This window comes from Mercenaria mercenaria, chromosome 13, assembly GCF_021730395.1.
Source record: "Mercenaria mercenaria strain notata chromosome 13, MADL_Memer_1, whole genome shotgun sequence".
Lineage (NCBI taxonomy): Eukaryota > Metazoa > Mollusca > Bivalvia > Venerida > Veneridae > Mercenaria > Mercenaria mercenaria.
The window spans coordinates 56,510,791-56,623,298 of record NC_069373.1 but is presented as its reverse complement, the minus strand read 5'-3'; the positions used below and the strand labels follow the sequence as shown (position 1 = coordinate 56,623,298).

Here is a 112,508-nt window from a genome sequence, read left to right as displayed (position 1 = left end):
TTACTCAGCTGGAGCCTCGTAACCGCCTAAACAGTTACCCTCGAGGCCGGAAATTCCCATCTGCACCTACATGTACAACCAGTGAAAGAATCTTATAATCTGTCAACAAGTCACGATACCAGCAAATGGAAGACAAAATTATTTTCATGTTCCCTTGTTAAACAAAGCATGTTCAAATCTGATTGAAAAGCTGTAGGCTACAAATATGTGTTCGCAATACATTTACTCGTAAACCCGAAACTAGCACTAACTTTACCATTTATTAAATACGATATTCGCTTTTAGATAAAAGTAATATAAACATGTTGACACTTGAAAATAAAACATTGCATGTTTTATAAACTTTATCGACAGCTGGAAAGTTTACGAAACTCAAAAACAGGCACACGCCATAAGTACATGCGTAATGTAGGCCTATGTTTGCAATCTTAAATGGACATTCCGAACATTCTGCTTCTGTATATGGCAATTTCTTGGACCACCGGGAGGCGGCGTCTAGTTACAACACATGTAGAGTTATGCAATAAATTGGGAGAAATTCTGTTCTTACGAAAGCATCAGAAGCATGTGAAATATGTACACGAAAATATACTTGTCATAGGATCATTGTATAACAGAAGCTTTTCTTAAATATATTCTGTTCGAATACAAAATTCCAATTAAAACAAATATCATCTAAATAAAATACATCAAATACCTTCCAAAAATATAGGAATAGAACAACATAGAATGAAAAGTGGTTACAATATCTGCAAATAAAGATGATATATTACCTGTCTTAGCTATATTGTTTGTCTCAAATTTAATGGAATTGGCTAAATATCTTTTGGAAGCAAAGTCCGTGTTTTTGAATGGCCAGTTTGTCTCTCATTGGAATAGAATATTTTTATTGATATATTAGTTTCGTTTAAGTAAAATCTGCCCTATTTTACCCACTTGTAAAACCTGCCTAATTTTACCAATTTGTAAAACCTGCTTGTAATATCTACTAGTATTATTAACTACTCGACATTAAAAATTTTAAAACCAAGAGAAATTAAATCGTACTTCAAATCTTAAACTGCAAAAAAATCTGTAAGGAGGCTGATGTGAAGGTAATCAATACTATTCTTGCACACCGGACTGGCGTTTCCGATGATTTTATCCATGCCGGCAAAACCTATCTGGCACCCCTATGCCAGAATACTCTCGTGGTGTCATGACAACTAGCGATTCATGCATTGAATAAGTAAGATACGAAAAAATCAGGTACCTTGATAGTTCCTCTCCGTTCCTCATATTATATTTCTCGATTCAAAATACATTATTTGACGGTAAGAGCATACCGTTACTCTACAAACGATAAAACTAAAGGGAAACATTGTTATTGTGCCTCATTGAAACGTCATGACGTGACATCTACTTACGGACGTTAATTTCCCACGCTTTGTGTACATACTCTACAACAAGAAAGAGTGTATTTCTATTTGCTTTATCTATTTTATTTTTTGGTAAAATACGGTAAGCAAAAAAATCTGCAAGAATAAAATGCCTATATGTATACGATATGCAAGAAAAAAATATCAATCATGTGTTTACGAATCGGATAGAAATACCCGTCCCTCGGCCACCTGCGCATGGGCGGTAACTCGCCTAGCCTCGTTACCGCCCAATGCGCAGGTGCCCTCGGGATGGATATTTCTGTCCGATTCGTAAACACATGACAGATATTATTATTCCTTACCGTTGCTGAGATAGTTAAGAGAAACTGCAGAAATATATACAAGCTCATAAATTGTCTCAGATACAAAAGTACTGCTTTAAGTTTTGCAGTTGTTTTCCATGTTTAGCAACGAAGAAATACCAGTTCAGCCGGCCTGATCATATGACATTTAAATGTGTCCCATTCCCGACAAGTAACATTTCGATTAAAGGTGTTCTGAAATTTTCTGTCACAGACTCAAAAAATGACATCTTAAAAATTGAAATAAAAATCTTATTTCCTAGAAAGTTTGAACAAATGTCCTCATTTAACGTCAAAACTTGTAAATGTATATTGAAACATCATCTAAACTCTTTCCGAGTTTTTCACTGAACGAGTAACTAAATCCAGAAGTAATAGCTAACTCAGTTTGATTGATACAGTTTACTAAAAGAAAAGAAATGTGTAAATCACACCTTCAAGCACCTTCAGAAGCGGAATTCTGTAATAAGTAAACTCCCTAACATTAAGGAACCAGATAGAATAAATACACTGAGTCGGAGAACGCCCGCCTTAACGGCCGCCCAACAGCATTAAAGACTTGTTGCGAATGTTAATCGAACACGTAAGACGATCCATAGAATGTAATTAAGCCAAATCAATGATGACCGTAGTCTGTAAATGAGAGGCAGAGCAATGGACACATCCTTCATCTTCCTTAACACCTACATCTAATGTACGGATCAGTTACATCTAGCATGCCATTAAAATGCATACAATCTATATCGATATTTATCAAGAAGTTAGCCTGCTGAGTTCCAGGTTTCGTTTTATTTACTGGCATACGATAAATAGTAAAGTCATTAGAGTTTTATGACTGTATCCGGCTCGTTGCATACTTACTGATAATCAAATTGATCGAAGGGGCTTTTCTTTTTCGACCTTAGTATTTGTACAAGCAGGGAGAGAAGCGTGATCAGAAGAATCCCGCGGACACACCATAAAATGATAATCAACGTGTCAACGCCACCTTCTTCATTTCTGTCAATTTCCGTTGTGTCTCCAGACACAGTGCTCACTGTAAAGTAGAAAGCAGAATATGAACAAATTAGATATAAAATGATATAAAATGCAAGCTAGTATTATTACTTAAGGATTTAATGCTGCTTTGTGAGTTAAGACTGGTATAAACCACATTGGGACTTCTTGCAAATTCTTGAATCGCATATCCGCCTAAACACACACACACATAAAAAAACATTCAATACTCATATTGACATTTGTGTTACTCAATACTGCCTTGCAACAAAAAAAATGTTGTTTTCTCCCCTTCCTAGCTTGGAAAGACAAGAATCCCGGTGGTAAATTACTATATTTTCCCTGAAAGAAAGACAAGGTTCACGCGCAAAGTGATGTAAAGAATTTGGGTAATATGAAAAAAAAGTCATTTACTACATAGGTAAAGCAGAAAACAAATGGTGTAAAATATAACAAAAAAATAGCTGTTTTTAACATGAAATAACAGTGTTAATTTTTGAGAGACTTTCAAACCAAGTGGTTTAAATATTATGCCTCTGTGACATATAGATATTCCAGAGTTTGTCTAGCCTTAGAGATATCACTAACATCAAACAAAACTTAATATAATGGATCAGTTTCAATTCGCAAATATATATCACAAGTCATGTGATGCGTATTTTAGTGTTTTATAAATGTAAATTAATTTATAAATGTAAATTGTCATAAGTGTTTCATGACCGTAAATGTCAATAGTGTTTATGACTGTAATATCTCTATAGCCAATCATGTACTAGTAGGCGTGGCTTAAATGTAATGCATGCATGCCACTGACCAGAGTTAGGAGTTCTATGATAGTCGTGAAATGCAGTACTATAAACAAGTTAAAACATAGCAAAAGTTCCTTCTAGGGTATATCTATATAAATATAAAATGATCATCTTGTAAAATTTGGTTGCAATATCTGTTTTATACTGCCAAAAAATTTCAAGTAAGTATTTACGCTAGTTATTTAACATAAATTGTTAAATCCAACAACAAATTAAATCTGTTACCACTTTCAGTAGAGTAAATACGGCAATAAGACATTTCTTTTGCAAATTTAATTATAGCTAGCCTGTTCTAAATAGGATTGTCTAGCAGTTCATGACTCGTGTATGGCTTGAATATTAGTATAATCCAGTAATTTTAAAGGCAGCAAAGGGAGGTAATTAAAGAATATATTTCAAGGGAGATAATTTATCTGGAAAAAAAAAACAAGTTCGGCACTGTGAGTGATATCGATTTATATCTCACTGCTATTTTCCAGTATTTCACCAATAAGCATAAAATAACAACGTTTAATCACATCTATAGATCATATGGTTAAAGAGTCAAAAGTAAATTGTTTGCATGTCAAACGGGTTGGGGTTAAAGTAAGAGTTTAAAAGTTTAAAAATGAGTTTTGAAGTACATGCTTTACTTTTGCAAGCAACATACTGCGTGGGTTTTATTGTAAGTCATGCCAGTTTGTTACAAAACCCGTATGAAGAAATTGCATAGAGTTTAATATTTTTATTTTGGTCGAAACTATTCCCTATGTGTCAGGTGTACCGTTGTGAGATCACGTGTGTTCTTCATACACATTCCTTGTTGATGTTATCATACATATCAGAATGTATATTCATTTGATATTTAACTCAGCGTGTATCTTTCTTCTAGTATGAATGCTGCGGAAAAGTTTAATACAATCATAGTAATAGAAATTTAGGTGATAGGTACTTAGGTGGAGGGGGGCGGGGGAGGTGTTTCACGTTTCATTACCTCTCATTTACAAACTCAATCAAACCGATTCTGCTATTATTTTGCTTGGTTGCACCGTATACTTCCGAAGGATCTTTTTATAGATTTTTTATTTTTAAGTAACTGTTCAAACCCTATTATGTGAGAGTTTCAAGAATATAAAAAGTAGATTTCCGCAGACTGACTATCGATCTTTTATGCCATAGAGTAATCCTGGATGACGGTTTTATACTATGCAGATTAAAAGAATTGATTAGGTATTGGAAACAAGAAGTTACTGCAGACCAGCTTTTAGTATTTATGAACTATATAATACGTTGGAGTGTCCCATTGGGAAAGGACTTTAGGCTGTCAGACTAATTTTGGGAAAACTACTGATAGGCTTGACAGATTGCACCTTATGCACCTGTCAATATTTTCCCGCCCGAGGTGGGTGGAAGTGGGGGGGGGGGGGGGGGGGTACGGCGGGCAAACACGGGACTTTAGACAGAAGACCATTCCCGACAGGCGGGAATTTGACAAACAATATTATCTACGGGTCCCGGGAATTAGACTTTGGCCGCCGTTTACATCCGGGGACTCGGGAATTTCGACACCGTCAAAAGGGGAGTAACCTCGTCTGAAGACCGAAAGACGACGGCGATATTTCTATTGGCAGTGGCTAGAGAACCGGAATCGGTTCCCTAGACAGCGAACTTAATTGTCCGGAACCGGTTCTCTAGCCAAAGTACCGTGCATAGACTAGGGAACCGGAATTTTACTCTATTCATAAAGCTGCCGAAATTCACTTTGTTTCTTTTGGTAAGTATTATGCATGTTATTATCTTAATAGATTTAACATTTCAAATTTCAGCAAGCAATGCCTTTTTATTTATCTGTGTTTACCGTGTCTCCAAAAGTGTACTCGCCGCGTACTGTCCGCCATGCTAAATAAACTAGTATATCCAGACTACTAAGTCTAGCGGTTTTCAGGTTTGTCATCAGTTTTCGCGATTAAAACCCCCTTTTTAGTTTTGGTAGTCGTCGCACAACCAAATCCTTCCATAAGAAAACCTTGTATGGCCCAATCGTCATTTAAAAAACAGATTCGACTTTGAAATGGTGTTTTCAGCTTCTAAAGGCAAATTCATTTAGAACCCAGTTGAGTACCATATAGATGGAGCCTAATGGTCAAAATGGCTCAAATACTCAGAAACAGATGAAGGTAAAAAGTAACATAATATAATTTGTTGGAGACCATGTTGATTCAGTTTTTCTTCTACTTCTATCGGATACTCAAAGACTGCATGTATAATAATAATAATAATGGTACTGATGATAACTGTTTAATTACTGCAAATATTTAACATTGGTTGGTATCAAAATAAAGCTTAACCTTTGCAGAAAAAAAATGAGATAGGTTGAATTTATTTTTAGTAATCAAACTTACTCTATGTGCATAGGCGTAGGAGCGAGTTCAACTTTGGGGGGAGGAGGCAAACCTTTTCAGCGGGGAGAGGGGGGAGGGGGCAAGAGATCATGACAAAAGCCTTGTCAAGGGAAAAAATGGGCCATAGGCCCCCTCAAGCCTCTGTGTTTTAGCAGTCATTGAGTTATTATGATGATACGCCTAAGACTAGGCGTTGCAGCTTGTAACTTAATCCGGCAAAATATGTATTGTTCTTATCAAGTGTGCCACTTTTTTACATTTCTGTTGAAGCCCTGGACATACAATAAAATAGCGCTGATTTGTCGAATTGTGATATAAAGTTGTTGAAGTATTATTTCCTTGAATGGACAATTGAAAACGTAAATACATAACGTTTACATACGTAAACAGGTTAAATACTTACATAAAGTGGTCATAGTGGCATTCACAGTAGATCAAGTTAAATTCAAATTGTATCCTCGTGCAATGTACGGGGTAGGGAATTTAGAACCTCTCAGGTTGTATGCAGATACAGGAGTTGTATTTAGCTCAAAACCCTTGGTAGATGATTACTTATGTGGCTAGTGGGACAAAAGCTAATACATACCAGTTAAAAATCGTCAAAGAGGCTGGTAAACAAATTCTTTGCAAGGTTATATGAGACAATATGCTTAAGATGCTTACAAAGAATATACGTCTGGAAAATGGACTTATAATTAACAAATAAATAAATAATGGAATAAGGTGATACGTTGGTTTATGTCTTTTCTGATAGAAAAGAACGTGTAGATAGAGACATTTGAAAGATAACACAGACAACATGGGCCTTCTTCTTTCATTTCCTGCAAGACACGAGGTTTGATGATATATGCTACAGTATCTCCATCCTCCTTAGGATTAGAAAGACGCTAAAGGATACGATTTATGTAAAATCAAACCATCCGGTAAAACTACGGGGCAACCAACCGCGTTGTAAATTTGTCTATTGATGTCCGAATCTGTGGATATCTTACTTGGCCTGACAGTGAAGATCTTATTTTGAACAATACAGAATTGACTAAGAGAGAGGGAAGATATACAAGAAAATACAACTGGAACTGACTTATGAAATACATTTGCCTTCAGGTATTGCCAGACTGACGTGTACCAGTGGAAGTTGATCTCTGAGAAAGCAATACCTTACGAATCTTGTCTGGAGTTCTTCATAATATTGTTTAGCCTTTTAGAAGATAATTTAATAGAGTAAGTACAGCTGAACACTATTTCCTTGTTGTGTAATGTCAAGCATGGTTTCTACATTTGAAACCATTGTATTGTTTGATGCAAGAAACATATTTTCAGTCAAACACACAAACTGCAAAATCAGCTACAAAATGAGATCCCAAATTGTAGTGGTGGTATGTGATCTAAGTATCCATAACAAATTCTGTCATGGTATTATTTCATTATGAAAATGCTACCTACATCTCAAGCATACATTTGTGATGTGATTTCAGCAAACAATTAGAATGAAAATAAGGAAGATAGCTCTTCAGAGCAAAAAAGGAATGAGGACTTTTTTAATCCGCCATTATGCGACTACCATATATTTTTCGCACTATTTGTCTATTCAGGTCACACACCAGTAAATAGTATTCTCTATATATTCTATATAAAACTGACATTTTAAAGAGCTAACAAACATAGCTAGACCTATTTCGGAGAACAAATCCTTACCTCATATTAAGGTTCTTGTAAAGCCTTTTGGAATGGTCCCCTCGGATGAATTTTTGTTTTAGTTTTCTACGCCTCATAGGCCTTGATTTATCATAAAAATATACCAAACTAGTCTATTTAAAATAAGTAGAAGAAACTTTCAAGACAGGTTAAACGAAATGTTTTGTCCTATATCACATGTACTTGTTCACGTTCTATTTTATAGAAGATACCAATTATGAAGATATCAATTAAAGCTCCTTTTTCAAAAGTATTTTGTCATTACTTTCATGAGTATTGTGTGTCTAACATATTTCTCAAGGTACTCCGGGAGTTGAAAGTGTGACAAACCATGTACATTTCAAATAAATGCTAAAATTTGAAAATTAAAGTGAAAGTAGAGCAGTCAAAATAACAAAAAAGACTGTGATGTTTCAAAACAAAATATCAAAGTTAACTATTTTTCATTTCCTGGAGTACCCAGATAAGTATGTTAGACACACAACAAAAACAAATTTAGAGAAAACACATGTTTGAAAAAGAAGTTTAATATTTCCTACACAAAAAAACGTGGACAGTCGAAGTACATATATTGAAAGACAAAACACATATGAGCCGTGCCATGGGAAAACCAACATAGTGGGTTTGCGACCAGCATGGATCCAGACCAGCCTGCGCATCTGCGCAGTCTGGTCAGGATCCATGCTGTTCGCTTTCAAAGCCTAATGGAATTACGGAAGCTAAAAGCGAACAGCATGGATCCTGACCAGACTGCGCAGATGCGCAGGCTGGTCTGGATCCATGCTGGTCGCAAACCCACTATGTTGGTTTTCTCATGGCACGGCTCATATTACCTAGCAATGAGACCTTTATAGAAAGTATTTTCTACTTCTTCTGAACAATTCTGTATTATAGTATATACGTGTTATGAATATTACGGCTCTATACGGTATAATTTCCATATGAAAAATTACTCGAGGGGTGGCCTCCATGGCTTTACATGATTCTTAAAGAGTTATGATAAAACTGATATAAAATGAAGAGAAAAGTAGGGGTCATGTATCTTCTAAAAGAGATTTCTCTTGTCACATTTGATTACTTTTTAATCGTTTTGATAGTTGTTTGCAGTACTAATGGTATGATAATTTGCAAAAAAAAGAGGAAAAACGAGATTATTGCATGCCAGAGCCGCTCACCTAACCCCAAGCGTCTGTGGATGTAATCGGACTACTCTTCACGATATAGGCTAGATCCGACCTTGCAATATCCACGAGAGCCGAATACAAAATCCCAGACCTTTAGCTGCAGTTATAATGACGCTTTTATTATATACCTTCACCCTTTACCTTTTTGTTTATAGTTTTGTTTTTGAGCGAAATCTTTATCGATGTTAAAATGAACTTTTAAGCGCTATTTGATATTCAGATACAAGGGAATCCAGGTACCTGACCCTAGCTCTTTTTGAACAGACCCATTGGTCCGGGTACCTGACCCTAGCTCTTTTTGAACAGACCCCTTGGTTCTTTCATTAGGTTTCTGACCAGTACACCTCTTGGTAAAAACACTGATTAACTTTTCTGAAAATTCCTGAGGCATCTGTCGGGGATCGAACCCCGGACCTCTCTGGATTGGAAAATCAGTGTGCAAACCACTGAGCTAATCCGTCCACTCAACATTAAATCGCCCCTAATGCATGTACGTAGGATTGTACAATATACTGACTAACGGTTAGGGTTAGGTTTTAACGTAGGTTTATTAGTGTACATTCAATGTGTGCATACACTCAATACAGGAAAATTAATGCCGACCTAATCCACGCATGTAATTTTATGACCATTTAATGGACATTAGTTAATCAAAAGCTGTTTATTAAGACAACGTACAGACTGATATGATCACTAAGAAACCACTGCACGGCTATTCTATCTGCAGAGATAAGACTGACCAGGTACATGATTTCACTTGTTGAAAGGTTCCAACAATGATACACATTTGCTTTCGAGTCTGAGTACAGAATGCATGAAAAATACAGGACAGTCTAGACTCTTCCACACGTTTATGCTACATCTGTATATAGCTGGACAGATCAGTGTAACAGATTACCTAAAAATAAACAGTGAATGTGAGTGAGGTCAAGAAACGGTCAGTTTGTTCCATCCAGGTGAATCAGCTGACTGACCCTGATAAAAGATACTAGTAGAATATTTGATCCCTGTTGATCAGCTACACATGTACATACAGTCAGAGGAAGTATAAAATCTTATACATATAATGCTAGCATTTAGTTGATTGAAGAAAATGGAATATACATAAGTGCGTTATTATGAAACTCATTGAAAAACACGTTGAATTCTAAACACACTGGGGGCTGACGTGTGTAACGATAAGTGTTTCTCAAAGACAGCACGTCTATGTTCCTCAATGAACATGATGAAAGTGGTCTCCAACTGACCGGTGAGTATATGCGTAGTGGCTTTTACGTGTTTCAACGCTTAAAATGCCAGCAAATTATGGTCGTTTCATGAAATAATTGTTTTGATAATAAGACCTAAATCTATTTTCCACATCAAATGTTACTGTAATGCTTTTGAATTTGTTTTTTTTTTTACTAATACGACCGTAGTGATAGAAAGTATTCGGGGTTTTTTTGTTGTTGTTGTTGTTGTTTTTTAACCAAATTTCTCGACATAATACAGGTGCGGCGTTTCCTAAAGAACATTTAATTATCTCTTTTCGTTCTCCATTTTATATCATGCCTCAATTTCTTAACTTCTTGCTTTTCATCATGGGTATATAACTGTCAATTGACTGACTTGCTTGGAGTATTAAGAGTATTAATTTTCTGCAATTTTTAACAGAAGATGAAGGGTAGGAAGCACAAAGCACAATAAACACAGCCACAGAGCCACGCATTTACAAAGTTGGCCCACAACAAAAAGAAGCTGTAATAGACTTTCCACCACCGCTGAAGTTGGAATCGATAGCTTTCCAGTTAATTTATCAAGTTTTAAATCATTAATTTTTTTTGATGCCACAAATAATTTAAACGTCTTTTGTTTATATGGTACTTTCGACGCAGTGAGTATCTTGGGCATGTATGACATTTTTTTCCTCTTGATGGACCGCTGTGCTGTGACATAACGCATCATTTACCCTGCAAAATGAAAGGCAACAGTAAGGACATACAACATGGTTCATTTCCTAAAATTAAACATGACTTCGTTGATAAATATACTCATAAAATTTGACTTCGTTGGAAAACATACACACTCTCTGTGTGAAACGCACACACCATAAACTGTGAAAAAATCATTTTGTATGTTATTTTTATCAGAAGCATAGAAAAAAACATGTGTTCTTTCGAAGTCACGATTTTTATTCAAGATAGTACTATTATTTATCCTTTTTTTCTTTGTACAGTTAGTATGCACATGAAATTATGCAAGAAAGCTCTTTTTTTTCTTTGTACAGTTAATAGTATGTACATGAAGTATAACAACAAGAGGCGTTTGTGTTATAGAAAATAACATTTACCATCGTAGAACAGCTATTTGATCTCCGTGACAAGTACAAACGTCCAAGGAATGCACAAAATTGTTTAATGGTTTAAAATTTTATAGTACATCCAACTTCATTTGCACAAACTCAGAAATATCGAATAGCCTGCTTCGCTTGAACTCCACCTTTGGTCCTTATAAAAGCCCTATCTACATATGGTATACAATTAATGTGATTGTTTTTAATATGCATAAAACTGTATTTTATAGCAGTTCCATACTTTGCTTAATTAAGATATGCAGTACATCATTTTTCTCCAGTAAGCCTTACCAAGACTAGCCATTAGACTGATAATAAAAAAAATCACAAAATTTCAACTTTTGTAATTGTTCTCTTATTTTATGTGACAGTGACAAATGCAAGTCTACTTTTGGAGATTTTCGCAGTTTTGGAGGTTATATTACCGATACTGGAATAAAATATATACGGTGTTCCGTTTGGACAATCGTGACTTTTTATTTAATACTAAACCGCGATGCACGATGGTACGATGACGAAAACGCGATGGCGCGATGATGAAACAACGATGATACGATGGTGAAAACGCGATGTCACGATGATGAAATCACGATGGTGCGATGGTACGATGGTGAAATGTCGATGTAATATCGCGTTTTCATCATCGTACTATCGCGTTTTCACCATCGTACCATCGTGCCACCGCGTTTTCACCATCGTACCATCGCGTTTTCACCATCGTGCCATCGCGTTATCACCATCGTACCATCGCGTTTCACCATCGTACCATCGCGTTTTCACCATCGTGCCATCGCGCTATCACCATCGTACCATCGCGGTTTCACCATCGTACCATCGCGTTTTCACCATCGTACCATCGCCTTACGGTTTGAAATGCGTAGTTCCGTGCACTTGTATTTTTGTCAACAATAGATGAATGTATCTCAATGTATCTTGCGAGCAGAAATTTACTATTTAGATTCTGCTGTTTTGCAAAATGTCAGTTTACAAAATGTTCAGTGCTCAGTTCATTAAACCTGTGTAAAATCTTCAAGGCCACGTCCTTTGTATTTTATGTATGCATGAAAGTAAATGAAAAACTGGGTGTAATAGTCACATGATATTATTCAAACTCAGCTTATTCTTGTTAGAATGTATACTAGGCATAGTGCAATGTGAAAATGAGATTGTATCAAGCCTGTATATTACTGACACATATAATGTACCACTGCGCATGACCACCGGAAGGCGATGGTACGATGGTGAAAATGCGATGGTACGATGGTGATAACGCGATGGTACGATGGTGAAAACACGATGGTACGATGGTGAAAACGCGATGACACGATGATGAAAACGCGATGGTACGATGGTGAAAACGCGATGGTACGATAATAAAAACGCGATGGCACGATGATGAAAACGTGATAGTACGATGATGAAAACACGATGGTACGATGATGAAAACGCGATGGTACGATGACGAAAACGCGATATTACATCGACATTTCACCATCGTACCATCGCATCAGTCGCGATTTCATCATCGTGCCATTGCGTTTTCACCATCGTACCGTCGTTGATTCATCATCGTGCCATCGCACTATTGCGTTTTCGTCATCGTATCATCGTACATCGCCGTTAAGAATTCACTTCTACTGAAAAATTCACGATTGTCCAAACGGAACACTGTAGATATAGACTGGTTATATTCACAATTTTAAAAATATATATATTTTTAAATCTTACCTAATTATATTTGAAATTCAGTTGGTCCGAACTACCTATGGCTCGAATAATTTTCCATGGGCCGAGCAAGTTGGAACACTTGAACAAAGTTGGACTGTACTATATTTCGCTGAACAATTATTAAATTATATGTAAATATTTATTGGTACATCTCAATACATCTCAATATAAAAACTTTCAAAATCGCAATATCTAAATTAAAGATACATGCCCCCCCCCCCCCCCCCCCCCCCCTCAAAATAATGTAAACTAGGGTATTGATGTGAATCATAAACATATTTCATCATTCTTAATTTTAACGAAGTAGCTCATCTGACTTTGACTGTTTGACCCTGAATATAAGTATGTATGACACGCTGGATCATGAATGGTTACATCTGTGTTAAGTATAGTCTGTTACAGTGATCTGCCTAGCAATACAAAGCCGTTAATATGTAGTATAAACGCGTGGAAGGGTCTATGTTAAGTATAAACTAGTGGACCCTAAAAGGGACCAAGACCCACCCTTTGGGCAAATTTGGGAGGAGATCCTATCAACTTTTTTAACAATAATGCCACAGACCAAGTTTGATGAAGTTCCGTGAAGTGGTTCACAAGAAGAATTAGTTTCAAGGTATTTCTAATTTTAACTCTAGTGGCCGCTGAAAGGGGCCAACATCCCTATTTTCAACATACTTTAAAGAGGACCTTAAAATGATGCTACAGAGCAAGCTTGATGAAAATCCTTCAAGCAGTTCAAGAGAAAAGGGAGTTTAAAGGTAATTCCTTTTTTTTTTTTTTTTTTTTTCTCTAGCGGCCCCTAAAATGGGGCGAGTGCCACCATTTGACTTTTGCAGAAGACCTTATAATAATACTTCAAACCAAGCTTGATGAGGATCCACCAGGCGATTTTTTAGAAGAAGTTGTTTAAAAGTATTTCTGTTTTTAGCTCAAGCGACATGTACTAGGGGCCGAGCTCCCAAACTTGTAACAATGTTACAATGTTGCTACAGAACAGGTTTGATGAAGATTAATGAAGAGGTTCATGAGAAGAAGTTTTATAAAGGTTTTCCTACTATTAGCTGTAACTGCCTCTAAAAGCAGTAAAGTAGACCCATTTGAATTCTCTTGAAAAGGAACTTGCAAGAGTGCTGTAGACCAAGTTTAGTGTAATTCTGGCCAAGTTTCAAAGAAGATGTTTATGACACTTCTAGACGATAGACTACAGGCCATGAACGCAGGACCATCCACCTATACTAATAACTCCACCAGACCCTTCTGTTCTGGATGAGCTAAGAAATTATCTTCACACTTACCCTGCTAAATTTCTATAATGAACTTATCCGTCTTTCAATTTGGACAGTACCATTAACTGTTAAAAGGGATACGTACCAAAAAGATACTGACTGAATAGCGAAGAGTGCAGATCATGATCAGACTGCATGGATGTGCAGGCTGATCATGATCTGCACTGGTCGCAAAAGAAGACTAAGTGATGTCCAGTATGCTAAGGGTTAAAGGCAGTGTGACCCCCAATCAAACAACAACAAAAAAGGGGTTGTTTTAGATATCATATATTTCTTAAGAAGGCTTTGAATGGGAAACATATAAGAATTAGTTGTTTTTAGTTTAACTTTTTACTGATTTTTCCATTCAAAATTAAAAAGCGGTGGAAATGTGGTATCTTAGGTAAACTGCCTTTATTATAAAACTTTATTTTTTAACGACCATTAAGTATTTATTCCAGTCCATGGTGTATTGGTCAAGACAGCAAGAAAATATTTATTGTCCGGGTTCGATTCCCGACTCGGGCTTGCCTTTTTTCTTTTTCTGATTTGGCATTCTTAAGTTAGTTTTGAAAAAAACTCACGTTCTAATGTTCATAGTATCACCAAACTTCAGTTTTAAAGATTGGTAATTTTTAGCCAAATTCTAAAGGTCAGTGCCTTTAATACTTTTTAATTAATGACCTGAAACACTGTTAAAAATAGATTGGCTTTCTCAGAGAGAATGGGCTCAAGAATTTGGTTAAAAATGATTTTCCCGTAAATTTGAAGGTTTCATCATCATTATAACATTATAAATGTTTATTTCTATTTTTGAAAAAAAAAACAAAAACAACAACAACAACAAAAACCCACACACACACATGATGCTCTATGCATGACCTTGATTATGCAGTTTGAATAGGAAATATAGAATATGGAAATTCATGTAAATAGTATTCTTTATATTTTCAGATGAAAAAGAATATCAAACTCAGTGCTTAATTAGAAAATACCGTTGAAAATGCATAATTTTAAGATAGGCCAATATAATAGGCAGTGGCTACGATTACGGTACCGTAATCCTAGCCTCCGGTTCTAGGATTACGGAAGTTCCGTATTCCTAGACAACCCTATGAGGATAGGCTAGCTAGGATTACGGAAGTATTTAAGAGACATCAAAAATATGTTAGGACATGCATAAATGATGTTGTAAACTTCTTATTTCACTTTATTAAAATAGCGATTTTTGATGCCTGCCTTATTATTCCGTGTTAATTATCCGCCATTTTGGGTTAGTATAATCCTAAACGCTATATTAATGGCGGCCCGCGGAAATATTATAGAAATATGAGGGTAAAAGTTAGGTTTAAAAAAATATTCTATACTTTGATTTTTTTTATTTATAACCATATTGTATGTTATTAAAGACCATTTGTGTTGATTTGATGACAAAAATTGCAGGTATATATGAAACATAGATAATTCTATAATATTTCCGCGTGCCACCATTAAGATTATACTAACCCAAAAGAGCGGATCGATAGCACGAAATAATAGTGAAATAAGTAATTTTACAACGTCATTTATGCATGTCCTAACATATATTTGATGCCTCTTAAATACTTCCGTAATCCTAGCCTATCCTCATAGGGTTGTCTAGGAATACGGAACTTCCGTAATCCTAGAACCAGAGGCTAGGATTACGGTACCGTAATCGTAGCCACTGCCAATATAATAATTTTACTTGTTCAAAGTAATTTAAAACTATAAACAACCACTTCTATTTTTTTTAAAAATTGCACTATGTTGATGAATCATAAACAACAATTTCTTTTTGTAAAAGATTCAAGCTGTAAAAATAGATCTACACGTGTATCAAAATGAGCCAGATACAAACACAGGTGGCAGTAACGTACCTAGGATACAGTATGGGTCCATGAGTCATATGCACTTAAACTTATTACAATTATAATGTTCTCTTAGGAAAAAAATGACAAAAAGCCATTTTGAAAAAATAATTGCACCTGTGACAATGTATTGTGTTGACCTGTGGCCCCATAACTCTACCGGTGGATTTCTTTTTTCGAGAAGTGAGTTTCGAGTTTCGAGTTAGAAAAGTGAGTTTCAAGTTAAAAAAAAGTGAGTTTCGAGTTGGAAAAGGGGACAGGAATTTTACTGCTATGGTGATAAAGTTAATTGCTTCACAAGTAAGTAGGAAAGCTAGTAGTTTCTACCAGGGAAAAAACTGGGCAAAAAGAATATACTGATTATACAAGTATCGACCTACAAGTATCCGACGGAATATATATATAGGTATTACTGAGGACAGTGACCTCCCTTTAAAGATAAGTAATAAGGGGAGATAATAATTATCGGGAGTTTGCATTTGCTAATAACTCCCCGTTGATAAACTTACGCCATTTGTAGGTGTCAAAAGTTCAGGAGGTTAGAATTAACTACTTTTCACTGTTAAATTAGACTCTATGTGTTTTATGAATGGATGTTCCTCCAAATGTGCTATTTTAACATAAATAGACGTCAATGTCCGTATAACTATAAATGGGTAGACACATCAGGAAGATATCATAGATTAGAAGAAGTACAGGTGGAGGTAACGTACCTAGGATATACAGTATTAATTGATCAGGTCGGATATCCGGGCACTTTGAACAGCATATCGCGCTGCATAGCAACAAGCTGTGGTGAAAGAAAACTAATTGGCTGTGACTAAAAACAGCAGAGCTGGTGCGCCCATGATATATTACAGACTCTGGACGGTATATTCCGGATTAACTAAAATTGAACGAAAAATATTTTAATATACTGGTTCAGGGAACCAGTTTCCGGACACATGTACTGTAGGCCTACTGTTAAACAGTAATAGAAGATTTTCCAACATGAATTAAGTATTTTCCAAAGCATAGCTGTTCAAAATCCACGAAAGATACTGCCTTCCTGAATGAAATTTGGTAAACCCCAACTTACTTTCCTTTTGCTGGACAGCTTTGATCACCTTTTTTCATGTCAACATTGCATAGACCTGGAAATTTATAGTCTGTATGATTAACATTATTTAAAGGTTAAGTGTAAGGTCATAACCTTATAATGTTATTGTCATCATTAGGTTATGAAATTCATAGTTTAAACTGTACCAGAAGTGTAAACATTTGACAGTGGCCACTAATAATAAGATAAGATAAGATCAATTTTATTTTAAGTCGGCAAGACAGAGAAACTATAATACTTAATACTTAAAATGGAACCTATTAACTCAGTTTTTTTGTGTACTACAATGACATCAAAGTTCTCAGATCACTTATCCACAAACCACTAATACTTTTCTAAGGGTATCTATGACATATCTGGGATAGTTGTAATAGACTATAAATGACTTTCAGTAAGCATGCGCAGGAATTAAATAGCCGACAGAAATGATGTAATGAAAACAATATGGTTTGTCAGCTGCAAATGATATTTGACCCAGTTTCATGGAGGTAATTTGCTTTTAAATGTTGCAAGATGTTAGGGAAAGGTTAATTCTTCACAAAAAATGATAAAACATTGTTTATAAGTGCATATGCAAATGATGAATCTATGTGTCAAAGTCTGTCTTAGGTTAGGTTTTTTTATGATAACTCACCTGTGTTTACAAAACAACATTCTGTCTTAACGGGGCATGAAGATAGCATTGCGCATGCGCAATAGTTCACACTTGCCGAGGTATCAGGTGGGGAAGATATAGTTAAACTACATAATGACTGTCTGCTGATAACATGTGCTACTTTTAATTTCAGGGTAATAGTTACATGAAATGCAGGGCAGTTGATTTTTGCACTCAGTTGGAATTATCAAGAATTTGTGTTAGACGAAATTCGAGTTTTTTATAGTCAACTTTGGTTTGCTTTCGTAGCTGCTATTGAACGTTGGGTTATGTTTAGTGTGCATTTTAGAAGAGTTGAATGATAAAGAAATGTGTAAAAATAGTTTAATTACTTATTTCGATATCAAATCAACAGCAAAACACCGTCAAATATTTGTATTACAACATCGGCTGCTGATTAGGAGCTGAAGTTTGTGCAGTGTGGGCTTATGTCAAATATTTTTTTAAGGGAATAATGGAGTCAAAATATGAAAATGTGTCCGGAGAATGGTTCCCAACCAGGATATATTTTGTAACCATGGTGATACTAACCCTAACCTTAAGTCAGTATATTATGCATATTATACACTAAATGTGGGCGGACATGCAAAAAATTGCATAATTTTGCCGTGCACTCCTATTGATAATCATTCCGGGCATGCGTAGAACTGCTGCACCAGCTCTGTAATGAGAAACAATGAAACTAATTTGACGCCATCCTAGGAAATATTGAGATAATTTTTTTCATATGGGCAATATCCCCACTCGCTTCAAACACTCGAAAGACCAAAATAGTTAAAGCAATTTCTGATGAAATTTTCATCGGTGCCGACGCTTTACATGCTATTGACCAATTTGACATTATCTATAGAATAAATTCTGTTTTCAGGTATTTCCGTAAATAGGGTCAGGGGAGCTGTTGGGAGTAACCGATATAATGACCGTGTACAGTATTAGCGATTATTTTTGCCAGAAGGTTAGATTTTGGAAAATTCTTACTTTTTTACAATGACAATACTATTTTACAACCTCGGCAACAAAATCTTTGCACACAAAAATTGTTACGCATTTTCTGGTGATTTAAACCTATGTATGTACTGTACACGATTAACGTTTACCATGTCTACATGCCAATATGCGGAAGCAATAAAACCAAAAACTTTACATGACTGTGTACTGTGACTTATCCGTCATTATTTTGGTCCTTCAAAGTTTTGATGTTTAGATTGCATGTCACGAATATAAAACAATCTGAACATCCAATTATGTTGACTACACATGGAAACTGCAGGGATCGAATTTAGCGGTTTGCTAACTTGCGAAATTCGAGAAAGGATAAAAAATGCGACTAAGAAGTCATGGCACTCAAATATTTGTGATCACATTTTATAATCAATGAATTCGCTAAAACTGTCCTTTGCTCTTTAAAAACTCCTTTTGGGTAGTTATTTTACCGATAATCACATGACAGCTTGTAGAGGCTTGTAGCTGTTAAACAAATGTAATTGTCGGATACCTATATATAATCGTCTAGAGAATTTTTTAGCTCACCTGTCACAAAGTGACAAGGTGAGCTTTTGTGATCGCGCGGTGTCCGTCGTCCGTGCGTGCGTGCGTCCGTCCGTAAACTTTTGCTTGTGACCACTCTAGAGGTCACGTTTTTCATGGGATCTTTATGAAAGTTGGTCTGAATGTTCATCTTGATGATATCTAGGTCAAGTTCGAAACTGGGTCACGTGCCGTCAAAAACTAGGTCAGTAGGTCTAAAAATAGAAAAAACCTTGTGACCTCTCTAGAGGCCATATATTTCACAAGATCTTCATGAAACTTGGTCAGAATGTTCATCTTGATGATAACTAGGTCAAGTTCGAAAGTGGGTCACGTGCCATCAAAAACTAGGTCAGTAGGTCTAAAAATAGAAAAACCTTGTGACCTCTCTAGAGGCCATATATTTCACAAGATCTTCATGAAAATTGGTCAGAACATTCACCTTGATAATATCTAGGTCAAGTTCGAAACTGGGTTACATGCCATCAAAAACTAGGTCAGTAGGTCAAATAATAGAAAAACCTTGTGACCTCTCTAGAGGCCATATTTTCCATGGCATCTGTATGAAAGTTGGTCTGAATGTTCATCTTGATGATATCTAGGTCAAGTTCGAAACTGGGTCATGTGCGGTCAAAAACTAGGTCATTAGGTCTAAAAATAGAAAAACCTTGTGACCTCTCTAGAGACCATACTTGTGAATGGATCTCTATAAAATTGGTCAGAATGTTCACCTTGATGATATCTAGGTCAAGTTTGAAACTGGGTCACGTGCCATAAAAAACTAGGTCAGTAGGTCAAATAATAAAAAAACCTTGTGACCTCTCTAGAGGCCATACTTTTCTTGGGATCTGTATGAAAGTTGGTCTGAATGTTCATCTTGATGATATCTAGGTCAAGTTTGAAACTGGGTCAACTGTGATCAAAACTAGGTCAGTAGGTCTAAAATTATTAAAATCTTTTGACCTCTCTAGAGACCATATTTTTCAATGGATCTTCATGAAAATTGGTCAGAATTTTTATCTTGATAATATCTAGGTCAAGTTCAAAACTGGGTCACATGAGCTCAAAAACTAGGTCACTATGTCAAATAATAGAAAAAACGATGTCATACTCAAAACTGGGTCATGTGGGAAGAGGTGAGCGATTCAGGACCATCATGGTCCTCTTGTTTTGATAAAGTCAAATATCTCTGTTACTATGAAAGCTTTTGACTTGAAACTCAAAATAATTATTTACTATCAAAGTCTACACCAGGAGACACAATTCCCATAACTCTGATTTGAATTTTTGACAGAATTATGCCCCTTTTTAACTTAGAATTTTTATACCCCCGGCATCTACTGATGCGGGAGGCATATAGTGATCGTCCTGTCCGTCCGTCCGTACGAGGTTAACCAAATGGGACGGTGATTTGCAACTGCGAAAATAAAGAGGATAGTTACAAGTTTCTTTGGGCAAAAAAGACCCACGGAGACCTAAAATGCTAACGACACCACAGGCAGTTACCTTAAAGAACTTAAAACTTCCAAGTCCAGCCAAAAGTCCATAGAATCATCGTGTGCTTTGGTTCGTACTTCTGAAACCAATAAGTCCCGGCCTGTTTGAACCGTGAAAAAGTTGGAAATGGAACTGAACATTTAACTTTTATATGAAACCAAACAACGAAGAAACAACTTAGTAAATTTAGCATGTTAAACAGCCTCTTAATAGTAATGCTAGTGGAACCCACCATTTTACTAGTGAAAAAAATGGCACTAGTAGCAAAAAATTACTAGCAGGAAAAAAAGTTAAATTCGATCCCTGAACTGAATGTGATCTTGTTTTACTGGTGTATGAAACAGACAGCGGAAGGCTAAAAATTTGTTTTGTCAAAAACCTTCTAGAAGATTGTTTGTATTAATGATACTGGTGTTTTGTTAATGTTATTAAAATTAGTATTTTCTACATGGGGAAGAAATGAATTTATGATTGGAAGTCTGAGAAATCAACAATTGTCGTTTGAAAATTGGACCCGAATCAGTTTATTACGCACTGGCCGTATGACCAGTTTAATACTTTAATAAGTGTCTGTTGATTTGATCACGACTGATCAAGTCAGCAAACTCTTCAATAAGATAACACGCTGACAAGAGCTTACGAGCTTAAGCCCGCCCGCTTAGCTCAGTAGGTAAGAGCGTTGGTCTACGGATCGCGGGGTCGTAAGTTTGATCCTCGGGTGGGGCGTATGTTCTCCGTGACTTTTTGATAAACGACATTGTGTCTGAAATCATTCGTCCTCCACCTCTGATTCATGTGGGGAAGTTGGCAGTTACTTGCGGAGAGCAGGTTTGTGGTACAGAATCCAGGAACACTCAGGTTAGGTTAACTGCCCGCCGTTACATGACTGAAATACTGTTGAAAAACGAGGTTAAACCCAAAACAAACAAACAAAGACACGAGCTTACACGAAATTATCTTTTTTTTTGGCATTCTGTGTATCTTACACTTCTTTGATTTTATGGGTTCCAGATGTGATATTCAACAACATATATAGAAACATTTTTCCTGTATATGGAACATTCCCCCCGTATTCTTTAATTGGACATTCATGTTTTTCTCACATGGATCCGTTCATTCATACTTAGCATAAATACGTTTCAACAGTTTATGTCAGTATTCAAAGTTAGGGATTGTCAAGGTCCAAAAGTATGTTTACGGCGTAGGTTTTGATCATACTTTCAGGAAAGATACATTTTATATGATATTCATATATTAGACATATACGGGACCGTATACTCCCGTTTATGCACATATTTTTTGCAGTGTTGTGGTGGAGTTGAAGAAAATGATCAGTTGATAAATTGGAGCTTCTTTAAATTTAAATAAAATATTTGGGTTTAAACAAAGAAGTATAAAATACACAGAATGGCAATGTTCGGGAGATAATTTCACATAAGTTCATGTCAGCGGAGTATCTGATTTAAGCGTTTGCTGACTTGATCACTCGTGATTAAATCAACAGACGCTTATTGAAGTATTGTCACAGAGTTATGATTATGAATATTATTTTTGATGAATTTGATATTATGCATTATTAATATTTGATAAATTTTTAAGTAGTTGTTAGGTCAGATCATGAATGCACAGCAGCTGCATATTTATTATGGTCTGGACAGAATTAAGTATAGATATTAGGCAAGGTGTGAGCTAATTAAGTGTACATAGCTTGTCTTTGATATAACATAATGTCCATGCTGGTTTTGTCTAGAAAGCAGCATGATCTACATACTGCAATTTGGTATGGTATTACTTGTTAAAAGTCACACATAGGTGAAAATGCCTTTGATCTTAAGTTTTGGTGGGAAAAGATGGAATCATCATTAGTAACCTAATTAATGAATATTGACAAGTTATCTATTCTTTTACAAAGGCACTGATTGGTTAAGAAAGGGTCAGCCCTGTGAAATATGATACCTGTAGGTGTGGCTACGTTCAGAAGCTGCTCAAGTTTGTAAATTGTTGTGGGAGAAGATTTTAAGACTAAGAACTGTTAAGGTCAGAATACTTTTAGATTTAGAACTATTTAGGTCAAAAGTTGGAGTTAGATCAGAAATTAAGAAATTATGAAGAAAATATTATTAATGAGATAATGAAGTGAAAGATTTAAATAATGTTTTGGAAATATATTTTATTGTTTGATGGACATGAACGTTACATATATATTAGAACCATAGAAATAAAAGGAACGTAGTAAAGTGGAATTGTTGGTTGACTTATTAATTATCATATAAAATCAGGAGTTAATTCCCCTAACTTTACAGTATTACACTGGCAATATTTTCCGAATTGGGTCCTATTTTTTCTCAGACTTCCAATATTAAATTCATTCCTTCCCCTTGTAGAAAATACTAATTTATAACATTAAATAACAAGAGGGTCATTGACCCTAAAGCGCTCACCTGTGTATAAGGCTTTAAGTATGTTTGTATAATGTAATGGTTTAAGTTTTGATAGGCTTCTACTATGTTAGCCATCACACACATTCTTTAACCTAGGGCAATAGTTATACAGTACAACTCTGATATCTTATGCCAAAAATCAAGGCTCTAGCTATTATTAATTCAGAGAAGAAGATTTTCAAAGTTTCTTACATAAAAGCCTGCAGTAAGTACATGTCACATACAGGGGCGTGGCCATTTTTGACCTTAGGGCAATAATTTGGTCAATTATGGTAGAGACTTAAACCCTAACATCACATGCCAAATATCAAAGCTCAAGAGAAAAAGATTTTAAAAGTGTGATAGCTGAAAACCTATCTTTAACCAAAAAGACCCATTATGATCAATGAACCTGAACCATTATAACAAATTTGAAAGAGGGATACCCAGAGATCATTTGTGTAAAGTTTCATCAAAATCCCTTTGTGGTTTTGGAGGTGATGCCCTCTGGCGGCCATGCTTTTATAGGAATCGGAATAATTTGAACAATATTGGTTGAGGGTCACACAAGGACCATTTGGCAAAATTATTTTAAAATCAGGCTAGCACTTTCACACAAGAAGATTTTTTAAATTTCCGCTATATACATATAGGGAAAAGTGACCATGCCCCATGGCAGCCATGCTTTTTGATGAATCAGAATAATTTGAACAATCTTGGTAGAGGGTGACATAAGGACCATTTGTGTAAAATGATTTTAAAATTGGGCCAGCAGTTTCACACAAGGAATTTTTTTAAAGTTTCCACTATATACATAAAGTGAAAAGTAGCCACTTCCTCTGGCGGCCATGCTTTTTAATAAATCAAAATAACTTGAACAATCTTGGTAGAGGGTCTCACAAGCACCATTTGTGTGAAATTATTTGGGCCAGCAGTTTCACACAAGAAGATTCTTTTAATTTTCGCTATATACATATAGGGAAAAGTGACCATGCCCCCTGGCAGCCATGTTTTTTGACGAATCAATATAATTTGAACAATCTTGGTAGAGGGTGACAGAAGGACCATTTCTGTAAAATTATTTCAGAATTGAACCACTGGTTTAGGAGATGTCGTTTTGAAGATTTTTTAGCCGTGTGTGCAACCAAGGGTAACAGTTTGAACAAATTTAGAAGAGGACCACTCAAGGAATATCCAGGCCAAGTTTCATCAAAATCCATGTAGTAGTTTTGGAGGAGATGTCGTTTAAATAAAGTTGTTGACGACGGATGACTTAATGGACGAACTGATGGATGACGGACACTGTGAGCGTGATCATTATACCTTACCTGGTGAGCACTTTGTGCTCAGGTGAGCTAAAAACACCATTATCGTAATCAAAGGATCTGATAGAAAGTTTTTCACTACACAAATTTTTGTCCTGTCTGTTTCATCAACGATAAAAAGAGATCTCATTCAGTTTCCATATGATGTAGGTGATATTTGCGCTATATGCCTTTCAAGTTGCCGATCTATTAATTTTTATAGCTCTTTGGTTTCTATATTTACATGTATATTCACTGTCCTTGTTCTATTTTGTAGCTTGGCATTAAAAAATAGTTCTAAATGCCAGTTTAGTTTATGGTGTCAAAGTTGATTCAGTCACACCAGATTTAATTAAATCAACACCTTTAGTCTAAATTCAGTCATGTAAGATTTAAATATTATAGTATAGGTGTCAAAAAGCTTAAAGACCTGCTCCAGTCCTACCTTTTAACCTTAAAATTTAAGTCACTGAAAATCCTGACTATGAACAGTGACGCCTGTCAAAATAGAGTCTATTTTATATCAAATTCTAAATAAGATACCTGTGGTTTTGTGTGCTAAACTGTGGCACGTGACCGTTAACTGTTACCTATGGGTTGCATACACACAATAGAATTTGAATAGCCGCGGAGCAGGACTTTAAAGCAAAATTAGTCAATACATTTTGTGCGAAATTTGGAGAAGGGATTTTTTCTCCCACGGAGCGTATCAGGCAATTGTTATATCTGAACGAAGATCACAATAGTATAACTTTATTGATAATATCTAGTCATTTTTAGCTTATCTGAGCAATGCTCAGGTGAGTTATTGTGATTGTTCGATGTCTGGCATCCGGTGTCTGTCTGTCGTCTGTCTGTCAACATTTAGCTTGTATGCGATAGAGGCTGTATTTTTCAACTGAACTTCATTAAATTTTGTCAGAGTGATTGCCTTGATATAATCTAGGCCAAGTTCAAAAATGGGTCAACTGGGGTCAGTAACTAGGTCGCTAGGACAAATCAAAGAAAAACCTTGTGTATGTGATAGGGACTGTATTTTTCAGTTGAGATTCATGAATTCGGTCAGAATGATTGCCTTGATCAAATCTAGGTCAGGTTTGAATGTAGGTCTGACATCTTGGCTCAAGAACTAGGTCAAATTGTAGAAAATAATTGTTTTCACTTAAGAGACCACATTTTTGGTCCAATCTTAATGAAAATTGGGCAGAATATTTGTTTCCATGAAATGAATTACTTGGTCAAACATGTTTACACTGTTATGATGTGTTTCTCAGGTGAGCGACCTAGGTCCACCTTGGCCCTCTTGTTGTCCTATGTAACAATTGCTTAAAATGGAACTTGACATCGACCGTGTTACACATAGAGATGTATTGTAACAGCATGCTAGCCGTGACATTTCACAAAGAGCCTGATCAGATAATGACTTAAACTATTACATCTAACAAAAATACTGCTCTTTTGTGATTTATCAAATATTTTAAGCAGTGAACGATAATCTGCATGCAATATTTAGGTCTTGATCTATAATTATTAAAGTCATTTTCATTACCGGTATATTTCTCAATAATAGCGCTCTCTCGTATTCTATAAATAGAACACACCGCAGAGATACCATAATGCAATGCGCGAATTGCGGACAAGGGACCGTTGTTTATATATATAACGTATATATACTAAAACATCTTATTAACCTTTCAGTAAACTTCGAAGAGAATTTAAAAAGTAAAATACGGAAAATTCACTTTGGCTGCACAAAATTCCTTGAAAAACCTGCTAAATAAAGGAATCAATAGGCATATATATTGAAATAAACGTAGGAAATAAATAGACATATTATTTTAGCGTTTCGTTAGACCGGGGCCATTAAAAAGATGTGTTCAAATAAAAAAATTTAAAAAGTACAGTACATTGCATACAAATTACTCAATAGTCTGCAAATTACATCAATAAAGTATAGCATCAGAAGGACTGGCTTGAAGTCTTTATCACAAATATACAATATTTACGGATTCGAAACACCAGCGGTCGAAAAAGTAAGTGCAAGATTATAATTTTGATTCATGATTTTCAAAGCATATATCAGCACAATCATTAACACATGTACTTCTTTCCATACATTTGGTTCACACAACACCGCGCTGAGCCTCAATACGAGGTACTTGAAAGCGTGGTCCATTAAATACTTCATAATTGAAAAAAATATATGACAGGACGTAGGTAGAACTGTATATGGTGTTGCATTAAATTAGCACCATGTTTTATCAGATCACATCTAAATATCATTGCTAAAAGTCAAATATCTACATGTCACACTAAGGTGTCATTTGTAACATATCATTATACTGATGCATTTCACAGAGATTTAATTGTTTCAATGAAGAACTATAGATCTAAGTTATGAAATATTGCTGACTTTCAGTTATACATATTGTTCATGACATTTCGAAATTTCAATCGGATTACTAGGATGTGATCATGTGATATCATATATTTACATTTTGCAAAAAACGCAGAATAGTGATAAATGTTTGAACACTTGCGAATGAGGTAAATAGCAAATGGATATAATTATATTGATATATGACCGTAACTGGAATGTGTAAGACAAATAGTAGAAGAACATCATCCGTCCATATACTGATGACAATTCGATGTGTTATTACTGACGTGGATTTTAAAAATTCAAAACTGTGCTGTCAACATTTTTAAGAATTTCTTACTGTTCAGTATTTAGGCGTAGTATATAGAAATTGAAAGCTATGTGAAACACATTCGTTTGATATGCATCAACTTTAAAATACACGAGGAGATAAATGCAAAATCTGTGAATTACTGATGCTTATATACAGGAGAGGCACCGACTGTTTGTCCGCACATCGAGACCTGTGCTATTTTTAGATAGCAGACATTGTCAGTGACGTCACAGATCCTTACATACGAGACAGCGCTATTGTGGTTTTTGTAAAGTGTTAGGCTGTCACAATAGACTGCTTTTGCATACCACAAAATGCATTCATTTCAGTTGCCTGAGTCATAAGTCACTTGAATCACTATGGAAACGGGCAGTTAGTATGTTTTATATTAATAAAATTTAAATCAGTTTTGACCAGTTCCTAATGACCATTAAAATAATTTCTCAGAAACATTGTAATTGTAATATATTTAAGTGTATTTGGCTTATGGACCCATACTGTATCCTAGGTACGTTACTGCCACCTGTAGATAGAAGTAGACACTTGTCCATCTCTGACTCAATTGTACAGTTGTAGTTGCAGTTATAAAGTGTATGATTTAAAAGACTGCTATTTGTCAGGTGGAAGATCTTATCAAAATTGTGTTATTTACAAATCTGTAGTTAACACATCAAACAGTAGTTTTCAGTAACTACTACTGTAAAGACACAATACACAAATCTTGAAAATATTCATTTAAAATGTTTATTTTCATCATCTGAAAATATAGACCCGGCCCAAGGGGCCTCCATGGCCAAGTGGTTAAGGTCGCTGACTTCAAATCACTTGCCCGTCATTGATGTGGGTTCGAGCCTCACACAGGGCATTGAATTCTTCATGTGAGGTAGCCATCCAGCTGGCTTATGGAAGGTTGGTGGTTTTACCCAGGTGCCCCCACATGATGAAATAATGCCTGGAGGGGCACCTGAGGTCTTCCCCTCCACCATCAAAGCTGGAATAACGCCATATGACCTATAACTGTGTCGATGCGACGTTAAACCCAACAAAATAAATACATGTAAATAAATAGACACTGCACAAAGATTTATCAGAGGGAAAGAGGGAAGTCTTCAATAATTTAACTTCAGCAATGAATATATAGATACAGAAGCAGAAACAAATTGTCTTTTTAATGTTGAATGCATTTGTATAAATCACAAGCAGAATAGAGGCTTTAATTATCTTCACTTTTTTACAAATTATGTTCCATTCTTACTTTCTGTCTGCCATGTCATAGGTACTGAATGTTACACTGCTAGTGATAGCTGCTTTTACCAAAGTCTTCAGGCTTTGGCCAAAAGGTTGTGAGAGTATGTAAGATGGTTATGGATAAAAATCAGAGATACTTAAAGACAGTGAAAGTTTGGCAATTATATTGTTAACTGTTTCATGTTAATAATAGAATATTAAAAGTTATTGTTAAAGATTGTCAGTTATATCTTGGTTTTATTATAAAGTAATGGTCAGTATATCTATCCTCAGTCATTTGTTGATTAATAAATTAAGGTAGGAGGTGAGATGGAGTTAGCACATGTTTCCCCTCTCAAAATTTGGACAATGTTCAAGAAACCTGATTTGTTCACAGAATTGACCTTTGATAAAAGGAAGAGCCTACTTGAAAGGGCATTTTGATGCTTTTGGTAACCTAGGGTCTTTGGCAGTTATTGTCAAGAAAGCTTTTCTGTTGTTGTTTTTTGTTGTAGAAACTTTCCTAGGAAGGTATCGGTAGGCTTGAGTGGCTTGTCAGCCCCTCATAGCCAACCAACTTTGATATTGCACAGATGCTACCGCTTTGTGAGTTCGAACAGCCAGGCTGACAACGTAAAATAGGTGCTGTATCTGGCCTATAGTAAGAGACATAATACTAAGGCTCCCATGTTTACAGAATTTTGTAAACGTTTACAAGAAACAATATCTCTTAAATCATGTAAATGGCAATCAGTTATTATTATTTTCACATAAATGACTCTGGCTGCCTTTTTCTCTTTCTGTATTGGTATTACCATATAACTGGGGCTCTAAATCTTGAGGTATTTGATAAGTTTTATGTAAAGTGATATTCTTTAAATAATGTTGGACTGAAAACTATTACATATCAGGAAGCAGTATGGGGGATGATTGGAGGGCAAGTGCTTTTTTAAAAGCAGTCCTTTGTTCTTTTCATTTTAACCTTTACCCTGCAAAATGTTTTCAAATGAACTGGTCTTCGTTCAATTTGGGCAGTACCACTTATTGTTCCAGGGTTGCCAGCAGTCTTGAAAAGTCAGGGAAATTGGTTTCTTTTTCAAGGTCAGGGAATTGTCAGGGAATTTTAAAATTTGGTCAGTGAAAAATGAAAATCCTGGAAAGTCAGGGAAAAGTCAGGGAAAAATGATTTCAAAGCTCGAAGAAGTTAATCATTTTAAATTTTTGTGGCTATGGTAGTCTTCAAGCATTAAATTTAAGTAATTAAAAACAAAGTTTAATGATGTAATACTGTAACATGCATTTAATTTGTTTAAATCCCCCATATTTCTTTAAACACTGATTTTGCTTAAAGACTGAAAGGCTTTGCAACCCTTGCCTCCAGAGCTAACTAACATTTTTTTGTTATTTTGTAGGAAAGTGATACATGAAGAGCGCCTACAACTAACATTATTCTAATACACTTTTTTTGTTGTAGGTACTCCAGGTGTTTTCTGGACACTGTATATTAAGAGATCTTGCATTTTGAGAGTGATGCTTTGTCAATATGATTCCAATGGTCTTGCTATTAGTCATGGTGTTTTATTGTTTTTGCCTCTAGGAAACTGTATAATAACAGATCTTGCATTTTTGAGAATGATATTTTGCTAATACTAGCAGGGTTCCAATGGTCTTGTTATTAACCATACTTTATTGTTTTTACCATGAGGAAAGTGTACCTTAAAAGATGTTAGATTTTTGATAGTTACATGTCTTGCAAAGATGCTTTTGATATGTATCTCTTAATAATTAGGTTTCACTGACCAATAGTCACAATTATGTTTCATTGACTTGACCACCAAACAGTCTTACAAGAAAAAAAAACCATGTTTATTATCATTGTATTGATGTTTATGTTTAATATATTGGAAAATAAATACAAAACATTTGGGAAAAAAATAATGGGAGGATTGGACGGCTATAGGGGAGGTCAGGAGGCCGTTTAAATGTTTGGCGGTTTTGGTCAGTGAAAAACATGAATTGGTCAGGGAAAAGTCAGGGAGAAGTCAGGGAATTTTATTCACCCAGAGTGCTGGCAACCCTGTGTTCAAAGCTGTGAAAATTTACTGGCTGAACAGTGACCTGTGCAGACCATGATCAACGTGCACGGATGTGCAGGCTGATTTTGGTCTGCACTGGTTGCAAAGACAGAATCTCTTGCCACCAGCAGGCTAAAGGTTAAAATGCTTTTATGATTTTAAAACATTCTGCTTGAAATTTCATTTCCAAACTTAATTGACTTAATAATGTTTTCATTTTATATTTTTCAGAATTTAACATTGTTTTGTTAAAAAGAAATTGGGACTTTAACACAGCCGTAAACAGCTGCAATTTCAGGCCTTAAGAAAGGATGAAGAAAGGCATCATTTTACTGTTAATACAAGAATGTGTGTTACAGTTAGCCATGGCACGTAAGTTAGCTCTTTTTTTTTCAGATTTTTAGCTCGACTTTTTTAAGAAAAAGTAGAGCTTATTGCACTTGCCCCTGTGTCGGTGTCAGTGTTGGCATCGGCATCACCGTTCGTTAAAGTTTTTGATGAAGTCAAATATCTCTGTTACTATCAAAGATATTGACTTGAAACTTAAATTGTTTTTTTTACTATCAAAGTCCACACCAAGAGATACAATCCCCATAACTCTAATTGAATTTTGAAAGAATTATGCTTCTTTTTAACTTAGAATTTTTGGTTAAAGTTTTTGATAAAGTCAAATATCTCTGTTACTATGAAAGCTTTTGACTTGAAACTCAAAATAGTTATTTACTATCAAAGTTTACACCAGGAGAAACAATCCCCATAACTCTGATTTGAATTTGACAGAATTATGCCCCATTTTAACTTCGAATTTTTTGTTAAAATTTTTGATAAAGTCAAATATCTCTGTTACTATTAAAGCTTTTGACTTGAAACTCAAAATAGTTATTTACTATCAAAGTCTACACCAGGAGACACAATTCCCATAACTCTGATTTGAATTTTTGACAGAATTATGCCCCTTTTTAACTTAGAATTTTTATACCCCCAGCATCTACTGATGCGGGAGGCATATAGAGATCGTCCTGTCCGTCCGTCCATTCGTCCTTCCGTACAAGGTTAACCAAATGGGACCGTTTCGTCTAGCATCAATACCCCTTACTAGAATGACTTGGTACTAATGCAGATGTAACCTGTGAACATTCCTCATCTTCAGACATCACCTGACCTCAGTTTGACCTTGACCTTGACCTCTTTTTATGCCCCCGAAGGGAGGCATATAGTTTTTGAACCGTCTGTCAGTCTGTCAGTCTGTCGGTCTGTCAGTCTGTCCGCAATTTTCGTGTCCGGTCCATATCTTTGTCATCGATGGATGGATTTTCAAATAACTTGGCATGAATGTGTACCACAGTAAGACGATGTGTCGCGCGAAAGACCCAGGTCCGTAGCTCAAAGGTCAAGGTCACACTTAGACGTTAAAGGTCATTTTTCATGATAGTTGGGCGTGTCCGGTCAATATCTTTGTCATCCATGGATGGATTTTCAAATAACTTGGCATGAATGTGTACCACAGTAAGACGACGTGTCGTGTGCAAGACCCAGGTCTGTAGCTCAAAGGTCAAGGTCACACTTAGACGTTAAAGGTCATTTTTCATGATAGTGCATTCGTGTCCGGTCCATATCTTTGTCATCCATGGATGGATTTTCAAATAACTTGGCATAAATGTGTACCACAGTAAGACGACGTGTCGTGCGCAAGACCCAGGTCCGTAGCTCAAAGGTCAAGGTCACACTTAGACGTTAAAGGTCATATTTCAACATAGTGCATTGATGGGCGTGTCCGGTCCATATGTTTGTCATTCATGCTTGGATTTTAAAAAATATTGGGCATGGATGTGTACCACAGTAAGACAACGTGTCGCGCGCAAGACCCAGGTCCGTAGGTCAAAGGTCCTAAACTCTAACATTGGCCATAACTATTCATTCAAAGTGCCATCGGGGGCATGTGTCATCCTATGGAGACAGCTCTTGTTGGACTTAGGTTGCTTTATATGGGCCATGATGGCTCTTGGTTAACCAAATGGGACCGTTTCGTCTAGCATCAATACCGCTTACAAGAATGAATTGATACTAATACAGATGTAACCTGTGACCATTCCTCATCTTCAAACATAACCTGACCTCAGTTTGACCTTGACCTCATTTTGGACTTAGGTTGCTTTATATGGGCCATCTCTTGGTTAACCATTGATGGGACCGTTTCGTCTAGCATTAATACCGCTTAGCATAATGGATTGATACTAATACAGATGAAACCTTTGACCATTTCTCATCTTCAAACATCACCTGGCCTCAGTTTGACCTTGACCTCGTTTTGGACTTAGGTTGCTTTGTATCGACAAGGATGCCACCAGGGGCATCAAGCGTTTATTGTACGCAGCTCCTTGTTGGTTAAAGTTTTTGATAAAGTCAAATATATCTGTTGCTATCAAAGAATAATTTTGACTTGAAACTTACTGTACTTATTTACCATCAAAGTCTACACCAGGAGAAACAATCCCCACAACTCTGATTTGAATTTCGACAGAATTATGCCCCTTTTTAAATTAGAATTTTTTGTTAAAATTTTTGATAAAGTCAAATATCCCTGTTACTATTAAAGCTTAATTTTGACTTGAAACTCAAAATAGTTTTTAACTATCGAAGTCTGCATCAGGAAACAAAATTCCCATAACTCTGATTTGAATTTTGACAGAGTTATGCCCCTTTTTAACTTAGAATTTTTTGTTAAAGTTTTTGATAATGTTAAATATCTCTGTTACTATCAAAGCTTTTGACTTGAAACTTAAAAAAGTACTTATTAACCATCAAAGTCTACACCAGGAGAAACAATCCCCACAACTCTTATTTGAATTTTAACAGAATTATACCCCTTTTTAAATTAGAATTTTTTGTTAAAATCCTTTTTGATAAAGTCAAATATCTCTGTCACTATTAAAGCTTTTGACTTGAAACTCAAAATAGTTATTTACTATCAAAGTCTACACCAGGAGACACAATTCCCATAACTCTGATTTGAATTTTGACAGAGTTATGTCCCTTTTTAACTTGGATTTTTTTTTACTGGCAAAGCTCTAATTCAGAGTTAAGCACTGAGAAAAGTCGAGCGCGCTGTCTTACGGACAGCTCTTGTTATACCTGACATTCGTTTTGTGTTGTCATCTTTAAGTGGCCCCATAACAAAATAGAATACCTTCAGATAACTTTCTCTAATGAACGGCTTGATGGATCTTCATCAGTCTTGATTTGTAGCATCATTGCAAAGTCCCATCCCAGACTGGCCAATGGAGGTACCTGTCACCTTTCAGCGGCCGTTAAAGCTACAAATAGAAAACCTTTCTAGAACTTCTCCTGAACAGCTTGATGTATCTTTATGAGTCTTGGTCTTGGTGACCTCTTAACTGTTTGAGCGCACTCAGCCCCTTTTCGGGGCCTATAGATATCATCAAACTTGACGTATGGTTTTCCTCTTTTTCATTTTGTTTAGTTCACCTGAGCTTTTGTGACTGCTCAATGTCCGCCGTTCATTGTCCGTCCTGTGTTGTGCATCCGTTAACTTTTTCTAAAAAAATCTTCTTTAAAACCACTGGGCATATTTACACCAAACTTCACAGTAATGATCCTTGGGCGGTACCCTTTCAAAATTATTCAAAGAATATTCTACACAGAACTCTGGTTGCCATGGCAACTGAAAGGAAACACTTAAAAAATATCTTCTTATCCAAAACCGCAAGGCTTAGAGCCTCAATATTTGGCCTGTGACATCATCTAATGGTCCTCTATGAAGATTGTTCAAATTATGCCCCTGGGGTTAAAAGAGGCTCCACCCTGGGGATTCCAAGTCAGGGCACACGTTTGGCCGTTTTTTGGGCCATATATGGGCCCCATTCCCCTCATAGAATAATATGTTTTTTCCCCTTTCTAAGAAGAAAATTCCCCTGATAATAGGTTGTTTGACACAATTAGATATGAACTCTCTTTCAAGTTTATTTTATAGTGCCTCTAAGGAAGGTTACTGCTGCAGTATAGTTACATTTGTTAGAAATGATTGAAAACAGTATTAATAACTGTCAAAAGGAGTAACATATAAGATATATATGGCTTAAAGTTCCCCATTTTTGTCTTAAAATGACTAAAAATTCCCCTTCCTGAGGGTATGGGTACCTGTCCCCAAAAATTGTCTAGTGCCCTGCAAGTTTTACATAGACTTGTGTAGGAAACACAAGACCTAGGGGTTTGATATTTGGTATGTAGCATTGCCTTGTGGTCCTCTACCAAGATTGTTCAAATTAAAAAGGCGCTGCCGATGGGACCCCAAGTTTTAAGTAAACTCACATTGGAAAAAACTTTAACCTTAAGCCTGTTGGCGGCAAGCGACTCTGCCTTTGCGACCAGTGCAGACCAAGATCAGCCTGCACATTCAGTAAATTTTCAGTAAATTTTCAGTGAATGTCCTTTTGAATAATAAATGGTACTGCCCATATTGAATGGTAGTCCATTTAGAAATTTAGCAGGGTAAAGGTTAAAAATATTCTTGTCTTAAACTGCAAGGCCTAGGCTTTTGATATTTTGTATGTTGCATTGCCTAGTGGTTCTCTAACAAGATTTCTCAAATTATTCCGCAGGGCTTTTTCTTGCTGTTTTGGGAACATAGCCTATATCCCCAAAATTAGGAAATTTGATGCGTAAATGTTCCAAATAGGGAATTATTTAGTCCCATAGGATAAAGTAAGGATGTGTTTAAGCACTTTCTCATACACTTGTCTCACATTGTACAACCTGTTTAACATACTTCAATTACAAAATTGTTCATAATTTGGTCAATCTTTGTGCAATTTTGATGAAATTTTTTTAAGTATGTAGGTTGGGAATTTTTGCACTCATTTTGGGAAAAATACATACTGTTTTGGCATTGGGATTATAGCCGAATAATGGCTATAAAAACGGCAAAAATAAACCCCTGATGCCCCTGGGGTGAAAAGAGGCCCTTCCCCGGGGTCACTTGTTGTATGAGTTATGTAGGAAAAAATACTTAAAAAAATATCTGAACATATTTCCTAGACTGTTTAATTATAATTATGGGGTCACTTGACTGTGAGCTTGACCTACTGACTTACTTTCTTGTCTTTTAAGGTCACGGGGTCAAATCAAAGGAATAGCTAGTTAATACTTAAGAGGCCAAATTTATGATTATATCTTAATGAAACTTGGTCAGAATGTTAATCTTGATGATCTTTAAGTCAATAGGTCAGGTGAGCGATACAGGGCCTTCATGGCCCTCTTGTTTTTTAAGATACAGTCTTGAACAGTCAGGGGTGTAACTGCTTCAAGTTATCAGCAGTTTATAACCCATTTGAGTTATTGCTTATACTTTCATAACTTGTTTCAGTTATCATAAAATATTAAAAAGCCCTCCTGTGCCAGTACCTTATTTTGAATGAGACTAATACAGTTATTTCCTAAATGCTTGAACTTTTATCTTTCCAGCTACCTATGCAGTAAAAAATTTTAGGCAAGGCTGATAAAGTTTTACACAAGGCTGATAAAGTTTTACCCAAAAGTTTTAAAGCTATAAAACACTTAACATCCCATTATGCTGATCAGGTCATGATCAGACTAAAAGAGAATTTGATTAGCCACAGTTTGCTACTAATTTCACTTTATAGGTCACTTTGTGAGAACAGCAAAAAGACTTTTTTTGAATAACTTACCTGAGTTAACTAAATTTTATAACTATTACAGGTTATAAAATGCTTGAAAAAGTAACTGAAATAGGTTACATAACTTAAAATAGTTACACCTCTGACTGTTGAAATTTGGATGATATATACAGTTCTGCACACCAATCTTATAACTGACTTTCTATTACCATGAATGTGACCTACTGGCCTACTTTCTTAATATTTTAGAATCAGTTTGACATTTGAAACATGTAGCTCATAATACTCAGGTGAGCGATCCAGGGTCATCATGACCCTCTTGTTTTCAAAATTAATCAGGTTTATACAATTTGGCAGCACTATAAAGTTGGGCATTGTGCTCACTGCTACAAGTAGACACCGTCGTTTATATGACTGAAAAAATTGATGAAAAAGACGTTAAACCCAAACACACACACACAATACAATTTACCGCCTTGGTAGCCTCGTGGTAGAGCATCCGCTTCGAGTGCGGGAGATCATAGGTTCGATCCCCAACCGCGTTATACCATAGACGTAAAAAAATGGTACTAGCAGCTTCCTCGCTTGGCGTTCAGCATTAAGGGGATAGTGCTAGGACTGGTCAGCCTGGTGTCAGTATAATGTAACTGGGTGGGGTATAATGCCACGTGTGTACGGCGTGATATTCCAGTGAGGCAGCACTATAAAGTTGGGCATTGTGCTCGCTGCTACAAGTAGGCACCGTCATTTATATGACTGAAAAATTGTTGAAAAAGATGTTAAACTCGAACACACACACAATACAATTTAGCAGAATGATTAATTTCATTAAAAAATCTCTGAAATTATTGAAGGTATTGATTTGTACTTCAATATAGGTTATATGGATCCTAAGTAAGTTCACATGTAATGTGTCATATTTTGACAAAACCATTCCCCCTTTTTTAGCTCACCTGAGCACGAAGTGCTCAAAGGTGAGCTTTAGTGATCACCCTGTGTCCGGCGTCCGGCGTCGTCCCGTCGTTCGTCCGTCCGTCTGTCCGTTGTCAACAATTTGACTGTTAACACTCTAGAGGTCACATTTTTGGCCCAGTCTTAATGAAACTTGGTCAGAGTGTTACCCTCCATAAAATCTTGGACAAGTTCGATATTGGGTCATCTGGGATCAATAACTAGGTCACCAGGTCAAATCAAAGGAAAAGCTTGTTAACACTCTAGAGGTCACAATTTTAACCCAATCTTAATAAAACTTGGTCAGAATGTTACCCTCAATAAAATCTTGGACGAGTTCAATATTGGGTCATCTGGGGTCAAAAACTAGGTCACCAGGTCAAATCAAAGGAAAAGCTTGTTAACACTCTAGAGGTCACATTTTTGACCCAATCTTAATGAAACTTGGTCAGAATGTTACCCTCCATAAAATCTTGGACGAGTTCAATATTGGGTCATCTGGGGTCAAAAACTGTGTCACCAGGTCAAATCAAAGGAAAAGGCTTGTTAACACTCTAGAGGTCATATTTTTGGCCCAATCTTAATGAAACTTTGTCAGATTACCCTTAATAAAATCTTGGACAAGTTCGATTTTAGGTCACCTGGGGTCAAAAACTAGGTCACCAGGTCAAATCAAAGGAAAAGCTTGTAAACACTAGAGGTCACAATTTTGGCCCAATCTTAATGAAACTTGGTCAGAATGTTATCTTTAAAAAGATCTTGGACGAGTTTGATATTGGGTCATTTGGGGTAAAAAACTAGGTCACCAGGTCAAATCAAAGGAAAAGTTTGTTAACACTGTAGAGGCCGCATTTATGACTATTTCTTCATGAAACTTGGTCAGAATGTTAATATTGATTAAGGTCCAGTTAGAATCTGGGTCCTGTAGGATTAAACTAGGTCACCCGGTCAAATCAAAGGAAAAGCTAGTTAACACTCTAGAGGCCACATTTATGGTCATATCTTAATGAAACTTGGTCAGAATGTTTATCTTGATGATCTTTAGGTCAAGTTTAAATCTGGGTCAGCTGGGGTCAAAAACTAGGTCACTAGGTCAAATCAAAGAAAAGCTTGTTAACACTCTAGAGGCCACATTTATGTCTGTATCTTCATGAAACTTAGTCAGAATGTTAAACTTGATGATCTTTAGGTCAAGTTCGAATCTGGGTCATGTTGGGTCAAAAACTAGGTCACGGGGTCAAACCAAACGAAAAGCTAGTTAACACTTTAGAGGCCACATTTATGAACATATCTTGATGAAACTTGGTCAGAATGTTGATCTTTAGGTCAATAGGTCAGGTGAGCGATACAGGGCCTTCATGGCCCTCTTGTTTACTTAAGAGTGAACTTGATAAAAGTACAACTAAAAAGAGAGACAAATTTGCATTAAAAGCAGTCAGAGTTATGGGACTTTTAATGCCAATTTCTTTATGGTCCAGTTGGTGTATGTAAGCTCTAGTCAAATACCTTCAATGTAGTCAGAGCTATTTATGGAAAACAATCAACTTTATCATGGATATTTAATTTTTTGTGACCCCCATGAGTGATGGGGGCATATAGGTCCGTCTGTCCTTTCGTCCGTTCATCCGAAGTTCATGACGCCCCTAGCACAAAACATATTTGATATAAATTGATGAAACCTTGCATGAGTCTTTATCATGATATGAACTTGTGCACCTCCTATTTTTCGTCTGGCTCCGCCCCCTATTTTCAGAGTAGCCCCTGAAATAGTCAAAAATGCACATTTTCACCTTGTGACACGCATAGCTCAAAAAGTATTTGATATAGATTCATGAAACCTTGCATGAGTCTTAATCATGATATGAACTTGCGCACCTCTTATTTTTCATTTGGATCTGCCCCCTATTTTAAGAGTTATGGCCCCTGAAATAGTAAAAAATGCACAATTTCACCTTGTGACGCACCTAGCTCAAAAAGTATTTCATATAAATTGATGAAACCTTGCATGAGTCTTTATCACGATATGAACTTGTGCACCTCCTATTTTTTGTCTGACTCCGCCCCCTATTTTCAGAGTCATGGCCCCTGAAATAGTCAAAAATGCACATATTCGCCTTGTAATATGCCTAGCTCAAGAAGTATTTGATATAGATTCATGAAACCTTGCATGAGTCTTTATCATAATATGAACTTGTGCACCTGCTATTTTTTATTTGGGTCTGCATCCTATTTTCAGAGTTATGGCCCCTGAATAGTCAAAAATGCACATTTTCACCTTGTGACGCACCTAGCTGAAAAAGTATTTAATATAAATGGTTGAAAACTTGCTTAAGTCTTTATCATGATATAAACTTGCACACCTCTTATTTTTTGGCTGGCTCCACTGCCTATTTTTAGCTCACCTGAGCACGAAGTGCTCAAAGGTGAGCTTTTGTGATCGCCCTGTGTCCGTCATCTGTTGTTGTCCGTCTTCAAAAAGTTGATTGTTAACACTCTGTAGGTCACATTTTTGGCCCAATCTTAATGAAACTTGGTCAGAATGTTACCCTCAATAAAATCTTGGATGAGTTCGATATTGGATCATCTGGGGTTAAAAACTACGTCACCTAGGTCAAATCAAAAGAAAAGCTTGTTAACACTCTAGAGGTGACAATTTTGGTCCAATCTTAATGAAATTTGGTCAGAATGTTACCCTCAATGAAATCTTGGATGACTTTGATATTAGGTCATCTCGGGTTAAAAACTAGGTCACCAGGTCAAATCAAAGGAAAAGCTTGTTAACACTCTAGAGCTCACAATTTTGGCCCAATCTTAATGAAACTTGGTCAGAATGTTACCCTCGATAAAATCTTGGACGAGTTTGATATTTGGTCATCTGGGGTCAAAAACTAGGTCACCAGGTCAAATCAAAGGAAAAGCTTGTTAACACTGTAGAAGCTGCATTTAAGACTATATCTTCATGAAATTTGGTCAGAATGTTAATATTGATGATTTTAAGGTCCAGTTTGAATCTGGGTCATGTCAGGTCTAAAACTAGGTCACCCGGTCAAATCAAAAGAAAAGCTTGTTAACACTGTAGAGGCTGCATTTATGACTGTATCTTCATGAAACTTGGTCAGAATGTTAATATTGATGATCTTAAGGTCCAGTTTGAATCTGGGTCATGTCGGGTCAAAAACTAGGTCACCCGGTCAAATCAGAGGAAAAGCTAGTTTACACTGTAGAGGCCACATTTATGACTGTATCTTCATGAAACTTAATCAGAATGTTAAACTTGATGATCTTTAGGTCAAGTGTGAATCTGGGTCATGTCAGGTCAAAAACTAGGTCACCGGGTCAAATCAAAGGAAAAGCTAGTTAACACTTCAGAGGCCACATTTATGACCATATCTTAATGAAACTTGGTCCAAATATTAATCTTGATGATATTTAGGTCAAGTTTAAATCTGGGTCAGGTGGGGTCAAAAACTAGGTCACTAGGTCAAATCAAAGGAAAAGCTTGTTAACACGCTAAAAGCCACATTTATGACTGTATCTTCATGAAACTTAGTCAGAATGTTAAACTTGATGATCTTTGAATCTGGGTCATGTCAGGTAAAAAACTAGGTCACGGGGTCAGATCAAAAGAATAGCTAGTTAACACTTTAGAGGCCATATTTATGACCATATCTTAATGAAACTTGGTCAGAATGTTAATCTTGATGATCTTTAGGTCACTAGGTCAGGTGAGCGATACAGGGCCTTCATGGCCCTCTTGTTTAAAGTTATGGCCCCTGAAATAGTAAAAACAATGAACATTTTCACCTAATTATGTGCCTAGCTCAAAAAGTATTTGATGTAAATTCATGAAACTTTGCTTGAGTCTTTATCATGATGTGACCTTGCACACTTGGCATTCTTCTTGAGAATCTTGGCACATATTACAGAGTTATGGCCCTTGAAATAGCCAAAATATTGGATTTTTTGTTTGTGATGCTCATAGCTCAAAAAGTATATGGCCTAGAATAATGAATCCTTTTCATAAAATGTTTGTTGAGGCAATACCCCATTAAGACTGCAAACATTTGAATCATTGCCCCTTATTTAGGAAAAAAGGTACCAGTGGGGGGGGGGACACCCTATGTCCTATAGACACATTCTTGTTATATTGTTGTTGTTGTCGTTTATGAACGCTTTCTGTACATACTTAATCACTGTTTATAGTTTTAAGACTATGATTTTAACCTTAAGCCTGCTGTTGGCAAGTGATTTTGTTGGTGGTAGGTGAGTTTGCCTTTGCGACCAAGTCCAGACCATTGAGACCAAGATCAGCCCGCACATCCATGCAGGCGTATTATGGTCTTCACTGTTTGCTATTCAGTCAGTAAATTTTCAGTGCATGAACACCCCTTCAAGTAACAAAATACAAATGGTACTGCCCAAATCGAATTATAGACCAGTCCATTGTAGAAATTTAGCAAGGTAAAGGTTAAAGTCGATGAAGGGAATTCCATGTTACTTGACACAATGATAAATGAAAATGACATAACTTAACATTAATTCTGCCTCATCTTCAGTATCTTTTGGGTATACACCCTTTATAACAGTTATTGGTACTGTCCAAATTGGAAGATGGGCAAATTCTTAGCTTGGTTACGAGTAAAAGGTGAAAAGCACAAGACTATAACTACTGTGAAATCATTTTTATTCGTGTAGGACGAATTTTCGCATATTTCACGCTAGAACCGATGTGCGAATTTAAGACCATGCTATTATTATTTTTGTGCCCCCCCATGAGTGGTGGGGGCATATAGATTTGCTCTTGTCTGTCCGAAGTTTGTGACACGCCTAGCTCAAAAAGTATTTGATATAAATTAATGAAACCTTGCATGAGTCTTTATCATGATATGAACTTGCGCACCTTCTATTTTTTGTCTGGTTCCGCCTCCTAATTTTAGAGTTATGGCCCCTGAAATAGTCAAAAATGCACATTTTCACCTTGTGACACGCCTAGCTCAAAAAGTATTCGATATAGATTCATGAAACCTTGCACGAGTCTTAATCATGATATGAACTTGCGCACCTCCTATTTTTCATTTGGATCCGCCCCCTATTTCTAGAGTTATGGCCCCTGAAATAGTCAAAAATGCACATTTTCACCTTGTGACACGCCTAGCTCAAAAAGTATTTGATATAAATTGATAAATCTTGCATGAGTCTTTATCATGGTATGAACTTGGGCACCTCCTATTTTCTGTCTGGCTCTGCCCCCTATTTGTAGCTCACCTGTCACAAAGTGACAAGGTGAGCTTTTGTGATCGCGCGGTGTCCGTCGTCCGTCCGTGTGTCCGTAAACTTTTCCTTGTGACATCTCTAGAGGTCACATTTTTCATGGGATCTTTATGAAAGTGGGTCAGAATGTTCATCTTGGTAAATTCTAGGTCAAGTTCGAAACTGGGTCACATGCCATCAAAAACTAGGTCAGTAGGTCTAAAAATAGAAAAACCTTGTGACCTCTCTAGAGGCCATAATTTTCAATGGACCTTCATGAAAATTGGTCAGAATGTTCACCTTGATGATATCTAGGTCAAGTTCGAAACTGGGTCACATGTCTTCAAAAACTAGGCCAGTAGGTCTAAAAATAGAAAAACCTTGTGACCTTTCTAGAGGCCATATATATCACAAGATCTTCATGAAAAATGGTCAGAATGTTCACCTTGATGATATCTAGGTCAGGTTTGAAACTGGGTCACGTGCCATCAAAAACTAGGTCAGTAGGTCAAATAATAGAAAAACCTTGTGACCTCTCTAAAGGCCATATTTTTCATGGGATCTGTATGAAAGTTTGTCTGAATGTTCATCTTGGTGATATCTAGGTCAAGTTCGAAACTGGGTCACATGCGGTCAAAAACTAGGTCAGTAGGTCTAAAAATAGAAAAACCTTGTGACCTCTCTAGAGGCCATATATTTCATGAAATCTTTATGAAAATTGGTCAGAATGTTCACCTTGATGATATCTAAGTCAAGTTCGAAAGTGGGTCACGTGCCATCAAAAACTAGGTCAGTAGGTCTTAAAATAGAAAAACCTTGTGACCTCTCTAGAGGCCATATTTTCCACGGGATCTGTATGAAAGTTGGTCTGAATGTTCACCTTGATGATATCTAGGTCAAGTTCGAAAGTGGGTCACATGCCATCAAAAACTAGGTCAGTAGGTCAAATAATAGAAAAACCTTGTGACCTCTCTAAAGGCCATATTTTTCAATGGATCTTCATTAAGGTTGGTCTGAATGTTCATCTTGATGATATCTAGGTCAAGTTTGAAACTGGGTCAACTGCGATCAAAAACTAGGTCAGTAGGTCTTGAAATAGAAAAACCTTTTGACCTCTCTAGAGGCCATACCCTTGAATGGATCTTCATGAAAATTGGTCAGAATGTTCACCTTGATGATATCTAGGTCAAGTTTGAAACTGGGTCACGTGCCTTAAAAAAACTAGGTCAATAGGTCAAATAATAGAAAAACCTTGTGACCTCTCTAGAGACCATATTTTTCAATGGATCTTCATGAAAATTGGTCAGAATTTTTATCTTGATAATATCTAGGTCAAGTTCAAAACTGGGTCACATGAGCTCAAAAACTAGGTCACTATGTCAAAGGGCACCTCCTACTTTTCATCTGGGTCTGCCCCGTATTTCCAGAGTTATGGCCCCTGAAATAGTAAAAAAATGCACATTTTCACTTATGTGCCTCACTCAAAAAGTATTTAATGTAAATTCATGTAACGTTGCTTGAGTCTTTATCAAAATAGACCTTGTACACTTGGCATTCTTCTTGAGAATTTTAGTGTTTATTACAGAGTTATGGCCCTTGAAATAGCCAAAATAGCGGATTTTTTGTTTGTGATGCTCATAGCTCAAAAAGTATATGGTATAGAATAATGAATCCATTTCATAATATTTTTTGAGGCTATACCCCATTAAGACTGCAAACATTTGAATGATTTCCCCTTATTTGTGACAAATGTACCAGTGGGGGACACACTCTGTGTCCTACAGACACATTCTACTTTTAATTTATTTTTTTCATTTATCAAAATGCGCGAATTAAAGCCCGCGCAAAACAGTTCTTTTTAATGTTTGCACGAAATTTCATGCCAGTGAATTTAAATGATTTCACAGTATTTCATGAATAAATAATTTTAAAATTATCTCCCAGATTTAACATTAAATATGCAGTGGATAATATTAAAAATGATACATCGAGTAATATTTATTATCATTATAACTTTTTCAAACAATTTGCTTTTGGTGGGATAATTATTCACATTTATTTATAGCCCTAGTTTGAATTGTCAAAAACATGGCCGAAAAGTTAAATTATGATGATCGTGAAAAATATTGTTCAGATGACATCTTGTCCTAATCCATTTTTCCTATTTTGAAGTATTTTAAATTCACAGAAATGATTTTTTTTGGGTAATTATCTTAATTAAAAAACAAACATGGCTGCCAGGGAAGGGTTGGCCTGTACCAAATTGTTAAAACCCATCTTACTTGGGTCCAGGAGTCGAGTTAATTCAAATGTGGTGCAAATTGGAAAACCTTGAACATTTTCTCCAATCATTTTGCAGGACAGTTTTCAGAGTTATTTAGCAGAAATGCCTCTTATTAGAACCTAATTGAAGAATGAAATCTGGTGATTAATACCAGGTCATCATAGACCTGTTGGTTTTAGCTCGACTATTAGAAGAATAAGTAGAGCTCTCCTACTCTGTGGCCATGGTGTCAGCGTCGGTGTCACACCTTGGTTAAGTTTTTCATACTATTCCTCATTTTGACAAAGTCTTTTGAGATAAAGCTTTGAAACTTTTAACACGTGTTTACATCGCCATGTCCAGTCTTAGGCAAGAGTGCATAACTCCTTTAAGGAATTTGGCTAAATTATGGCCCTTTTAACTAAGAAATCTTGGTTAAGTTTTTTGTACCAGTTCACATTTTCTGTAAAGTGTTTGACATATGGCTTTGACACTTTTATCACTTGTTTATTATAACAGTCTCTATTTGTAGGCAATAGTACATAATTCTGTCAACTATTTTGGCTGAATTATGGCCCTTTTTTCGACTTGAAAATTGGTACAATTTTTGTACAAGACCGTGTTTTGTCAAAACTATTTGACATGTGGATTTGAAAGTTTGAACAATTGTTTATCATCATGATTTCTATCTGTAGGCAAGAGTAAGTAACTCTTTAACTATTTTGGCGAGATTTTGGCCCTTCTTGGAATTGAAAATTGTTCAGTTTTCATACTAGTCCAAGTTTTGTCCAAACTGTTTGACGTGTGGCTTTGAAACTTTGAACACTTGCTTATCACCATAATTTCCATCTGTAGGCAAGAGTACATAACTCTGTCATGTATTTTGGCTGAATTATGGTCCTTTTTAGACTGGGAAATTGGTTTAGTTTTCGTGCAAGTCAATGTTTTGTCATAACTATTCGACATGTGGCTTTGAAACTTTTACCAATTGTTTATCATCATGATTTCTATCTGTAGGCAAGATAACATAACTCTGTCAAATATTTTGGCTGAATTATGGCCCTTTTTGGACTTGGAAATCATTTAAGATTTTCATACCAGTCCATATTTTGTTTAACCTGTTTGCCATATGGCTTTGGAACTTTGATCACTCATTTGCCACCATAGTCTACATATGCACGCAAGACTACATAACCAGGACAAGGACTTTATCTCAGTTATGTCCCTTTTGACATAGAAATTAGTTAAAGTTTACATACCATTCTATATTCTGTCTAAACTATTTGAGTTATATGGCTTTGAAACTTTGAACACCTTACCATCATGGTCACACATTGCTAGATAGTGCAAGTCTTATCCTAATCCACAAATGCAGGTACATTGTTTATCTTATCTATTCTTTTTCTTTTGTCTGAAAAACTCTGGTGATATTTTGACCCTATGCTTCTAATAATTCTTCGAATAGTCTAGCGTTCTGTCAATAGACAGCTCTTGTTTGTCATGTTGATGGAAGGAAACCTCTAAAAAGTGTTCATTTCTGAAAAGATACGATTTATCCTATTTTGGTCTCTTGTTTCCTTAAATGCGCCTTCATTTTACTCAGTAATCATGATTTGTCTTATTTTCAGGCCTGAATTTGACTCTTACCAGAACTGTGTGTGGTGATTACTACAACATGGATGATATAGGGGAATCATATTTGACATATAATGGAGCGCAAGTAGTATTTATGGAGGAGTGTAGGGTGCAGTTCCAGAACTATAAAACATATGCCAAACAAACCTGTGTTAAACTATTGAGTATAAATTTTGGCAGCTGCGCTACAACGATGGAATATTATAATAGTGGCTATTTTTCACAATATGTGAAGCCAGAGGTTTTTATCATTTCGAAATACAGTCGAACTTCAATGGCTCAAACTCGAGGGTCTTGTGGAAATTAGTTCGAGTTATCCTTTGTTCAAGCCATCCAAAGGTGGCCATTTTGAATTTGGGAAATCTAGGGCATGATGTGTTACAAACCTTACATTGCAGTATATTGTCATATTGCCTAAATGCGTGTATGATACGATGATAAATAAAAAACTCTTTATTATTTATTTTCAAACATGACATAGATATGAAAAACACAGATAAAACACTTACTTAATTTCCATTTTGTCCCTTGCTTTCCAGTAGCCGACTTAGCTATCCTCCAGTTTCCAGGTCCTTTATTTAGTTGTTCAGCCATGCTAAAGCAGTATAAAAGTTGACATCGAATCTCCCATTTTTATACAGAAAAAAATAAAGACAGACATTGCTCAGTTACTTTAAATAATTTTATTCGTATTAATCAAAGCCCATTAAAGCATTGCAAAGAACAAAGGTCACTTTGTTTAATTTGTTTGTCGTATACCGACACTAATTACATATAAGCTTGTGAAAATTATGCACGCCCCGGTAAAAGGGGAAGCTTGGCAAATGTCAGGCAGAGGTGTGAAAAGTTATGTAAACACAAGCCGTTCCAGCGAAAAATTGTCTGTTAGACTGAATAGGTGTAGTTATCACTGTAACTGAGCCGAGGGGACTGCCAAATGAATTTGAGAGTTCGAGTTTGTCAAGTTCGAGCGATCTGAGGTAAAACTATATAGAAGAAAGTAGGAATAAATTTAGGACTGGGTGAAGAGTTTGAGCGATCCCAATTGTTCGAAAGATCCCGAGTTCTAGCCATTGAATTTCAACTGAACATGCAGATGAGTGCTTTTATACAAATTATCATATTTGTGTTACTTGTCTGATTACTTTTATAAAAAAAAATTCATAGTACATTTGTTTTTAACTTTGAAAGCCCAATGCTTTCAAGTGGACCCTACTAAAATTGTTCTTAACTGGACTAGTTGAAACTTTGCACGCAGTTTGCTGTCAGCCTGCTTTTCATTTGTGGCAGTGTCAGTGTTGGCAACTGCAACACAAAGGTTTTGCATGATATATTTCTCAGAACTATTGCTCAGAATGCTTTCAAACTCCACACTTACCTTATTTTGCCGGGCAGGATCCATTACTCTGTCTTAAATTTTATTGGTTATGCCCCCTTCTACCTTAGAATAGGGCTGTCATTGATTGGGTCTTAGGCATATCGACGATACCAATATATCGGAAGACAAATATCGACGATACATCAATATATTTTTTATTAAGTTAGATTAACAACCTATTTGTTCATGTGCATGCTATATATACCTTTTTGATAATTTATTTCTAATTATATTGCCTGCTTTTCATATTAGTGTTTGATTATGTAGTATTTGTATGTATTTTTACTATTCCCCATACAGGTAATGCCGACTAGTGGGAAAAGACTGCTACAGCACAAGTTTAGACATTACTTTTTGACAACTTCCGTTACTTAGGGCAAATTTTTGTAGGCTGAAAGTTTTATCAGAGGGTCTGAGTGTTTATCTGGATGTTGTTTTTTTTTCTATTTGTAAAATATCAATATTTAAAAATGGGAATCGATAATCGATCGACCAAAAAATATCGTTGATACATCGATATCGTTTCTATCAATGACAGCCCTACCTTAGAATTTTATTGAACTACAATTGAACTGTCTGCATTCACACTCTGATTCAGCATCATAAAATGACCACTCAAAGCTAGGTTCTATTACTTTCATTTACCAAGTAAACTAGTATAATTATAGCTTTATTCAGTCATCATGTTTCAACTGTTTCATAACAGTCAGTTCACAGACAGCAATGGTTAATAATTATAATAAATTATTATGTCTCCCCCCCCACCGCCACTGGCAGAGACCTATTGTTTTTGTACTGTCCGTCTGTTGGGCGTCCATCCATCCATCCGTCTTACTTCATTTCCGATCAATATCTGGGTAACCATTTGACCCAGCACCTTCAAACCTAAGATTTTTTGGGTCACTCCATCAAAGGTCAAGTTCACAGGGGCCTGAACATGGAAAATCATTTCCATCAATAACTTGAGCACCACTTGACCAAAAATGTTGAAACTTCACAGGATAATGGACATGCAGAGTTGATGACCCCTTTATATTTTGGGGTCACTTGAACAAAAGTCAAGGTCACATGTGCATCTGTCTGTCACACTTAATTTTCAACCAATAACTGGAGAACCATTTGACCTAGAACCTTGAAACTTTATAGGGTGATAGAGTTTATGGAGTAGACAACCCCATTTGATTTTGGGGTTACTTTAAAACAAAGGTCAAGGTCACAGGGACCAAAACATGGAAAATGGTTTCCGAGCAATAACTTGAGAACCGCTTGACCCAGTATGTTAAAACTACATAGGATGAATGGACATGCATCGTAAATGACCTCTAATGATTTTTAGGTCATTTGATCAAATGTCACAGGGTCCAGAACATGGAAAATGGTTTTTGATCAATAACTTTAGAACCGTTTGACAAAGAACCTTCAAACTTCAAAGGGTGGTAGGACTTACAGAGTAGATGAGCCTTAATTTAATTTTTATTTTGGAGGGGTGGGGGGTCACTCAAGCAAAGGTCAAGGTCATAGGGGCCTGAACATGGAAAACTATTTCCAGTTAATAATTTGAGAACCACTTGACCCAGAATGTTGAAACTTCATAGGATGATTGGACATGCAGACAGAGTAGATGACCCCTATTCATTTTATGGTCACTTAATCAAAGGTCAAGGTCACAGGAGCAAGAACTTGGAATACCATTTCCAACCAGTAATTTGAGAACCCAACACCCAGAACATTGAAACTTAATTGGATGATTGGACATGTTGAGTAGATGACCTCTATTGCAGCCAACCATCAGTGTCTCTTTGACTTTTGCTCCTGTCCCCTATTGACTTCTTGCCTATTACTACTATGTTATGGAGAGACATGCAGTTTTCTACAAAAGCATCTTTCACTTTATTATTGTTACCATATTTACTACAAGTCTGAAACTGCATGGTGATAAGCAATATTTATTTCACCTGTGCATGAACTGTTCAAGGTGAGCTCTTTTGATCACACTCGCGTGGTCTTTTTTCCCTATATGCATATAGTAGAAACTTTAAACATCTTCTTGGATGAAACTGCTGGCCTAATATAATAATTTCCTTGTGTGACCAGATATAAGAGCAAAGTGACAATAGCTTCTGGCAGCCATGTTTTTGACGAATCAGAATAATTTGAACAATCATTGTACTGTAATGGAGACTTCAAAACAATTTCTTGTATAAAACTGCTGACCCTATTTTAAAATAATTTCACACAAACGGTTGTTGTGTGACCTTCTACCAAAACATGGCCACCAAGGGTAGTTGTTACTTTTCCCCTGTATGTATATATTGTAAACTTCAAAAATGTTTATCAGAAAAAGCAAGCCTAATGTTAAAACAATTTGAGCCATGCCATGAGAAAACCAACATAGTGGCTTTGCAACCAGCATCGATTCAGACCAGCCTGCGCATCCGCGCAGTCTGGTCAGGATCCATGCTGTTCGCTTTCAAAGCCTATTGCAGTTAGAGAAACCGTTAGCTAATAGCATGGATCCTGACCAGACTGTGCGGATGCGCAGGCTGGTCTGGATCCATACTAGTCGCAAAGCCACTATGTTGGTTTTCTCATGGCGCGGCTCATTTTACAAAAACATCTCTTGGGTATTTGGCATTTGATATCGGGGTTTGACTGTCTACTGTTAAAATTATTGCCCTAGGTTCAAAAATGGCCATGCCCATATGTGACATCTATTTAATATAGGTAAATATGAAAGAAACCCTGAATATCTTCTTCTCTGAGTCCATAAATAGCTAGAGCCTTGATATTTATATAAACTTAACTTTGTACTTGTAACATTACATTATACAAACACACTTTAAGCCTTTTACACAGATAAGCGTTTAGGGTCCAAAACCTGATGAATTCTTTTTAATTTGTGGCATAATATGTGTTTCCTTCTAAGGTAGACCACTTAATTTCTAGTCAAACTGGTGTGATGTCTTATTGTCAGTAGAAGTCTTTTTGTTTAGTTTTTATTAGTAGGTCAAAGGTGAAGGTCACAGTGACCTCAAAATGGAGAAGTGTCTCCAGACTATAAATGGAGAACGCTTGAAGTATAGTAGATTATTTCTAGTTAACTCCAGTTATTAATGTGCAATTTCTTGATTCTACTATTCAATAACTAGAACTATAGTTCAATTTTCAGTTTAAACAGATAAAACAAATCATGATCTTCACAAAAACAATTGAAAACTAAAATAAAAAAGTTTAAAACAGTATTAAATTGACAGTGTATATTTTTACTCGAAAAATAATAAGTTGAATACAATAAGCCTCTGCAATTTTGTCAGGTGTGATAATCATCGTTAAAAAAATTCTTGTATTTTAAGCACATACTAATATCTTAATTCTCGATTACGAAAATAGTTCTTACAACTTCGATTCATCGCTCTCTGCACCCATTCCAGATGGAATCAACCTCGAGTTTAGATGTTTTAGTTGTGTTATAAAATTAAAAACGCAATAAATAGTTTAAAACAAACTCATACTCATCACATATTGCTGTACCTCGTAGAAAAATGATAAAAATTTGTGATTTTACAAGTTATTCCATTTTTCTGAGACCCTGGATGCACAGGACAGGCCTAAATTATAATTATTTTTGCTTTATGTTCCAGTATCCCTGTGTACACCTTACGCAAATGATTATATTTTTACTTTGAATTTACCGATTTTTATCATTCATATAGCATTGTGTTCCCAATAAATTGCTCTATAATATGCCGAAAACCGCATCTAAAAATAACAAGCGGTTACAGAACTACATACGGAGTAACAATACATATTGAACGCCCCTCATAAGTTTCTAAGTAAAAGTTTTTGAAGCACACATATACAGTTTTGCATTTCATATAAGATTAGAGGTACTTTCAAAACATTAAATTATTTACTGCTTTAGGTGTGTTTATCTTGGACATGAAAGACTAGAAAATCATTATGACTTACTGTAAACACACATATTTTCTTGGGGTAAAAAATACACGAATTTGAAATTTTGTGTATGTTTGCAAGGTTTATTATTAGAAAAATTGTAAAAATGGTTTCCTGCTTGAATTAGAATTATACTAATGGTGAATATTAATGCGAGGATTAATTTTTGCGAGATGTAACGCCTGGCAAATACAGCGAAAATTTAACCCTAGCAAAAATTTCTGTTTTCACAGTAGTCAACCATTTACTTTAAAGTTTTCGCAAGGGATATATTTTTGCTATATATATGTACAGTTCATATTCACAGAAATAGATAATTGTTTTCAGTCTGTAGATAGTTTAAGGTTTCACAGGTTGATTATAATATCAAAAATACTTAAACACATGCACCAATTTCAATTTGGAAAGTACTAAATAGAGAGTTTTAAGATATATATCTCATTTATGAATAATGTAGTACATTTATAGTTAACTTAATAGTGTGGTCATACACAGTCTGACTGAAGTAATTCATCAGACCTAAAGTTAGTTTGTTGTTAACCTTTTGTTTATTCATTCCATATTTTGTGTTTCAGAAACGATTTTCTTGTCAAGATTATTCTTATGATGAATGGTGTGGGGATACAAGGACAGATATTTTAAATATAGTGTTCCGGACATCCCTAGAAAGATCTAGGGATAGTATACAACTACATGTGTATCTTAAAGACTGTGAGTACAACTACAACATTTTCAGTATGCTGGGTCAAAGTCAATGCCTGGTTGAGGCTTATGTTCTAGTGATGAAAAAATTGTGTCTGAAATCATTTGTCCTCCATATTTGATTAATGTGGAGGCAGTTACTTCTAGAGAACAAATTAATGCTGGTACAGAATACAGAAAATCTGGTAAGGTTAACATCCGGCCATTACATTACAGCACTAAAGCCAAAGCAAAGCATACAATATTTTCACATAGTGATGCCTGTGGTTAACAAAAGGATTGTGTCCACTTTAGCTTTCAAACATAGAACACAGCTGTAATAAATAAAGTATGAGTATAAGATAATCTATTTTTACTGGCCAGAAAATGTCTGTGTGCGCCTTTTGGAAGATTAGGTGAATTTAAATAAAGCAATGTTCGCTGATACTTACATGGATAGAAAGAATGATAACATGTATGTGTAAACCTGTTTTCAGAAATTTCTCAACCTGAATGCTGCTACTTATTATGCAAATATAGTAAATATTTGCATTAGGAAAGTCATTCAGAAACAATTCTTTTGAATATCTAGATGTAATAATTGCATTTTTAGCTTGACTATTCCAAGAATAATCCGAGCTATTCTACTGGCAGTGGCATTCGGGGGTCATACCTTGGTTAAAGTTTTGATGCAAGTATATATAGGTATCATTTAAAGGCATGTATATAAAGCTTTGAAACTTATTATTCCTCCACAAACGAAGTTTGTGAGATATTAAGAAGTGAGCTTGCCGGTCAGTCCGTCCGTCTGTTGGTTTTTAGCTCACCTGAGCACAAAGTGCTCAAGATGAGCTTTAGCGGCATCAACAATTTGACTGTTAACACTCTTGAGGTCACAATTTTGGCCCAATCTTAATGAAACTTGTGTCAGAATGTTACCCTCAATAAAATCTTGGACGAGTTCGATATTGGGTCATCTGGGTTCAAAAACTAGGTCACCAGGTCAAATCAATTGAAAAGCATGTTAACGCTCTAGAGGCCACATTTATGACAATATCTCGTGAAACTTGGTCAGAATGTTAATCTTGATGACTTTTAGGTCAAGTTCAAATCTAGATCAGGTGGGGTCAAAAACTAGGTCACCAGGTCAAATCAAAGTAAAAGCTTGTTAGCATTCTAGAGGCCACATTTATGACTGTATATTCCTGAAACTTAGTCAGAATGTTTGTCTTGATGATCTTTAGGTCAAGTTTGAATCTGGGTCATGTGGGATCTTAAACTAGGTCAAAAGGTCAAATCAAAGGAAGTTAGTTAACTCTCTAGAGGCCACATTTATGACCTTGTATTAATGAATCTTGGTTAGAATGTTAAACTTGATCATCTTTAGGTCAAATTTAAATTTGGGTCAGGTGGGGTCAGAAACTAGGTCACTAGGTCAGATCAAAGGAAAATCTGGTAAACCCTCTAGAGGTCACATTTATCACTGTATCTTTATGAAACATGGTCAGAATTTTAATCTTGATGATCTTTAGGTCAAGTTTGAATCTCGGTCATGTGGGGTAAAAACTAGGTCACTGGGTTAAATCAAAGGAAAAGTTTGTAAACCCTCTAGAGGCCACATTTATGACTGTATCTTCATGAAACTTAATCCGAATGTTAATTTTGATGATCTTTAGGTCAAGTTTGAATCTGGGTCATGTGGGGTCAAAAACTAGGTCACCGGGTCAAATTAAAGGAAAAGCTAGTTAACACTTTAGAGGCCACATTTATGACCATATCTAAATAAAAGCTTTGTCAGAATGTTAATCTTAATGATCTTTAGGTCAATAGGTCAGGTGGGCGATACAGGGCCTTCATGGCCCTCTTGTTTGACATAGGTATGGCCTCTTTCTAACTTAAAATATGCCAAACTCATGGTTTCCGGACAAAACTCATGTAAGGGTTGACAGATTTAAATAATGTTTGATACACACCTGTGTAACATTATCAAATATGGGACAAGTTCAGTTTTGACATTGGTTACAAACCACATTTTTTTCACATATTTATCAAACATGGCCATTTCTTTCTTATGGTTGCTATACTTATGTGACAAGTCTAGTTGGAATGAAAATATTCTGCTTTCAGAGAAGTATTGTACTATTTATTTGAACTGTCAAAACATTTTCCCGGCTTTCATTATATTCTGTTCACGCTTATATAAAATTAACATGAAAGCCAGAAACATGTTTTGACAGTTCAAATAAATAGTACAATATCTGCTATTAAGAATTGATATTAAGGGGGTATGACATATAAATTATTAGTTTTGCATTTTCTTCAGTACCAAAAGAAGATGATCCATGGGAGACAGATTCATCTACTGACGTTGGTTTAATTATTCCAGCGGTGTGTGCGGTGGTAGTGCTGATAACAATATCTTCGATTGTTATAGCATGCAAAGTTGCCCAGGCACGAAGAATGCAGTCATTGCCGAGAACTCCATATTCGTATCAAACTACTAGTGGACCAGGGAATACACAAACAGGTAAATTTCTATGAGTCATACATATTCTGATGGAACCTCCATGACTGAATGGTTAAGGTTGATGACTTCAATTCAATTGTCCCTTACTGATACAGGTTGGTACCTCTTTTTGGGCATTGAATTCTTCTTGAGAGAACACCATGCAGGTTACAGAAGGTCATTGGCGTTACAATGGTGACCACACATGCTGGAAATGATACCTGGAGAGTCACCTGGAATCATCCTCCACCATCAAAAGCTGGGAAAAATACCATAAATGATACAAAATTACTCTACATCCAACAAAAACCAGCAAAATAAAATGTATTTTGAGTTTATTTACATTTTGTGAAATCTTAGTGATTGTACATGAACCTCGTTTGATAACATGTAGCTTAATCTTTCAAGAGGACTTGGCCTAGAATCGAAGTCATGTGCAAGCCTTTTCCTTAGCTTACTTATCCTGTTTTGACATTGACTTTAAGATTCAAACAGTTTCCCTTAATGATTGTTTAGCTCACCTGAGCACAAAGGGTTCTGGGAGAGCTGTTGTGATTGTTCACTGTCCGTCATCTTTCCATCTATTTCAGGTCCATATGTTCACACTTGTTTTCCAGATGACATATACTCTGATACTACTGGTCACAATTGCACCAGACCTGGTCAATAGTGTTCTGGTACCCTCTTTCAAGTTTATTCGATGGTTTGAGCTGCCAGAGCTAAAGATGGGAAAATCTTTAAATGATTTCATCTCATGAACTGCTTCATGTATCCTCATCAAACTTGGTGTGTAGAATCATTGTAAGGTTGTACATCCAGACTTGTTCAATAGCAAAACCCAGCTCCCTTTTACATGCGACTTGAGTTTGATATAGTAATGCCTTTAAACAACTTCTTAGCAACTGCTGGATAAGTCCTCTTACTATTTGTTTTAAATGGAAGCGCTTGGCCAGTGGATGTAAAAATAGAAATACCTTTATTCATGTTGAAAAGACTAGCAATTTTTTATCAAGATTCAACAATTCTGGTTAATTAAAATGATAACATCCTATATATAATAAGCAACGTAAGGTAAAAGAAATGTACATGCAGAACAGCTTTTAAATAGAACATGAGAAAAACCTGAATAATGTAAGAAAATCTAAAAATAGATGATGTCGTGGAAATCTCCATTACTTTTTAAAGCAATTTACCGAAAACCAGCTAGATTCCATCTTGTGTTGGTTACTGCCAATTTTTTCTATTTTGGCCCTTTCAGGTTTCATAAATGCTTTCATTTAATACAAACTTGCACAGAATGTTTGTCTTGATGATTCCTATGCTATTTATTACCCTATCTTCATGAAACTTGGTCAGAATATTCATCTTGATGATTCTTAGTTCAGGTTTGAAACTGGGTTGTGTGGGGTCAGAAACTAGGTCACATGCATAAATCAAAGGAAATGCTTGTTAACACTCCAGAGACCATGTTTATCACCCTATCTTCGTTTTACTTCGTAAGAATGTTTATCTTGATTCGTATGCCAAGTTTGACACTGGATCTTGTGGGGTCAAAATTTAGGTCACCAATCAGATCAAAGAAAAAACTTGTTAACACTGTAGATACCACATTTATGACCCTATCTTCATGAATTATCTTGATGATTCTAAGGCCAAGTTTAAAGCTGCTTTCCACAGTCTAATTAAATTTCGTTACAGAAAAAAATAATTCTACTTGTAGGTCAAATAATTTTGGTTTCAATAGTGAAACATTGATAACTGTTAAAATCGGTGTACTTTTAAAGATTTCAATGGTGAACTACTACCTGTCGCCGACCACACTTAGCAATTATAAAAATAGCATATCAATTATAAAAATAGCACCTTTAACCTCGGCGCAGGCACTTACATAAATCATCATTTAGGTGTGTCAGTATCATACTACAGACTTTTTCACACAGTATGGACAAATAATTTATGCTATGTAAACCAAAACATACTTGTTACGGTCAATTTATCTTATCTTACCGAAATTTCTGAACTACTACTCGAAGTCGCCATTGTAGATTGTTTACATTCGGGGATTTTCTTTGACATACTGGAAATTCCGTAAAATTTGTCTACTTTCAAGTTCACATTCTGAAAATAGGTTTTAGTACTCCGAGGAAAGTAAGCTATTACAAAGTAACAAAATGGAATTTGAATAAAATAATTACTATTTGCATAGTCTGAAACCATAAAGAAAATATAGACAAATGATAAAATTGCTTGCGATTCAATGGAAAGCAGCTTTAACAGGTGAGTGATGTATAGGATCTATATGACCCTCTTGTTCTAATGTCTGTTAGTGTTTTGATTTATCTTCACTTATTATTTCAGAGTTTCTAACACGGCCAAAAATGTAATATATTGTAGCTTTCTAAATAGATATAAAAGTTGTTTCCAAAAGCCTGCAAAATTTTAAAATCAAGTGTCCAACAGTCTAAATTTTTTCGCATGCGTAAATAATGTAACAGTCCGAACAAGCAGAGTAACTTCATGCAATGCCTAATAAAGAAACGCGTTTGAATGTTTTTAATTCAGTTATTTAAAATACAAGATGTTAAGTTTACCCATGAAAAGCAAATTTACATGGAATTATTCAATGGTAATGCTCACCAAGTATGTAAAATTGATTTGTAATCCTAAATAACAAGACTTCTGTGCCACTGGCTTTGTATATATTTGAATTATATCTGCGGACAATTAATGGTGAGATTTATCATTTTCGTGACAATTCAGTTTGCTTTATGTGTTCTCTATAATGAGCTGCACCATGAAAAACCAACACAGTGCATTTGCGAATAGCATGGATCCAGACCAGCCAGCTAGTAAAGCTATTGGACTCGCCCATATGTCAACGTCTGTGTCAACATCCTGATTTAGTTAAGTTTTTGTTTGTAAGCTGGTATCTCAGTAACCACTTGTGGGAATGGATTAAAACTTCACACACTTATTCACTGTTATAAACATACTTACACTGCACTGGTTCCATAACTCTATTTTTCCTTTTTTACAAAATTATGCCCTTTTTCAACTAAGAAATTTTTGGTAAAGGTTTTGTATGTAAGCTGGTATCTCAGTACTCACTAATGGGAATTGATTGAAACTCCACACACTTGTTCACTGTCATGATCTTACATGTACTGTGCAGGTCCTATAACTCTACTTGGCATTTTTTCAAAATTATGCCCTTTTTTCCACTTAGCAGTTTTTGGTTAAGTGTTATATGTTAGCTGGTATCTCAGTATCCACTAATTGGAAAGGACTTCACACTTTTATTCACTGTCATGATATGACATGCAGTGCAAAGGTTAAATAACTGTACTTTGCATTTTTACAAAGTTATGCCCCTTTTTCCACTTAACAGTTTTTGGTTAAATTCTTATATATACAATGTATAAGCTGGTATCTCAGTACCCACTAATGGGAATGGATTGAAACTTCACACACTGGTACACTGTCATAAGCTGATAAGCGCTGTGCAGGTTCCATAACCATGTTTTGCATTTTTAGCTCGACTATTCGAAGAATAGGGGAGCTGTCCTACTTGCCCAGCGTCGGCGTTAGCGTGAGTGTCACACAAATGTTAAAGTTTGTGTACCACCCCAAATATTTTCAAAGTCCATTGAGATATTGCTTTGATATTTTGCATACTTGTTTACCATCATGACCCGAGTCTGTAAAAAGGAGGAGGCAACTCTATCAAGCATTTTGACTGAATTATATGGCCCCTTTTCGACTTAGAATATGCTTATTGTAATGTTAAAGTTTTACTCATAGCTTATATTATACTATCAAGCACTGAGAATAGTAGAGAGCGCTGTCAACTGACAGCTTGTGTTACAAAATTACGCCCTTTTGCCGACTTCTTTATTCATTCAATTGACAAGGCTGTTGAATAGTCAAGCGTTGCTGTTCTCCGACAGCTCTTGTTTTCTTACCTCTGTTCATATATTATAGTAAGTTTAACATATTGTGAGTCAAGAGAATGAGATTCCTGCATAGACTTCAATTAGTTTCATTTCTTTCTTCAAGCTACCTTTATTCATATCTTGTCTCTGTTGATAAGTGTGATATCATTTAATTTCATGGACACAAAATTTTCTGGTTTGGGCTACTTTGTGGGTAATTAGGTTTATGGATTTTGCTTTTCTGTGGGTAATTAGTTTTATGGATTTTTTGGGTGATTATGCCCCCCTTTGAGGAAGAAGGGGTATATTGTTTTGCAGATGTCGGTCGGTCGGTCAGTCTGTCGGTTGGTATGTAGACCAGTACGTTTCCGGATGATAACTCAAGAACGCTTGGGCCTAGGATCATGAAAGTAGGTAGGGAGGTTGTTCATGACCAGCAGATGACCCCTATTGATTTTGAGATCAGTATGTCAAAGGTCAAGGTTACAGTGACCCGGAACAGTTAAAAGGTTTCCGGATGATAACTCAACAACACTTGGGCATAGTGTCATCATTATTGATAGGGAGGTTGGTCATGACAAGCAGATGACCCCTATTGATTTTGAGATCAGTATGTCAAAGGTCAAGGTCACTCATTGATCCGGAACAGTTACCCTTTCCGGACAGTAACTTGAGAAGGCTTGGGCCTAGGATCATGAAACTTAATAGGGAGGTTTATCATGACCAGCAAATGACCCCTATTGATTTTGCTGTCACTCTATTAAAGGTCAAGGTCACATTGAACCAGAACAGTAGAACTTTTGTTTACAGTGAGCAAATAATTTTTGTTTCTTGTGCAATTATTGAATGCATCAAGGGGGACATTTCATGTTCTATGAGCTCTTGTCAATTTATGGATTTTGGGGTAATTAATTTATGGATTTTGCTTTTTTGTGGGTAATTAATTTTATGGATTTTGCTTTTTTGTGGGTAATTAATTTCATGGATTTTGCTTTTTTGTGGATTAATATTATGAATTTTGTGAGTAATTAATTTATGTATTTCTCTATTTTGTGGTTAATTAAGATTATGGATTTTGCTACTTTGTGAGTTATTAAGTTTATGGATTTTTATCTTTGAACATAAAATAAATGGAAATCTATGTTGAGATTAAATTTCATGGATGGACACACACACAAAATCAATGAAAATTAGTCCTCCATGAATATTAATGATTTCACAGTAATTCTATGTTACTTCTGTATTCAAATTATGAAAAACTTTGTTGCAGCTCCAGGAGATATGAATTCACCACAGCCGATATCTGGTTACCAGTCTCCACAGCAATATCAGTCCCAACCTCCAACACAAGGCAGCTACCAGCTGCATCCTATGCAAAGTGCTTATCCAATTAATCAACAGCAGGGATCTAATCAAGTGCCTGGCTACCAGCCTGTACCGCAGGCTGATTCTGGACTCCAGAACCCTGCTGGTTTTCAGCAACCATCAGGTAATACAATTCAGATTCAAGTATTTCAGTTTCATTTATATAATTATGGTATTGTTTTGTTTTGTGAAACGCTATATTGAGTTGTATAATTATGTGATACGATTATGCTTAACGATTTGTGTGCTGACAAATTTGCAACATCTACCTTGTACTACCAAGCAGTTCAGCAACTGTGTCTGAAATCATTCATCTTCCACCTGTTATTTATGTGGGGAATTAATTAATTAGCTGCTTGCAGAGAATAGATTAGTGTTGGTACAAAATTAGAAACAAAACTATTCAGGTTAACTGCCCGGTATTACATAACTGAAATGCTGTTGAAGATTTGAAAAACAGTGCTGAATAGCACACTCCCGTGTTCTATAAATAGAACATACAGCAGGTATACCATAATGCAATACGCGAATTGCGGACAAGGGAGCGTTTTCTATATATTACGAATCATTTACAATCCGAGTAAACTTTGAAAGGAATAAAAAAAAAAGTAACATGCCACCTGTGTAAAATTGTCGCTCTTGTTAACAGAGTAAATAAAAGAGATGAAAAAATATCTAATTAAAGAAATATATTGGAACGAATGTAGAAAATATACAAAATATACAGACATATTGTTTTAACAAGACGATTCAAAACAAGGTACTGTTAAAAAGTATGTTGCATGCACATTACCCCATATTCTACAATAATACTTCTAAAAATTTTCATTACAATATTTTGCGAATTCGGCACGCTGAAGAGCACTTGTGGTTAAAACATTTAATGCTAAATCATTTTGATCCATATCGTTCAACGAACATTATCAGCACTATTAAAATCATAACTAAATGTATTTCATTTTAAACTACTGATTCACACAACACAAGACGCAAACTTGATTATGATACCCAATGAGATGGTTGAGATGTCAGCTGTGGTCGGTGTCCGTCAAACATTTCCTTATAGTAAAAATACATATTTATGCATGATTTAGTAGAAATAAAAATGGATTTTCTTTAGATGAGCAACATGTTTTATCAGATAACACCTTAATATTACTACCAAAATCAAATATCTACATATGTCACACTAAGGGGTCATTTGTTATAAAACACAACATATGTATATCACAGAGTTGTTAATTGTTTCAACGAAGAACTGAATATGTGGCCGAAAATAATAATGTGTATGACTGTGTACTTTAACATATGGCACATATGTTGTTCATCACATTTCAAAATTTTAATAAATTGAAGTTATGCGATCATAAGATTTTTTTGCATTCACAAGTATTAAATTTATAAACACTTTATAAAAATTACAAAAAAAAATAATGTTGACATAGATTTCTATTTGACGGTAATTAAGAAGAACAATTTGATTTTTATTGTTCTCAGTTCTGTGAATACATTTTTGTTTTTATTAACGCTTTCAATTTGGTATTAACAAATTTTTCCGAGTGATTATAATTATTTTTTCTCAATATTTTTTTTTTAAAACTGGATGTCACAAAATGAACAGAATAATATAATAACATCATCCATTCATACATATATATTGATGAAAAATCGGTATGTTATTTCTAACATGGATATAAAATAAAAAGTTTCAGACTATTTAATTGAAATAAAAAGTGAAGAAAAAACATTTATTTGCGATGTGCAGGCTAGAACTTGAACAATTATAACGAAATAAATGCAAAATCTATGGTTTACTTATGCTATTGCACAGTGAATGCACTGATTGTTTGTCCGCAAATCGAGTCCCGTGCTATTTTTAGATAGCAGACATTATCGGTGACGTCACAGATCCTTACATACGGGAGAGTGCTATCAGCACACTCCCGTGTTCTATAAATAGAACATACAGCAGGTATACCATAATGCAATACGCGAATTGCGGACAAGGGAGCGTTTTCTATATATTACGAATCATTTACAATCCGAGTAAACTTTGAAAGGAATAAAAAAAAAAAAGTAACATGCCACCTGTGTAAAATTGTCGCTCTTGTTAACAGAGTAAATAAAAGAGATGAAAAAATATCTAATTAAAGAAATATATTGGAACGAATGTAGAAAATATACAAAATATACAGACATATTGTTTTAACAAGACGATTCAAAACAAGGTACTGTTAAAAAGTATGTTGCATGCACATTACCCCATATTCTACAATAATACTTCTAAAAATTGGTTATTAATAAAACCCGGCCCGGCCCGGCCCGGCCGAAACCACGGAAATAGCCGATTCCGATTGTACGGAAACCACCGGAAACTTACGGACGGAAGGCTAATATAATTACGAATGGTGATACCGTCATCTTTATCAAGGCAATTATGTGTATTTTATTTCATTATTACAAAAGTAGAAGCAAAGTATTTAATATTGATGATACGTATGTTTGATGAAATATTGCACTTGACATAAGCAAAGACCTAACATAACAAGATATTTGAATCACACTCAATCAAAGAAGTAATACGTTCGGCAGTCGATGTGTCATTTTGTGTACCGGACAGACACGAGATAGCAGTTTGCAGGACACTTTCAACAGAATGGACAGGCTAGTTAAATGTACGTCGTTATTTCACATCTAACTATGTGACACTAGGTTGTGTATAAGGCGAAGGGTCTATACCGTGCACTGGAAGTATTTATAAAAATTTGGTTGCCCGACCAAGATAGCGTTTTAGCATATAAGTATTATTTTAATGAAAATATCTTGTTTTAGGGAAAATATAAATATAAACCTCTTATATTAAGGTTGCGAAGTTTGCTTGAAAAAGTACACATTTTGCAAAAATTTAACTAAAAAATTAAAGTTTTTGAAATCATTTTAATCCTTCTGCCTTCCCGGGTTTTGGCAACCAAAATAGATCAAATGGGAAAAACCAAAAGCTATGCGCTGTTTTCTACTTGCCATTTGGTTCGGTTGTTAAAAGTATTAAAATTTAAAATATAAACAAAATAAAAAATAATTACATCAAATCAAAAAAACAAGTCCCTTTTTAATTTTTTTCAAAAAAAAAGGGGAGGAAATTTACAAAATTTCAAAAAAAATATAAAAAGTAAACTTTTCCAAAGGGGGAAAAAACCTATGTATAGGTTTTTTTTCCTGAAAAACAAAAAAAACTAAAAAAAAAAATATCAAAAAATGTTGCTCAAACGATAAAATCATTGATTTAGCTTTAAACAAAAGGGGTGATTTTGTATGGAATATACCCGAAGTTTAGTAGTTTGGAAATGAATAATGGAGTATAAAAATAAAAGTGGGGTCGCAAAGTTTCGAACCCTCACCCGCCCCCCCCCCCCCCCCCCACCACACCACCGAAACATTCCGCTCTTCTTTTTAAAACAAAAAAATAAAAAACTTTTAAATATCAAACGGAAAAAGGGTTTAATGAAAAATGAACTTCTTTTTTAAAACAATTTACTGCTAACGTTTTTTTTTTGTTTTTGATTTTTTAAATTTTTGTTTCTCTTTTTTTTATTTAAAAATACTGCATATTTTTTTAAACACAGAATTAAAAAAAAAACGGGCGGACTACGAACTTGTTTTTTGCTTTTTGTTATAAACTATTCCACAATTTTAAAATTTTTTGTTTTTAAAATAACTTTTTAAAGCAGGGGTTACAAATGGTGCAATTAAATGTTAAATTATTAAAAACCCCACACAATGTCCAATGCATTTTTCCCCCATTATTTAATTTTTGAATAATAATCATAAGCTTTTATATCTCGTCGCAAAACGTTTTTTTAAATTTTCTGCGCAGTGATATTATACAATAATTGCCTCTTGGTGAGGTCGATAGACCCGCCATAGAAAACCAACATCCCCCCGTTGGTCAGGATCCTGCTGTTTGCTAAGGGTTTTTAAATCGCAGTAGGGAGGGGTGGCTGGGGAAAAGGTGTTGGCCGTAAAAATCCAGAGGTCGTGGGTTCGAGCCCCCGGGGGGTCACGACCATATTCTCATATACACCAGTACTGGTTTTTTCCGGAAGCGGATCGAGAGGGGTTACAAAAGCTGAATTTTCATCAAAACGAGCAAAAAACAAATTTGTATAAACTAAAAAAAAATCATGAAATCGAATAGACAAGTTGGTTTCTCATGGCTTGGTCATAATATGTGGATTTTTCCCTGATAAGCAATATAAACCCTAGAGCAAATTTTATCGGTTTGATATCGCTTTAACGGTCGAAAAATCCACATATCGACCACACAAAAAAACGACAATTGTTTTATTATAACCACCCTACTCTAAAAAAAAATTTAGATAAAAATTTCTGCCCTTGGGGTCATCTTTCGTGGTTAAGTATACGACGTCGCTTTTTTTAACGTAATAACGCGTGGCGTCACAGGGGAGGTAAAATATGTGTGTTTGGCTCCGCCTTCGAGAAATACGTTTTTTTTATTTTTAAACATGTGACTACTCTAGAACAAGGGAAATGACTTAAATATAATTTTAATGAAAAAAAAAATTTTTTTCATACACATGCGAAACAACGCTATTTTGTTTTTCTGCGATGTGATATTACATTTCTGTCTCCCTAGAGAGATCGATATTTCGTACGGTTTAAAAAGACGATGCGCTTATTTTACATGGGATTAAAAATTACTTTATCTTCTGTTCAAACATTGTGAACCGGCCATTTTTTTTTTTCGCTTTTTAATGTTGTTCTCATGCAACTTTTTTGAAAACTTTTTTTGAGTCTCAAATATAAAACTAAACTATCACCATCAGTTTGGAAATTAAACAAACCACAAACAAATATAAAAAATGAGTGCTCTCATTATAGTTCCGTATTATCGCCGTTTTTCGAATGTTACTGCTGCTGATTTTGTTGAATATGCCCAAACACAGCGTTATGTAACCTCAAGAATAGATACCTATAAAAAAGAAATGTTTTTATACAGCAAAGCGCGACAATTTCAAAAGTGCTTACTTAAACCCTCCTTAATTCTTCTTCATTTTTGGGGTAAGTAATAATTTTTTTAATGTTAAATAAATCTTTTCTTTATTTTTTCGGAAAAAAAATAAAAAATGTTTTCCCTAAGAGTGACCCCTCAAAAAACTTACCCGGGATAATTTTTTAAAGGGCGACAATTGTAAGTTACTTTAGAGAAAGAATTTAGTATTTAAAATGTAAATGAATAAAAAAAAGTTACGAAATTGGGCTTAAAACCCAAAAGGCCACAACAGGAAAATTCTTCCGGCTAATTCTGCTTTTAAAGTTGGTCGGGACTTTGATACCCAATCAAAATTTCCCTAGCACCACAGCATAAAAATGAACCTGAAGTCTTTTTATAATTTTTTTTCTTAAAAAACTTTCGGGAAACTTTTCAGAAAATAAAAGATACTACTAAGTGGCAAACGATCATAAAATTTTTTTAATAAAAGTACATATTATTTTTTCTTTACGCCGCTTTTGTGTGTAACATGTATTCGGGAACACGCGTAACAAAAAAATCGGAAAAAATCAAAAATGAAACAAATAAATAAATTAATGAAATTTTGCTGTTGTAAACTTTTTTGTGATGATTAACTTTTTTTCCCCCTTAGATACAACATTTGTATTAAAAATTGATTTGGGAAATGCTGCGCGTGAAAATGGGGTAGGAAAAAAATTAGACAATACCGTGAAAACAAAGAAGACCCCTTTTTTATTTTTCGCTCATATTAAAATTTCAATTGTTTTTTATATAATTTTTGTATTTGTAAAAAAAAAAACACCACTAGTCATTCCATTTGAAAATATTGGTTTCATGGCCTTTTATACAAATTAAACATAATTCTTTTGGATTGGAACCCAAAAAAAAAAATTTAAACCCGTAAAACAGAAATCACAACTATAAAATTTTGGGGTTGAGCAAAAATGTGTTTTCCCCAGCGATTTGCGTAAGGAGTACAAATTTTTTCCTTTTCAAACAATGAAATTTTGGGGTGAAGACAACTTTTACTATTATTTAAACGAGTTATAAAGGATGCAACTTGTTTTTGGAAAACCCCGCTCTTACACTTTCTTTCCCGTAAAGTTAAAAAAAAAATTGAAAGGTTTTTAAAACTTTTTCTGAGATGCTTAGGGTTTGGCCACAAGGGCATTTAACAAACCAATTATACTAAGAATTCACCAATCTTTCGTAAAAAACTGCAACTATCGTACTCGGTCAATAAAAAAAAGAGCAACATTTTATTTGCAAAAATTACAATGGTTTTTGGTTCCCCAAATGAAAAACTCAAAAAAACGAAAAGGTCTCAAAATGCGCCAGCTTTAAAGCTGCCAATAAGATCCAAGAACATTTCACTTTCCGGTGGGGTCACAAACCCTTTTAAAGAAAGCGTGTTAGCGTAATCGTCTGCATACTTGAAAATATTGAAAAATTTTAAAAAAAAAAAAAAAATTTATGAAGAAATTTTGAGATTTGAAGAAAACTCCCTTCAAATTTTTTTTTTGCTTTTTCGAGACTTTTTGTAAAAATTTTATTACGGGCTCAAAAGATTCTTTTATTGTTCTGTATCAAAATGCCGACACTAGCAACTGATAAAAGGCTTCTTATACAATTAAAATTCAAAAAAACCCAAATAAATTTAAAGTTTTTTTAAAATATGTCTAACCACGAGTTTAATTTTTTTAAGTACTAAATCAAATCTGAAAGGGGAGACATTGGTAAAAATTTCCCAAAAGAACCTTAACAAGTTTTTTTACTTGGTCTTTTTTTACGAAACTGTGAAAATTTGTATATTTATGCGTTTTAAAAGGTAATTTTTTTCCCATTTAAAAAATTTCTTTTCGCGTCAGTTTTGGTTCACCCAAATATGTGAAATACATTTGAGACTGCTTCCGCCCCAAATACCCCTACTCGCACCGAAAGAAGGGACTGTTATCACGGTCAAAACCGCTGACAGGGGACCCCCCGACCCCCCGGTTTTCGAACATCTTTTCAAAAATGAAAAAAAGGGAAAAAATTTTTATCTCGATTTTCTCTATATTTTTTGAACTAAATTTTAATATAAATTTAAAAAGTCATTTATTCAGGAAAAAAATTTCAAAACTTAAAAAAAAATAGTTAAAACATTTAACAACCCCCGAATATGAAAACGATTATCGAAAGGCAAAGGCTACCCCACAAACTGCAAAGTACCACAAAATATTCAATTTGTGACTTTTTATCGTCGTCATTTTAGTCGACTAAGTTCAAGAGATACCGGGAAAACTGCGTGAACAAACCATCTCGTATTTTTTTTCATATATTTTTACAGGAAAAATTTTTAAAATTGGGGTACCGTGTGTAAAACTTTCAATATTCAACGCTGCATCTTTGGCGTAATCGGTATCCCGACCCATCCTTTTTTTTACTGCCCTAAATGTTATATGGTCCCTTTTAGATTTTTTTAAAAAAAACTTTTTAATAAAAATTTAAAAAACTGCTATTCTATTTTTTAAAAAATTTTCAGTGATTTAGAAAATTTTTCTTAATTTTTTTTTTTTTTGAATAAAAATAATTTTTCCCTAAAGTCTCATTGAAAAAAAAAGTAAAAAAATCCTGTCTTTTTCTACTATTTTTTTAGGATGTTACCGGACACAAAGAATTTTTTAGGGTTTGGGGTGACAGGTGAAACAAAAACTCTTTGAGCCCGAGAGGGTTCCTTTTTCGAAATATAACAACTTTTTTGGCAAAACTATTATAAAATGTATATAAAGTAACGTCAAAATCGGGAACTGCTCGTCAAAACAACGCTACGTATAACGACTTCCTGTTACAAGTTTACAAATATATTAAGGGGGTAGGTCCTTTTCAAGGGAAAAATTTTTTTTGAACCGCAGCAGATTTTGTTTTCGTTAATATAAGTTTTAATGCACAAACCAAATTTTGGCCGCCCTTAATTCAATTTTTATCCAGTTTGAAGAACATGACCCTCCCAAAAAGGGATTTCATAGGAAAAAAGGAATACGGGTATTTAAAACTTTTAGTGTAATTTAGTTTTTATTCCGTAGAAACCGCATAATTGATAATTTTACTGGTATACACTTACCTTTCTAATAACTTAAAAAGATAGTCGCGGGGCCCCGTGTTCCCTGGTAACGCATTTTTCCCCTCATTTTTAAACAACTATGTATGAAAAAAAGAGGTTTTCGACGGCTTCATGCCATTCGTAATGACCCAACATGAAATATTTGGGAATTTATTTCAAATACCCGCCCTTTACATGGACCCTTTTTTCTTAATTTTAAAATAACCATGGCAACAGGTGTTTAAAATACTTAATCTTCTGTTTGTCTAATTTCTTAAAAAAAATTGAATAAAATTACTTTCTAGTTTATTAGTTTTTAAAAAATTATTTCTAACGTAGGTTTTCTTTTTGTGTTATTTGCATTTATTCAAACAAATTTCAAGCTTAGAAATACGTACAGCAGTACCCCCCGTTGCCTTTTTCAGGAAAAAACGTTCGCTGTGCTATTATTCCATGAATTGTTGAAAAAAATAAAAAAACCGAGGCTGTTTTTCTTAAATAGACAGTGTCAAAGCTTTTGAATTTTACTTTAGTACAGGTCAGGGGGTTCGTTTTCCATGGTAACACAATTCATTAAGAACCACAATTTTCACTGAAATTTTAAAATTTTAGATCTTAGTTTTTTGTAGTAAGTAAAAAATTTCAATGGAACCAAAAAAGGGATTACAAAACAAACTCTAGACTTTTTTTTTGAAAATGGCCGAAAAGTAACCTTTCACCTAACTATATTTCCAAAAAACATTTGGGTTTCCCATCCTTTTTTCTTACTTCCCCGTAACATTTTAGTAAATACCAAAAGAAGCAAAATATTTATTATTTCGACCAAAAAAATCTAAAAAATTTCAGCAATAATGGTTTTTGAAAAAAAGTTAAAATAAAAATGTACAGAATTTCGACTTTCAAGATAAAAGCTATTAAATTTTTCGCGGGAACTGACACTTACGTCATACTCAATGACGTCATTTTAAGGGAACATTGTTTTAAGCGTTTCTGCGGGAATTTATTTATTTTTCTGCATATTAAACCTAAAAACATCAGATCGAAGACAAAAATTTTGATTTTTTTTCAGAAGAATAAAATCAAACACATTTATTTGTCGTAAAAAGTCGCGTAAATCGTACTTTTTCTTCCCGGGTTGGACTCGCACAACAAAATGAAGGAAACCCACCCCTTAAGACGTTTTGCAATCAAAAGAACACGCAGTTTTTAACCCATTCACAAAGAAATTCCTCGCGGGAAAAAGTTCAGGGGGGTTTTTTTGGTTTTTTTTTAAAAACAAAAATTAAGTTGATATGACCGATTCATTCTAATTAATTCCTTCCTCCGAAGTTTTTCCCGGGGTTTTCCCTAAAAAAAAAAAAATCGGCTATTTCCGTGGGTTTTTGGGCCCGGGCCCGGGCGGGGGGTTTTATTAATCACCTAAAAAATTTTCATTACAAAAATTTCGAATTCGGCCAGGGAAAAAGCCTTGTGGTTTAAAAAATTTTTTTCTAAAACATTTTTATATACGTTTTAACGAACATTTCAGCACAATTAAAATCATAACTAAATGATTTCATTTTTTAAATAATTCCACAAAACCCAAAACGCAAACTGATTATATACCCCAAAAGATGGTTGAGATGTCACGTGGGCGGTGTCGTCAAAAATTTCCTTATAGTAAAAAAAAACATTTTATCTGATTTTTGAAAAAAAAATGGATTTTTTTTAATGGGCAACTGTTTTTTCAGTAACACCTTAAATTTTCTACCAAAATCAAAAATCAATAGTCACCAAGGGTCATTTTTTAAAAAAAAACATATGTATATCACAGAGTTGTTAATTGTTTCAACGAAGAAATGATATGTGGGCCCAAAAAAATAATGTGTATGCTGTGTACTTTAACTATGGCACTAGTTGTTCATCACATTTCAAAATTTAATAAAATTTAAGTTATGCATCTAAGATTTTTTTTCATTTACAAGTATTAAAATTTTTTAAAAACTTTTAAAAAAACAAAAAAAATAAGTTTTTACATAATTTCATTTTTACGGTAATTAAAAGAACAATTTGATTTTTATTTTTCTCATTCTGTGAATACATTTTTTTTTTATTAACGCTTTTAAATTGGGGATTAACAAATTTTTCCGATGATTATAATTTTTTTTCTCAATATTTTTTTTTTTTAAAAACTGGTGTCACAAAATGAACAAATAATATAATAACTTTTCCATTCAACATATATATTTATGAAAAAACGGTATGGTTTTTAACATGGTAAAAATAAAAGTTTCAGACTATTTAATTGAAATAAAAAGTGAAGAAAAAACATTTATTTGCGATGTGCAGGCTAGAACTTGAACAATTATAACGAAATAAATGCAAAATCTATGGTTTACTTATGCTATTGCACAGTGAATGCACTGATTGTTTGTCCGCAAATCGAGTCCCGTGCTATTTTTAGATAGCAGACATTATCGGTGACGTCACAGATCCTTACATACGGGAGAGTGCTATCCAAAGCAAATAAACAAACTACATTTCAGACAAAGCAGTTACTACCCTTTCTCAATTTTGCAGTTGAACAGCAGTTTTTCTGAAAAACTGCCTTCTTTGCCAGTTATTGTACCCCACCCCAAACAACGAAGTTGTAAGGGGGTATACTGGTTTAAGGTTGTCTGTCTGTCATCCCCTTGACACAATTTAATGAACTTCATACAAGTGATTGGTAACAACAGTAGTTGTGCATGCTGCATGTTAGGTTCTTTCAGAAAAAAAATTTGCTGAGTTACGGGACTTTGTTTTTTGTGACTTTACTATATACATGTATGCCTCTTTCTCGTAATTCCAAGCTTTCCTTCAGAAAATTTGCATTTGCAGCTATTTCCAGTGTCTAAATTGTATGCATGTTGTGGCAAATCATATGAGCCGCGCCATGAGAAAAACAACATAGTGCATTTGCGACCAGCATGGATCCAGACCAGCCTATGCATCCACGCAGTCTGGTCAGGATCCATGCTGTTCACTTTCAAAGCCTATTGCAATCAGAGAAACCGTTAGCGAACAGCATGAATCCTGACCAGACTGCGCGGATGCACAGGCTGGTCTGGATCCATGCTGGTTGCAAAGCCACTATGTTGGTTTTCTCATGGCGTGTATCATATGACAGTTAAACAAGAATAAAAGCAGTAGTATTACTCACATTAAAATAGAAATATACACAACAGAACATTTTGGCACAAAATTTGCTTATCTAATATCACTGGGGTAATATATAACCTTCCTATAGCAAACTGAAACAACTTATTATAAAACTTTTATGTCTGCAAACACAATTATACATCATTTCTTAATTTAAAAAAAGAAAAACTTTTTCCAAAAGAAATCCCCAAAAACATTTGTATTTGAGAGCTAGTACAAATTTATGATCACAAGTCTCGGTTCAACGAGAAAGCATCTGGCTGTTTCAGAGGATAAGGGTCATCATGTGAAAGCCTAGATTATTCATTGACAGCAGTCCCTAGAATTTTTCTTCAAGGGGATTTTTAAGTTTAACTATAGCAAAAAATCTTTTGACACTTAAATCTGTTACTGACAAGAACTAAAATACTGGTTAAGGAGCTCGGAATATCGGGGAAAAGGGCATACATGGAGTCTGCATATGCAATTTTTTGCATGTTAAATCTCCTGAACCCATGCACACAATTAAATGAAACTTCACACAAGTGATTAGTAGTAACCCTAGTTGTGCATGGTGCATGTTAGGTTCTTTCAGAAAAAAAACTGCATAGTTATGGGACTTTGCTTTTTGTTAATATACTATATACATACAGTCTGCATATGCAATCTTGTGCACACCTAATCTCCTGAACCCTTGCACATGTGCCACACAATTAAATGAAACTTCACACAAGTGATCAGTACCAACCCTAGTTGTGCACGGTGCATGTTACTGTCTTTTAAAGACACTGATTCTGGTATGCCAGGTATGTGGCCTATGGGAATGATAAGGTCTGCATATTGGTTGTAAGGGCCAATACACAAGACTGGACCATTGATAGACTTGCTTCTGTTTATTATAATAAGCTACTGTATAGCTACTGTGCAGTACATAAATTACAGGTGATATTTCTCACCTTCAGAGCAAGTCAGTTCTCACCTTTATAACGAGTTTAGAAAGCTTGACTGAATTAGGGCTAAATAAACAAAGTGATAAGATACAACAATGTTTTTTCATATTTTTAATATTCAAGTTTTTTAACATTTACATTTCATGATTGCTGTGTTTTTTGGGTTTTTGTTTGTTTGTTTTTTTAATCAAATATATAAAAAATGCATTCAGGCACATAACTTTTAGAAATAATAAATTATATGTGTATTTTGAATAATGATAACTCTTTATTGCTGGATTTTATTATACATAAAAGAGTCGTTATTTAGACAACACAAGGGGAATTATGCATTTTTAATATAAAAAATCGTTCTGTTCATATTCCATTTTATCTATTAAAAATGCAACTGAACGCTTCTTTAATTTCTAATAAAATCCAGCAATTATCATTTCTTTTTCTGGTTTTATTTTGTTACTTTTGATAAAAAGATCATAATCATTGAATAAACAAACTTTTAATTTCTTTTATTAAATTTTAAGTAATTATTTTATTGTTAAGGAGTGAGAACAATTGCTTCGCTATAAGAGTTATTATTTAATTGGTCGGGACATTACTCAACATCAATTAAATTAATTTTGTGTACATTCTTAAAAAAAAAAAAAACAAAAAACAAAAAAAAAAAACAGATTCCAATCAATAAAATGCAAAACACAGGAAATAACCAATTTATCTGTAGGCAATAAAATTTATGATTCTCTAACAATAATTAGGCTACATGTCAAGTCTACAGGGGTTTTATTGACCCTTATCAGACTGGACCAGACAGGATCTTGTATATTGGGGATTAAAAAGTCTGGTATTTGGGGGTGGGGGGGGTGTCACTTATATAGGAGATTTTCTTTGCCTTTAAATACATATTCTGCAGAGCTATGGGACTTTGTTTTTTGTTACTATACTATATACATTGAGTCTGCATATGCAATCTTGTACGCGCTTAATCTTCCGAATCATTCCACACAATTTAATGAAACACAAGTGATCAATACCAACCTTACTTGTGCATGGTGCATGTAAGATTCTTTCAGAAATATAATATGCAGAGTTATGTTACTTTGATTTTTGTTACTATACTACATACATAGAGTCTATATAGATACAGTCCACATAATTATGCAATCTTGTGTGCATCAAATTGATATGTACAGTGTCAGTGCATGCGGGGGGTACATTTCATCACCTTCAGTGATAGCTCTAATTAAAACTGTTTCCGGCATGAAATGACCAGTAAAAAAGCAGTTTTTTTTTTCAGAAACTGCAAATAACTGGTGGTGGCCAGTTTTCTGCAGTTGTTTTGAAGCTTTTGAAAAAGTTTTCACAAAAAGCAATTTTATGAGAAGTTAAATGCAGTTATTTTTAAGAGCAACTTTTACACCATCTTATGGACAGTACTTACGAAGTAGTATTTAAAAAAAAGAAACTGCTAAATACTGCTTCCTGATGTCCCATAATGCAGAGAAGTGGCAGCTTACAATGAAATCTAAAGCCTGTGAAAATGTAAAAATGGATTCTAACTGCACAAATACAATGTTAAACACAAAGTTATTTGGCAAAATAATGTACAAATAGTTAGATAATTGATAACAACTTAAGTTTACTAATAAGGCAGGATTGAAGTGTGAAAATCATGCACAGACTGAATAGATTTGTACATTTCCTGGAAACTGGTGAAAATGTGCAAATTCAGACCGAAAATTCTCAAGGATTCAAAAGATAAAGGAAAATCCCAGTTCATAACCTGTTTGAATCTGAGGTTTTGTATTTAAATAGAAATTTGGCTCATTGTGCATTTAATGGCTGGTTAAATCATCACAGACCAGTTTAATATTTAAAAGAAAGTAAAAAATGAATTACTTCCTTTGGACAAGTTGATGTAAATTCAAGGTTTCAAATATTTGATGTTAAATGTGAGTTCTGCTGTTTTTAGCTCACCTGTCAATAAGTGACAAGGTGAGCTATTGTGACCGCTTGATGTCCGTCGTGCGTTGTCCGTCTTCCGTCAACAATTTGTAAAAAAATCTTCTTCTTGAAAACCACTGGGCAGAATTACACCAATCTTCACAGGAATGATCCTTGGGTGGCCCCCTTTCAAAATTGTTCAAAGAATTGAATCTCACGGAGAACTGGTTGCCATGGCAACCGAAAGGAAAAACTTTAAACATCTTCTTCTCAAAAACCAGAAGCCCTAGAGCTTAGATATTTGGTATGAAGCATTGCCTAGTGGACCTCTACCAATTTTGTTCAAATCATGACCCCGGGGTCAAAATTGACCCCGCCCCAGGGGTCACTTGATTTTACATAGGAAAATTTTAAAAAAATCTTCTTCTCAAAAAGCAGAAGCCGTAGAGCTTTGATATTTGACATGTAGCATTGCCTAGTGGACCTCTACTAAAATTGTTAAAATCATGAACTCCGGGTCAAAATTGACCCCGCCCCAGGGGTCACTTGATTTTACATTAGGAAAATCTTCAAAAAATTTCTAAAAATAAACCAGAAGGCATAGAGCTTTGATATTTGACCTGTAGCATTGCCTAGTGGACCTCTACAAAATTTGTTTAAATCAATACCCCTGGGATCAGAATTGACCCTGCCCCAGGGGTCACTTGATTTTACATAGGAAAATCTTAAAAAATCTTCTCAAAAACCAGAAGCCCTAGAGCTTAGATATATGTTGTGAAGCATTGCCTAGTGGACCTCTACCATGTTTGTTCAAATCATGACCCCGGGGTCAAAATTGACCCCGCCTGTAGCATTGCCTAGTGGACCTCTACAAAATTTGTTTAAATCATGACCCTCGGGCTCAAAATTGGCCCTGCCGCCGGGGTCACTTGATTTTACATAGGAAAATCTTAAAAAATCTTCTTCTCAAAAACCAGAAGCCCTAGAGCTTAGATATTTGACTTGTAGCATTGCCTAGTGGACCTCTACTAAAGTTGTTCAAATCATGACCCCGGGGTAAAATTTGACCCTGCCCTAGGGGTCACTTGATTTTACATATGAAAATCTTCAAAAAATTTCTAAAAATAAACCAGAAGACCTAGAGCTTAGATATTTGACCTGTAGCATTGCCTAGTGGACCTCTACTAAAGTTGTTCAAATCATGACCCCGGGGTCAAAATTGACCCCGCTCCAGGGGTCACTTGATTTTACATATGAAAATCTTCAAAAAATTTCTAAAAATAAACCAGATATCTTAGATATTTGACATGTAGCATTGCCTAGTAGACTTCTACAAAAAAATTCAAATCATGACCCCGGGTCAAACTGGCTTCGCCCCATATGGTTACTTGATTGTACATAGAAAAATCTTCAAAACTTTCTAGAAAAAAACCCAGAAGGCCTAGAGCTTAGATATTTGACATGTAGCATAACCTAGTGGACCTCTACAAAATTTGTTCAAATCTTGACCCCCCAGGGTCAAATTGACCCAGCCCCAGGGTTACTTGATTGTGCATAGGGAAATCTTCATAAATTTGCTAAAAATAAACCAGAAGGCCTAGATCTTAAAGCTTTAGCTAAGAAATTTGTTCAAGCAAGCAACTCTACTCAGGTGAGCGATATAGGGCCATCATGGCCCTCTTGTTTTTGTGATGTCATTTAACTGCATAAAACTGATCCTGCAGTTTTTTGTGACATCATTATACCTCTTGGCTCATTTACACATTTCAGCCAGGTTAATTGCATTTTCACTGCACTTTCACTGCTTTTTCCATTAAATATGTAAATGCAGGAATTTGAAGACTAGTAACTGATTAAAAAAACTACCTTTTGAATGCACTGAAAAATAATGCTGAAAAACTGCTGTTTTACTGCCTTCCTTTAGCTTAAGGGTAATTATTACATTTGTAATTACAGAATAGGTAAATACTGGGTATGTTCAAAACATTAGTCAAACCAAGCTTTTAAAAATCTTCTGTGATATTAAGTTTCTTGTTTGTAGCTGTCAGATAATATCAAAACTGAATTTATTTTTAAACTAAATTATCATTTTTAGCTCACCTGTCACAAAGTGACAAGGTGAGCTTTTGTGATAGCGCGGTGTCCGTCGTCCGTGCGTGCATGCGTCCGTCCGTGCGTAAACTTTTCCTTGTGACATCTCTAGAGGTCACATTTTTCATGGGATCTTTATGAAAATGGGTCAGAATGTTCATCTTGGTAAATTCTAGGTCAAGTTCGAAACTGGGTCACGTGCCTTCAAAAACTAGGTCAGTAGGTCTAAAAATAGAAAAACCTTGTGACCTCTCTAGAGGCCAAAATTTTTAATGGATCTTCATGAAAATTGGTCAGAATGTTCACCTTGATGATATCTAGGTGAAGTTCGAAACTGGGTCATGTGCCATCAAAAACTAGGTCAGGAGGTCTAAAAAGAGAAAAACCTTGTGACCTCTCTAGAGGCCATATGTTTCACAAGATCTTTATGAAAATTGGTCAGAACGTTTACCTTGATGATATCTAAGTCAGTTTCGAAAGTGGGTCACGTGCCATCAAAAATTAGGTCAGTAGATCAAATAATAGAAAAACCTTGTGACCTCTCTAGAGGCCATATTTTCGATTGGATCTGTATGAAAGTTGGTCTGAATGTTCATCTTGATGATATCTAGGTCAAATTCGAAACAGGGTCATGTGCAATAAAAAACTAGGTCAGTAGGTCTAAAAATAGAAAACCCTTGTGACCTCTCTAGAGGCCATACTTGTGAATGGATCTCCATAAAAATTGGTCAGAATGTTCATCTTGATGATATCTAGGTTAGGTTCGAAAGTGGGTCACGTGCCTTCAAAAAGAAGGTCAGTAGGTCAAATAATAAAAAAGCGTTGTGACCTCTCTAGAGGCCATATTTTTCATGGGATCTGTATGAAAATTGGTCTGAATGTTTCTCTTGGTGATATTTAGGTCAAGTTTGAAACTTGGTCAACTGCGATCAAAAACTAGGTCAGTAGGTCTTGAAATAGAAAAACCTTGTGACCTCTCTAGAGGCCATATTTTTCAATGGATCTTCATGAAAATTGGTCAGAATGTTCACCTTGATGATATCTAGGTCAAGTTTCTTAAAAAACTAGGTCAATAGGTCAAATAATAGAAAAACCATGTGACCTCTCTAGAGACCATATTTTTCAATGGATCTTCATGAAAATTTGTCAGAATTTTTATCTTGATAATATCTAGGTCAAGTTCAAAACTGGGTCACATGAGCTCAAAAACTAGGTCACTATGTCAAATAATAGAAAAAACGACATCATACTCAAAACTGGATCATGTGGGAAGAGGTGAGCGATTCAGGACCATCATGGTCCTCTTGTTAAAAAAAATCTCCTAGTTGTTTTATCTTGCTCATCTTGTGACTGTTAAATGATATTTGAGTCGCGTCATATGTAAACCAACATAGTGCATTTACAACCAGCTTGGATCCAAACAATCCTGCGCATCCGCGCAGTCTGGTCAGGATACATGCTGTTCGCTAATGGTTTCTCTAATTGCAATAGGCTTTGAAAGCGAACAGCATGGATCCTGACCAGACTGTGTGGATCATGCTGGTCGCAAATGCACTATGTTGGTTTTCTTATGGCACGGCTCATTTATAGTTTTACCACCCAATTAAATAAAAAAAGGATTATATTTGCACTTTTAAATTAGAATAGGTCTGTTAAAACTAACCAGTACAACTATACAGGTAAGAGATACAGAGCCATCAGGGCCCTCTTGTTTGTGTACAATGCAGTAAGTGCCACACTGGTGCTCGAATGGCATGATTAGCAGCTATGATTTAGCATGAACATACGCAAGAAAAGGATTTTCAGTTTATTTGAGAAATTCAAAGTACAAATATAAATATACTGTTGGTTTTTGAGATTAAACATATATTTAGTATTAAGCAATGGTAAACGTTCATAAATATCTTATTATACCCCTCAACCCCCCCCCCCCCCCCCCCCCCACCACCACCAAACATGTTTGGGGGTTGGGGGTATATAGGAGTCAGTTTTGTCACGTCATGTCAAATATCCCGTCACGAAATCTATATCTCAGTTATTGCTAAATAGATTTGATTCAAACCTAAAATAGATGTTCTACCTTATCACCCACACCATGTGACACAAAGTGCATAACTCTGACACCAATTGTTTATGAATTATGCTCCTTTTACTTAGAATTTAAGATTTATTTTGATGCATTTTCACTATATCTCAGTTATAACTAAATAGATTTGATTCAAACTTAAAATAAACGTTCCACCTTATCACTTACATCATGTGACACAGGGTTCATAACTCTGACACCAATTTTTATGAACTATGCCCCCTTTTACTTAGAATATAAGGTTAATTTTGATTTTCACTATATCTCAGTTATTAAGAAATGCATTTGTTTCAATCTTGAAGTAGTTGTTCCACATCATCACTCATATCATATGACACAAGGTGCATAACTCTTGCACCAAATAATATTTCCTGAATTGTGTCCCCATTTCCCTTAGAATTGTATAATGTTTTGATACACTTTATCTAACTCTTATTATTTGGTATTTTTATGCCCTGGAAGGGAGGCATAATTATTATTAGCATTCAACTGTCCGTCCGTTAGTTAGTCACAACGTTAACTTTTTGCATGAAGGCACTTTACTCGCGAACAGTTGCACCAAAGACCTTCAAACTTCACATGCTGATAGTGCTTATTGAGTACACGACCCCTACTGTCTTTGGGGTCACCAGGTCAAAGGTCACAGGGGCCAACGTTAACTTTTTGCATGAAGGCACTTTACTTGTGAACCGCTGCACCCACGACCTTCAAACTTCACATGCCGATAGTACTTATTGAGTACACGACCCCTACTCTCTTTGGGGTCACCAGGTCAAAGGTCACGAGGGCCCAGTGTTAATTTTTTGCATGAAGACAATTTACTCACGAACCACCGCACCCAGGACCTTCAAACTTCACATGCTAATAGTACTTATTGAGTACACGACCCCTATTGACTTTGGGGTCACCAAGTCAAAGGTCAAGGTCACCAGGTAAAAGGTCAAGGCACTGCGGGGGCATTTGTCACCATAAGTGACAGCTCTTGTTTAACACAAACTCAAGCTATTGTGCAATATTCATCCACCATTGGAGTCATTAAATACTCCAGTGACAGTTCTTGACTTTAAATGTTTTTGGTACACAGGTGTAACATTATAAAATACATGTAAAGTTCAATTTGTCTACTACCACCAATTTTATATGTAGTTATGGCCCCTTTCCAACTAAAAATTTGTCAAACTCATGGTTGCTGGACATTAACTCATGAAAGGCTTGACAGCTGCTAGATTTAGGTAAATTTTGGTACACAGATGTGAAATCATAAAATACATGTTAAGTTTGATTTAAATTGCACCTTCTTGTGGCAATGTCTTTCTTATGGTTGCCATTCTTCTGGGACAAGACCGTATTGTGTGGGTATTCGTCACACCTGTGACAGTTCTAGTTTTGTCAGTAGACTAAATATTTTAGCTTTTCTTGCCTGTTTGTTTCTTAAAAAAGCAATTAATTTTCATCTTTCGGTCTGTTTCAGCACCACCTCCAGATGTCAGTACAGATGCCCCACCATCATATGAAAGTGTTACAAAGTAACGTTTCTGTGAATGCAAGACCTGGCAGAAAACATTTATTAGTCCCCAACTGGTTGAAAACCAGTTTCTGGGACTATAGGAATGCACTTTTCCATCCGTCATTTAGTCAGTCTGCAATTTCGTGTCCGGTCCATACCTCTGTCATTTATCAAGGGATTTTAATATTACTTGACACCAATGTTCCCAAAGATGAGACAATGTGTCATGTGCAAAACCTGTACCCCTGGCTCAAAGGTCAAGGTCACAATTGGAGGTCAAAGGTCAACGGAGCTTTTTTTCCTGTCAGGTCCATTACTCTGCCATCCATGAAGGGATTTTAATATTACTTGGCACAAATATACCTCATAATAAGATGATATATCATGCACAACTTTCAGACCCCTGGCTCAAAGGTCAAAGCCACACTTGGCAGTCAAATGTTTACATGGCATGAACAGGGTCTGTTTCTTGTCCGGTCCATAACTCTGTCTTTCATCAAGGGATTTTAATATTACTTGACAAAAATATTCCCAAAGATGGGACAACTTGTCATATGCAAAACCCGGACCCTTAGCTCAAAGGTGAAGGTCACAATTGGCGGCCAAAGGTCAACAGGGTTTTTCCTGTCTGGTCCATAATTCTGTCATCCATCAAGGGATTACTATATTACTTGGTATAAATTCCCCATGATGAGATGGAGATCAAAGGTCATTAGGATTTTTCCTGTGTCTATAACTTTGTCATGCTAAAAGGATTTAAATATCAGTTGACACAAATATTCCTCTGGATGAGACAACATGTCATTTACAATACCCAGGCCCTTGGCTGAAAGGTCAAGGTCACACTCGGAAGTCAAAGGCCAAGGGCTTTTTTCATGTCCAGTCTGTAACTCAACAATCCTTAAATGGATTTTACCTCCAATATTCGGAGAAGAGTGGCTATTCTAAACTCGCCCCAGCGTCAGCATGAGCTTTATTGGTTATTTAAAGTTTTTCGGCAACCTTTGTTTTTCTGTCATATCTTAGTTACTATTGCTTTTATCTTACAGTAACTTCACATAAACATTTCCAGCATACAAACAGTATTTGCAGGGGCTGGGTCCATTATACTCAAGGTCAAGGTCACCAAGGTGTTATACTTAGGTTATTTTAAGGTTAAAGTTTTTCGGCAACCTTTGTTTTTGTGCTCCCCATGAGTGGTGGGGGCATATAGATTTGCACTTTTCCGTGCGTCCGTCCATGCATGCGTCTGTCCGAGGTTCGTGACACGCCTAGCTCAAAAAGTATTTGATATAAATTGGTGAAACCTTGCATGAGTCTTTAACATGATATGAAGTTGCGCACCTCCTATTTTTCGTCTGGCTCCACCCCCTATTTTAAGAGTTATGGCCCCTGAAATAGTCAAAAATGCACATTTTCACCTTGTGACATGCCTAGCTCAAAAAGTATTTGATATAGATTCATGAAACCATGCATCAATCTTAATCATGATACTGACTTGCGTACCTTCTATTTTTCGTTTGGGTCAGCCCCTATTTTCAGAGTTATGGGCCCTGAAATAGTTAAAAATGCACATTTTCACCCTGTGACGTGCCTAGCTCAAAAAGTATTTCATATGAATTGATGAAACCTTGCACAAGTCTTTATCATGATATGAACTTGCGCACCTAATTTTTTCTCTCTCTTTTCTCCCTATTTTAAGAGTTATGGCCCTTGAAATAATCAAAAATGCATATTTTTACCTTGTGACACGCCTAGCTCAAAAAGTATTTCATATAAAATGATGAAACCTTGCACAAGTCTTTATTATTATTTGAAATTATGCACCTCCTATTTTTTGTCTGCCTCCACCCACTATTTTTAGATTTATGGCCCCTGAATTAGTCAAAAATGCACATTTTCACCTTGTGACACATCTAGCTCAAAAGGTATTTAATATAGATGATTGAAAACTTGCATGAGTCTTTATCATGATATAAACTTGCACACCTCATACTTTCGTGCTGGTTTTGCTCTCTATTTTTAGCTCACCTGTCACAAAGTGACAAGGTGAGCTTTAGTAATCGCGCAGCGTCCGTCGTCCGTGCGTGCGTGCGTGCGTGCGTCAGTCCGTAATCTTTTGCTTGTGACCACTCTAGAGGTCACATTTTTCATGGGATCTTTATGAAAGTTGGTCAGAATGTTCATCTTGATGATATCTAGGTCAAGTACGAAACTGGGTCACGTGCCATCAAAAACTAGGTCAGTAGGTCTAAAAATAGAAAAACCTTGTGACCTCTCTAGAGGCCATATATTTCACAAGATCTTCATGAAAATTGGTCAGAATGTTCACCTTGATCATATCTAGGTCAGGTTCGAAACTGGGTCACGTGCCTTCAAGAACTAGGTCAGTAGGTCTAAAAATAGAAAAACCTTGTGACCTCTCTAGAGGCCATATATTTTATGAGATCTTCATGAAAATTGGTCAGAATGTTCACCTTGATGATATCTAGGTCAAGTTCGAAAGTGGGTCACGTGCTTTCAAAAACTAGGTCAGTAGGTCAAATAATAGAAAAACCTTGTGACCTCTCTAGAGGCCATATTTTTCATGGGATCTGTATGAAAGTTGGTCTGAATGTTCATCTTGATGATATCTAGGTCAAGTTCGAAAGTGGGTCACGTGCCATCAAAAACTAGGTCAGTAGGTCTAAAAATAGAAAAAACCTTGTGACCTCTCTAGAGGCCATATATTTCACAAGATCTTCATGAAAATTGGTCAGAATGTTCACCTTGATGATATCTAGGTCAAGTTCGAAACTGGGTCACGTGCCTTCAAAAACTAGGTCAGTAGGTCTAAAAATAGAAAAAACCTTGTGACCTCTCTAGAGGCCATATATTTCACAAGATCTTCATGAAAATTGGTCAGAACGTTCCCTTGATGATATCTAGGTCAAGTTCGAAACTGGGTCACGTGCCATCAAAAACTAGGTCAGTAGGTCAAATAATAGAAAAACCTTGTGACCTCTCTAAAGGCCATATTTTCATGGGATCTGTATGAAAGTTGGTCTGAATGTTCATCTTGATGATATCTAGGTCAAGTTCGAAACTGGGTCACGTGCGGTCAAAAACTAGGTCAGTAGGTCTAAAAATAAAAAAACTTTGTGACCTCTCTAGAGGCCATATATTTTATGAGATCTTCATGAAAATTGGTCAGAATGTTCACCTTGATGATATCTAGGTCAAGTTCGAAAGTGGGTCACGTGCCTTCAAAAACTAGGTCAGTAGGTTAAATAATAGAAAAACTTTGTGACCTCTCTAGAGGCCATATTTTTCATGGGATCTGTATGAAAGTTGGTCTGAATGTTCGTCTTGATGATATCTAGGTCAAGTCCGAAAGTGGGTCACGTGCCATCAAAAACTAGGTCAGTAGGTCAAATAATAGAAAAACCTTGTGACCTCTCTAAAGGCCATATTTTTCATGGGATCTGTATGAAAATTGGTCTAAATGTTCATCTTGATGTTATTCTAGGTCAAGTTCGAAACAGGGTCATGTGCGGTCAAAAACTAGGTCAGTAGGTCTAAAAATAGAAAAACCTTGTGACCTCTCTAGAGGCCATACTTGTGAATGAATCTCCATAAAAATTGGTCAGAATGTTCACCTTGATGATATCTAGGTCAAGTTTGAAACTGGGTCACGTGCCTTAAAAAACTAGGTCAGTAGGTCAAATAATAAAAAACCTTGTGACCTCTCTAGAGGCCATACTTTTCATTGGATCTGTATGAAAGTTGGTCTGAATGTTCATCTTGATATCTAGGTCAAGTTTGAAACTGGATCAACTGCAGTCAAAAACTAGGTCAGTAGGTCTAAAATTAATAAAATCTTTTGACCTCTCTAGAGGCCATATTTTTCAATGGATCTTCATGAAAATTGATCTGAATGTTTACCTTGATGATACCTAGGTCACTTTCGAAACTGGGTCACGTGCGTACAAAAACTAGGCCAGTAGGTATAAAAATAGAAAAACCTTGTGACCTCTCTAGTGGCTATAGTTTTCATGAGATCTTCATGAAAATTAGTGAGAATGTTTACCTTGATGATATCTAGGTAAAGTTTAAAACAGGGTAATGTACCTTCGAAAACTAGGTCAATAGGTCAGATAATAGAAAAATCTTGTGACCTCTCTAGAGACCATATTTTTCAATGGATCTTCATGAAAATTGGTCAGAATTTTTATCTTGATAATATCTAGGTCAAGTTCATTGATTTTATCAAAGTTTTCATTCAATGTTTCTTCTTTTCACTGTATCGTTTCTGTATCGTGAAACAGGCCTATGATATGATATGTGATATAATTAATGTATCTTGATACAGTGAATTTCGATATATCGTTACATCCTTACGCTGACAGTAGAACTTTAGATAAATTACCTTAAGTTTAACATAGCATATTTCATTTAAGGTAGTATTGCATGTTTGATAAACTGGAACTTCTTCTAAAAACACTTTTAAGACTTGGACTTACACACCAGGAATACTATGGAGATGTAGTTTATAAAATTTGGATTTTTTTAGCTCACCTGTCACAAAGTGACAAGGTGAGCTTTTGTGATCGTGCGTCCGTCCGTGCGTCCGTCCGTAAACTTTGCTCGTGACCACTCTAGTGGTCACATTTTTCATGGGATCTTTATGAAAGTTGGTCAGAATGTTCATTTTGAGGATATCTAGGTCAAGTTCGAAACTGGGTCACGTGTCGTCAAAAACTAGGTCAGTAGGTCTAAAAATAGAAAAACCTTGTGACCTCTCTAGAGGCCATAATTTTTAATGGATCTTCATGAAAAGTGGTCAGAATGTTCATCTTGATGATATCTAGGTCAAGTTCGAAACTGGGTCACGTGCCATCAAAAACTAGGTCAGTAGGTCTAAAAATAGAAAAACCTTGTGACCTCTCTAGAGGCCATATATTTCACAAGATCTTCATGAAAGTTGGTCAGAACGTTCACCTTGATGATATCTAGGTCAAGTTCGAAACTGGGTCACGTGCCTTCAAAAACTAGGTCAGTAGGTCAAATAATAGAAAAACCTTGTGACCTCTCAAAAGGCCATATTTTTCATGGGATCTGTATGAAAGTTGGTCTGAATGTTCATCTTGATGATTTCTAGGTCAAGTTCGAAACTGGGTCACGTGCCATCAAAAACTAGGTCAGTAGGTCTAAAAATAGAAAAACCTTGTGACCTTTCTAGAGGCCATATATTTCACAAGATCTTCATTAAAATTGGTCAGAACGTTCACCTTGATGATATCTAGGTCAAGTTCGAAACTGGGTCACGTGCCATCAAAAACTAGGTCAGTAGGTCTAAAAATAGAAAAACCTTGTGACCTTTCTAGAGGCCATATATTTCACAAGATCTTCATGAAAATTGTTCAGAACGTTCACCTTGATGATATCTAGGTCAAGATCGAAACTGGGTCACGTGCCGTCAAAAACTAGGTCAGTAGGTCAAATAATAGAAAAACCTTGTGACCTCTCTAAAGGCCATAATTTTCATGGGATCTGTGTGAAAGTTGGTCTGAATGGTCATCCTGATGATATCTAGGTCAAGTTTGAAACTGGGTCACGTGCGGTCAAAAACTAGGTCAGTAGGTCTAAAAATAGAAAAACCTTGTGACCTCTCTAGAGGCCATATATTTCATGAAATCTTCATGAAAATTTGTCATTATGTTCATCTTGATGATATCTAAGTCAAGTTCGAAAGTGGGTCACGTGCCATCAAAAACTAGGTCAGAAGGTCAAATAATAGAGAAACCTTGTGACCTAACTAGAGGCCATATTTTCCATGGGATCTGTATGAAAGTTGGTCTGAATGTTCATCTTGATGATATCTAGGTCAAATTTGAAAGTGGGTCACGTGCCGTCAAAAACTAGGTCAGTAGGTCTTAAAATAGAAAAACCTTGTGACCTCTCTAAAGGCCATATTTTTCAATGGATCTTCATGAAAGTTGGTCTGAATGTTCATCTTGATGATATCTAGGTCAAATTCGAAACAGGGTCATGTGCGGTCAAAAACTAGGTCAGTAGGTCTAAAAATAGAAAAACCTTGTGACCTCTCTAGAGGCCATACTTGTGAATGGATATTCATAAAAATTGGTCAGAATGTTCACCTTGATGATATCTAAGTCAAGTTCGAAAGTGGGTCACGTACCTTCAAAAAGTAGGTCAGTAGGTCAAATAATGAAAAAACGTTGTGACCTCTCTAAAGGCCATATTTTTCATGGGATCTGTATGAAAGTTGGTCTGAATGTTTATCTTGATGATATCTAGGTCAAGTTTGAAACTGGGTCAACTGCGATCAAAAACTAGGTCAGTAGGTCTTGAAATAGAAAAACCTTGTGACCTCTCTAGAGGCCATACCCTTGAATGGATCTTCATGAAAATTGGTCAGAATGTTCACCTTGATGATATCTAGGTCAAATTTGAAACTGGGTCACCTGCCTTAAAAAACTAGGTCAGTAGGTCAAATAATAGAAAAACCTTGTGACCTCTCTAGAGACCATATTTTTCAATGGATCTTCATGAAAATTGGTCAGAATTTTTATCTTTATAATATCTAGGTCAAGTTCAAAACTGGGTCATATGAGCTCAAAAACTAGGTCACTATGTCAAATAATAGAAAAAACGACGTCATACTCAAAACTGGATCATGTGGGAAGAGGTGAGCGATTCAGGACCATCATGGTCCTCTTGTTTTATATTTGTAATACGAGTTAAAAAGTTCATCAAAAGAAGATACAATGCGAAAATCGTGATGCACAGTACATCTTTCATGATTAACCCCTCTACAGTTAATTGCTACGCTTTCCTATTTGATGACTGATAAAGTGTAAGACTCCATGATGCTTTTCTCCTACATGCTACATAAAACGGACGGAGGGAGTGGAATTTTGTCTTGCAGCTTTCTTAGTCGTGCCCTTAAAAGTTAGGCTTTTAGTGCTCTTGACTTCAGACAAGTTGTTGAGTACATTGGTGTAATTATACTTTAGATTTACCTTAATTTTACGTTTTACTTACTCTGATCTGGGTTTATTTTCGCTAATGTTAGAGCCTTTCTCAGCGGGGATTTTATTTACATGGTGTGTAACTTGTAAAAATTAGGGTAAGTGCGAGGTTGGCATGCTCTAAACGCATTTTAAACCCCCCAGTTTCCTTTATATAGGTTAATGACCATTCTAATGCGGTACCCCTATTTTCAACTTGTTTTCCATCTGCCTTGTATTTTGTGTTGCCTTCTTATTGCTAGCATTTCTTTCCTCTTTCTCCTCACTCCCCCTATCGCTCCCGTCCTTTACCCTTGCAGTTGTGCTCTCTTGTTTTGGCATCCCTCCCCCATGAGTAAGTTTTCGTGCCCACCTTAATTTTGGCTGCAGGAATCTTAAAGCAATGTTTCCTACTTATATATGTGCGTTTGTGTATCTTGGGTAGTGCCTTACAGTGTTGTTATATCGTACTTGTCTGTTAGTTAGTTATGTGTGGGTGTGAGTGTTTGTTCTTGGTACATTAATTTCCTGCTACTGTGGTTTATGTTGTAGTGTAACTTTGATTAAGGAATGTAGCATTCCCTTTGTATATTTATCCATGTTCTACTTTCCCCTTTAACCCCCTCCCCCACCCCCTTTCTACCCTTTACCCCATTTTGCATGTGTACTTGGATTTTTGAAGTAACCCCTCTGTAATATTTTTCCATTACACTTTCTTTTTGTTGTGGGCCTACTTTGCAAATTAGTGGCTCTGGGGCTGTGTTTGTGGTGCTCTGTGTTTCCGAGAATTCTACCCTTACCTTATCTTTTCTATAATTTTCATTATTATTTTTAGTAACCGTTAATTGGTCCAGGACTGGTCTATCATTCAGTTTGGGCAGTACCATTTATTATTCGAAGGGGAGTTTGATGGAAGTTTATGAACAGTGCAGACCATGATCAGCCTGCACGTTAAACTACTAGTACATTGTATAGGATACTGAAATAAGGAATTTCCACAAAACTGTTAACGTCACCAACACGCATCATTCAAAAATAGACACAATAAAAATCTGTTAACATAGAGGATATTTGTTTGTTTTGAGTGAATATGGTATATATCTCACTGAGAAGTGAGAAAATTTCAAATATTTTCACGAGCGCGTAGCGCGAGTGAAAATGTGAAAATTTTCTCACTTCGAGGTGAGATATATTCCATATTCATGAAAAACAAACAAATTTTCTTTTTATTTTATGCTCACTTACATTGAGAAATGCATTTTGCAACTGTTTTAATCTCAGCGTGGGAAACTGACGCACGTAAACAGACATGACATCAGACGTGCTGTGACGTTATAAAGACGCATGCAACATAAAGTTCCATTTTGCTGCATAACGGTATGGAATTCTCTTTAAGTAAAATAATTTGAATCGAGAAATATATTATTAAGAACAAAGTGCGACTATAATTTTCATCCTGTTTTAAGCAAATAATTCAAAATTCTTACACAATGTATGAGGGGGCGGAGCTCATATCTCTCACAGTGTGAAAATAAAGATTTCATATTTTCACAGTGTGAGCGATGAGATATGAAAATATTTAACTGATAGAATACAGTATTTCATTAGTTAGCATAAAATAAATTTCATTATTTATTAATAATAACAATGAAACCCAGCCTCCAGTAAATTTTGATAACTGTCAATAAGCTTTTCATACACAAAAGAGCAACAGTTAAATGAAGATCCAATAAAAAATAGTAGCTTTATTCAGTTATAAGTTAGAATACAGCAGCTATAAAACACATGAAGTGAGATAATATTTGTTTAGAATTTGTTCAAGCCTCTTTTTAGCTCACCTGTCACATAGTGACAAGGTTAGCTTTTGTGATCACGCTGCGTCCGTCCGTCCTTTTGCTTGTGACCACTCTAGAGGTCACATTTTTGTGGGATCTTTATGAAAGTTGGTCAGAATGTTCATCTTGATAATATCTAGGTTAAATTCGAAACTGGGTCACGTGCCATCAAAAACTAGGTCAGTAGGTCTAAAAATAGAAAAACCTTGTGACCTCTCTAGAGGCCATATATTTCACAAGATCTTCATGAAAATTGGTCAGAATGTTCATCTTGATGATATCTAGGTCAAGTTAGAAACTGGGTCACGTACCTTCAAAAACTAGGTCAGTAGGTCTAAAAATAGAAAAACCTTGTGACCTCTCTAGAGGCCATATATTTCACAAGATCTTCATGAAAATTGGTCACAAGTTCACCTTGATGATATCTAGGTCAAGTTCGAAAGTGGGTCACGTGCCCTCAAAAACTAGGTCAGTAGGTCAAATAATAGAAAAACCTTGTGACCTCTGTAAAGGCCATATTTTTCATGGGATCTGTATGAAAGTTGGTCTGAATGTTCATCTTGATGATATCTAGGTCAAGTTCGAAACTTGATCATGTGCGCTCAAGAACTAGGTCAGTAGGTCTAAAAATAGAAAAACCTTTTGACCTCTCTAGAGGCCATACTTGTGAATGGATCTCCATAAAAATTGGTCAGAATGTTCATCTTGATGATATCTAGGTCAGGTTCGAAAGTGGGTCACGTGCCTTTAAAAAGTAGGTCAGTAGGTCAAATAATGAAAAAACGTTGTGACCTCTCTAGAGGCCATATTTTTCATGGGATCTGTATGAAAGTTGGTCTGAATGTTTATCTTGATGATATATAGGTCAAGTTTGAAACTGGGTCAACTGCGAGCTAGGTCAGTAGGTCTTGAAATAGAAAAACCTTGTGATCTCTCTAGAGGCCATACCCTTGAATGGATCTTCATGAAAATTGGTCAGAATGTTCACCTTGATGATATCTAGGTCAGTTTTGAAACTGGGTCTCGTGCCTTAAAAAACTAGGGTCAGTAGGTCAAATAATAAAAAAACCTTGTGACCTCTCTAGAGGCCATACTTTTCATGGGATCTGTATGAAATTTGGTCTGAATGTTCATCTTGATGATATCTAGGCCAAGTTTGAAACTGGGTCAACTGCAGTCAAAAACTAGGTCAGTAGGTCTAAAATTAGACAAATCTTTTGACCTCTCTAGAGGCCATATTTTTCAATGGATCTTCATGAAAATTAATCTGAATGTTCACCTTGATGATATCTAGGTCAGTTTCGAAACTTGGTCACGTGCGGTCAAAAACTAGGCCAGTAGGTATAAAAATAGAAAAACCTTGTGGCCTCTCTAGAGGCCATATTTTTCATGAGATCTTCATGAAAATTAGTGAGAATGTTCACCTTGATGATATCTAGATAAAATTCAAAACAGGGTCACGTACCTTCGAAAACTAGGTCAATAGGTCAAATAACAGAAAAACCTTGTGACCTGTCTAGAGACCATATTTTTCAATGGATCTTCATGAAAATTGGTCAGAATTTTTATCTTGATAATATCTAGGTCAAGTTCAAAACTGGGTCACATGAGCTCAAAAACTAAGTCACTATGTCAAATAATAGAAAAAACGACGTCATACTCAAAACTGGGTCATATGGGAAGAGGTGAGCGATTCAGGACCATCATGGTCCTCTTGTTTAATATTTCTTAAGTATAGCAGCAGCTCAAGGCCAGAAATTCAAGATTGTGAACCCTGAAAACAGGCAAAGTGGAGTATTTATTCCTCCCAGTTTTCACAAAAATAAGTGTGGAAGCGCACATTTTAAGTGCACACTCAAAAATGTGAGGATATGTGAACTCCATCCATTATAGATAAATGTGAACCCAGCTTCACCGAAAAAAAAAGCTCTGGAAGTGTGGAAGCTGTGAACTACAGGAAACAAAAGCCAATATTTCTGTTAATAATCTAAATGATTATAACATCAACTTTCCAGATAAGGGAGTTTCTTGCAAGCATAATGATATGTGTTCTAAATTCTTTTCTGTATTCAGCAGTGTAAACAAAGTCTAGGCAGTAGTTGCTAACCAACTACCCATAATGCATTGCAAGTACAACAACAACAGCATGTCTGCAAAACCAGAAAGTCACTTGTTTTCAATAACTGCTTATGTAAATTTATAAAGCATGTGGATCAAACTAGATTGTAAAAGAATTACTTGAAATAGCCTATGACCTTATAATAAAATTACAGTTCAGCTTAAAGCCCCATACAGTTAAGCTAAGGTAACTGTGCCCTGAAGTTTTAAATTGTTTGAAAAAAATTACCAGTAGGGGACTTCTGTATTATTATTATTATTGTTATTATTATTATTATTACTATTATTATTATTATACCACATTTATATAGCACTCTTTTCATGCACATGTACACGTTCAAAAGTGCCACTGCAATACTCAGTCACTTGTTTTACTCGGGAAATTTGGTTGAAGTTTGCATGCAAGTTATTATTATTGCCATAATAATATTTGATATTGTTATAAAATAACATAACTGTTTACCTGACTATTATGCTCATCTTACCCCTTATTGGACAAAGAAATTAACAAATTGTCAAACACACGGTCCAATGGGCATCTCCGGGCCGGGTAATGACTGCGACATAAGATTACTATTATTATATACCAGATCTATATAGCTTCTGTCCATAACAAACACGTTCAGAGGGGCTCTACATAGCATGTTGTTAGGTGTTGGAGTATGTAGTAAAGGCGATATTTTTGGAAGTTTAATTGCAGGGTTTAATCTCATTACGTTTTAGCTCATTTTTAGCTCAGCTATTCTACTCACCCTGTTGCCAGCGTCAGTGTCACACCTTTCTTAAAGTTTTGCATGCAAGTACATATAGCTGTCATCTAAAGGCATATAGCTTTGAAACATATTTTCTTCTTTTTTCTAGGTTAATTACCAACCTCACTGAGTCAAGTCCCATAACTCTGACATGTATTTTGGCCAAATTATGCCCTCTTTAGGCCTTAGAAAATCCTAGTTAAAGTTTTGTGTGCAAGTTACTATCTCCAAAACTAATGAAGATAATGAATTGAAACATCATGTCATGATGTTTCTTGGGGATGAAAAACTAGGTGATAACATGATGTCCCATAAGGCTGACAAGTATTTTGGCCAGATGATGCCCCAATTTAGACTTAAAAATTCTTCATTAAAGTTTTGTATGTTACATGATGTAATACCTGTTATTTAAAGACATACAGCTTTTATTTTTTATTTTTCTAGGTCAGTTACAGACCTCATAATGTCATGATCAAGTCCCATAACTCTGACATGTAATTTGGGCAAATTCTGCCCCCTTTTGCATTTAAAAATCCTAGTTAAAGTCTTGCATGCAAGTAACAATCTCCGAAACTTAAGCAGAAATTTATTTGAAACTTCACATGTGTCTTTGGGGTTATAGAACTAGGTGAAAGTGTCTAGACCCGTAACACTGACATTTATTTTTAGGCCAGATTATGCCCCATTCTGGACTTAGAAAATCCTGGTTAAAGTTTTGCATGCAAGTTACTGCCTCCAAAACTACTGCAAATATTATATTGGAACTTTACACTTTTCTTCGGTTCATAGCATCAAATTATATAACTCTGACTTGTATTTTGCAAAATTTTGTTCCCTTATGAACTTAAAACTTCTGGTTAAAGTTTTGCATCCAAAACTAATGCAGATACTGGATTGAAACTTTATAGATACTTCAACATTCAGGGTAATATATTCTTGCTTCTGGAACAATTTGAATAGTCGAGCATTGTCTGTAGTATGGACAGCTTTTGTTAAATGTAGTCGTGTCACATATAAATCTTCTTGACAAAGCTCTGATGGGAAATGTATTAAAGTTAGTTCAACCAATAACCTTGTATAAATGTGTCCCAGAACAATCAGGAAACTTGTTTTTTCATGGAGAAAGAATGTTTTTGATATTTTGTATATTAGATTATTTCAGCTTTTTAGCCCATTTTACCAGCAAGTGTAGTGTTGTTTTTTTATTCCTTTACATTCATGATATTGTTTTAAGGTAAACAGAATGTGCTGTATTTTAGATGTTTGTTTATTCAGATTGTTTTTAAGATTTTGTAATACCTTTACATTATGACTAATTTGGTTTACTGCTGATTTTATACAGGTCATTTGTAACAAATAAAGTTTTATATATATACATGTATATCTTTTTTATTATAGTTATGACCACAGTACCTATTAAGTGAATCCATTAGCTTTCAAAAATGAGTGCTTCTGGTGGTTTTAAACTGTAAATAGATTTTAAATTATATTATGCCACCAGATATAACGTATATGGAAGCTATATCAGGGTTACGCATGTCAAACCTTCTGTCTGCTCCATATGGAAGATTTTCATAAAGCTAAGCTCTGGTGTTAAGCTCATCAAGTTGACGTGCAGAGTGCACAACCCAGGTCTCAAGGCTCAAGATTAAGGTCACACTTGGAGGAGCTTAAGTTTGAATCTGTCCCATATTGTCTAATCCTCTTGAAAGGTTTTCATCAAAGTTACATCAATTGTTAACCTAACTAAAAAGAAAAGTGACAAACTAAACTCCACAGGTGGCCTAACATGACAAAAATGAAAATGTTACAGGCACGGTTTGATTGAGCTAGTTAATATGCAGTAATAGAAATGCATGGTATTGCCCTCTAGCAGTGAGATGAGCATAACGCGACATTTGCAAATGTTAAAGAAACAAATACAATTAAGACAATAAGCAGAAGGCAAAGCCTAGATCACTAGCTGCAAAGTCAAGGTCACATTGGGAGGTCAAAGGTCAAATAGCTGAACTTTGTGTCCGCTCCATATCTTCTTAACTGCTCAGATGATTGTCATAAAGGTAGCATAGTTAACCTTACCTAGATGATGTGTAAAGCATACAACCCAGATCGCTAGGTTCAAGGTAAAGTCACACTTCGGAGGTCAAACAACTTGATCTTTGTGTCCACTGTATATTCTCTAAACCACTGAGAACATTTTCATCATATCTACAACATAACATCCAAAGCAAAAAAATCCCTAAGATTCCTCAAACGAAATGTCAGAACCCCAAATAAAAGAGTCAAAGAAGTTGCATATAAAACCTATGTTAGACCTCAGTTAGAGTACTGTTCCACCATATGGCATCCATGGCAAAAATACCTAACCCATAAAATCGAGCAAGTTCAAAGATCTGCAGCAAGATATGTCTATAATGACTACAATTACACCAGTAGTGTCTCCAAAATGATAATTGAACTAAACTGGCAAAGATCAGTGCAGTTACTATGTTGTACAAGATCCAACAACACCTTGTTTTTGTTGACCACGGTCTCCTTAGACCTACTAGAAACTTAAACCTACTTGATATCATATTCAAAGACACATTATCAGGCAAACTCCTTTTTTTCCCAGAAGCATACGTCTGTGGAACGGTCTCCCTGTGTCTTTTCAAGCTAGTCCCTGCTTAGAAGTATTTGCTGGGCAGCTACCACCCTTCTATCAGTTCTAATTCAACGTCCTGCTTTTCCTTTTTAACCTGACCTGTGAAATAGTTTTTTACTTTATCTTTGAGATGCACGTAATCTCTGTATTCTTATTATTAGTCCCCTACTGGTTGAAAACCAGTTTCGGGGACTATAGGAATGCGCTTTTCCGTCCGTCATTCCGTCCGTCCGCAATTTTGTGTCCGGTCCGTAACTCTGTCATCCATGAAGGGATTTTATATTACATGGCACAATGTTCCCCATGATGAGACGACGTGTCATGCGCAAACCCCGGACCCTTAGCTTAAAGGTCAAGGCCACAATTGGAGGTCAAAGATCAACAGGGCTTTTTTCCTGTCCGGTCCATAACTCTGTCATCCATGAAGGGATTTTAATATTATTTGGCACCAATGTACCTCATAATAAGACGATGTGTCATGCATAACTTTCAGACCCCTAGCTCAAAGGTCAAGGTCACACTTGGCAGTCAGATGTTTACATGCATGAACAGGGTCTGTTTCGTGTCCGGTCCATAACTTTGTCATTCATTAAGGGATTTTAATATCACATGGCACAAATGTTCCCCATAATGAGATGACGTGTCATGCGGAAAGCCCAGACCCCTGGCTCAAAGGTCAAGGTCATTGGAGGTCAAAGGTCAACAGGGATTTTTTCCTGTCTGCACCATAACTCTACCATCCATGGAGGGATTTTAATATTACTTGGCACAAATGTTCCCCATGATGGATGAGACGACGTGTCATGCGCAAAACCCGGACCCCTAGCTCAAAGGTCAAGGTCACAATTGGAGGTCAAAGGTAAATAGGGTTTTTTTCCTGTCCGGTCCAGAACTCTGTCATTCATCAAGGGACTCTTGTTTTTTGTTGTTTTTTTTTTGTTTTTTTTTAGTATAAATAACATATGATACCTTTTTGATAATCGGCCAAACTATAGGTTTATACATGTATACAAATTTTAATCCAAGTGTTTTGTTATAACATATTGTATATATAGTACAATATTGTTTATACATTATTGACAGATATAATGCAGTAGAGAAAATAAGTTGCCTTCCAGTAGGGGACTTTGTATTGCATGGCAATACTTCATTCACTTGTTTTTAACAGCTATCCCTGACAACGCGCCTGCTAGTTATAATCGATAACGATTGTTAAGCAGTATAACATAAACATAGACATAGACATAAAACTACATCAGATATTTACTTAATCAAGATGATGTGCAGAGCACACAACCTTAGTCCTGCAATAAGGTCACTGTCGAGGTTACACTTAGAAGTCAGACAGCTTAAATTCCTTTTGGCTTTATATCTTTTAATTGCTGAGAAGCTGTTCATAACACTAGCATCTTTTATTAACCTCAACAAGATGACCTGCTGAATGCACAACCCGGGTCACATGCTCCAAGGTCAAGGGCGCTCTTCAAATTCAAAGCTGAAATAGTTTTGCTTCATGTCCACTCCATATCATCTAAACTGCTTTAAAGGTTGTTATGTAAAACTATTCTGATTTTTTACCTTATCAAAATGACTTGCAGAGCACATAACCCAGGTCACAATGTCAAAGGTCAATGTCACAGTAAGAAGTCTAAGATCAAAAGGCTTAAATTTCTGTCCAGTTTGTACCGTCTAAACTACTAGAGTGAGTTTCATAAAACCTGCACCAGGAGTTAACCTCATCCAAACAACATGCAAAGTGCACAGTCAAACTCATTTGGTCGAAGGTCAAAATCAGACTTAGAGGTCAAAGATAAAATAGCTTAAATTTATATCCGCTTCATATCTTCTTAACCACTGGAATCATTTTCATAAAACTAGCATCAATTTCTCAGAACAACATTCAGAGTCACAACCCAGGTCATTAGGTCCTTGGTTATGGTCACACTTGAAGGTCGTAATCACATCATTTTACTTTCGCAGTATTAAAGAGGTGTATGGGATATTAATTCCCGTTACTGGTTCCAAGTATTGAGGGGGGCTTTGGGGTATTAATCCCTATTTAACTGGCAGCTATAGTTTACCCACTAAAGAATTAAGCTATTGCTTTCTTTTGACCAAAGAAGGTCATAGCCTTCGGGCTGTTATCACTTTGCCAGGGCCATTATCACTCATAGGCATCGCTCTCCAATTTATTATATATTTATTATATATATATAACTTCACATGATCATGTTGCAGAAATTTTGTGATATAACTATAAAAAGTAACGAACATTATTGTAAAGGATAGTAATGCAAGCAGAATTCACAAAGAATATTGGTTAGTCATGTAGGAAAGCAGACTAGAGAAGATGAATAGTAAACAATTGTGCATGCTTTGGAGATGGTTTACATTGTGTAACTAATGTAGCACAACTTACTTATGAGAATGGAAATAGGTAAGGTTAAAAACGACTTTAAAACCGTTTGGAAAACACTTTAAAAAGTAATAAAGTTGGCGTTCTAAAGATGTCAATAAACAACTGAATAGTGACACATACACAAGAAACGGCAAATACTTCTACTGACTTGGCATCGATTGCCGAGAAGACAAAAGATCTAGTCTCACATGCCGATTTTACTTTTATTAATGTCATATGCTTGTTAAATTTAGGGTTCCATGACGCATGGACACAACACCGCTCTTAGGAAACTGATGATTTTGCACTATCATGTAAGGCAGTTTTTTTTCTACAGAATTTGACGACTATATTTTTTTCAGAGAAACCAATTAATATTTTACTAAAAAAAAGTTAGGTGCAGCGGTCGCAAGCTGCGCGTCCTACATAGTTAGCGCAGGAAAGTTCGTTATTAGAAGAAAAAAAAACATTTTTCTGTAATAGTCTCAATTTCATTAATATAGAACCAGTAAGTTATCTGCATAAAATACTTTCAGCTAAATTAAATCCGTTTTCAAGGTTCATGGCATTTTCAGTAAGGCATGTCTCTGTATAGATGACTCCCACGCTGGTTCCCTTAGGCTAGTTAGGCCTTGCATGAAATTTTAATTTCGATTATCTAGATTAATGCATATATTATTTATAGCGTATAAATGAAAACTTAGGTTGTTCTTTTTGTTTGGCGTTGATTTCTAGTCACATCTAAAAAGTTTTAGATACAGAAAATTTGATTTAGCCCAACGTAAGAAGAAAATTGAAGTATTTTGTTAGGAATACTTTATGTGACAATATTAAATGTCATACGTTCTTAACCGTCTCGATATCAATGTGGGAAGTCGTGGATTCCATCCACGACTGCGTCATACCAAACGACCTGAAAATGATATCAGTAGCTCCGTTTCTCATACCATTATACGGTAGATCAGGTGCCGAGAATGATTAACATATTAAGTTGTAGAACTTTGCTTCACAACAAAGTTAGTATAAATAAAAAGAATACGTTGTTATTACTTCCTTTGAATATCGCATAACTTGATGCTTTTCATACTGAACTCTGCTGGCAATAACGATATAATCATGTATATTTCAACATGCATATCATAATCGCCTTATATGGGAGTTTGACTCTTTAATTCAGCAATTAAAAATTTTGTATTTACAAAAGTTTTTCTCGAAGTAAAGTTTGAACTGTTTGGATGTCTACAGTCGCTCTCGCATTGAAATACAAATGTAGTATACAAATAACGATGTTTAGTGGTTTCCGGAATTTTTTTTTTTTTTTCATATTTCTGACCTGTCATAGTTTCAAGATTTTTGTTAGTATCAAAAATTAGGATTCTATCCTCGCCACAAAGTTCGTCATATATAAGCCATTCTTCTCCAGCTTCAGTTTGTCGCCATTTGCCCGCAAGTTTCGTATCATGCTGTGAAGGATGAAATTGGAGCAAGTTTTTTTTTCTTCTCTCACATTGAATCCTACGTTTCAGTGATGCCTCTTTAGCAAGAGCACCTTGAGATGCGTGAGGTACTTTTTGGGCGACTTCCATATTGACAGTTCTTGCAGTTTTACCATGACCTTGTGCGGCCTCTCTCATACGATCAAATCACTGATAGACAGTTGGCGAAAGCCCTGAGAAAAAAATCCGTAGGCATTTTTTAGTACAATATGGTATCATACATCAAAATGTTCGTTGGGGTATATGGAATTCAGCCAGGGTGGATACCAGGCTCAAATATCCCTATTCAAGTTTTCGTGAGGCTCCAAAAGGGGTGCACGTGATAAGAAATAAAAATGAAAGTAAAATGTTGTTTGAATTACAGGTTAAGGTAAATCTGACTTAAATATATAATAGAGTGGAAAGATTCAATTATATAATATAATTTGACGTATAAATGTAATTTTTCAAGTGAAATTAAAGACTAAGAGGCCCTAAATTGGGGGTTCTCCGTCAGACGGCATTTACATGATGATGTGACGTATCCAATATGTTAAAATTTGCAGTACATTAGTATTAACATGTAATTAAGAAATGAATGTTTATCCTCTAAAGTATCCAGTGCATATAAAAACTAAGACATATTACATTTTCTTTGAAATTTCATATATAACTCAAGAGGCCCCAAAAGGAGTTACACTCCAAATGAACAGTTTTAACCAGACATGCTGCATATCATTTTTGCCATCAACGTAACATTCAGTAAAGTGTGTGGATATACTCACGTAGTCTTAAAACATTAACTATACTAAAACCTATTGTGTAAAGTAATTTTATTGTTTTTATTATTGCAGCATCACTTTCTATTGAGGTCTGAGAACACTAAAACTGAGAGTTTCGCAAAACACTTTGATACATATAGAATAAGTAACTCTGAGAATTTCAAGAAATTGTAGAGCCAATATATTACATATACATGTTACTTCGCTGCATTTCATTTCCTAAATCACTTGCCCCTCATCGATGTGGGTTTGAGTCTCACTCAGGGCGTCGAATTCTTCATGTGAGGAAGCCATCCAGCTGGCTTACGGAAGGTCGGTGGTTCTACCCAGGTGCCCGCTCGTGATGAAATAATGCATGGAGGGGCAAAAAAAGAATTATTTAATTGTTACTACAATAAGAGTGCGTAAAATATCGGTTTATTGGTACTAACTTTTGAGACACATATAGTCAAATTGCCCAAATATGGAATACTGAACCGATATATACACTCAAAAAAGTAAACACGCAATATCACTTCCTGGCAAATATTTCCTTTTTTTTTCAAAACATTGTATGTAAATATTTAATGTACATTGATATACACATATAAATTGCCAAACTTTTCAAAATTCCAGTGCATTTGAAGAATAGTGAGAGCTATTCTGTTCACTCTGGTGTTGGTGTCACCTTTGTTTCTTGACTGAATTTAATACAAAATATGATTCGTTTTCAACCTAGAATATTTGTTAAAAGATTAGCATGTACCTAAAAAACAAGGTGGATTTCAGAAACTACATGCATTTGATTAAAATTTCACATATAGTGCTTCCGGTCATCAAACCTCGGGAAGTAACCAATAGTTTTGTAAGTCTTGCCCAGTCATGGTCCTTGTTAAACTTAGAAGTTGTTGAATAGTCGAGCGCAAGGCTTTTGGGTATCTATTGTTATTCAATCGTTATCGGACTTTATCCATGGCCAGAACAGGCATTTTTCAAAAAATATTTTGTTGAAGCAGTGGTATGCCATAAGACCAATTGTAATTCAGTTGTTTTGAAGTGGTGGAGTCATCAGATGTAATAATACTACAACAATAAAGAAAACCTTGTGTGACATTACACATAAATGTTTGTAATCGCGTCTACATCACACAAAAGTGTTTTGCAAGGTAAAAACTTCAAACTTATCAAACTTGAACTCTTGGTCAATTTATTAATCACTTAACTGTATCAAGACTTTTATGGATATTTGGTATGTCATTCCTTACTGATGTTCGAATTTCTGTGTATCGAAATGTAATTTATATGAGTTTCTAATGTGGTAGTGAAATGAATTACAACACAGGCGCCATATGCTCATGTAACACAAATAGAAAAAGTGGAAACTCCACAGGTCGCTCAACACAACAAAAACGAAAATGTTGCAGGCTCGGTTTGATTGAGCCTGTTCATGGACAGTCATGCTTAGACTGTCCTAAAGAATGGATGTTGCATTTTTACTTTTTGAGAGTATTTTCAAAGCACAAGGCTAAACAAAAAAAAATCGCATGGACAAATACTCATTAAGAAAAACTACGTTCGAACAAAAACCCCATATCAGTAATTGTATGGATCTGTACATGATTAACTTTACACTTAATATACATGAACAAAGTAATATATATATAGATAACGAGAAAGATACGGACACACAAAGGAACAAAGTGGAGCACAGATTTGGAACTGGCAGTTGCAAAAACACAACTTGGAAATTAAACCAGTAAAAAGTGAAGTAAATCTTTCTCTAATCCTTCTAACTTTTTATAGTTGCATAACAGTGTAAATAAAATATGTAATGGCAGAGTATGTACAATACGAAATGTGTCTGTAAATTTAGATACAAAGTAAGCCTAACAACTATTAAGACATGTACTCAGTTCTTTTAACCTCAGCAAAATAGGCTTCTAGAGCATAATAAGCCTAGAAATGACCATTAACATTTTTTAATGTTGCGCTGAAACTACATGGAGGGCCCTCAGGTTGGAATCTAGCCCTGACCATCACTAAGGTGCCAGGAAAATCGTTTCATGCAGTAATTTGTACATAAAAATGCTTACTCTCAGGAGTCCTTACAAGTATAACTATCGTTAATAATGAACAACAAAATATACATACTTAATCTATAATCAGAATTGTAAACAAACAGATTTCACAGGTCCTGGACATTCTTGTTCCTATAACATGAATAGAGGCGAGAATATGAGGACAAAGAAGAGCTGATATCTACAATCTGCAAGGCACAAAATTACACAAACTACGAATGGTTACATTATTTTGGAAAATATTAGAATTTTCTAGCCCCTCTGTGGCTACTTCATAAACAAAACCTACCAAAAACGTAGCTGGTTGGGAAAATAGGTGCTACATGTTCACATGAACATCAGTGATCCTTTTCAGGTAATGAAATACTTACAATAATAAAATGTAACTATCAGCTGTGCAGTGTCATTGTGACATTTGCTGAAGTGGACACACACCAGTACTGTTGTCATGTGGTACATGAAATGCTGACCTCCAGATTGAGCAGCGGACACCTAAATACTTGACAACTGCTCCGCTGATACCAAATTGGTTAAAATGTCTTTGACTTGTCTCTCTGGCTAGCTGAATCAAGTGATTGTTGTTTGGGGTATATTCCAATGTTGCAAGAGATCAGATGAATAAAGAAACATGTATAGGTGACATTGCCAATGAATATAATTGTAGGCTTGCTACTAGTATATCAAGAGGGCACACATTTAAGAATATAGAGGATATTTGTTTGTTTTGAGTGAATATGAAATATATCTCACTGAGAAGTGAGAAAATTTCAAATATTTTCATGAGCGCTACACTTCGAGGTGAGATATATTCTATATTCACGTAAAACAAACAAAGTTTCTTTTTATTTTATGCTCAATTACGTTGAGATGTGCATTTTGCAACAATTTTTAATCTCAGCGCGGGAAACAGACGCGCGTAAACAGACATGACGTCAGACGTGTTGTGACGTTATAAAGACGCACACAACATAAAGTTCCATTTTATTTTATTTTTTGCTGCATAACGTTATGAAATTCTCATTAAGTAAAATGATTTGAATCGAGAAATATACTATAAAGAACAAAGTGCGACTACAATTTTCATCCTGTTTTAAGCAAATAATTTAAAATTCATACACAATGTATGAGGGGGCGGAGCTATATCTCTCACAGTGTGAAAATATAGATTTCATATTTTCACAGTGTGAGTGATGAGATATGAAAATATTTAACTGATAGAATACAGTATTTCATTAGTTAGCATAAAATAAAATCTGGTCTTTGAGCTATATTTATGCTATGGCATATTAGTTAAAGTTCCACTTACATCATATTAAAGAGATGTGAAATACCACTATAGATATAAAAATGGTGAATCATAAATCGTCAAATGCTAAATATATTTCAGCAATGATTCTGTTAACTAATAACTACTTATTAATCTAAATTAGCATGAAATGTTTTTTGGTAGTGGCGGGGGGGGGGGGGGGGGGGGGGGGGGGGTAAAATAACTACATAAGAACAAATATTAAATTGCTGTGAAGAAAATATTCTGGTAAATTTTATGGTTTACAACATATGAAAGAAGAGGGCAATTTACCAATTTTTTTCAACAAACTTTAAAATTTGCTTATCAATTATTCTACAATAACATGACCCCATAGTGGTGCCTTTTTTATTATTTTGTGTATTAGAATGCCTGTTACACACCTGAACCTTAAATATTCAACCTTACTATCGTAGTGATTTCACAACTAGAGTAAAAACAATATACTTCTAAATTATGCGATATCTATTAAAAATTTCAAAATATTTTTTTAAAAACCCTGTAATGGGCCTCAAATTATAAAATAATTAGTGTGATGAACATACTTATTCATATTACAATACATTTATTTTAAAACAGATGCACATTCCATCAAATAATGATAAAAATGAAAATTTTCTTTAATTTCCCTTAAAATTGAGAAAAAAACTAGTTGTCCCCTTTTGGGGCCTCGCAAAAAATAAAAATAGATTTTTGAGCCTGGTATCCACCCTGGTTGAATAGAAGAAAGAATGACGAACGTTTTAAGGTATGATACCATATTGTACTAAAAAATGCCTACGGATTTGTTAACCAGGCCTCTTTTCCAAGTTAGCCAACTGTCTATGAAAGGACTGACAGTTTGAAAAAATAATGAACGAGAACTAAAATCAAAGCACTTTCTTGCCTGTTGACAAAACAAATAAGTGTTTTGCTTAGTAAAACAGGAGCAATAACCATTTGCTATAAACTGTGTTCCACCTATTTTTGTGAAATTTCAACACTCGCATGCAAATGCATCAAAACAAACATGTGTAACAGTTTTTAAAGGCGTTTGACTGTCCGGAAGTGGGGCCCCTTTAGGCAGTCCTTTTCCGGAATTCAATGTTTATTTCAGTATACTGACACTTGTTTTGTAGTTTTTGTAATGATAGCGTGTATATTACTCTACAAAACAAGTGTCAGTATACAGAAATAAACATTGAATTCCGGAAAAGGACTGCCTAAAGGGGCCCCACTTCCGGACAGTCAAACGCCTTTAAAACTCACCATTTTCAAGGAACTGTTACTCATGTTTGTTTTGATGCATTTGCAATAGCGCACGAGTGTTGAAATTTCACATTGAACACAGTTTTCAGCAATTGTTTATTTTTATTTCTTTACAAATGACATTCATTTTCAAAGGGGGACAACTTTTTCAGAATATTTTAAGTACGGGACAGTACGGCAGAACATGTAATGGTCAGGTAAAATATTGGTAACGATGTTGTTCGTTTATAAAATATTTCTGTGTTTTGGTGATATACTACTAAACCTTAACTCAATTCATTCACATCTAAGCACAATCCACCCATGCGACAGTCCTATTTTCCCCAGCCGTTCGTCATGGTGAATATATCTCCCCATTAACTCACCATCGCAACTTTTCGGTATGGAAAATATTGAAAACAAATGTTTTCGAAGTCTGTCAAACCTTAAATGAAATTTCAAGAATCCGCTTGCGGAAATTTCAAAATTTTATATACATTATAAAAAAAATACTGGGAGTTAACTCGTGAATGTATCAGTATATAGACTGAACCGGACTTATTCCCCTCTCCAAATTGTACGTCAATTACTCCTCCAAAAGACATTTAAGAACAGGGTTTTTTCATGAGCTTTGGTACATATGAGGTTGAAAATATGTAAATTTTGCACGGTTTTTTTTATTTTGATGCTAACTCAGAATATCTTGTTGATATGGCAACAAAACATTGAAATATAACCAAATATGGGTTTGGCTATATCTAAATTAGTAAGAGATGTTTCCTGGAAACGTGGTACATTGATAGGAGCCAATATAGATAATACACATTATTTTATTCTGTTTGTATGTTTCTGTTATTCCGTCAGCGAGAAACATCTTCTATTCAAAGAATAGTCTAGTTAGTCTATTCACCTTGGCGTCGGCGTTACACCTTGGTTAAAGTTTTGCATGCAAGTACATACAGCTATCATTTAAAGGCATATAGCTTTGAAACTTATTTTTTTCTTTTTCTAGGTCAATTACCAATTTCACTGGGTCAAGTTAAATAACTCTGGCATGTATTTTGAGTAAATTATGCCCCCTTTTGGACTTGGAAAATCCTGGTTAAAGTTTTACATGCAAGTTACTATCTCCAAAACTAAATTGAATTAAAAGTTCACATGTGTCTTCAGGGTTATAAAACTAGTTGATAGCATCAAGTCCCATAACTATGACCTGCATTTTGGCCAAATTATGCCTCCTTTTGGACTTAGAAAATCATGGTTAAAGTTTTGCGTGCAAGTATATACAGCTATTACTTAAGGGCATAAAGATTTGAACCTTATATTTTCTTTTTCTTGATCAATTACCAACCTCACTGGGTCAAGTCCCATAACTCTGACATGTGTTTAGGCAAATTATACCCGCTTTATGACTCAGAAAATTCTGGTTAAAATTACTATCAGCAGAACAAATGTAGATATTAAATTGAAATTTCACATGTACTTTCGGGGTTATAAAACTAGTTGATTGCATTAAGTACCATAACTTTGACATGCATTTTGGTCAAATTATGTCCCCTTTTGAACATGAAACTTCTGGTAAAAGTTTTGCATGCGAGGTTTAAATTTGCGAAATTGTTAAAATGACATCCTACTTTAATTTGACGATTTATCTCCGCGAGATATAGGGCCTCGCGAATATAGCGAAAATTAAACTCTCGCGAACATTCCTGCTTTTTCATTATTTTGATGCAGTGTGGAAAATGTGATAAAAATACGGGCCTGGGAATCGAACTTAGTACAAAAAAGTACGAACTCGATACCGCTTCCGCTCCATCAACGAGAAATTAGTGTCTGCATAGGAAATGTTGTGTACTGATTTTATGTTACTGTTTTCAAAACGCGATAATACTATAGTACTTCGCGATACCTATAAATCATAAATCTCCCTTTATAGAGTATAAACACTTCGTATCGTGACCATACTTTTTGCTGATTTTTGTTGTTTGGTTTAACGTCACACCAACACAATTTTTGGAAAGAAGGCGACTTCTAGCTTTGATGTCGGAGGAAGACCCCAGGTGACCCTCCGTGCATTATTTCATTAGAACCATCGACCCTCCGTAAGTAAGCTAGATGGCTTCCTCGCGCGAAGAATTCAACGCCCCGAGTGAGGCTCGAATCAACATCGATGAGGGCAAGTACTTTTGGCCGAGGTAGAAAGTTACTCTGATTAATTAAAACAAGAAACTTAAACTGCCTGCTACTGACTGTAGCCTGTAATGATAGTCGTGTCTTATGTGCTTATAAATGCTTTCAAGTCACAGTTTTTAATTTGACAAAGTCTTTTCTTTACAGCGTTTACCAACTTCCTTTTTTCCTTAATTTGATATATCTAACATATTCTTTCTCTAGATTATAACAGAAAACATATTAATGTGAACTGTTGGTCTTCGGGATATGTTCTATGGTATCATTTTTCTGCCTGTTTCAGCAAGAATTGTACACACGTGTTAGCTTTCTTCATATATATTCAAAATGTCTGTAAAGGTAAAAGATACAGAAACATAGAGGTTATTAACAGCTCTGTTCTTGTAACATTGAAAAGACACACTTTCTTCATTTCTTTTCTTACAATGTTTGGAACATTTGAATCCTAATCATTGGTTGGCATTACCGGTAAACGAACAAAATGCTAAATAAGTTAAGTTTTATTCATTTTACTATATTGTGTAAACACACGGAACTAATTACAAGGTTCATAATTTCTACTTTTAGCTCAAAATTTCATTTTCGAACAGGTGAAATAGTTTTTTCTTTTTAAGATGCATCTTCTTTTGTTTGATGCCAAAAAGGGGCACTCGGGGGTCTTCCTCCATCATTAAAAACAAGAAAGTTGCCCTATGACCAAAGTTGTGTCCTCAGTAAAACTAAGTCAGACACAATTTTTACAGGAGTTACATTGGTCCTGCATGTCAGAGCTATGCTTCCGCCGTGTTTGACGTATTAAACTTCGATGGCTGATCAAGTGAGGCAAATGCTATGTGGTTATTACCCGATCAATCCTTGAAATGTCAATTTCCCTTACATGGGGAGACTTGTTTTCATTGACAGATGGAGAGAAAATCGTAAACCTTTTTACCTAAAAATGTTAACAAAAGTAGTAAAGATCAACACCCAGGATTGGCTGTTTCTCTATGTCGGTAGTTTTGATACCTTTTCAAGGCTGTGAAAGTATCTGTAACGGTATCACGTGGTGCAGATAAAGTGCGTCATAGCCTTGTTGTTTGCAAGGCAAGATGAATTTCATGTTATCTGTTTACATTTATATTGCTGAAGTTTAATTGATTATGTGCTGTGCCAATGAAAAATTGTTGACGTTTACAAAAAATGGCCTTCACTGCCGGGTTTTACAGTGTTTTATCATCAAGTCATTACCACAATGCGTATTTATCAAGGTTTGAAGTTTATCTGGTGTAAGCTAGAAGGTTGACATGTGCTGTGGAGCACTTATTGTGATTCTCGAGTGTCTCAGTGAATTTATTGACGGTTTGTTGCTAAGGATTGTTTCTTACAAATACTAGATATCTATGGTTTTATCAGGGCAAAACAGAAAAAAAACCTATACTTTACGTATGTTATATGCTGACATGCGATTAACCAGTACTGGGATGCTTACAAAAAAAATATACTGATTGAAAGGCGAACAGTGCAGGTCATGATCAACCTGCACATCCGTGCAGGCTGATCTGATCTACACTGTTCACGCAGCAAAGACAGAATCAATCGTGTCCAGTATGATAAGGGTTAAGTTTTGAAATTTATCATTGCATTGATTTTAGTTGTCTTTCAATTTTTTTTTTCAAATTATCAGTTCATTTCTAAAAGAGTCAGATGATATTTATCAGTGTAAATATTACATATCTACATCGTTATCTTAAACTTGTTCTATCTCATCACAGTCTTAGAATCTCATAGATAAGATACTCATTATTTGTCCGTGAAAATATACTATGCGAGAATCCCAGTTACAATACCAATGTGGGCATAATTCTAGAGTTCAATTACCTCATTCCTTTACTTATAGTCATGCGACGTACTATAACACCTGATTATAAATATGGCAGATATCGCAGTTATGTGCTAACTTCGTTATAAAAGTTTTAAGTAAACCACCAAAGGCATTCATAATCAGAATTATACCATATTTGCCGCAGTTGTGACAATTATTTTCTATGATGACGAAATCAGTTTTCATTTATTTTCTCAGTCTTCATTTGTATTAACGTAAAATTCACTTAAAAACTGCATTTAACAACTAATTAGTTATACTGCACTTCTAGAGTCAAAATGCTGTTCTCTTCGAATCAAAATGTTGAAATCCTCCGAGTTAAAATGCTATATTCGTCGTGTCAGAAAAACCGGCAATGCATGTTGATGTTATAAATTTAAGACGCACAAGTATTCAGTACAATTAGTATTTAGCTCACCCAGGCATCATATGATTAAGGTCAGCCGTTGTGAATCCTTGCTACGTGGATATTTTTGCGAATTTCACGTCGTATGCTTGCACGTCTTTCCTTCCACATTTTCTTATGGTCATCTCGTGGGAGTTGATGAAACTTGGCATTGTTGTTCCTTCTGTGGTCATCTACCACAATTCTTCAAACGAATCCTTTCAACTGCATATAGGTGACGCCAGATCTTAGAATAGAATTATCTTCATTTCAAGTTATTTTTACACAGTAGTTTAGATGGCCTGCTATAAACATTGTTAACACCATGATTTGTTGAAAAATAAACATGGCCCCCATGAATGTGGCTTATAGACATCTCGGAAAATGCTGGCAATTGTGTTTTTCGGTGAACTTTTATCAAAACTTTTCAAGCTATAGCTTGGGACAGGACTAGATTCCCTGGTTTTACCTGAGAATCTCTGGTGAGCGGTAGCGGGTTATCAACGTCCTTTTGGGTTTTGTTATTGAATCTCGCGTGTAATATTTTTCAGTGCATTGAGGTGAAAACTTGGTATTTAAGATATGGAAATACTGAAAACTTGGTATTTTAGATATGGAAATATCGTCAATCAAGGAAGATTGTAACATTTACTAACATTTTAGGTATAGTATTTTTGTAAATTTGTATGGTAATATATTTTCCTGCTCCAATGTTTGAATAATTATTACAATTTATGTAATTTTGATGTCGAATTTCTTTTATATGAAATGTAAAAAAAGTAAGAAATGTAACTGAGACTATTTTTATAGTTCTGAACGATTTGTATATTGCCTAATAAACGTCGACATTTCTAAGGTATTCTGTTATGTTGTCAATCACACTGGTCATTTTTATGAAATTATTGAGGTTTAACATTTCAGAAATTTTGTCTTTGGCATTTCCATGAGGAACTAAAATCTGCGAAAATGCCGAGTAATGTCTCGAAGTAGCCAGAGTGTTTCCTTCTTTTCAATTATGATTTATCTGAGGAGTATAGATTGAATTTGATTTGCTGGCATTTTAATATTAGATAATACAGCCGGAAGTTTGATTTATATGCATTTTGGCGGAAGCAGTTATCTAAATAATATTATTATATCGGCCCGTCCGCCTACTTTGCAGTCCATATTCAACTTCTGCTGTTTTTTGTTGTTGTTTTTTATGTGTGGTGTAACTTTACATCAGATGGCCGCCCCTGCCCTGAATGGCAGCTGAGGTCTCCATTCACCATCAAAAGCAGAAAAGCCAATATACAGAGCGATGTTAAACCCCGCAAAAAGATTAGGTTTTATTATTTTTATTTTCTTTATTTTTCATTTTAAGGATTAGTGAGAGTTACTCTACTCACCCGGCCTTAGACGGCCCACACTGGTTAATGTTTGCATGTAAATTCATTTCTTGCATAATAGATGTGGATTTCCGGTGTTTTCACCGGTGCTGGAAAAACTTACCTCATTGTATGAATTGGATTGAAGCTTTACACAAGGTTTTTTAATCACATAACCATGTAAGGTAAATCCTAATTGAATTTATTTCAAAGGATGGCCCTTTTCGACTTAAGTATTGCGCGGATCTAGCTATTAAGCTATATCTCAAGAACAACTACATGTATTGGATAGAAACTTGTTAATACAACGCTTTACAGGCATCAAACCTATTATAATAACCAGTTCATCTAACTTTTGGTTCGTTTTTTTCAAGCTCTGGCCCCTTTCGACTTAGAAAATTTGTTTAAAGTTTTGCCTGTAACTATCAAGCTACATGTCACTTACAACTGGATTGGAACATCATACAATGCTTTCCTGTCATCAGACATTTCTTTGAAATCGAACAGCTTTAAATACGTTTTAAAGGGAAACAAGTTCAAATAAGAGATAGATGCATAAAATGTTTGATACATAAATTAAAATACTAGAACGTGTTGTGTTTTTTTTTTTTGTTTTTTTTTTGTTTTTTTGTTGTTTTTTTTTTTTTGTTTTTTTTTTTCGTATACGTTTCATTTACAATCATTCAAGACGATATGAAACGGTTTCATTTTCCTTAAATTTGAATCCGTGAATCATACGGAGCTGGCTATTCATGGTTTATTTTGTTGCGCTTTAAAAGAACATATGCCAGTTTAAGCTCTGAAACTCAGGCCTTCATGGCCCTCTTATTTTAATATCTAAGTGACGTCTCCGTATTTTAAAGTCAATCGGACATTTGAGTTTGAAATAAACAGCTTTTTGTCTCGTACAGTCAATCGTGGTCTTGCATGAAATTGACATTACAAAAAATAGAAACCGAGCAAGACATTAAATAGTACAATACTTTGGGGAAAAAACACCGATAGAAACTTCTGAATTAATATAGAAAAAAAAAACGAGTTTTAGTTGACCTATCTTACAAGATAGCTCATTTATTAATTAACATTAATGTTAATAACTTGATAAACACCTATAAATACACCGATTTATGATTTCCAGTGAAATCAATGACACAAGAAATGAGCTATCTACATGTTTCTGTTAAAATGTATTTTGACGTTAACCGAGGGTGATATCTTGTTGAAAATATATAATTTTATTCTTCACATGAAACACTGAGTTTTAATCACAGAAGCAGTTCAGTATACGTGTAACATGAAATTAATTACGAAAAGTTTTGTATACAAAGATTACGTTATAAAAACGTCGCTGACGTGGGACGCATAGCATTTCCCTTGCTTAAGAAAGTGATCGAATAGTACAGATATACTGCATGGTTACAATTTCAAGTTTGGTACATATATTACTTAGTAGAGACACTATGTTTCCAAATGCCTTGTTTATTGGCTAGTCTACGTATTTATTGAACTACCTTTGTAAGTTTTCGGTATTATTAATGATCAGGTTTCACACCTTACGCTTACACTTTGTCAAAATATCACATCTGTTTAGTGAACATATTTTTGTGGTTTCCATATAAGCAGTTTTCTTGGCAACTACTCGACCTTCGTATAATATACAAGTCTTCATTTTCTTTTATAGGCTTCACAGAGAGTGTCCTGTAACTGGATCTTTGACAACGTTATGCCTCTTTTTACTCTGAAATGTCTATTTTAGTAAGTTTCTCCTTAACTATTTTACCGTACACTTTTCAACACTACACATTGCTGTTTTCGCTGACCTTTGCTCATCCTGTTGGAATATTTTTTTTCAGGACCATAAGGTCGCCGAGAAATGTCAGGTTCTCTGCCTGTGACTTACATTTTTTTACATGATATTCTGCTTTTTTGCCCCTTACCTTTCCCAAGAAAAAAGGGGACATTAAATGGGCTACGTCCGCCCTTTATACTTTTATCCGGTCAGTTTCCCTCTAAGGATTTTCATATTACTTGACACAAAAAATAATGTTCTCCATTACAAGTCCATGTGTTGCGCCGTAGGTATTAAGGACCAGTCGCTCTTATGAAAACAAATGTTTCAAATAATCAGTTGAGGCAATATGTCGCGAACAAGACCCAGTCCTGTAGCTTCAAGGTCAATGACACACTTGGAGGTTAGAGGTTTACAAGGTCTTATTCGTGTCCGGTATATAACTCTGCCATCCATCAAAGGATGTTTCATATTAGTGATGGCAATAAGAGGATATTACCACGTCCGTTCGTCCGTCTGTAACAAAGGATCGGATCTTCATGTAACTTGGGACAAATGTTCTCCATAACAAGAAAATATGGTGTAGACAAGATCCAACCCCGTTAACTCTAACACCAAATCCGTAAGTCAAGGTCAAAGTTTTATAAACTATGTTTTATGTCCGGATTGTTTCTAGTAAATGGACGAAGTGTCATGCATTAGCCCTAAGCCCGTATCCAAGGTCAACGTCACACATTGAAGTCAAACGTTTCAGTACAAAACACTGTCATACGCCGAGGGCTGTTCAAAAATAACGTAGAGCCTCCTATTGTGTAAAGTGCAGTGGAAACTAGAAAATGCTTTTGTAAAAAAGCGCATGTCTCCCCCAATGCAAAGTCCTATAGGCAAGAAGTCAATAGGGTTCAGGAGCGAAAGTCAAAGAGACACTGATGGTTGGCTGCAATAGGGATCATCTACTTGGTATGTGCAGTCATCCCGCTAAATTTCAACACTCTTGGCCTAGTGGTTCTCAAGTTACTGTTCAGGCTCCTGTGACCTTGACCTTTGATCAAGTGACCTCAAAATAAATAGGGGTCATCTACTCTGCATGTCCAATCATCCTATTAAGTTTCAACATTGTAGGTCAAGTGGTTCTCAAGTTATTTCCAAAAAATGATTTTACATGAACAGGCCACTGTGACCTTGACCTTTAATAGACTGACCCAAAAAACAATAGGGGTCATTTACTCTGCATGAACAATCATCCTATGAAGTTTCAACATTCTGGGTTGAGAGGTTCTCAAGTTATTGATTAGAAATGGTTTTCCATGTTAAGGCCCCTGTGACCTTGACCTTTGACAGAGTGACCCATAAATCGTTAGGGGTCATCTACTCTGCATGACCAATCATCCTATGA

The 112,508-nt window shown here is 35.5% G+C and overlaps 1 protein-coding gene across 6 annotated transcripts; it reads left to right on the top strand.

Annotated features, from left to right (window-relative positions):
* Positions 1-16,505: 16,505 nt before the first annotated feature.
* LOC123529608 (uncharacterized) lies at positions 16,506-93,004 on the top strand. 6 transcript variants are annotated; one of them, XR_008366803.1, is made up of 9 exons: positions 16,547-16,706; positions 18,625-18,711; positions 30,731-30,871; positions 46,246-46,493; positions 52,160-52,295; positions 54,589-54,792; positions 59,974-60,192; positions 79,878-80,175; positions 80,222-93,004. XR_008366803.1 is itself a non-coding variant. In XM_053521904.1 (8 exons), exons 3-8 carry the CDS (start codon positions 30,811-30,813, stop codon positions 79,934-79,936), a joined length of 927 nt encoding a protein of 308 aa, XP_053377879.1. In that variant the 5' UTR covers positions 16,506-16,540; positions 18,625-18,711; positions 30,731-30,810; the 3' UTR covers positions 79,937-93,004. The 6 variants fall into 6 exon arrangements, 5 of the variants coding, with proteins under 5 accessions (XP_053377879.1, XP_053377880.1, XP_045165936.2 ...); XM_053521904.1 differs by lacking the exon at positions 16,547-16,706 and adding an exon at positions 16,506-16,540 and having other exon boundaries at positions 79,878-93,004; XM_045310001.2 differs by having other exon boundaries at positions 79,878-93,004.
* Positions 93,005-112,508: the final 19,504 nt, after the last annotated feature.

Bases quoted from the DNA above. Each gene is read 5' to 3' on its own strand.
- LOC123529608 (XM_053521904.1), top strand. From the start codon at position 30,811: ATGAAGAAAGGCATCATTTTACTGTTAATACAAGAATGTGTGTTACAG. The intron at 52,296-54,588 runs GTGAGTACAACT...CATTTTCTTCAG, and splicing joins ACATGTGTATCTTAAAGACT to TACCAAAAGAAGATGATCCA. The intron at 54,793-59,973 runs GTAAATTTCTAT...ACTTTGTTGCAG, and splicing joins ACCAGGGAATACACAAACAG to CTCCAGGAGATATGAATTCA.